The sequence below is a fragment of the Pseudorasbora parva genome, chromosome 16, assembly GCF_024679245.1.
Source record: "Pseudorasbora parva isolate DD20220531a chromosome 16, ASM2467924v1, whole genome shotgun sequence".
Taxonomy (NCBI): domain Eukaryota; kingdom Metazoa; phylum Chordata; class Actinopteri; order Cypriniformes; family Gobionidae; genus Pseudorasbora; species Pseudorasbora parva.
In genome coordinates, this window is record NC_090187.1 from 7,177,198 (window position 1) to 7,279,697 (window position 102,500).

The 102,500-nt window shown below is 38.7% G+C and overlaps 2 protein-coding genes across 2 annotated transcripts; one reads left to right on the forward strand and one right to left on the reverse strand.

The window, feature by feature from the left end:
* Window positions 1–5,832: 5,832 nt before the first annotated feature.
* Window positions 5,833–51,734, forward strand: cdon (cell adhesion associated, oncogene regulated). The gene is made up of 19 exons (XM_067419452.1): window positions 5,833–6,256; window positions 22,137–22,276; window positions 22,439–22,717; window positions 23,496–23,642; window positions 23,735–23,878; window positions 24,881–25,171; window positions 26,782–27,051; window positions 31,919–32,202; window positions 32,818–32,992; window positions 33,743–33,856; window positions 35,128–35,334; window positions 35,769–35,950; window positions 38,061–38,166; window positions 41,881–42,003; window positions 43,320–43,511; window positions 45,416–45,711; window positions 47,283–47,362; window positions 50,594–50,856; window positions 51,051–51,734. Exons 2-19 carry the CDS (start codon window positions 22,204–22,206, stop codon window positions 51,203–51,205), a joined length of 3,381 nt encoding a protein of 1,126 aa, XP_067275553.1. The 5' UTR covers window positions 5,833–6,256; window positions 22,137–22,203; the 3' UTR covers window positions 51,206–51,734.
* An 11,203-nt stretch (window positions 51,735–62,937) lies between these two features.
* On the reverse strand, window positions 62,938–64,267 carry LOC137043775 (V-set and immunoglobulin domain-containing protein 10-like 2). Its single transcript, XM_067420191.1, has 2 exons — window positions 64,161–64,267; window positions 62,938–63,344 (listed from the first exon to the last, which is right to left on the reverse strand). Exons 1-2 carry the CDS (start codon window positions 64,216–64,218, stop codon window positions 62,938–62,940), a joined length of 465 nt encoding a protein of 154 aa, XP_067276292.1. The 5' UTR covers window positions 64,219–64,267.
* Between the last annotated feature and the right edge of the window lie 38,233 nt (window positions 64,268–102,500).

A 102,500-nucleotide genomic window follows, 5' to 3' on the forward strand; every position in this document is an offset into this window, starting at 1 on the left:
TGGGTAGGTTTAGGGGCAGGGGCAGTGTAAGGGGATAGAAAATACGGTTTGTACAGTATAAAAACCATTACGCCTGTGGAATGTCCCCACAATTCACAAAAACAAACGTGTGTGTGATAAGCAGAGTGTATGCGTGTGTTGTGCATGCGCCCTTTGAATAACACAAAAAACTGCTGCGCTATTGACTTTAGATCAACGGGACAGTCAATTTTCAGCTGCTCAAACACACCAACAATGCGCCTGAACACACCTTTTTTTCAGACCAGCACACCCATGAGTGAAGAGATGGGTGCAAGTTCATTTGCCATTTAAAAAAATAGCACTGAACGTGAAAATGATAACTGCGTTGGGCTGAAACTAGCAAAAAACAACAACACTTGCATCGTGCCTGTGTGCCATTGTGCTGGGCAAAGTGTTATGTTATGTGTTTTAAGAAAAGAGAAAGACTTTATTTCTGTTAAAGGTTTTTGTGGTTGTCACTGAGCTGAAGAGTAGAGCTCATGTTGTGAGTGGCTAATTGAAAGTATATACTGAAAATATGAGTGCTAATGCCAGTGACAAATAATAACTTGTTTATGAAATTTGCATGCAAGTGACAATTGTCATGTGCTATAAGTTAACATTAATTTTGAACTGATATAGATCAGACTAATTGTTTCCAGATTTGTCCCAAAGCATTTGTTTTTGAGTGAAAAGTCAATAAAAGTCAAAGCATTACCAACACACTTAGATTAGGTCCAAACTCACAGATAGAGTATATAAAATAAAGGCTTTTCAGAAGCGCACATGGCCATCATAATGGTTCCTCATTCTGAACTGACATGTTGGTATGAGAAACAGAGACTGCAGGACCAGAGGGGAATCTCTGTAGCCGGCTTCACTTCCCAGCATGGCTCCGGCCTTTTTAAGTCTCTTACTGCTGTGCCTGACCCCCTCCAAACTCTTTTGTATGAAGACCCCTGCTCGCTGTGGACTGCCGCTTTCTGGCCTTTCACATGAGACTGTGTCAAATTATTCCCCTCGAACACCCCCTCCTCGGAGCAGTAGCTCTCTCTTTCTCACGTGCACGTACAAACTCCCACCAGCCCAACACACAAAGCAAGAGAAAAGAACAGCAAAAGAGAGGTAATGAACTAGAGGAGGAACGATTTCCGTCCTGAACAGAGATATGTAACATACATAGCCAGTGTGTGGAAACTTCTGCAATCTGTTCTCCAGGAGTCTGGCACATGCTAACACCTTTGATTTAATTCCAGGACCTGTTGAATCCATGCAGCCCAATACAGAGGCCTTTAGAGCCAGCGCAGGGCTCACGGAGGGCATGCTGCTCTTGGCTTGGGCTGAGCTTTTTTCCTTGACAAAATCCCATTCAAGAAGACGAAAAGCTCAATGTGCCGAGCTACAGAGAGGTGAGAGGAATGGAACTGTTGGGGCAAAGGCTGATAATATGGGCTGGAAATCATTTTAAAATCAGATCCAGAAGCACAATGTGTGAGGATAATTAAAGCTACATTCTTAAAAATAATGGTTCCATTTGGGTGTTTTCTTAGCAATGCCATAGAAGGAACATTTTAGTGATTTGTGGGGACAAAATGGGCAATTATGGCCATCGATATTAAAAAGCCAATAGGCTACTGACATAACTCATTTGTTTTTAAATAAGAAAACTGTTATTTTAAATTAATATTTCGCAATATTACAGTTTTAGTTTACTTTTGACTTAATAAATGCAGCCTTGACAAGTATAAGACACTTCTTTCAAAACTATATTAGTTATTCCAAACTTTTGACTGGTAGTGCACACCGATCAGGCATCATATTATGACAGGTGAAGTTAATAAGACTCTTCCTCACAGCATCTGTTAGTGGGTGGGACATATTAGGCAGCAAGTGAACATTTTGTCCTCAAAGTTGATGTTTTAGGAGCATGAGAAATGGGCAGGTGTAAAGATTCGAGTGAGTTTGACAAGGGTCAAATTGTAATGGTTAGAGGACTGGGTCAAAATATCTCCAAAACTGCAGCTTTTGTGGGGTGTTCCCAGTCTGCAGTGGTCAGTATCTATCAAAAGTGGTCCAGGAACAGTGGTGAACCGGCGACAGGGTCATGGGCGGCTAAGGCTCATTGATGCACGTGGGGAGCGAAGGCTGGCCCGTGTGGTCTGATCAAACAGACGAGCTTTAGTTAGTAATTGCTCAAGAAGTTAATGCTGGTTCTGATTAAAAAAAAAGGGTGTCAGAATACACAGTGCATCACAGTTTTTTGTGTATGGGACTGCATAGCCGCAGACCAGTCAGCGTGCCCATACTGACCCCTGTTCACTGGCGAAAGCGCCAACAGTGGGCAAATGAGCATCAGAACTAGACCACGGAGCAATACTGGAGAATAATAATGCTTATTTTCTCTATCACTACCTCAAATAAGCACTATACTGTACCACATTTTGTTTTATATGTTTATATAGTTATATAGTTTGTTTTGAAAACTATTTCCTTCTGAATGCACATATAGATCTTTTTTCAATTCAAATGTATAATATGCATTAACATTCAGGTTAAATAAAAAAAATCTATATTATTATAAAAAAAAAAAAAAAACATTTATTATAATTTTTTTTAAAAATGTGAGGATTGATCTGGTCATCCCCAGTTCAACACTCACAGCGTGGGGTGAGTTACATGCCAAATCTTAAAGGGTTAGTTCACCCAAAAATGAAAATTCTGTCATTAATTACAAACTTTGTTGGACACCCGTAAGACCTCCGTTCATCTTCGGAACACAAATGAAGATATTTTTGTTTAAATCCGATGGCTCAGAAAGGCCTTCGCTGACACCAATGTCATTTCCTATCCCAAGACCCATAAAGGCACTAAATATGTCATTACAAAGCCCATCTCACTACAGTGGCTCTACAATTTATAAAGCGACGAGAATAGTTTTTGTGTGCAAAAAGAACGAAATAAATCAATTCGGGTCAATAACGGGTCAATTTCAAAACAAAGTTTCAAATGGTTATGCATCAGCGTATTGACTCATGATTCGGATCATGTGTTAAACTGCCAAACTGCTGAAATCATGAATTGATTCGCTGATGCATAACGGTTCAAAACTTTGTTTTGATTTTTGTCTTGAGAGAGGAAATGACATTGGTGTCAATGAAGGCCTGCCTGAGCCATCGGATTTCAACAAAAATATCTTAATTTGTGTTCTGAAGATGAACGGAGGTCTTACGGGTGTCAAACGACTAAGGTAAGTAATTATTGACAGAATTTTTGGGTGAACTAACCCTTTAATACTAACAATTCAATATAGGTATGAACAATAATAATAGTGGTGCAACCACCACTAAAAAGTTCAAAAGATTTGATCATTATTTCACAAAATGTATTGACAACAGCTGTAAATCTGTTTCAAATAAAAAACTAAAGGGAGAAAAGCAGGGAGCTGGGGGCATGTTGGCATGTCCAGATCCTCTCAAGCAGAATAAAAAGCAGCAGTTGTCAGATAAGAGGGTCTTCACAGTCCAACAGCTCTCTCTCTCTCTCTCTCTCTCTCTCTTTCTCTCTCTCTCTCTCTCTCTCTCTCTCTCTCTCTCTCTCTCTCTCTCTCTCTCTCTCTCTCTCTCTCTCTCTCTCTCTCTCTCTCTCTCGTCAGGAATCTATAGGCTGCTCAGCTCGGTCAATACCACAAACAGTATTTCTCAGCAGACCTATGAGGAATTGAATCACACCTTACACTGGAAAGGGCTGTCAGAAGGCACCTGCTGTCCTCCACTCTGGGTGGGCCGTCCCATAACCTAGTCCAATTATTGCATATGCAAAGATAATTATGTTATTTACACATGTCCATGCACAAAACAGATGACTGTTTCACGTTTTCATGATTTATGGGGATTTTCCATAGACATAATGCTTTTTATGCTGTACAAACTGTATCTTCTATCCCTCACTATTTTTATAATCTATGATTTATAAGCTGTATTCCTCATGGGGACAAAAAAAAAAGTCCCCACAAGGACAAGGATTTTGGATATTGCATCTTGCGGGGATCTTGTGGCCCCATAGGCCACAGGCCACACATACAAGCTAACCAGCCATTACTCCCACACCTGACCCCCCCCCCCCCCCCAAACACACACACACACAAAATAGTCCCAGCCAAACAACATAAGCTACGTCCTACGATCCTGAGCCCAGAAAATAATCCACAGGATGTAGCTACTCAAACAAGGCACAAACACACTCATTTTAACAGGCGTTATAAAAGCAAATGCAATAGTCGCATGCTGTTCTTAATCCATTTTATGCTCTTTTAAAACTCTGTCCTTTTTTGTAGCTGTCCTTGTTGGTGAATGAATGAGGAATGCGCTCTGTACAAATATATCACATTCTTCCTGAAAACTCCTGCATTGCTGAGGATTATGAAGGCATGCAAACAGGGACACCACCTGCCAATCGCAACAACATCTGTCTGAGTAATGCTCAGTAACACTTCACCGGTTTAGAGCAATGGAAAAAGATATGAAAATAATTCATTCAATTAGCCCTACATGCAAACTGACAGATCAGTGAAATTTTAAAACATTTAGTTGCATGACAAAATAAATAAATAGTACTTGTGAGCAATGTTCTGTTTTTATTTGGTTATGTGTGCTTGACTGTAAGGATTATTCTGTTCTAGACTAAATAAAATGTTTATTACAATTCTGATTCCTGTTTCATAACGCAAATACAATTCAGGTATATAACTGTAATTTGAAAGATTTTCTCAATTCAATTTAAAAGGGCGCACAATTCAGACAAATAAATTGAAACCTTTGTGTGTATGATTAAAAAAAGAAACAGAAATTAATACTTTTATTCACAAGATTTCTAATTATTAAATACATTTATACATTTCATACATTTAGAAAGTAGTATTCATAAGCATTTTTAATTAAAATGCATTTAAATACTGTTCAATGAACTTTCTAATATAATAGAATCCAAAAATATATAAAGCATCACAATCATGTGTTTTCAACATTAATAATAAGAAATGTTTCTTGAGCAGCAAATCATATTAAAATTATTAGAAAGAGTAATGACATTAAAATTTTACAAATAGGAAACTTCAAAACAATATTTGTAATAATATTTCACACAGTATTACATTTTTCTCTCTATTTTTACACTGTAAAAAATTATTTAGAAAAAAAGTTACCTGGTTGCCTTAAAATTTTGAGTTCATTGAAATTAAAATTTTGAGTTAATACAATGAACATTTTTTGAGATTCGACAACCTTTATTAAAATATTAATAAAAAGATTTTGTAAGCATATTGGGTATTTGTGTGTGTTTTATTTCTGATGACGCAGTGAAACATGCCAAATAGTGCTATTTTCATGATTTATCAATTTTTGTATGTGGTTCAGATACAAAAATATTTTGAGTTTCTACTTATTAAACTAATTTCCTTCATTGTATCAACCCAAATTTTTAATTTCAATAAACTCAAAATTTTAAGGCAACCAGGTTACTTACTTTTTTAAGTTAAACCAACAAAAACAACAATTTTTTTACAGTGTATGTACTTTACAAAAGTGAATTTTTTAAGTACAAAATAATTTTTATGTAAAAAATAATTTTTAGTCAGACAAATGCTGGGATAGTAGGGGTGCAGTTCTGCAGTATAGGCCAGGCATGTTTCTAATAGTCGTTAAGTACACACACACACACACACACACACACACACACACACACACACACACACACACACTAGGGCAACCCCCTGCATACTGAAGCTCTGCCCTGCTGCTGCTGTAGGGCTGGAACATTCCTGCTCTGACGAGCTGCTGAGCAATATGATCCCCTCTCTCTCTCCGTGTGTGTAGAAAAAGACAGTAGTAGTAGCCTAGTAGAGAGAGAGAGAGAGAGAGAGAGAGAGAGAGAGAGAGAGAGAGAGAGAGAGAGAGAGAGAGAGAGAGAGAGAGAGAGAGAGAGAAAAGACATAGTGAAACAGTTAGACGAGTAGGGTTCACTTACTACGAACTTCACCGGGACCTGAAGGTTTGAGTGCATACTTTGACTCTGCGCGTTCACGCGTCTGCAAGTCCTGGACAGAAAGCAAGCGAAACGGCATATCGTTACTCTTTCCCCCCAGTTGTTTTGCACTTTGCGCCCGCGTCTAATGGAGGGCCCTGTACGGATCTGCCATCAAGAGAATGTTTTTCACTGCTAGTGTGTCCGGCTGCCCGCAGCTTTTGCTCTCCTGTAAAAGGTAAGACAATTTGGGGAGTCTTCACACAACGCCACGGACATGCAGAAGAGCTTCCGCTAAAGTGTTTAACAGACAGTGCGAAGAGTTCATGTGTATTCTCTTATTTACGCTGCACGCAGCTGCAAAACACCATAGATGATGATGAGAGTGTAAAGTGCTAAATATTATTTTTGTTCTGGAATGCGTGGAGATTATTTTCCCCTCAGAACGCGCAGACGGGAAAATTTTACACGCGCAGTTTTACACCAAACTCGACTTCACTGTATGTGTACATGTCAAAATGTAATGTATAGTTAGCCTATGAGTAGCCTACCAAGTGAACAGGTTTTGTGTCGGCACACATAAACAACTCTCTTTCCAAAATGTAAAGATTGTACAAACAACGTTTAAAGTGTAGAAATCAGGTTTCAAGAGTTAAAACAAACTATTTGAGTGTTGCAGGATGTACTACAGAAGAGTACACCGCGAAACAAAGTTTAAAGACATGAAACAAGTATTTGTATAGGGTAAATTGTAATTATAAATGATGTAGAAACAAAAATGTAAAAGAAAGAAAGTTTGACGATTATAAACAAGGTTAAATAATTTAAAACAAAGTTTGAAGTGTATAAACCAAGTTTTGAGTTTAAATACAAGTTTACAGTGTTGGCTACATTTAAAATATTCTATGATAGAAATACATAAACCCCCTTTTTCCTGAGTGTAAAGTTTCTAGAGTGAGATTGTTCAAACTGTTCCTGTGTAAAAGTGGCAAGTGTAAGAAACGTTCTGTCCCATCAATGAAACCACTTCAGTTTCCCTTTGTTGACTTTAATTTCTTTTCTGACAGTGACTTTAATCATTACTGTAACCATATGAACACAACATGATGTTCTTGTTGGCCTTGGAGGTGATTTATTATGTAAATATGAAAACATGATACTAATGGAACAGTTTACTTCTGTGACTAGTGTTTAGTTTGTATTGTTAGTGTGGCCATAAGGTCTTGTGTGTTTTAAGGGAAGGTTTGGCTGTCTAATGCGTAAATAAAACTAGTGTGCATAATGTAGTGTGCTTAATGTAACACTGCTTTTTGTTGGCGTTCCTCTGAAGTGTCTAAGTTGACATCCACCTTATGTAATGAATGTATTTCTAATTGTACATTTTTATTAAAATGGGAAGAAGGTCATTTATTCACTCTGCGCTTGATTTGAGATATTTCTTGATGAAAACAAACCCCACAATATATATCATTCAGACCCCAAACACTCGGCTCTTTGAAATGAGATACCTGTGAGACAGAACCAATGGGTTTGTTTCTGGAAAATAAATAGCAGTAGAACGAAAGACAATAAAATAGAAAAAGGAATAGAGAATTCACAGAATTTGTTATTTTAGAGTTAAATTTTAAACGTAACTGACTTAATTTCCAATGGTTCAATTTCTGTATGTGCAGATAAAATGTTTTTAAACTATGCCACATCAGATTGAAATATGCGTATTTGTTGTAAAATGAAAACATAGTATTTTTAAAGAGACAAACTTAAAAGTGATTTAAGTAAATATTAAATGTCTCATAATAGATTGTCTTATATTTGTCATTGTCATATCTTTGGAATATTAATTTTGACTACGTAGGCTTTTGTAGATTATTTGAAGAAAAAAAGAAAGGTTGTTTATTTGCATGCTGATGTTTATGATTCCGAGAGCAGATAGAGGTTTGTATCTCTGTATTGTTCCTCCTGTGGGCGTAATGACTCTTTTGATCTTCTGCTTCTAAAGAGGCGTAAATGGATGCCTACATGTGGCATGTGAGTGGCTTTTGTGTGATCAAGAGAGGTTAGGACAACATGACTGCTGGGTAACAAAGCCCTCATGCTTTCTGCCCGGGAGAGAAAGAGACCGAGAGATCGTCTCAAGATACCAACACAATAAAAGATTTAAAAAGTGCTTTCCAGGAAAAGGCAAGTGTAATGAATTAACGTAAATTTGCTACATTCACAGCCTTTTACCAAACCATGCATTGGGCTGAAAATTGCTGTGCAGTTACGTTGCGGTATTTTATGGGACATGTGAAAAGCATAGCGAATTAAGGGATGAGAGGACAGCGGAGTGAACTTTTATCATGTCTTTATTTGTGTCCAGGCAGGAATGTTAAGCTTGGTCGTGTATAATCCAGCTTGTTCTATTTCACCTGTTAGCTCTTTTTTTTTTTGATGATCTTCTTTGAATAACGTATGGTGAGAAAGACAACTGTGCTGATGGGTTAAACATATGCTTATCATCTAATCATAAGCATAATCACGACACAATAAAATCTCACGCCGCACAGTTGGAGCTGTCTAAATTGTTTCCTGTCGCTCTGGTTAGAGATAAAACAATGTTTAGAGTCCATAACCGCAAATATAGAGCTTGAGTTGTTGTGTTGTATATGTATTGCTGTGGTAGTTTTGTTGTTTCAATCATATTTTTGGTTTGTTCTCAATTTCATTGTGACTGTACAGTTCAAGATGTCACTATCTCCTTCGTTTTGGGAAATATAGTTTTTCACATTTTCTGTCATCCGAGCTAATAGAAATGTAATAACTAACTTGTTCAGTATCTTGACAATGGGTCAGCTGTTTGACTTTTACAGTAAAGACTTAAAATAATAGAATAAAACAGTAAAGACGTAAAGACAAAATGCTACGTCATCAATTGCACACACAGCTTTACAGCCACGTGAGCTGAAATAATAATTAAACATTACGAAGTATTCAAAATTAGTTGATTTATTCTAGGGAATCAGTTTGTTCACATAATGTCAGTGAACACATTTAATTTGAGTCCCTGCATTTTAGAACTTTTTCCCCCCTTTTCATTATCTGTTAAAAGTTTAATGTGGTCTCTCTTTTTAAATAACCCTTACTGTTTTGTTGCCAGAAAAACAGTTCTGATAAAATAAATGCATATATACTCTAGACTAGTTTGTATATATTTATAAAAGATAATGCCGCTGTATGTACAAGTAGGCCTATTACTAGGAAATCTTTGAATACCTTCATGGTTATGTTTCTTCATCCCTGTTATTTTTTTTTTTATCAGCTTAAAAAGAGAAGGATGAAAAGGAAGTTTTCCGGTCCTCTTCGTCTGTCACATTTGATCGTTTAAAGATAGTGTTTATTAAGATCCCACATCTCAGACGAGATCTCCATTTTCTGGCTGGTACTAGAATGATGCCCGTATGCCTTCACTGTTTCAAACAGACTTTTCTTACATAGGGGTTGCACTTAGAATCTAGAAGAGTTGATGTTCCAGAAAGTATCATCCTGAATATTTCTCATTGATTCTTTGGGCCACAGGTGGGCACCTTCAGAGAACCCATGCTCAGAGAATCTCAGTCGGAGTTCTGCCCTTCTGCAAAATGAATACGCATTTCCTGTTAACTCATCCTTCTTTAGTTGGAGGATTACTATTCTTAGGTCACTTAACTTAGCATTTTTTTTCGTAGATCGTTTGAATAAAGACATACTCATCTTTAGTTGCTTTTGCTTCCCCAATTTGTTTCTCTAGAGGTTTGTGATCAAAGGCCTCTTAGCTTCCTAATTTAAGGACTTGATGACATTTTGTGATTGTAAAGTCATGACCCATCAGTGTTCCTTTGCTAATTATGAGCTTTTATAAATCATTAGAAGGGCATCGGTTATCCAGTGCAGACTGGAGCTAAACGCTGCAGTTCTATTTAGAGCGCTAGAATAATGTTTGGCCATTTAGAGAGTTCTGAGTAATGATAAACACATGGGGCTGTTGAAAAGGTATGCTAAGTGGGCAATTTAAATGTAAGCATGTGTAATGATTCGGACCTAGTGATGGCCTTTCCAGTCATTGTGGTGGTCTGTCGTATTTTGTCACAGTTTATGGGTTGGAAACTCGGCTTTAGATCAATACATGGGCAAGCACAAACCTTGTCTTAGTAAGGACTGTGGTTGTTGTGAGAGAGAAAAGTGGATTGAGGAATCAGATGAAGTTTTTTTTTTTTCTTTTTAGCTCCATCTGTGTGTGTTTGGGCTGTGGGCAGGATAGAATGTAAGTAGCTTTGAGGGACAGTCCGAGCGTGTTGGCTTGGGAGACTTGAACGAAAGAGAGAAAGTTGGAGTGTCAGTAAGGGGGCACTCGGGCTGTTTTTAGAGAGTCATCCTCTGCCCTGCCTCTGTTGCCCAACAGATGTTAGGCCGTTTTTTTTTTTACCCCCACCCCGGGTAGGGAGGGATGAAAGGGATTTCGTAGGCTTGTGTTGTTGAAGGTTTATTTAGCTTCGGGCCATGAACTTTGCTCTCAGCGCCATTCTGAGATTAGCTGTTGGTCATAGATGGTGAGATGAAATTATTTATTTTCACATGGGGTTGGGAATTGAAAATCGATTCCAATTCTGGACTCTAATTCTTAAGGTCAGGAATTCGATTCTTGTGTGTGTATTTTAATATGACTACACACATCCAAATAGCGCTCGCAGAAAAAGTGATTTAATATGATTTCATACCATTCACGTGCAAGAAGACCTGTTCAACTTTGTCTGTGCTGTTTCTGTTTCTGTGCTCTGTTAAATATCCTCATAAATATAGTTGATTAAAACTCATGTGTAACATTATATTGGATTTATGCATCTCTTAAAGTGACAGCAGCCTAATATTGCTGCTACCATCTCTATAATACCGTTAATCAAACAACAAAAGACAAAAAGAGAAATGACTTGCTGTTCTTGACTGTATAACTTTTGTAAATATATTTGTAATGTATACTGTATATTTTATTAATAAAGTGCAGTGTTCCAGTTTCTGTACCTAAATACCTAAAAATCTTAAAACACTGCTTATTTCAATCATATCTTAGTTCAGTTGTATTTATTTGTGTGATTGCTATTTTTTTATATGTTCTTTTTTTCATATGTTCTTATGTGTTCACTTGTCTTTAATGCTTGAAATGTATATTAGTTCGGCTAGTTGTTTTTTGCTATGGTAGCCTGTTCATTTTTGTTCATGATATTCAGACAGCTACAATTAAATAATTTGCAATAAGACTTTGAATAAATGTGTTATTTTTTATTTGTTTACCTTATTGGAATTAAAATTAGGAATATCTAAGAATAAGAGATTGGAGATTGGATTAAGCAGAATTGGAATCGGAATCAGAATCATTAAAATTCAAACAATACCCAACCCTAGTTTCACATAGGGCTCTAATTTGTATATATTTTAACATTGGTAACCAAAATACACTGTGTTGCAAGTTATTGTGAGTATGGTGGATATTCTATATATTTCCTTGCCCTCATTCCATGCAGACAGGACATATGTGGTCATGCGTTGTGGCAAGCATACCGTCACACTGCATACTTAATTAGCCCCATTCTGATTAGAGGAACCACCAAACAAATTTGAGGTTTTTTTTAATTGCCACTGTGACGTCTGACTTCGAATAGGATAAAGGATGTTTCATAGAGTTGGAAGATTTCATGATGGTACATTACACATACCATAACTGTAGTGATACTGAGTTGGTCCATGACCCGGAATAATTGCCTTTAATCCCCGAAGTCCAGGTCTCATTAGTTGGGGTTAGCTGACAGCCGCCATCCTTTCTGGAGTGCCGTAGGAACTGGAGAAGGATTACGGCTGGCTGCTAAAGCTTTGCTGTGATTTAAGGCCCTGGTAGTGGTGATGGATACCATCCAGCAGTTATGTACATCAGATGAATGTTATATTGCACAGGTTTTGCTTCTCGCTCAACAGATTGTAACAGATTAGAGCAAGTTTTGCTCTAAAAAGATGATTCTAACACATTGGAATTCATTAAACGCCAAGGTCGTCTCCCACTGGTCTGAAGCAACAATAAGAATTTGTTTCTCGTGATTCATTGCCCATCATAGTTTTAATGTCCTTGGAGTTAAACAGAAAATGTAGACCCATCCCTACTCCCTAGATTTCATGTATAATTAATTGTCATACTCAACAGAAAAGATATACTTTCTGCTCATCTATGAATATTTTCTCTTCAACTTTGTCACTACACCTTTGCTTTACTGCAAAGACAGAAATAAAATAATTAGGAGTTTTATTGAGAGCAAGAACTAGTAAATGGCGGGTGCAGTCTATTCCAATTGTTTAATAACTTTCAGAGCGCTTTTGTACTTTGACCCGAAGTTAACAACCCAATTGTACAGGAAGTTTACTCCTGTGACAGGTGTTGTCATTTTAAACAAATTATGTCTCATTGTGTGTGGTAGGTGTGTGTGTTTTTCATTAAAGAATGACTATATTTTCTCTAATTGGATCTTATTTTAACAGATTGTTGAGTTTGTGACATCTGACATTAATTTAACAACTTTATTTAGTGACATTTCCAAGCATAGTTGCTATACCTTTACAAAAGGAGACAGCTCTGTTTTGTTTAAGAAGCCTTTAGTGTCTTTTCAGGTTAGTTGGACTGGTATTTCTTATTAGAAAAAAAGTAATAAATTCAACAATCATATCGCAAGCATATTGTAGGCTACTTATTGAGAATAATTAATTTCTCAGGACGTTGCATTATTTAATAATCCACTAATTGACTTTTCCAATATTTGAGACAGAAAATCCTCACCAGTGGCAATGCTTGAGAATTTCTAAACTCCACCCACTACTGATAGTTCCCACATTTTAAAAACACCGGAGAGTCCTGACCTTGTGCAGATGTAGGAGGGTTTTTCTGCATCCTCAGCACCTTCCTGTTTTTAAAATTAATTTCTCTGATACTTCCTGAACTGATCCTTCTTCACCAGCTCCTGTTCTCAGTCCAGCCCCGAGAAAAATCAGAACTCTTTCTTGATTTTTTTTCTCCCCAACTTGTTTAGGACCAGCCCAGCTACACCGCAACTTTCTATTTCAGCTCTCTTCTGCAGCCTATAAGCAACATCTGACATGGGTTTTCTCTACAGCCCAAGTCAGGCAACAGATCAGCAGGACTATATTAAGGCAAAAGCGGCCGCGGCTGGCTCCCCCTTGCTCCTGACAAACAGACTGTTTGTTTGGAAGGTCTGCATAACTGGCGGATCAGAGCCTAAGCTACTGTGGGTACTACTACTACTGTAGTTGCCTGTGGTTGCAAGTGCCATTTTGAGCTTTGCAATGTGGGAAGAGGCAGCCCCTCTGGGGAATGGAGTTAAATGGTCATTCATAGTATTTTTGAACTGCTTCAAGAAACAGGAATTAATTACAGGGTTAGCCCAAAGAAGGCTCTGCATTGTTACTCCTCTGACCCATCTCTTTAGAACAGCCCAGATTAGATTAAGATACAGGATGGGAGACGCATAATATTTATGATTCTGAGACAGACAAGCTTCCTGGTCTGTGTCCGTAAAACCTAATCCATTTGTACTCTGAATGAGGCCTTTTATAAGCTTTCCCCAATCTGCTGAAACCAGTGTGCCACGACTGTCCTCCCAGTAGTGTGAAGGTGTTTTGCACATTTACTGAATGCAGGCTTTATTATTGTTATTTTAACATTTTATAAAGGTTATGTTGGTATTGGCACCATCTGATGCCACTGTCCAGAGTCTGCTCACTCCTCCAGGTTAAGAGAACGGATGAAGTCCAACATGACTGAGAGTTTAACAATCTGACATGAAGCCAGTGATAGCAATCCAGACAAGCACGTTTGTTGAACTTGCACCACACAATTTGTTTTGTTTTTTTGGAAGCGCTAGAAAACATGACCTCTTGGCTTGCAGAGGACTACAAGACAAGACAGATAAACATTTAGACAACCTAAATAGATTCAGTCAGAGGCAGTGTTTGTAGTGGATATTTATTTCAGAGCCCTCAAGCTTGGACATACAAGGAAGAGAGCTAGCCTTATGTTTTTGGGGGTGGGGGTGGGGGTACAACACACTCAGAAAGAATAATTCAGCCTTCACAACCTCTTAGATCTTATTTGTTTTTGTTCTATGAGGATAATTTTTCAATTTGGAAAAACAAATGGTCGAAAAGGCACAGGGTTATATCCGTACCCTAATCAAATATTCACAATGAATCTTATTTTTGCCCTTTAAAAAATGTATTGAGTGAGTTTACAATACATATGTCTACTTATGAATTTTATCTCTTACAGTCTTGGGTCAGCATGAATGTTAGAGTGCCGTTCCTGATCTTCATTATTTTCCAGTGGTGATTTCAAGTCCTGCTGTCATCTTGTTTTTATTTTGTGCATGCTCTGAATTTTAGCTTGTAATATATGTCCCTGCCCTGCGAGTGCTTTTGGTCCAAGGCCAAAGACCTATCGTCGGGATACTGAGCAGGACCTGTTGTGTAATTGTATGTCCAGCATAGTTGCCATGGTGATGGAAAGGTGATGGAATCCAGGAGGGTGAGGGAGGACAGAATCTATGCTGAGAGAGAGAGAGAGAGAGAGAGAGAGAGAGAGAGAGAGAGAGAGAGAGAGAGAGAGAGAGAGAGAGAGAGAGAGAGAGCAGAGATATGCAGACATTAGATGGAAATCCACTAGCTGCTTCCAACTTTTCTGCAGCCGTTGTCCTATTGAAGATTAAAGTCTGCCTTTAAATTAGCATAAAAAGTATGTCCAGAAAATGCAGTACAGTCCAAATTCAGACCTGCATTTCCTACATGCACAACCACAGATCAACATGCCTGGAACATGTGCAAGCAACTAGGCCACAGCTCTGACATATTACTTTTTCTCAAGTTAATACTTTTGGAATTTAAAGTGCTTGGCATCTACTGGAGAAGTTATCTAATGCTCTGCTGACTCTAACCTCCACACACACACACACACACACACACACACACACACACACACACACACACACACACACACACACACACACACACACACATGTTGGTCTATGTGGTTTACAGGGACTCTCCATAGGCGTAATGGTTTTTATACCGTACAAACCGTATTTTCTATCCCCTTACACTAACCCTGCCCCTAAACCTACCCATCACAGGAAACATTCTGCATTTTTACTTTCTCAAAAAAACATCATTTAGTATGTTTTTAAGGCCATTTGAATTATGAGGACATTTGATATGTCCTCATAAACCACATTTATAGTGTAATACCAGTGTAATACCCATGTAGTTATACAAATTTGTGTCCTCATAAACCACATAAACAGGCTCACACACACACACACACACACACACACACACACACACACACACACACACACACACACACACACACACACACACACACACACACACACACACACACACACACACACACACACACACACACACACAGTCACTCTCATCCTCCACTGTTTGCCTGATGAATCAGACACTCTTGGCACATCCTGCCTATCAACTTTGTCTCTCAGCATACCCTCTGGGAAGACTGAACCGCTGTCTCTCCTGTCTCTAACATTCCACCTCTCCATTAGAATTACCTTTCCTGTGTGCAAACGTCCCCTCAAGGGTTTGACTAACTGTGAACTCAGCTGGAAGGATATTCTGTGGGTGTTGTTAGCTATGTGTGTTGCTTTGCCACAATTTTGGCTGTGGCCTTGTGTGGATCCCTGGGACCCTGAGATCCCTTTCCAGTGTCCGAGACGACCCTATTGAGTTTCAGTCCTCTGCCTAATCCCTGTTGTTGAAAACCTTGGGAAACGGCCCCCCTTACCTCTGCACCCCTCCTCTCTCACTACCTCCCTTTCCACACCTCCTCCTTCTATTCCCAGGCAAACAAGACGCCAAAGAACAAACTCCAATTAAGAGGGTTCTTCTGTACTGTACTGAGGCTAAGGGTCTCCCTCCCACCCTGTCTCACCGGGTGATCTGTGTTGAGTGTTTGTGACCAAGACCAAGCAGCCTGAGGCAGGAATTAGCACTGTCTCCCTGGTCTGAGGCCTGGCACTCATGGGAAGGAGGCGGAGGTAGACAGGGTTGTTGCTTCTGATCCCCCCGGGAGGAGAGAGGAGGGAAGGAGATGTGTGTTCTTGGTAAACAGTGCTTTGTTAGAGGTGACTGTCTGATCCCTGGGGCCTCTGTTCTCATTCCTCTCTTCTCTCCTCCCATCTTTCCTTTCTCTGTTACCCACACCGCTGTGGCCCGTCACCCCACGAGTATCTCACCCCAAGGTCGCCCGCACTTTGTAGACTCTGATGTGATTTCCTGTCAACAGATAAAAGCTGCATTTCATGGCTGGGGAGGCCAGTCCTGCGAAGTAGCATCAAACTCCTTGTGTAATGGCTCTCTACACACATACATGCTGACACACTCTTAACAACACTAAAACAGTTGAACGTTAACCTCTGTTTGCCTTTTCTTGGCACTGCAGCCTTTTACTGATAGGCACTGCCTAACTGTAGGCTGATTCCCATCTCAGTTCACGGTAAAAGAAAGAGCAATTGCTCCAATTTTTATCCTTAGTACCTTACAGATGTCTCTGATTCTCTCTCATGTTCCTCTTCCTCTCTCTCTTTCTTTTTAATAATGTCTGCTCCCTTTAATCACTGCTCAGTTCAGAGGCCCAGTATTTCCATTCATTAGTCCCATCTGCATGGCCTGGAGCTGCCCTCATTCCTGCCACTTGGACCAATGGTAGCCTGTTATAGCCCCACTCGGGCCATCCATGCTGTGTCTTGGTTCCCACCCCCACTTCCAGTTTTTCAGTGCTTCTCCATCTCCTGATCTATGTTGCCTGCCAGGTCTCTCTGATTGCACCAAGTCAAGACATTGTACTGTCATTTGACTAGGAGGATAACAAGCAAGGTCCACACAGTATGAGTTTGTCTGTCAGGCATTATCTGGGGGAATGAGCTGAGATTTGGCAAGTATTCACCTCCCGATGAATCTCTTTTTTTTTCTTTCACTGGCCCTCCCTTCCACACAGTCTCCCTGTTCTTCCTGACTAACTTTTTTTGTGTTTCTCTCTTAGGGGCTTACTCTATTCCCTCCCACCTCTTTCTTGTGTCATATTTTTCTTATTATATTTTTGTAACCTCTATACTGCTTTATTTTTCTCATTTACCTCTCTTTCTCTCTCTGTGGAATGTGTGGAGAGCGGCTCCTCTGTCAGCATTTGTGGGGGGCAAGTGTGGACAGGTTTAGGATATGGCAGGAGTATCAACCTCACCACATAGGGTCAGATCAGACTATCAGAAAAGATATTCACTCACTCTTGTGCTCTTCTCCTGGTTTCACAATATCTTCCTTTCTTTGTTTTTCAGCCTCTTTCTCATTATGGTGCCCCTCATGTTTTTGCTGCTTTGTGTGTTCTATTTTTGGTTATTTCCTGTAGTCCCTAATGACAATAGCCACACCACGTAGGCTATATGTGTGTTTCTTAAGATAGGCATTTGTGTTCATTTTGTGTATCTTCCACTGCTAGCTTTCTTTGTTTTCTATCTGTGAAATTCAGGCCTCCAATTTTGTACTAGTCATGACCTGTTCTTTAGAGCCTTGTGGGGTCTTTTGTCCATGTTTACTCAATATGACAGGAATCTGGGCAGAGGACACCAAAAGCACTGCCTGCAGAGAAAGTCTATTCTCGCTCACACCTTTTTTTAAATGACTGCAGGTGCCACTTCCCACCCCTACACACACACACACCACACACACACACACACACACACACACACACACACACACACACACACACACACACACACACACACACTCACACACACACACACACACACACACACACACACACACACACACACACACACACACACACACACACACACACACACACACACACACACCAAGGGTCTTGTCAGAATGTTTATATTCCTTGCTGTCATCCTGTGTCATTTTCTGCTTACACAAAATCCATCTTGCTGCAAGAGTGCAGCAGAATTCAGCAGAATGTTATTCCAGAGGCTATGTGTCACATTCAGATATGAGGGTATCAGAGACACATTTTATTTTTAGGCATTCTACTACACATGAAATAATGTCTGGAATAGTCTGGGTAAAACTGTAGAATATATATATTTTTTATGGACCAATGCTTTTAGACATCCTGAAGAGATGAGTCTGTCTTTCTTCGCTGCACTTTGGCAGGATCTCAGGTATGACCCTGGACTTACTCCCCAATTTCAGAGAGAAAACAGAAAGGAAAAAGTTTTTGCTCTGACAACTGATAAGGATAGATTTATGATCATCAACTGCCTGTGGGTTTGTTGGACTGCTGTTGGATCAAGCTCTCTGGAAACCTCTCAGAAAAGCACTAAAAAGCACAGAAAAGTGTGTGCGAATCTTCTCTTCTGGCTTGAGAAAGACCTGACTCAAGTCTGTAAATTCAAAAACAGAATGGACAGGCATGTAGGAGAGGTCTTCCACAACTTTGAGAAACTCTAGGGTAGCAAACAGGTAAACAGAGATCTGTCCATGTAAATCAAATACCTCTACCAAGCAGCATATGTTTTGGGATAGGATGGGGAGAGGTGGGATAGGATGGGATGTGATGGATGAGATGCTGGAGAGCTAGTGTCCCCACCAGGCTTCATAACTAGTTATTTGGAAAGAGGCATGCTCTTGCCCACTTGCTTGACCAATAACCAACCAGCTTCAACCAACATGAAAATTCATGCTAGTTTTAGCTAGTCTCTTTCCAGCATGAAAACTCTGGACATCAGCAAAGAATGGATGGCTAAGAGTAGAGGTGCACGATATGACCAAATCATTATTTCATGGTAACAATATATATATCATATATATATATATATTAGTTATTTGATCTCTTTTTTTAAAATCAAAAATAAGAAAAGAGAAGCAAATTACAAACTATAGGACAAATACAATATTCCAAAAAGAGTAAAGCTTACTTAGTAATTGGTTCAAGAACTGCATTAGCGAGCATTCATGTTCAAGTCATTAGTAGTTTAGTGATATTATATAAATAGCACTATCAGGTTAATAATAATTCTCACTGTTTGTTAGCCCCTTCTGCAATGTTATCCCTGTGCCCTTAATCTTCTCTTTTGATGTGGCCTGTGTGATGAAGATCTTCTGCAGGTATAGGGGACTTCCCTTCCTTTCTGCCATCGGACATGTCTCAGCACTTCATTACCCGTTCTGTCTCTCTCTCGCTATACTTCTGTCTTTGTTATTGAAGGCTCTAGACCGCTCTAATTCCCTGCTGTCTCTCTTGCCTGCATCTAGTAGTAGCTGTCTGTCTCTCTCTCTGATGGAGGACAGCAGATATCCTACAAAGTGTCTTTCTGCCCGGAGCCTAGCACATACAGGCGGATGTCAAAAGAAAGGCACAGAGATAAAACACTGGAATGATGCTTGTGTTTCCTCGTCATGCCAAATCTGTTGCAGAGATAGCAAGAGGCACAGCGTTACTCCTCACAACAGATATCTCGATCCAGGGTTATACCCACCCCTCCAAGCGTACATACCATCACCTTCTAAGCACACTTGTACACATGGGGCAATGTTACCCATCTTTGTCTGTGTGTTTCATTCAAGGCTGTCGTTAATGTTGTAATTATATATTATTATTCTGGGAGTGAGAAGATTGTTTCCACTGATGGCATAGGGGCACTGCAGAGGGCTTGTTGGGACTCATGGACAAAGACATGCTACACTTAGAATCCTTGGGCTGATAAACCATACACACACACACACACACACACACACACACACACACACACACACTGCATGCACATTTACTCTTCAGATCTGCTTAATTTAGACTGACTTTGTAAATTTTTTATGAAATTTCAGAAGTGTGTAGATTTATTTAAGACCTGTCTATCTTGCTTCCCTCTTGCCTGCCGTGGTGCATTTTGTGTTTGTCAAGTGCAGACACTGCCCTCTTTTTCTCACCCTGTTTTTGGGGTGACCCCCAAGGGGTGGGGCTATGACTGGCAGACACCCGCTGACTTTCTGCTCTCTGGTGACCCTTGACCTCTGGTTTAGAGGGGGCGTGAGCAGGAGGCTGGGAGAGTTTATTATTTCCTGTGTTTCCTACTTCGCCTTTCTCTGAGTTGTCCCGCGGGGGAGATGATATGTATCTATGTGTATGTTTGATGCTTGCAAGGAGTGTTTTTACTTCACATTGTTGCTAAAATGCATGTTGGGAATGTAGATTTATTTAAAAAAATGCAACGATTAACTAGATTTTATGTCTTCTCCATTTTCTGTGTCACAAGGTTAATGTGTTGAAGGTAGCTGGGAAGGCATTGCAGTGTGGTTGCTAATATGTTCTAGTGTTTTCAGCACATTGTTTTGAGGTGTTTGGGGTGCTAGGAACGGTTGCTAGGGCATTGCTATGTGGATTGTAGGGTGTTATGAGTGGTTTCCAAGTAGTTGACAAAATAGTCAATTAATTGAACACATGATTTGAGCTATCATGTCTAGCACACTATAAAAATAGTAGCTAATAATGATGCTTGTCATAGCAAGCACTGCAAATGAAAAATGTTGAAGAGAAAAAAGCACATGAGAAGGTATTAGTATGCTTGAGTGTGAGTACATTTGAGCGTGTGTGTCCTGTCATAGACCTGTTCAGCTCTAGTGGTCCCACCCAGACATCACCCCTTTAATTTGACCCAGTCGAGTGGCCTGTCCTTTGGGGTGATGTTGGGCCGGGTACAGAGCACCATGGCACCCAGAGTGTGAATATCACAGCTGGGTGGCCATTGTCCACCAGCCCCTGGCCCAAACTACACTCGCAGTCCAGGAACCTGTGATCAAAGGCCCTCCGGATTAACGCAGCCCAGATACAGAGGACTGGCGCTAGGGGAGGGATGGGTTCAAAAGCAAAGAAGAATGCTCCTAATTACGCTCCTTTCACCCCTTTCTGTGTCTCACCATTTGGATGCTCCCCTTGTCTTCCTTTAAGGGCGTTTGAGATTTTGTGTGAGAATGTCTGAACACCATGTGTAGACTCTTCAGGCTACAGTGAGTCTGTGAGAAAGCAGTGCACTGTGACAGGATAGTGATATTAAGAGTAGACCACAAGCAGACCCCTCGAGTGCAGTCCATCAGAGATGGGTAGAAATGAAGGGGGCAAAAGAGAGCAACGGAGAAGAAGGATTGTAGGTTGAGGATGGGTGAGGGCATAGAGGTTCAGGAATTTCTGTTTCACTAGAGAAGCACTCTGGGAATGGGTCATAGATCAGCAGAAATACATTTGTCATCGGGAGAAGGCTGTGTGAGATCAAGGCTTGTATAAGGGGATGTGTCGTAAAGATTATTGAAAGTATTGTTTGGGATTAACTGTAAAATGTTTGGTGTTGTAATTCCTACTGAAGAAAGATGAAAACAGTGCTACTCGTATAAAGAGTAGGGTAGCTTTAGTTATTGGTGCTTGTTTAGCGATCTGTACAAACACCCTGACCATGAGTATTAAACTTCTGCATACTTTATTCCTCACCATTTGTACTACGGTCATGAATGTTACATTCATTTGTGCTCATTTTTGAGAAGAGATGTGCTATGACCTTTCTAAGTGACCAGACTTGCTATTTTCATCTGGTGAATGATAATACAAGCTAAAACAATCTCATAGACTTCCATTGAATGTGCAACCTAAACCATATCTTGGGAGTGTATTGTAGACCTGTTAGCAATGACCAACAACACCATTTCAACCACATAGTTAAAACTACTTAGAGCAACCATAATTTAATATGGATTTTATTAGTTATTTCTTTCATTCTTCCCACATTAGGACTTTTTATTCTTCTTTCGGCTAGCAATAGTTATCAAAGCTCTTTATGATATATTTTACATAATTGTGAAGATTTTCCTCCACAATCAAGACAAAATGTGGCTAGTAACTGCCTTTGTTGTCAATACTGTTGCATGAACCATGTTAAATTATGTCATTAATTAAGTTTCACCTTTTCAGTCACTGTATTGACATGAATGTTTTTTAACATTTCTGAATTCTTTATGTGTTTCAGGTGTGGAGTGTGTGTGGCAGGGGTGTGTGTTAGGCCCCAGATTAGTGCACAAAGGTGAAATAGCGCCATGGAGGACGGAGGCCTGAAATTATTGTCCGCTGTGCTGTGCGTGTGCCATACCCTCCTCTTCAACTGCCCATGTGAGTAACACACTAAAAAAACGTTAGCACACACCTATGCCAACCAATTGAAATGAACAGGTCCAAACTAGTCGTGTCAACTGGCTTGAAGGATGAATATTTATGGATTATGATCTATTGATCTATTGATCTATTGATCTATTTCTTGTCTTGCTTCTTCAGCTGTCCTGTCTCTCTCTTTTCGTGTGGAGCCCCTCTCTGTGGTTCAGAAGCAGGGCGGATCGGTCCATCTGCGTTGTACAGCGCGTCCAGCTACAGCCAGAATCAGCTGGCTATTTCAGGGTCGACCACTAGACCCCAGCCACCAGTCTGGAGTGGAACTTAGTCCAGACTCCCTCTTACTGTCATCCCTCCAACCAGCTTTCACAGGCTCCTACCAGTGCTTGGCTCACTCCGAGACAGGCTCCATCATTAGCCGGCATGCACGAGTGCTCATTGCAGGTAGGCGCATATAATCACACGCATAATATGCTGACAAATACACTCTCAGCACAGCTGTAAGAGCAACACTCCTACAATAATGCACCTCAAAGAGGTTGAGTTGAACAAAGACAGGAAGAATCAGAAGGCGTATTTCTTGAGCCATTAACACTGTTAGAATGGCCAACCATAGACGAGTGTTGGATAGGAAGGAAATGGGTCTTTCTTTTCAGTCTGGCATTTATCCAGACACCTCTTCAGCAGTATCCTTAATGAGTCTAGGACCTTCCTGTGTCGTACTGAGAGCTGATGCCGGGAAGGGCGACCTATTGGACGCAGCCCCTCTGCAGTCGACCCAGGGCCTGATCAGGGTTGCAGATAAGGCTGTGTTATTCAGTAGAAAGCACACGTTCTCCACCACTCGCAATCCAATATAAACACCTCAATGACAAAAGGTCTTTGTGTGAAGTGCTGCTGCTAAGAATGAATATACCAGTTTATTGCGCAGTTCTCACAAATGTTTGATTCGGATTCGTCATTTGCCACATTTCTTGGTTAGATATTTTGTATAATGATTGCTGAACTTTATAATTGACCATCTGTGCTAGTTTCATGCCTCTTATGTAACTCCACATCTTCCCTCAAAATTAATATGTTAATTTATTTGTTTACTTCATCGGCAGTCGATGTAAAAAGCAGGATAATGTTCAATCAGCTGGTCATCTTGCAGTATAAACCTCCTCAGAATTATTTTACACATTGCTGTGAAGTGATTGACTATTTCAATTTCTTCATTCAGATATTGAGGATTTTGCGGACACACATCGGAGATCATTTACTGTAAATAAGGGAGAAACTGCTATTATTGAATGCCCACTTCCTCGCAGCAATCCACCTGCTCTGCCCCGCTTCCGGATACAGGGGAAATGGCTAGAACAGCCTACAGGTACAGACGAGACAGACTCAAATGACCCTCCAGAAGCACATGTAGATACAATCAAACAATTCAAAAGCTTGTTTCTTTTGTCTATTTTTCAGATGAGTATTTAATCCTGCCCTCCGGGAACCTTCAGATTGTGTCAGTGTCCTCTGAACATCAGGGCATGTATAAGTGTGGTGCTTACAATCCTCTAACCCGAGAAACTCAAGTAGAGGCTCATGGCACTAAACTTATAGTCAAAGGTTGGTTGAGTTTTTTCTCTAGGTATCACAAAACATTTGTATATACTTCTGATTAGGGCTGGGTGAAAATGTATCGAATTTTCCTCGATAAAACGATAACAACAGTTCGATAAATTCTCAATATAATGCTTACGCGCTATGCGTAATGCTGCGCATGCGTATTGCAGACGGGCTTCTGGGTGCTGCACGCGCTGTTGTTTACAGTCAGTGACTGACAGGCTTGGAGGATCGGAGTGAAGTGGAGCGGGAAAAATGAGGGATAGTGAAGAAAATGCAGCGCTCACGACCAGCTCGGAGGACACAGATATCGTTGACAAGAAAGTTTGCTCAACTTCAGTGGTTTGGAGATATTTTGGCGATCCCATCCGACATAAAACAGAGCGACGTGCGTGGACTGCTTATCATAGGTTCACCACACGGAATTTAATTATTAAATGATCGTGCTTCTTCGAAGTTTTTCAATATAACATTGAGCCCAACACAGCAGTAAATCTACATTAACTACATTCATGCACAGACTTATCACCTTGTTAGTAGTGAGTGACTTACAACAAGCTAACGTTACCAAACTATAATCACTAAAACATCGGACTTGTACATCGCTATCATAATTGTTTGTCTTTGGTGATGTATTAATGACTCGGCATCGCCTGTATCAAAAGAGAAATAATTTCATCCGATTTTTAAAATGAATAAAATAGACAGCCCTTACTGAAATAAAGAAATAAAGATTTTACATTTATCGTGATATTTATCGATATTGACTGATATGGAAAATTATATCGTGATAATTGTTTTGGGCCATATCGCCCAGCCCTACTTCTGATATTCCCATATTATGCTGCTGTAAAAATATATTCTGATATGTTTCCTTTTTATTGTTAGATATTGGGTGTGTACTGTAAACTAACATTTTATGTAACAAAATAATTATGTATTTAGAAGAAAAATCTTGCAAATATGATGGAAAGATGACTAATAACTCTTTTTTTTTTCATGTAGATTCAGAAGACTCATCACCTGTAAGGATTGTCTATCCCATCACCCCTCGCAATCTTACAGTGGACCAATCTGGATCTCTGACTCTTGAGTGTGTTGTATCAGGAAGTCTTTCTTCAAAAGTCAAATGGATTAAAGATGGGGTGGAGCTTTCATTGAACTCCAAATGGATGTTGTTGCATAGCAACCTGGTGTTGAATGACATTCAACCGAGTGATGGAGGACATTATTGCTGCTCTGTTCTGACTGACCGTGGTGCTGTGGTCAGTGTCAACTACACTGTGAATGTGCTTGGTAAGGAATTATTATTAATATATCTTAATATATTAATATGTTATGTAATATAATATATGTTATATGGCTTTTTCAACCACTGGTTAATGCTCACTGCATGAACTTGGGAAAGTCAGTATTTCCAATTTTCTACTTGGGAAATGTGCAATAAAATAAGACATTATGTAAAACTTGGAAACTATGTTTAGAAAATGTTTTTACAACTGCACAACAAATGGGGCTGGGCGATATGCCCCCAAAAAAAATCATATCTCAGTATTTTCTTTGTTTTTCTATTTGGGGAAAAAAAAAAATCTGTTTTTATTTTAATAATAATTAATTTACTTTCACATACTGCCCAACGATGTCCTAAAAACAATGTCGATATTGAAGACTATAAACAAATACAGTAAACGTAATGTGGGCTATGCAATATATTATGTGCAAAAAGGGGTTAAAATCAAATTAAATTCTAACATTGTAACATTAAAACCTAAAAACAAAATTAATTATTCACTAAACTAAAAATGAAAATAAAAACAAATGCAAAAGCATAATAGCCTACATTTCATTAGCCTATTATAATGGTCACTTTCATAAAAATATACTTTGGGTACTTTTTAGGTTTAAAATTCCACATGTGGCACATTTATTGTCTAACAACAAATATTTTAGAAATTTGTACTGTATATTTTGGTGATCATTCACGGAAGCCTGAATTTTTGCGGAGATTCACATGCAGAAGGCTTGTCCTCTTCGAAAAATATATATTTGCATGACTTTCTAACTTTTACAGATGGAGAATATACCTGTGAAATGAAAGTTATGCACTCAGGAAAGCACCACATTTCAAACACATTAAACACCGCAAGTATTTGTCTGTGTCAGCACAAGCAGTCTATCTCTCAGAGCATCTGACAAGGCAAGCTGCTTTAAACTATACATGTTAAGTATATCTTACCATTAATTTTGGAGCCCTTAATATAAAGCATGTGTCATGTTGAGGACAAGTTGGATCCTGCACCTTTCCTGCATCAGCTCACTCTGCGTATTCCGCTATTTTTTCAGATACGCTCATATCAATTTACTGTATGTCGATATAAATGGTATTCACTCCATATTATTTCTAAAAATATATATAGATATATATATCGTACAAACTCGATATACTGCCCAGCACTACTTTATACATAATTTCCAAGCAATGAACAACAGAATTATTGGATGATTGTAATATTAAAGGCATAGTTCACCCAGAATGTTTAATTCTGTCATCATTTACTCACTCTGAAGTTTCTTTCTTCTGTTAAATACAAAAGAAGATATTTTAGAGATAATGGATAACCAAACAGTTGATGGGCCCCTTTGACATCCATTGTAGGAAAAAAAAAATACTATTGAAGTCAATGGGGCCCAGCAACCGTTTGGTTACCGATATTCTTCAAAAATATCTTCTTTTGTGTTCAGCAGAATAAAGAAACTCAAACAGGTTCGGAGCAACTTCAGTTTTAATTTTTGGGTGAACTATCCCTTTAAGAAGGAATATCCCACATTCCAGCAGTAGTAGTTTGTGTGGAGTAGTTATATTATGTCATTATGTGTATAATAAATCCAGAAACTTCTCTTTACAGTGCAAGTAAGCATCCTGCGAGGTTTGTCAGATCAGGCTGTGACTGTGGGCTCCTCTGTGAGATTTACCTGTGCTGCCAGTGGTAGTCCAACCCCCAACATCACATGGCTCCACAACTCCACCCCTCTCCCTTCTTTACCCCGCCTTCAAATCTCTGGCCTCTCCCTTCATATATCTTCAGTAATGGTTCAAGATCAGGGAATCTACCAGTGCCTGTTTGACAATGGCATTAGCTCTGCACATTCGGCAGGAAGACTCAGTGTTCAATCAGGTAAGACAATGCTCCAATGCACTCTATAGCAAGTTAGCAACCATCCAGAACACCCTAGCAAACCCTTGGAAAACACACACACACAAAAAACTGCGTTTTACTAGCAAAATCTACAGGTTTACCATACAGTGAGTTGGGACAGTATATATCCTTCCAGCAGGGCAGAGAGTTTAGCTGAAGCTTGGCTGGAGAAGGGGGAGCCGGGGTGGGTGTATTTGGCTGGCAATGAGAAGGCTGTGAGAGTGAGCTTTGTGCGTGCTGTTGGGGATAAGCTCTTGGACAGCGGAATGTAAGGAGTAACTACACAAGGTTATGACGAGGACCAGACCACCCAGCTGTCAACATCACACACAACTAGCCCTATATTTATTAATACGCATCTCTCACACACACACACACAGCCCTCCCCTGCCCTCCTTTGAGGCTATTCTTCAGCCTTGCTCTGTGTCTCCAAACATGATTGATAAGCTTAGAGATATGCAGACTTCAGAATAGATAAAACATGACGGAGGTCTTTTCCAAATGTTGGCTCGTATCGCTTTTTTCCTGGCTCAGCTACAAGGGTGATTTATTTTGCACTGATAAAATTCAGGTCAGTGTAAAAGCAAAGTTGTTTATGTTCAACGGCAAGATCTGAGGTGTGATCCGTAGGCTGCTGGAAAAGGAATAAACAGCATTAGACGTGATCAGCTATTTTGCGTAGGATGCTGATTGGACTTGTGTTCTTAAAGACCCCATGAAATGTCTTAAGCGCAGTTTCATTTCCTGTTCTTGAAGCCGTATAATTTCCTTGTTTTTCTATAGGCTTTATTTTGTCACAACCATGGACTGCAATTTGCTACTGGATGTTGCTGTTCAAAGGCAGAGGGAGGGGCATGATCTTTCTATAGAGCGTTTGATTGGACAGAAATTTGTATACGCCCTGTGAACAAGATTCACAATTTTTTTTTAAGAGTAAGAGCTGTGCACGTAAACCTCACTCCCCTGATCTCAAGAGGCTGCAGTCTTTAGCCTCCTTGTTAGAGCACCCACAGAGACAATGGTTTGAATTGAGTAGAACCGGTTACACTAGTCACACTATTAAATAGAGAATTTAATATTTAAAAATTGTACACCCTCCATAAGCTCTGCCCATGCAGAAGGCTTCCAGTGGGTGAGTCAGGATGATGTATAGCCTGAGTGCAGTCTGAGGCTTGACTGTTCCTCTTAAACTCGCTTTCTTTGTCTCGGCCTCTCCCTTGTAATGTTTATATTGTACCCTGCACACCAATCATTAATGATCATCCACATGTGAGTCACAAAGGACAAAAGAAAGAATATCAAATTGTCGGAACAATATTTACTTTATCTTGCTTTCATTAGTGGCCTTTGCTAAGGAACACATCACTATTAATATTGCTCATACTTACGATTAGGGATTTAAACCCGTATCTTAAGTAAGTATACCCTAAGTTTTGGCTCCAGGATTGTTTGTGCTATGGAAATGAATAAAACCTCAAATGGCCCTGGTAAAAAAAATGTCTGCGGTCCAGTCCCTAAACCTACACTTGCGATCTTTGCACTTGACCACTTGTTTACATATAGTATTTAGGACCAAGTGTTCACGTAACTGTGAAGAGCACGTGTGTAGACTTTTTGTGGATTTAGTGTGCATTTAGGGGCACTGAGCTTCTGCACTGACTGACCATGGACAGTCCTGCACGCACTTTCAAGTGGCCTCAGCAGCAACTGTGGGTATTGGGACAGGCCCATAGACTTTCTTTGAAGGTGGAACCGGAGTCAGACCAGAATACCATAGAGAATTGGCGGGTGGCACAATGGCCCAGTAGCAACCATGCAGATCACCTTAGCACAGGGGTGGGCAAGCTCAGTTCTGGAGGGCAACTGTATGGCAGAGTTTAGCTCCGACTTTAGCTCCAGGATTACTAGAGGGTTTTATCAGGGTTAGAGCAAAACTTTGCAGGACCGTAGCCCTTAAGGCCCTCAATCCCTGCTTTAGCAACAGCCTGGCAACCTCAAACATTGCTAGTATCTCTCAAATTTTCTTGAGGAAATCAAAAAGTCTAGTTCTGTTCATTCTTTTCAAATGCCAGGTGTAAGACAGTGGCTTAGCCTTAACGAATCCAGGGCTTGCCCTATGGCTCAAACGGGACATGATATGAAGGTGGGTATGTTGAGCTGGTGTATTCTCGCTGGTATTTTAATGGCCGATGGGTGGAATGTGTGGTGGCTGGCGGCGGGCCCAGTTTGAGCTCTAGTGTTACTGACTCTGGAGCTGTTTGTTTTGTAAGGTAAACCAGTGCCACACACCCAACAACTGAGAATGAGAGACCCCAAGAACCAGCAACAAACCTCGCCTCTCCAACAACTGCTCTTCAGCTGTTTAGTTGGGATTATTCAGCTGCTATCTGACTCTTACTTTGTGGTTACTTGAAATTTTAATGTGCATACAACTCACACAGTGCTCGGCTACTTACACATAAAAGATATTCACATGTGTGAGTTTGTCATTTATCATTAAATCCAAGTTCACAAAAATTCTGTTCAGATGATCGACTGCCAAGTAGTGTTGTAGTCAAGACCACCTAAACCGAGACCAAGACAAGACCAAGACTTTGAAGGGCCGAGACCAAGACAAGACCAAGACTTTGAAGGGCCGAGACCGAGTCAAGACCAAGACCAAGACAGGCCGAGACCGAGTCAAGACCGAGACCAATGCATGTCCCCACACTTATGATAAAATGTGGAATATGCATATGATTGGCACTTCTCTCGTATGTGTGGGTGTGTAAGTGTACCATGAGAGAAGTTTTGATCAAATAATCAAAAGGCACTGCAGCTTTGTGGGAATTAATCTTTTTCTTCTATAAGCAAATAACACTTAACTTTCCGTCAATGGGAGGCACTGAAGAAGACGTGTCCATATTGTTTACAGTCTATGGTGGACACAAACACCAAACTGACACTGACAGCGTTTTGTGTTTTGTTTTGTGAAAAGCACTCAATCCCATTTTAAAACTCAAAGTTCCCTGAGAATGCTAATCTGGATGAGGTATTAATCTCAGACACAGTCCATTATGTCTTAAATGAATGTGAATAACAGGAGGTGGAATTTGTATCATACAGATATGCATTAGTATGCTGCTTAAGCAAATTATTTTACATATGTACATATTTTTTATTTACAAATTGAAAATGTTATTGTGCAGCTTTATTGTGCAACAACAAGGAAAAGAAACCCTGTACTTGCATTTTTTGATTAACTACAGTTTGATTTAACAAATATCTCACATGTGCAGGGTTTTTCCTGGGTCAAAAATGGTCTTTGGTGGTGGCTGACAGACCCCCCACCCCCCCCACACACACACCATTTTTTTAAAATTGCAACGAAACAATCATTTTTATTATATTATGTTTATATCTCATATTATGTATGATCTCTTATCTTGATGTTTCTTTTGTTCCAACAGGTTGAATTGTTTTGGTATATAATCATATCAATATTAGAAATAGCATTAACTGTTTACAAATAGCCACATTTTCTGCCATATACAATTTAATAAAATAATCAGCTAGCTAACAAACAACTTTGTTCTGTTTTCACCTCACTCCAGTCTAAACTAAATGATTTTAGACTATTTATTTTACTACACATTCAACATACATAAGCTGAAATACTGTGGATAGTTAAAACTAATAAATCTTACTCTCCACTCTTGCTAAATTGGGTAAGCAGTATAAGCACACTTGTGTTCTCATTTCTGAGGTGTTCTGAGTAAATGATTAAACTGATTCGTTCAGTTCATTGTTGAACAGATCAGTTCTTATTACCGTCGTTAAAATGATTCGGTTCAAATGAGTCATTTGGTCGTGAATCGGACATTAGCAGACCCGTTGTGTGTGAATCACGGCTGTCAGAACATCGCGGAAGGTTTGTCACACTGAAAACACTTCATAACTGGATAGAAATTGTTTCCTGTTTATTTAATGTATGATTTATGTCAGCTGTTTAGCTGGTCAAACGTTTTTTGAGCGCAATTCACACCGAGCGGTACTTCAAAACAGTTGTCCGAACGCGCAACGTTCAACATGGATTCGGTTTTCTGAACTTTTGATTTAGCTTAATATGTGAAGTGTCAGAGAGAGCTTATGTGCTTATTTTGAAGACAGAGAGAGTGCGCAGGGTGGAGTTCTCTGCTCTTTATATGCCTTCAGCTGTGGTCTTGACCGGTCTTGAGACAAAATCCCGAGTCATCTTCGCCCGAGACCGAGACGAGACCGAGTAAAAATGCGGTCGATACCGAGACGAGACCAAGACCTTTAAAAAGTGGTCTCGAGACCGGTCTCGAGACCAAGACCGATCTCGAGTACTACAACACTACTGCCAAGCCAGTGTCAGAACTAATGTCGCTTCTAAGTAGCATGGTTTACCAAGTGGACATTCTGGTGGGGTTTAATAAAAAGAAATTAATAATAGAATGTTATTAAACATTCCTTCTGAGGTTCTTGGCTTTTTAATTCAACGCAAAATTGGCAACAATTTTTTCAACAAATTAAAGTTGAATTTTTTTTTTTTTTTTCAGCCTTGCATATTGCAAAGTAATATAGCTGTGTTTCACAATTCTATATACAGTACAGGACTGCACTAACACTTAAAAGGTACTTACTATAGTAATAACTGGAAATTATACTTAGTACAAGCAACTAACCTTGAACCTAACCCTATAAATAGTAAGTAGTTAATTAATATTAGTCAGTACTTATTTGTGTAATTACACTGTTACAATGTCACCTTAAAATAAAGTGTAACTGGTCAAATTAACTAAAACATAAATTAAAAAGTATATTTACACTTTTTTTTATACAGAAACCCAGTCTAGTCCCATGTCTAGAGTTCCAATGGAGACGCAGCCTTCTGTCCACCCTATCCAGAGTGATGAGGGTGATGACCTGTTCCTCTCCGTGGGCGAGGGGAGGCTGGGAGAAACTATAGGACAGCCCACGGAGAGAATCAACGACAAACCTACGCCAGAAGCACCAATCATAATCAGCCCACCGCAAACTCACAAACCCAACATGTATGATCTAGAGTGGCGAGCAGGTCGGGATTGGGGCATCCCTATCAATGCCTACTTTGTAAAATACCGCAAGGTAAGAAATCATAAAGTATGCTGATATATTTGCCGTTATTAATGTTTTGCTGATGTTCTTCTTAAGAAGACTATTATTACCCCGTCAAGAATGACAGAATCTCGCTCCACCCTCTTCTTTTCCCTTGGCGTTAGTTATAAGGTCAGATTTATAGCTATTAGATTTGAAAATGAGCACATACTCTTAAAAACGCCCTGTGCCGTTTACTGCAAAGTCAGTGCTAACGCAATTCAGCAGTCTCTGCCAGCCAAGAGCGTTTTGGTAAGAAGTCGGTCATTTCCTCTTTAAAATCCTGTGTTTTCTTCAATAATAAGCTCCCTTGACTAATAAAACCGCTCTGGTTCTTTTCAAGATTGCATTGGCAGCGCTTGTCACATTGGCTCAGGAAAAAGTGACATAGTTTGTGCTCTCAGGAATCGTTGAGTGGGTTGATCTTTTGTCATGATTCAGAGTTGGAGAACAAGAAAGAAGTTACTGTTCTGTGTTGAACTTTATGTGCAGTATGTGCAAAGTCAAACACCAAATATGAGGGTTGAAACGCAACAGCTATGAGCATTAGATCTCTACGTATGGTAGGCTGTTACCTGATTGCGCATGTGCTGTATGCCCCTGTAGGTGGACGACATGGGGAATGTGGTGGGGAACTGGCACACAGTGCGGGTGCCAGGCAGTGAGAAGTCTCTGCCCCTGTCTGAGCTGGAGCCGTCCAGCCTGTATGAGGTTCTGATGGTGGCTCGCAGTGCTGCAGGGGAGGGTCAGCCGGCCATGCTGACCTTCCGCACCGGAAAGGGTGAGAACACAGTCTGCATTCCACCTAAATTAAGCTTCTTTTGGATTTAAATGCAAATGCTTAGTCTATGTTTTGATCATTATTGCAGTGGTTATTACATTTATAGCATGTTATACATGTTTGGCAACAGTTCTTCTAACCCTAATTGATGAAATGTGTAGCTTTTCATTTCTTTAACAAACATGTAGGAAGACAGGATGACAGTGTCAACATTCATCAAGTTACAATTATGAAAGAATGGTTGGGAGGAATGGCTGTGCCAATTCACACATGAATTGTTCAATTATAAGTTATAAGAGGCATCAGTTTTTGGTCAATATTTTTCTTTTAATTTGATTAAATTGATCAAATGTGACAGTAAAGATCTTATGAAAGGTTTTTATTTCAAATACATTTGGTTTTTTATTCAACAAACAATTCTGAAAAAGTGTGTCATGGTTTCCTTTCCCCAAAAATACTAAACAGCATAACTGGTTTCACCATTGATAATAAGCAGATGATTTATTATTAAAAGATTTCTTGCTTACCAAATAAGTATATTGGAATGATTTTGGATCATTAAAAATCCAAAATTAAACTAGAAAACAGTTATTTTAAATTCACCATCACAATGTTACCGTGTTTTTACTGTGTTTCTGAGGACATAACTGTATCCTTAGTGATCATTAGAGACTTCTTTCAAAAACATGAACAATTCTTAACTTTCAAAGGTATTATATTATTGATCATGATCATTTCTCTCCCTCTTAGAGAGAACTTCCCCCAATAAGAACCCCTCCAAGGCTCCAATTGTGCCTCTTCCAGAGAAAGCGCTGGAAGATAAAACCACTAACACTTATTATGGAGTAGTCATACATGACAGAGGTAAGAGGAAATTCCAAAACCCCATTACACCACTTCTGCTTACTAACTATCAGTGATGTAATTGGGGGGGAAAAACTGTACATTTTTTCATATGTCTTAGTGTAGAACATAAAAAAATATTTTGAAGAGTGTTCATGCTACTTTTTGTTAAGCTTCTCCACACAGCCTACTTTGCATCCGGAAAGTATTCACAGCACCTCAGTTTTTCCACATTTTATGTTACACCTTATTCCATAATGGATTATATTATTAAACTGAATTTAAAAAAAAATCCCAAACAATACCCCATTTTGACAACGTGAAAAAAGTTTGTACAAAAAAAAAAAAAAAAAATTATATATATATATATATATATATATATATATATATAGCCTTTTGAGTATGATGCTACAAGCTTTTTTTTTTATTTATAAATTTGCAAAGATTTCAGGCAAACTTTCACATTGTCATTATGAGGTATTGTTTGTAGAATTTTGAGAAAAATAAGGAGTTTAATCCTTTTTGGAATAAGGCTGCAACATCATAAAATGTGGAAAAAGTGAAGCAATGTGAATATTTTCTGGATGCAGTGTATGTAGTTTATTTTGAGTCTTCTAAAGCCACGATAGCTTCATGGTCACAATAGAGTGGTGCAGGGAGGGCATCAAAACCCGGAAGACTAATTCACCGCTCAATCCCTCGTCCAGTTATGTTTACCACAGGCTTTATTTTACTCATAAATTAAATTAAATAAAACATAATAAAACCCCATTATAAAATCTTGAGGTTACCAGTGGTGAATAACTCTTGCTGGTTTTGATGTCATCCCTGCACCACTCTCTAAGAGTGCATAAAGGTTCTTCAAAATCTTTTCTTTTATGTTCCTTTACAAAATGCGACATGAGGGGAAGTAAATGATGACAAACATTTTGAGTGAAGTATTGTGTGTGTCTGTGTGTGTACACGCATGCACGTTTAGATCCTAATGAGTTTGGTCTCACTGTTATTTGCCACAAAAATTTTGCTCTCTTTCTCCCTTTGCTTGCATCTCTGTCTATGGCTTAGAGCCCATTCAGTAAGTACTCAATTGACTCTGGCATGCTGTAGATCTCTTGTTGTGTGTGTTGGTTTATTTAATCTTTGTCGGCTTTTGGTCTTTTCACTAATGGATGTTGAGGTTACATTTTGCACTTGACATAAAAGCTGCTGTTTACTTTTGGAAAACAGAATAATTAGGGTTTAGATTGCATCTACTTTTTCCAAAATTCTGAGTGGTTGGTTTCATCCCCAAGTTCCAGAGGCCCCAGATCGCCCAACTATCTCTATGGCGACAGAAAGCTCTGTCTATGTCACATGGATCCCACGAGCCAATGGTGGCTCTCCAATCACGGCCTTTCGAGTGGAGTACAGGAAGCAAGGCCGCAGTGGTGACTGGATCGTCGCGGCCGATAATATCTCACCTCTTAAACTGTCTGTGGAAGTGCGTAACCTGGAACCAGGTGAGGTGAACATTTGTGGAACATGGAAAAGCTGGAAAAACCCAGGCCTAAATAATATTGTTTATATATATATATATATATATATATATATATATATATATATATATATAGTTTATAATAATAATTGTTCCTTAAATATTGTTTTTTTATATTTATTAGATTGTTATCAAACTTTTAATAATAAATATTAAAAAGTAATTGAAATAAAATTAATGCTTATTTGTATAACTTTTTAGAAAATTAGAAAATATTTTTTAGAAAATTTGTTAAAAACTATGTCTGTGTGTGAATCCTATGAAATAGACATGCACTTGAAAATTGAAAATCCTGTGAAAAACATCCAAATGTGTATACAAGTGGTTTACTGGGGACATAAATGTATGACGGCAGAAATCAAAAAATCTTATTTGGTTTTATAAACCTTTCCATTACAGGTTCCACATACCGCTTCCGTGTCATCGCCATGAATAACTATGGTGAAAGCCCTGCTAGCGCCACCTCCAGGCCATACCAGGTCTCCCTGTCGAATCCTCCCGTCTCGAACCGTCCGGTCACTGGCCCTCACATCTCTTCCACTGAAGCCATCAGTGATACTCAGATAATGTTACGCTGGACTGTGAGTATATTTGTAAATGCACACGTTTGCAGTACAATCACATTCTGTAAATGCCGAATAATCTAAATCTGATGCAAAACCGGAACTGCCCATCTAGGTTTTCAAGCAGCGCATCTTAGGTCCACTGTTGACACAAAGGTTTTTGATAACAGTAGGCAACAAAATATGCTGCTAAAATAAAGGCAGCTGCCTATAGAGGCAGTAGACAGCAAGGCAGCTCACTAGGCTTTGGAAAAGTTTCTGTCAGGCACTCAATAACTCATTACTGAATAAACTATGAGTTTTTCTATCATTCCATGCTTCTGTATGTGTATCATTAGCACATTAATCTTTAAAAGGGCCTCACCACTTGTACAAACAAATGTTGTTTCTGTTTCGGACCTGTTGAAGGAATAACGCTGAACCTCACATTAGCAGCTCAGGGGTTTCAACTAGTGTGTGCTAATGTTTTAAACATATGCCTTTTATATCTAATGGCCAATTTAATTATACTCACATTTCACGCTTAATTCGAAAATGAGAGTGTTAAAACTGTCCAGAACTAACCACAAGCTCACCCACAACAAGCATCCCCGGTTTGTTGTTCTCTGCTGTGCCAGTATTGCCGAAGTGTTTTTTTTAGCATGTTAGCAGAGTGTTTGTGTATGCACTTTTCTAGACGCTGTATAGTAGCTTTCCCATTAGCCCCCGAGAAAACACCCTTGAATGCCTAATCAGACTTATAATTGGCAGAGCCTGGTGCAATTTTGCTAGGGGGGGTTACACTACAGTTACATTGACTTGTATTTGATGCTTTCAAGGTTCAAGTATTAAGCTGCTTCAGTATATTCTAGGTCTTCTGAAGTTATACAACAGCAAAATCTATGTCATTATTTATTGAAAATCTGGATCCTGGATTGAATCCAGAGTTGAACTTAAAGGGATAGTTCACATTTATCACCCTTATGTCTTTCCAAAGCCGTAAGACTTTTAGAGTTTTCTGTCTGTCCATTGACAGTCCATGTAAATTCAATTTTGATGATTCAAAAAATTCATGAAAGAGATCCTAAAGCTAATCCATATGAGGGGTTTAGTCCACATTTATGTGATGAACAGATGGAATTTTGGCTTTTATTCCCATATAAACATTAATCAAACATTATCAGTTGCTAAAGCATGTTTGCTTGACGTGCAAGAACCAATGAGCCTCATTCTCGTGTTATGCAGCAAATTTGAGCTTCAGCAAGAACCAATGAGCTTCATTTTCGTGTTACACAGCACGTTTAACATTCAGCATGAACCAGTGAGGTTTATTCTCGTGTTACACAGCACGTTTAACATTCAGCATGAACCAGTGAGGTTTATTCTCGTGTTACACAGCACATTTGAGCTTCAGCAAGAACCAATGAGGTTTGTTCTCACTCTCCAAGCAGGTTCGTTTGAGCTGTAGTTTATGTTTGCTGATCAATGTTTATATTTAAATCAAAGCCTAAATTCAATCTGTTCATCATATAAAGCGATTGTGTCTCTTTAGAAAATTTGGACTAACCCACTCAAATCATATGGATTAGTTTTACAATCTCTTTATGAAATTTTTTATTGTAATTCTTGCGAGTTTGGAAAGACATTAAATAAATACTTTTTTTAAATTTCATAATTTTTTTAAGGGTGAACTAGAAAATTATTTTTAATTATTTTTTTTATTTTTTTAATTCTGATTTAAGGTGCTTTTATGTTGCGTTCTTCCCAATTTCCTTTTATTGTATGGAAGAGAGCACAATGGACAATTAGGTTCCTTGACATAAATAGTCTGTTTAGTCATGTTTGGAACTGAATGAGGGTGAATAAATAAAAACAGAAATTTTATTTTTGGATAAACTAAATGTAGTTTTAAAAGATTAGCTAAAAGGTTAGTCAGTCATAACAATGTCATTAATGTCTATAAGTCTTAAAGGTACAGTAGCCAAATAAAATAAAATAATTCTAAGTCTCTTTAAGTAAATCAGGATGTGTGTTGATTCTAGTTAACCTTTAGTTAGGTTCTTATCTTTGATGCCATAATCGTTAGCAAGTGAATATTGAGGAAACAAAAAATACATAATTTGCTTTTTCTTTCATCCTCTTTTTTTAGTACACTCCCTCCAGCAATAACAACACCCCCATTCAGGGATTCTACATCTACTATCGGCCAACAGACAGCGACAATGACAGTGATTACAAGAGAGATGTGGTGGAAGGTGAGATCATGGTGTCTGTCTTTGCTCTGTTGTTTTTCTTATTACACTGCTACTTGTTTAATAAATAAATAAATGGACATGAAATATTGAAATTATGTGAGAAGAAAAACTCTACAAAAAGATATGAGAGACATGAAACAAACACAGCTGTAGAGTGCATTAGTGCCTGCCCGCATTTTCAGCAGCGTTCATTCTGGAGGTATTTTTTCCATAATTTTTTTCCATATGGGATTTAAAAAAAAGTCTTTGTTAAAGTAATATAAGCCATGAACCAAACCATCAAGCTATGTGGTGAATAACAACCAACTTTTATTTGAAGCAAAAATACAAAAGTACAAGACTGTGTACTTTAGTCAGCTACTTTAGTGAGGGAAAGTACTACAATCCCATGAAGCATTGTGAATGATGATGATTAAATTTAAAGTTGTGAATAATATCAATATAAAATATTAATATATACACAAATATTATAGTATTTTGTGGGTGTTGGGAGGTTGATATATATATATAATTATTATATGATAGGCTATATAATCACAAAACACACAGCAGACAAATAAGGGAAAATTAATAAGGGAAAACTTATCACAGTTCCATGCAATGATGCAGGAAAAGCTGCACTCTCGAAGAATTACAATCACCTGTCAGTGTCATTCTCTTCCTTCATAACTCGTACTGAGAAGTATATTTGTGTAAATAGTTTGGCAGCACTGCGCGTGAACTTTTTGAAATTTAAAGTTTGCATTTCAGAGAACACCGTTACACCTGTCCGACCACTGCGTTTGTAGGCTGCATGTATTTGTTTACCGTTGCAAACAATCTTTAAATACAACGTTTTAACAATGTTCGTAAAAAAAGAGGAAGAAGGCTGCTTAGACTCGTGTGTTTTATTTTGTTTCTTCAACTTCACAGCATAGCCTAAGTCGCGCTCACAGCGTTATAAATCAATACATAGCCTACAATCCACACAGTTTCCCCAAGGCTCTCCAGAGCATCCAGCGAACACACACGATTCCTCAGCTTCTCTCTCCCTCAGTCCTCGTTCTCTTGTGGCTTTTATACCATCTCTCCGCGCCAATGATTGCAATCAGACAGAGGTGTTTATGATTTGCACTTGACCTAGACTACTTGCTTACTGCCACTCTCCCGACTCTCTCTCTTCGTGCAGACCTCACTAAACCACGCCCCCACGCCACAATCATATTGCAAAAAGGGTAATGTTATTTGCTGTGCGAAACGGTCCTCGGGTTCGGGCTTCAGTTTAAAGCCTGTGCAGACCTCTAATCTCAACATAAAGTGTACTGTCAAACATGATTCATTTTAAAATAAGTTGAAAAAACATTACTTGAACAAAAGCTTATACCATCGATCAACATCCTCCGAACTCACTGTAGGTCTGACTTTAAACATTATTTTACAAATCCCTGAGTTTTTACTTCTGGAATCTGACTGTTACACTCTATGCAGGAAATCTGTTGCCTGGGGCAACAGTCTGTTGCACAGTGTTACAGTCATTACACACAAATATTTGACAGATAAGAGCTACGATTGACCAATCAGAATGAAGCATTGCAGGGAGCCATGTAGTATGAGTGTGTAATGTATATTCTGTCTCAGAGGGGGAGATACAAGGAAAGCGTAATCTGTTGATTGATGTGTAGTGAGTCCTGCGCTCAGAGTAATGAGTCAGTGTAAAATGTGTTTTTAATAAATGGCTGCCGCACTAATGGGCCTGAACTGAAACCCAACACTGACCGCTCAGAGAGGGATTCGAGTTTCTGAGAGGAATGTTAACTGCCATCGCCTCTCCTCCGCCTCCTATTTTTACTTTTTACCCCCTTTCTCTCTGTTCACATTGGCCCCTCAAACCTCTCCTCCTCGTCCTCATCTAAACAACAAGCTGTCAGAAACACGCTGGGCAGATAAGATGACCTCATAAGTCAGCTTTTACAGAACTTTCTCAGGAATGTGTCCTGTGTTGGTCTTAAAGTCCATATGCATTTTTTTTTTTTACAAACCATTTAGCTTACATAATCTGAAAGTTCTCAGCTCTCAACATGATCAAAACTGAAAATACAACTCGGTTCAATCTACTGCATGCCTTCTGTCATCTGATGGATAGGTAGCAGCCATATCACCCTGTAATCCAAGACTGGTTTCCCACTGAAGCTAAGCAGGTCTGAGCCTGGTCAGTACCTGGATGGGGGACCAACTGGGAAAACCAGGTTGCTGCTGGTAGAGGTGTTAGTGAGGCCAGCATTGGGCACTCTTCCTGTAGTCTGTGTGGGTCCTAACGCCCCAGTATAGTGATGCGGACACTGTACTGTCAAAGAGCACCATCCTTTGGATGAGACGTTAAACTGAGGTCTCGACTCTCTTGGGTCATTAAAAATACCAGGATGTCATTCGGCTAAAGAGTAGGGGTATAACCCCGGCATCCTGGTCAAATTTGCCCATTGGCCTCTGTCCATCATGACCTCCAAATCATCTGATTGTCCTTAATCACTCGGTCTCCTCTCCACCAATTAGCTGGTGTGTGGTGGGTGTTCTGGCACAATATGGCTGCCGTCACATCATCCAGGTGATGCTGCACATTGGTGGTGGTTAAGGAGACCCCCCCCATGTAAAGTGCATTGAGGACCCAGAAAAGCGCTATATAAATGTAACAAATTATTAGTATCATTATTATAGTTTATAGGCATATTAGGCATTTCAGTATTAATCTAAATGCATTTACCTTCAGATGATGGTACACCTGACTTTTTTCTCTGAAATTGTACTGATTTTTAGTAATTGTGTATGTGATATATATTCTAACTGTTATACTTTAGAATGTAAGGGTCAATTCCAACATGGTTGACTCCAAATGCATAGAAAAGAATAAAAAGAAGTCTTTTTTTGTAGAAGTGTTTGTGGATTTATCCATTCAGATGTAACTGCTGTGATTAGATTTGGTACACTGATTCAAACTTTGAGTCTTTTTGACTGATTCATCAGAATCTGTTCACTAGAGTCATTTGTTTCTGAATCAGACTCCACTCGCTGTGCTGTGTTTGTATATATTGTGAACTGCCATCAAAGATAATGCACAAGATGACATTTTATTTTATTGTCATGTTAGTTATTTTTGCTAGTGCCACTGAACACTGTTATATTGTGTGTGCAGGGGAAAAAAACTGCACTAAACAGCCTGTGATGCTTTTTTCATGAATGTGTGAGTCTGTAAGTGTGTGTTTTGTATTTTTCTCTTTCATTATGCAGTACAGCAGCTGGTCATTTACTGTACAGCATGCCTTCACTGTATTAAAAAGAGAAGTGAGCAACACAAATAAAATATCGTGGCACAAACGTAATTAGAGTGCTGGCTCTCAGCATACGTATGTGAGAGACTGCGGCGAGTGGCTGCTACGGTATGTGTGTGTGTGTGCACAGGGCCCTGAGTGTGTTCAGTGGGAATACTGGAGCCAGGCCAGAACAAACGTTAAGCTGCCTTATAAGGAGCCTGTCTGCAGCAAAGCAACTGTCTGAATCCTTCTGGGACACTGTGAGAATGAGAGTGCGAGAGTGTGTGTGTGTGTGTGTGTGTGTGTGTGTCTGTGCAAGAGAGAAAAATGAGATTGAGCAAATGAATTGTGGTTTGGAGAGAACAACACATGCTTTGAGAAAAGCCCTTCTCATTCAATATACTCTTCCTTTTCCCGCCCCCTCCCCCAGGCTTCAAATTCAGGCATATGATTGGTCAACTCCAAGCTGAGACGTCCTACGACATCAAGATGCAGTGCTTTAACGACGGCGGCGAGAGCGAATATAGTAACGTAATGATCTGCGAGACCAAAGGTGAGAGGCTGAAGTACCATCACAGGAATGCTATACTTAACATGTAGACAGGAACCCATAAAGCCCCTGTGGTAATGACAGAGGAAAGCGAGCTATCGTTTTATTAGTAGCTAGACAAAGAGAGACATTGTGCTGCGTCTGCTTTACATCATTCACTGATAACTGCCCTTAATGCAACACTGTTGAAATCAAACCAGAGCGTCATTCACAGCCAGAGCAAATAAAAATCATGGAGTGCAAACAGACCTGCTGTTAGCACAAACTTTAAAACTGACAACAGATGCATTGTTATATAACAGCACGTACGTATTTTTGGTGCTTTATTATTGCTTATAATTGGGTTAAATATTTGAACAAACCCCTAATCCTAAAAATTAAAGCATTAGTACTAAAGGGTTAGTTTGCCAAAAAAATGAAAATTCTAGACGAATACGAATGTCGTTTGAGAATCGTAAGACCTCCGTTCATCCTCGGAACACAAATGAAGATATTGGTGTTGAAATCCGACGGCTCAGAAAGGCCTTCACTGACACCAATGTCATTTCTTCTCTCAAGACCCATAAAGGCACTAAAGATGTTGTTACAAAGCCCATCTCACTACAGTGATTCTACAATCATTTTATGAAGTGACGAGAATTAGGTTTTGTGGAAAAAAAAGAAATAACAACTTGTATAGTGATGGGCCGATTTCAAAACAAAGCTTCGAACCGTTATGAATCAGCGTATCGAATCATGATTTAGATTGCGTGTCAAACTGCCAAACTTCTGAAGTATCGATCTGAATCATGAATCGATACACTGATTCATAACGGTTCGAAGCATTGTTTTGAAATTGGCCCATCCCTATATAAGTCGTTATTTAGTTATTCTCGTTATTCTCGTCGTACTCCTACTACATTTCGCCTAATGTTTATTGAAGACTGTGTATTCAAGCATGCTACCATGTCGGCGTATTCTATTTCAAACGTAGTGTTAATCATGATACTCTGATTGGTGGCGATATCTCTGCAGAATCATAGGTAATAAACAGTTATTTAAAAAAGAAGTTGAAGTACACACATACTGTGCTGCTGCTAAAAATCACTTCATGCGTACTATGCGCATACAGTAACATATGAAGGGAAATCTACAGAGATTTGACAATCATGACTGGCTTTTGCCTGGGCAAGCACATTTTCTTTCTGTAAATGTAAAAAAAATAACTAAAAACTAAATCGCTAACCAATAAATGTAGAGCTTGTGATAAATTCTCTTCAAAGACATCCAGATGTTTCATCCCCTCAAACTCACTTTTTATTCTCTTTCTTTCCCTCCAGCCCGTCAACCTCCAGGTGTGCCCAGCCAGCGTCCCATTACCCCTCCAGGGTTTTACCCCGCAGATACACCCATCCAGCCGGGCGGCCTGCTCTACCTGATCGTGGGCTGTGTTCTGGGCGTCATGGTGCTCATACTTCTGGTCTTTATCGTCATGTGCTTGTGGAGAAACCGTCAGCAGAACAGCCTCCACAGTAAGTGACACGCTTTCTGTTTATGTCCTAGTTTTTGTGTGCTTTTTGGAGCCACTGTCTACTTAGTGATTACTAAGAAAACCATTGAATTGTAGCGTTCAAACATCATTACAATATTTAGTTTCCTCATGATGTATATTTTTACAGTGGAACGATACTCTTAAGTATTTCTTTTGCAGCTACTGTTATTATATTTATATATGTAGTAATGAGACCAGCAGCGCTGTGTTGTTTTAGTTTATGTAGTATTTCTGTAAGGTTAAGAGGGTATGCTGTGTCAATAATGTCTTTATGAAATTGACTAAGAATCCACCTTGTGATCCAGGCCTGGTTTTCATTGCCTCTCCTCGACTGCCGGCCCTTTGAAGTTTTCTTTCTTTTTCTCTTTTTTTCCTCTCTCAATGAGATTGAGTAACAGAGTAAACAGTGCTGGCCACAGCGGTGTGTATAAGTAGTAACACAGACACACCTCCCCCAGAAATAGGCCACAAATGGGCCTGCTAACTTTCATCACATACACTCCAGTTCTGCTAGACAGTATTTCATGTGTTTGGCAAAAGCAGTTTCTTATGCTCACAAGGTTGCATTTATTTGCTCAAAAATAAGGTAAAACCGTAATGTTGTGTGAATGTGTATTACAATTTAAAATAGCTGTTTCTTTTTACTTTATTATATTTCAAAATGTAATTTATTCCTGTGAAGCAAAGCTACATTTTCAGCATCATTACTCCGGTCTTCAGTGTCACATGATCCTTCAGAAATTATTCTAAAATGCTGATTTACTACACAAAAAACATTTCTTATTATTATCAATGTTGAAAACAGTTGTACTGCTTGATATTTTTGTGGAAACAGTGATACTTTGTTCCAGGATTCTCTGATGAATAGAAAGTTCAGCATTTATTTGAAGCAGTGATGAATTGAAAAATCAATTTTCCCTTGAGCTTTTGATATATAAAAGGTCATGGTAATATAAGAATATCCTGTAAGTTTCAGAGCTGAATACTTCATTGTTAGTCAAATGAAAGCTTTTATAGACACCAGGCCCAGAAAACGTTTGTGTTTGCATCTTCACGTCACCGTGTTGCGAAACACACCTCTACAGAATAATAAGCACGTCCAGAGCACGTCTAATTCAGTAGCCCCGATTTTTTTAAAATATGTAATAGTAGTCCGGGGCTGTGTGTTTTCCAGGCAGGCTATCAAAACGTATGCCCATCGGCAGGCCGGTGAATCTCAAATAGTGAAATAATGTTCCTTTCTTGATCTGTGATTGTGTGTGGGTTCGCGCTTATATCCACCGATCGGGTGGGCCAAGTAACAAAAATATTATTCCAATCAATCGCGGGTGGAAGAGAAATAAATCAATGTGTTTGTTTAATAAAGACGTTTACAAGCCCTGTGATCGAGAGATTCATTCCGGTTGCCACTTTCAAATCAATTCCTCCCTCTTGTGAAGTGAACTGAAAGGGGAGCTGAAGCTTATTAAATATGCAAATCTTATCCAATCCTAGCTGTCCCAGTGTCTCACGCCCATCAAAACCCAACATTCAGAAAAGAGCCTCAAAACCAGTGTAGAAAATAGCCTATTACTTATTAGTTATGATGTTTTTGAATGTAAAAACCACACAAACGTCATTAGTTGACCTCAGACAACAGTATAAAAAAAATAAAAAGCCAGTTCATGATGCCTTTAAAATAGAAATATTGTACAATATTATACATGTCTTTAACTTTTGATTAATTAATGCATCTTTGCTGATTACAATTCTATCATATTAAATTCCTTTAAAAAATCTTTTGAATGGTAGTGCATAATAATTACAGAAGAATCTCTGTATTTTCTGTAGATCACATGTCAACTACCCTTTAAAAATGTACTAACGTAAAACTATTTTCTGTAGAGTACGACCCTCCAAGTTACCTGTATCAGTCTGCGGAGATGAACGGTCATGTTCTGGAATATTCCACACTGACTGGCTCCAGCCATGTGAATGGAAGCATGCACACGGGCTGTGGACACACCGCTCCCATGATGCCCCAGGCCTGCCATCACCTCCACCACAAATTGCCCAATGGCCTAGCTTTGCTGAACGGATCAGGAGCCCTCTACCCTCCTGGGCATCCCCACGCACATGACGCCTCTCTGCCCCACAACACCATGGAGTACGATCACCCACACCCTCATCACCTTCATAATGTGAGTAAATGTTGGATTGGACACATACGATTGAAAGTGTTTTCTCCTTCTCAGTACAATACATTAAAAACAATAATATGTGACCCTGGACCACAAAATCATTCATAACGGTATTTATATATATATATGAAAGCTGAATAAATAAGCTTTTAGGTGATGCATGGTAAGTTAGAATAGGGCAATATTTGACCGAGATACAACTGTTTGAAAACCTGCAAAAATGTAAATATTATTTTCATATTATTCTTATATCAATTTTGAAAAAAATCATTTTTATAGTTGTCCAAATTAAGTCCTTAATGGATATTACTACTAATAATAATTTGTATATATATTTACAATAAAATATTATCTTTACTTATCTTAATATCCTAATATCTTAATGATTTTTCACATAAAAGAAAGATTTAAAGGTAATTTTGACCCATACAATATATTGTTGGCTGTTGTCACAAATATACCCATGTGAATTATGACTGGTTTTGTGGCCCAGTAATCATGCTAATATGATGATTATTATTGGTACTCAATTATTAATAATAGTTAATAGATGTTATAGTTTTCCATGAAATGGATTTAAGTTACGTGTCGCTTACAACAACCTACACATCCCAGCATAAACGCTGTAGATAAACGTTTTGTTATTAAAGTTATGTACAATTTTGTTATTACTACTTGAACAAAACCACTGTTAATTTAAACAGAAAATCAAGCATTCTCTATGTGTGTGTGATTTGGCATGGCAGCCAATACATATAATAAATAACAGTCACCTCACATAATTCAGTAAAATCCTGCATTTGGACCAGGCCTGGTTCCGGAATCAAATCACAGGGTGCTTCTGAAATGAGTGAAGGTATTTTTGTCTTGTCCTTTGCCATCACTGTCAGTCGTCGAAATTTCGAGAGTGAAATGAATCCTGCATTTATATGCGGATGGGCCTATGTATCGAAGCCTATACGTGGCTGCTTATCAAGCATGGAAAACAAAAGTTTTATTCAAATTCGTAATATATTAATATTAATTATATATCACCTGGCAGCGAGCAACGAGCGCTCCCTTTCATTTATCACGATCTCACAATATTAATCAGTGAAGCTGACTACACAATGAATCTCTTATTTACATAATGTCTCCACTTTAGAGAGGATCCGCGAGCGTGCAGAACTCACCACTGGACAAAAAGTGGAGTCTAACTCAAACACCTGTGATTGGCCATTGCGTTCAAGAAATCAACAATGACTGCCAAAAGACATTGTAAACAGAATATTTTGATGTCTCCAGAGAGCAAACACAGATACGCGCAATTTTTTGCTAATATGCTATTATTATGAAGAAAAATTATCCTATACCAGCAGTTATGAGCAGCTCTTCTCTCTAAAAGCAATCAGAAGCAGCAGGCAGAAGTTTTTTGAGTGAGAACTCTTACACGCTAGTTTCAAGTTCGTCTCCCTCAGTCCAGAGTTGTCAATGGAGCGGGCCAAGCCCCTCTGGCGCTGGGCCTGAGTGTAGTGTTTGATAAATGAGAGGTGAAATATGGCTTTTGTTATATTTTTTGTTTGTTGTGGCAGGGAGGGGGGATATACACGGCTCTGCCCCAGAACGACTCGCCGGACTGCATGAGCTGTCAAAACTTCTGCAACAACAACAGGTGAGAGAGAGGGAAATGTAATACTTGAAAAAAGTCAAGCCCAGTAGCTTGTTAATGTTTGGTGTTTACATGCCGGCAGAATTATGTTTTGCTCAGCGCGCCTCTAGTCAGCAAACCAATCATCTGCTCCATCTGGTTCTCATTTCACCCCTGACCTGAGCTTATTCTGTTCTGCGCTAAACACATACACACACACATACACGCATGGCAACTCTTCTCGACGAGGCTTGTTTGTGTACTCTAGTGTGTCCGGCAGTAACAGTTTACACTGAACGCACCCTTGCTGCAGTCTTAATGAGTGGATTGTTTATTTAGCCGCGGCCAGCGGGGGAGCAGAGGGAAATCCTTCTGAATGGAGCTGATATCAGAGCACTAACTAACTGTGCGCATCTGTGTACACTTTATATCCCCGATTACTTCTCGAGTGAGCATTCAGTTATCTGCATGTGTATTTATACTCTCAGGTATTGTTTGTTTATGTGTTTATGTGGAAGTATGTGTGCGTTGAACAGAGGTGGTAAAAGTACTCAAAAGTTATACTCGAGTGAAAGTATATATACCTAAATAAAAAAATACTCCAGTAAAAGTAGAAAGTCCTCCATTCAAACATCACTTGAGTAAAAGTACAAAAGTATCAGATTTAAAACGTACTCAAGTACCGAAAGTAAAAAGTAAATATTCAAATTAACTGTAAATATCAATAATTAAGCAGATCAAATCTTTTGGGACTGATATGCAATGCTTTAATTGAACAAATGATAAGATTAGATACTGCAATTAAGAATTTGTTAGATTTGCTATTAATAGGAGACAATGAAGCACCTTAACGCAGTATAGGGGTTAAACTTAAAATAGATATGTTCTATAACATTAGCTCCATAAAACAGATGAGGAGCAAGATACTATTAACTAATTCAAAATTAATTCAAAAGCCATAACCACAATGACATATCACGTAACAATTAGTTAATAGTCATGTGCCTCAACAAGTAAAGTCATACTATAATTTTGCCAATTGCTATGATTAATGATTAATTAAACAGACAACTGAGAGTCGGAATGCATGGCTTTGAATACATGAATTTACATTATTAGTTAATGTAATATGTTATTAGGGAATTAATGATGTCATATTTAATTAATAGCAATTCATATATTACTTAATCTATTAATCATAGAGAATGTTCATTAGTTGCTGATGCAGTAATCATTAATAAATGGTTTAGTTCTTCATTAGTAATACATTAACTCATGATTATCTGTGCATTAGTTAGGCATGAATTATAATAGTGCACCTGTATTGTAAAATGTTACCGATGTTTTCATAGTAAATAGTGTGCCGCAAAATAAAAAAGTTGGGGAAACACTGAGCTAACGTTAGTGTGGCAAACCTGACTTGTCAGCTTTTCCAAGTCTATACCTGACTGGATCATCCATGACCGACCAGACCGGTTTGGAAATCAAGTGTAATAAATACTTAATACTTGGAGCGGGCGTGGGGAAATGTATTGGAGTAAAAAGTAAACTTTGCCTTTAATATTGTAGTGGAGTAAGAGTAAAAGTAGATGCAAATAAAATATACTCAAGTAAAGTACAGATCCTCGAAAAAAATACTTAAGTAAAGTATCAAAGTATTTTTACTTGATTACTTACCACCCCTGGCGTTGAAGCCTCTCTGTCTTATCAGCATGCGCAAACACACCGAGACACAGGCTGTTGAGTCTGGTCAGGCAGCGTAGAGAGTCGCGGAAATAAATCTGTGATCTCAGATGCGATCAGTTTGAACATAGCAGAGATGCTTGTTTCAGCTGGTGCACATGCTCAAGCTGTTCTGCAGATGAAATTCATAAAAAAATGAAAATGCTCTCATTTACATATCCTCTTACCCCACATGTATGACTTTCTTGCTTCAAACATAAAAGGAGAAATGTTGATGAATGCTCATGCTGCTCTTTTCCATACAACAAATTATATTGTGTCAAGAGCTGTCAAACTTCAAAAAAGCACCTTTGAAATAATAATAATAAAATTAGGTATGCATGAAGTAAATTAAGTACCTTTGCCGTCATCATACTTAATCTTTAAAAGACTTGTATAACATACTTGTATAATGTAATCTTTGTAACACTGTAAAATGCACATACATTTTTCATATTGTGTATTATAATATTGTAATGCCTACATTTTCAAATGTACTTAACTTTATGATTTTAAATAATTGATTTTTGTTTTTTTGTTTTTTTGCTTTAATTTATTTACACAAAATATTATAGAATTTTAATATTGCTAATTTTTTGGTTATTGGTCATAACATGAGAATAATTAACTTACAATAATAAATAATGATATCAGCCTGAATTTTAATATCATGTGTCGCACCAGGTTTGACACCAGTCTGTTACTTAAAATGAAACATTTTATTTCTTCTAGTTTGTCAAGGAAACGTCATTTTCATTTAAGGAGCATGTGAAGCTCATCAATCGAGTTTCGTAAGAAAAATATTGCGTTTAATGCTTAAAAAAGTACATTCATCCTTCATAAACCTACTCCACATAGCTCCAGGAGGTTAATAAAGGCCTTCTGAAGCGAATCAATCAAGTTTTGTAAGAAAAACACCCATATTTAAATCTTTATCTTAAATCTGGCTAACCGCCTTCCGTATTCAACTGAAAAAGAAAGTGTAAGTCTTGCGCAGAAATTGTAAGATTGATTGAAAAAGCTTACACTACGTTCTAGTTATATGTCGCGTCAGTTTCCGATATTTTCCTTACAAAACTCGATTGATTCGCGTCACAAGCCCCTTGCCCCCACCCCACCCCACCGCGAAGCTGTATGGAGTATGTTTATGATAGATAGATGCACTTTTTTGAGCTTCAAACTCGTGAGCCCCATTCACTTTCATTATAAAGCTTGGAAACATCAGGATATTTATTAATATGACTCCGACCGTGTTCATCAGAAGAAGAAAGTCATATACACACCTAGGATGACTTGAGGGGGCATAAATCATAGAGTAATTTTCATTTTAATATGCACTACTTTCAAAGTGCTTTTTCCCAAAAAAAATATGTCCATGCAAGATTTGAGCAGCAATGCTTCATAAATGAAATTACTGGCAAGAGGGCATACTTTTATACCTTTGTTTTAATGGGAATATCTGGAAAATGCTTAGTTTCCAAAGTTTGCAGCGCAGTGTCCATCATTTATGTCTTGTGCTTGTTTCATGGACAGGTGTTACACGAAAACCAATGGCACTTTCTCGGGCGGCACTCTCCCCCTAATGCACCGCGTGGCAGCGCGCCAACCTGACGGGCTGGAAATGATGCCCCTCAACCCTGTTTTGTCTCGCTGCCATGGACGTGACAGCCCACAGCTCAACAGCTCCCAAGAGAGAGATTCAGTGGTGGAGGTGGAGGAGGGCAAGACTCCACCCCTTTCCCAGAATTCCCCTTGTCTGCCTGTGGAAACAAAGTCCACCCTCGAGCAGCAGAGAGGTGAGAGAGTTTCAGCACTATAAAGAGCTCTCTGATTCCCTCTGAATGAGGAAAGTCAGTGTTTCCTCTCGCTGTTCAGGAAATTACTGCATTGGCAAACTATAAATTACCCATCATGCAATATTATTTTACCTGACTAGACTGCTGCATACCGGAGTTGGTGCATAAAATTTCTCGATCTGTGTGTGTAACAGGAGTTCAGCCCATGCAACGTGAAGACTCCGAGGGTCCTGTGGTGTGTTGGGAACGGCTGGGACTGCCTGATCTGGACTGTAAGGAAAAAACAGCTTGGATCTCTACTGGAAGCTTGACTGGAGATCTCATCCAGCCTACAGTGCAGGAGATCTGAACACACTTAAAGCAGAAAACGCTTCTCACACACTCTAAACAGCACGAGAGAAATTGGGAACATTGACACATTTTAAAAAAGGCAATGGCCAGTGATGGAATGGTCAGAGACATTGTGTGACTTGAAGTGGACACCAAACTGACTGCTTACAGAGCTGGAGCAGACTGACGAAGGAAAGTAAGATGGAGAGGAATAGAATGAAAAGAAAGAATGAAGAGACTTTTATGCAAGCATGGCGGAAAACTCAAAGGCTGAAACGATCCCGTTTGTGGGAGGACTTTTAAAAGTAAAAGCAAAAACTCTTTAGATGACTTATTTATTTTTTGTAGTAGTAAAATATTATTTCATATGAATGTATCTGTTGTAAGAAAAAAAGTTTGTCTTTTATATTATTTATGCTTTTTTTTGATGAGCTTGAACTTTTTTTTGTTTATTGACTTTATATTTTTTGGTTTGTTCCACACAGTGTGGAGTTTAGCCATTGTATGTGTAAAGTTTTGTTATAATATAAAGAGAAGATTAAGTATTATGTCTATCCATATCCTTCTCTAATATTTTAATGCTACAAGGCTTTCACATTACCGAACATGGACGAATATTAACAGATTCGTACGGCCCCTCAACTGCACCCCTAAAGCACATATGGATATGTACAATTGGAAGGGCTGCATGATTGATCGAAATGAAACCGCACAACATTTGGCAAAGTCTGTGGTCAGTAGTAAATGCTGCTTCATCTGAAAGCCAGAGGGCACTCTCGTGAGGAAACTCAGGATATGCCTCGCGGAAGTAGATAGCGGTCGTTCCAGGAAATCCATATGGGCATTGCTGTAGCTGAGTAAACAGAAGAATGAAACATTTAAATTAAACATGACTAATAAACACACAACTACGACAATACATGATTTAAAGTTCTTCAAGCTCTCTTAGGTATTTTCATGATAATAAAGAATATTTATACTTCAATTCTAATCGCCGTAGCCTTTATCACAATGTCTTATTCTATGTAAGAAGCCACATCATCTCACAGATGGATGCTCAACTGTCGTGACGAAGTGAGTTTGGACTGAAAACAAATTCTATGTTCTCTTATATTGGACAAGGGGATTCGTAAATGCTTCTCATATTTGAAAAGATCTTTTGCTTTTTTAAATGCACGTTATAAGCGACTCAAACTCACAGTGCTTTCAAGATGGAGCAGCGTTTACTACTGATCACAGAGCTGTGCTTCTCTGACAAGGTGCGCATTCAAAATAATCACCAAATCGATTTAAGCGCGATTCCGATTCATTGCCATTAATCGCGAGGCCCTAATTGGAGCCTAGAAAAGTTCCATGCAAGCATAAAATTTTAACGCTCTTACTATGATCGATAAGGCAGCCTGAACCTGATATCAGAAATATCTACTCAAATACCTGGCAATTGCAACAGCTCTTTGAAGTTTGCCGGAGGCAATCCCCACAGCCTCCCAGCCACACCTATCCACGTCGCTTTGTTAACCACAAACAAACACAAGAGTGCTTGAATGACCTTTGACCCTCCCAGGATGCACTGAAGGGCACTGGTCGTGTTAACATCACGTGAGTGTTTTTGTTTGGTTGCTTCGTGGAGTTCTTCACTGCGGTCTCCTTATTTCAGCTTCAGATGTGGTTTGTACTCGAGTTGACTGTCTGAATGAGCAGACTGCCAAAGGGTGGATGGTGCATTGTCATGTTTTGCGGTCTTTTAACAGCTGATTTCAGGCAGGCACTAATGGATGGCTGGATTAAGAAGTGTTTTTTCATCATTTTTCTTTTTCAAGATACAAGAGCTTGATTTACTATGAAACATACCGTAACATTCAGATCCCAAACATCCACCCTCATCCATTTACTGAAACAAAGTTTCAAAAATGAACTTTTTGCATCAGTTAGATGTAAAATGCATGACCATCATGCATATCAAGGACGGCTATTTGTTAAAAGGTTAAGTGATGAGGAACTTGGACATAGACACTTATTTCTTAAATGTTAAAAATCCCTCGGGGAACAACCTTGATGATAAAAATGTATCATATATCCCCTTTATGTGGATACCCTAAACACACAGTGACTCCAGGCTACACCTTTACTTGAAAATCACATAAAGTAAAATGCAAACACTCAGAATTTAATGAGATCGTAGGCATTAGTGTGTGTCCTAATACATGGAGATGCCAATGCAGCAGTTTGAAGATTTGATTTGTTTTGCTGTGCAAGCCACAGATTTCTCTGCCATATAAACCTCTCCATCTACAGCTAATATTAAAACTGACTCATAAAATGCAAACAAATCAGTTTGGGTTGTTGCTATAAAGTACATCAACTTACTTAGTTTGCACTTTTTGTGTATTAATGCAAAATTATATTATGCAGTTGAATTATGTTCATTTTTTCACTATTTCCACAAGGGGCAGTATAGCAGGAATTAGCACAAATGATCTGTTTTATGGTCAGTTTTTTGCTGTTGTCCTGACAAAGCAACAGTTTGGAGAAGATATTGCTAAACAAGTAAAAGTTAATGTTTATAGAAATGTACCTACATTTTAAAGGTGGGGTAAGTGCTATCTGGTAACCGTTGTTGGTATTTCAAATCACCAAAACAAACACGCCCCTACCCCCAAAAGGGTCTCGCCCCTATTTTGATAGCTCCACCCCACACATACGTAACCCAGAGGCATCAACGGCTATGGCAGAATCTCTGTGTATCTAATTCAGGTCGAATATTCAATGAAAAAGTCATCCCTTCTATCAGAAAAACACAAACCGTTCTTGTGAACAGCTCGATAGTACACGAGCAAGACAGTCCAACTAACGAACATATTACAATTATGAAAAGAAGAGTTACAGCAATCACAAAAACACACATAAACCGTTCTCATGAACAACTCAATATAGGCTACACAAGCACACAGTCCAGCTAACGACATATTACAATTATGACAAGATTAGAGATAGCGATCACAAAATCACAAACTGTTCTCGTGAACAACTCTATAGCACGAGCCGACAGTCCAACTAACGACATATTACAATCATGACTGGATAAGGGTTATATAGATCATGAAAAGAGTAAGCAAACATGTATTAGGAGTATAGTATCTTAGTTGTCGGAGACATTGTGTGAGCTGATGCTTGAAGCACACGGTGAGGAGATTTAGATGCTCCATACGGTGTGGAAATGATCGGGTCTTTATCATCGCTGAAGTGAGACACAATACGATCGCAAATGGACAAACAAGTGAACATGACACACGAGCATAGTCAAGCAGCATATATTAGGCTAGTTCTCGGCTAATGTCCGTCAGGTGTGACTCGTGTGTTTTGAATAATGACGTGCACAGATCGAAAGCAAGCGCTCTTCTCACCATCAATAGTAGACACGCCCCTTACCTGCTGATTGGCTACAAGTTTGTTATTCCACTCGGCCCGAGTCCTTTTTCTAAAACGGTTTTGAAATAAGACTTACCCCACCTTTAATGCAGACATTTGAATGATTCATCACAGTAGTGAGGTTTCTTTCTGACTGAGCGGTTGTGTTCGCATATTTGTGTTCGGAATATTTCAAAAATGTTCTGATCCAAGTTTTTAAAAAAGAATCACTGATCAAAAAGAGCGACTGCACCCACAACTCACACTCATTACTGTTGAAACGGTTTTCATGACATTTCATTGCTTAATCTGATGTTATTAATAAATCGTTGCTTATCCTATTGTAACCCGGAAATAAGCTAAATGCTCTAAAATGCAGAAAAAAGAATGATGGTATGTAACCAAATTTCGGTGGGCTAAGCCTTGATATGGCTGTGTCTGAAAACTGAAAAAGGCTGCTTTTGGAGGATGCGTTATAAGGTAGGAAGGCGTCAAGGCCCGTCCAAATCCAAAGTTAGCTTAACTTCCTGTCTCCTGACCTTCATCTGTTAGATTTTTTAAGGAAGCATTGATGTATCCTTGCTACCTTTGATATCTCACAATCATGTGATTCCATTCTGTGACAGTTGGGCTAAAAATAAAGATGGTGTCTGAAAGTTGCAGTTGGTGGTCAGTTTGTGTATAAATCATGGGCGTAGGTTTAGGGGGGGACGCTAGGTACTAGTCCCAATCAATATTTTAAGATGGCAAAATTGTCCCCACCAATATTTTAGCAAACTCCTTCGTGCTGCTATATGGATCGATTCCGTATCTTCCCGTATTTACAAGCAAAATGACGCGTCCCGCCGTATCAAACCAATACGGATACACAAGATTGGGTTTTAGCAGCTTTGCTGCTGCCATAGCGACGGAGTCTCGAGAACATGCGCTGTAAACTTGCGCGCTTTTTTAAAAACATGTCGAGCTCGCGTCCACCGTTTAAACGCAAGAGGATTTCCAGATATAGGGCTGAATAGAAACAAAGGTATCAGTGAGTCTGTCCAGTAACTTATGATGAACCTAAGACAAACTGCAGCCTTTGCAGAGAAGCATTTCAGTGTCTGACTGAAAGCAGCAGCGATGACGGACACATCCGTGCTTCTAGGTAGGCCATTTAATGGATAATATATTAATATAATATTCCATACATTATCAAAGCTTGGCAGACTTATTTTTCTAGACATTAGACCGGTTAATTAATAGATTATAGCCTAATTAATGTTATTAATGTATAATTTAGCTATAGGCTATATTAATAATTAATAATCCTGTCATATAAAGTTTGACATTTAAAAAATATTTAGATAAAAATGTGACAAATAATTGCATAATAATATAGTCATAATAGTAAATTAATAAAGAAAATTTAATTTAATGTTTGAATTTCAGAACATTTTTTTCAGTAAAGTGGTTACTGGTTCAAAATGACTGCTTAAAGAGACAGTGCACCCAAAAATGAAAAATCTGTCGATTTCCTTTTTAAACCTGTATAAATTTCTTTGTTATGTTGAATTCCTACCATGGAAGTAAGTGGTGCCCCCAAAGCAGCCTGGTTACAAACTTCCTTTAAAATCTTCTTTTGTGTTCAGCAGAACAAATAAACTCATACAGGTTTGGAACATCATGAGGGCGAGTAAATGATGACAGGATTTTTATTCTTGGGTGAGCCATCCCTTTAAAGTGCACCAATATAGGCTATTAAAGAGTTCTTTAGAAATAAATAAAATAATCAAATGTAAAATAATATAAAATGTGTTCTGTTGCAAGTTTGCATACTTGATTCCATGTTTATTGTTGAGCTGTTGTACTTGATTAATTGTCACTCTTATCACTACTATCACTCTTTAAATGCCAAGTTCATAAATTATTTTCAAAAACTGATTCAAAAAATCGATTATTAATGTATGAGGCTTTTCAGCCCAATCCAGTACCATAATAATAATAAAAGACAAAATACTCTTTAATTGTCAAGTTCATAAATTATTTTCAAAAATGGTTTGGAAAAAAAACTTACAAACAAAATAACTTATTTTCAATATAAAAAGTGATTGTGCATGATTATATAGCATTATGGCTTTAAAATCAAAAAATGTGGTTATAATGGAAGTCAATGGGGCAAAAACAGCCACGAACAGTAAATGAGGGAGAAACAAAAACTGATCCTGTACAAAAACTAACAATGCATCAAATCTAAAGTTGTTACTAATCTTTGACATGCTCAATAATGTGATAAGAGGTAAAAAAAAAAATCCAGTCCACAATCATTTTTTATATTGAAAATAAGTAATTTTGAGTGCATGTTGTGTTTTTTTTCCAAAAAAAAAAACATGTTGTGTTTTTTTTCCAGTTTTGAAAATCATTTATGAACTTGACAATTAAAGAGTATTTTGTCTTTTATTATTATTATGGTACTGGATTGGGCTGAAAAGCCTCATAAATTAATAATCGTTCATTCCCAAACTATGGTGCATTTCCATACTCAGTAATACATAATAGACGATATAATCTGGGCAAACCTGGTGGGATGTCCCCACCAAAGCTGACACCAAACCTACGCCCTTGGTATAAATGCACGTTTTTGACCGACGTTTTCACTTTTGATGTCATTTCTAGAGAGAATTTACTATATATTAGCTAATTATTTACTTAGTTATCACCAAAACTTTTTCTATTTTGATATAGATCATTAATACGTTGTTTAACCCTTATTAAACCTACCTCAAAAGTCTGTCTGTGTGCAAATGCTGCCTGCAAAGTCATCGTCTGATAGGGCAGCGAGGTAGCAACCTATAACTGAGATGTTGAACTTCTGGATGATTTAGCCTAAGCTAAGTTGAAGTAGGCTGATTAGAGTGTTTAACTGAGCTGGCGGCTTTTAGTTTCTTCCATTATAGTGCCAACACTGCCATTCAGAACTGCTGGTAATTCCCCACAAATCCTCTGACACCAAGAAGCTTCCATCTGTCATTTTAGGTTGGAAAGAAAAATGTAGATGGAGGAAAGACAAGAGGTCTTGCTGTTTGTGGCAAACCGTTTAACGCACAATCCAGGCCACTTCAAGGTGGTTTCTTGAATTCTGGCTGAGCTTAAAGTGTCTGGACATTAAAATATCCATTCCGCTCCACTGGGCTTCAGCTGGAAAACCAAAGTCAAGATCTAAACAACAGGCAAAGGTAGGCCCAGAGATCTGAGTCATATCAGACACACAATGATATCGAAGCGTATCCTTGATGTGACCTGTGAATTTCGACCTGTGAATTTGCTTTAATAGGATGAAGAAGACTTTTAGAGTGGGTTCCTATGTAGCTTGAGCCATGAAGTCATTCCTGTAGCACAAATAGTAGAGGAGGATGCTAGCAACACCAAGCTCATGGATTCAATTCCCAGGGAATTCAAGAACTGAATGCAATGTAAATCGCTTTGGATAAAAGTGTTTGCCAAATGTGCAAATGTGGCCTCAGAACTGGTGATTCTAAAACCAAGTAATTCATTAACCATTTCAGTCATATCCAACTGATGATTCCATGAGCGATTATATACAAGATATTATCCATGAATTTCTTGGTGATGATTTTTTTCAGAGTAGGTCACCAGGGGTGCTTCGAATTTCTAATTTGTGCTTCCTTGTTTCATTTCTGCGTACCTTAGCTCCACCCCCTTAGGGTACAAGGGAAGGGGGAATACATCTGTGAAGGAAGCTTCCTCGCACTTCATTCCTCACCTCCTCGTGGTTCAATTAGAGAACTGAGATGTCCTTCAAGATGACTGATCGGTTTCCAAGGAAGGAGAGAGGAAACGAGGAAGCATCAATTTGAGTATTGAGAAGAAGTCCTTGTTTCTCGCCTCCTCGTGGTGCAATTAAATAATTGAGATGTCCTTCAAGATGGCTGAGTTCGATCGGTTTCCGGGTCACAGTACTGCCATCACTTTGAGTATTGAGAAGAACCACAGGTCTTTCCTCAACCTCCCCGTTACATGGCTTGAGACTCAAACACATACATTCATACCTACAGGCAATTTAGCATCTCTAATTCATCTGTGTTCCATGTTTTTGGATTGTGAGAGAAAACCCAGAGTGCCTGGAGGCAAAGGCCTCCTGACTCAGCTGGGACTAAACCATGAACCTTCTTGCTGTGAGACAACAGTGCTAGTGTAACTGTTGTAGGCCAGTAAGGGCGGTGCATATACACGTCACTCCTCTGATCTCAAGAGGTGCTCTAGCAACTGACACTAGAGACTGTGGTCTTTAGCTTCCTTTAATACTCTCCTGCAGGGATAGGCAACTGTGGTCCTGGACGACCACTGTCCTGCAGAGTTTTGTTCCATCTTTTAAATAAAAAAAACACCTGTCTCTGCAGGACTGTGGCACTGAAGTTGCCCATCCCTGTTCTACTTAGAAAGAGTCCAGAAACAATGGATGGGAAAAGGACACTGTGGAATAATAGGGTGACTGTGACAGAGAGAGAAAGACGAGTGGGGATGTTGACCAAGGTCTCGGGTCATTTGATGAGATGAAGATAAGTTTGAGGAGCTCCTGATAAAGATCTGCTTCTGTCTGAAGGCGCTCTTTACTTACCCTGCCTCCACCCTGTCCTTTTGCCTCCTGCACTGCACTCAGGACCCTTATTAAGGGCACCATGGGAACAAATGTGTCCATTGTCCACCCCAAAAATTCCTCCCCCAGTTTCTGAGTGGACCTGTTAGCGCCCTCTCCAACCCCCTCCTCCGCCCACCATTCTTCGCCTGTCACTTTGGCACACCCTGAATGAATGTAACACTCATGAATAAGGCTGTGTTTCTTTCTCTTTTCTTGTCTCTTGTTCTGAGAGTGGCCTGATGTGACTTCCAAGCTTCCAAGCCGTTTATCCATGAGAGGTTACAAAACCGCACAAAGACTCTGGGACTCTGGCCCTGCCCCAGCCCTCTATTATTTTAGGCAAATGTCAGCCCCATAATCAGTGTTGTACAAATAAACTACCATTTTCTTGACCATGATAACCACGGCCAACAGGAAATGTATGCATGACTTACCAGGTCAGCTGATGATTGGGTTTTTATTTCATACGAGGCTTAAATTATGTATGGCTATTGCTATATTTCTGTTGTGTGGAAGGGATAGCGGTGCCGTAAAGTTAATTTACAAGCTTACTGTCGTTTCTGAGGTCAGATCTGCATTCCACGTGTCTGTTCTCCTGCTCCTTTTTAGATCAATGATGACAAATCACTTATACACGCTGACAGGACCAGCCGTTACCTCAGTGAACCGTCACAACATTTTCCGGTCCCGACTGACACTGTTTGAAAGTCAATTCTATTGTTTTTTCTTACTTTGTGAGGTGGGAGAAAGAGTAGCATGTCTACCAGTATAATTGTTTAGTGTCATTTTGCATTCTTCTTTGCTGATTTTACTTCTTTCTTTACTCATAAGAGTACTTGCAAAATGACCAGTGAGTCTTTAGTACTTTTTCGCTGACAAACTTGGGTGCTTTTATTAAATGGCAAAGTGAATTACAGTGTACTGCCACTGTACTGAATTTGCCTAACCAGATATTTTGAAAGAGTTTGGAATTACATGACAATGAGTGATTGATAATATAATTATTATTTTTAGGTAAACTATCTAAGCCTTATCATTTGATTGTGGGTTAAGGTTAGGGTTGCAGTTTTTCAATAGATTTAGGACTATATGTTTGTTGATTCGGCAACATCTACAGTATGGCAATATCACATCCATCAATATGGTGAGTGAAATCAGAGGTAGCAAAAATATTGAAGAACAAATTTGTTGTTTATAATTTGTAGACATATCATTTTGGATGTGCTACAAATGTGGTGCAATCCCATTGCTTTAGTATAGCAATTGCCAAGGCTGAATTCCCCATCATAAAAATAACTGAGTTATGCGACCAATATTTATATCGGTCCTTCTGGTTTTCTGACTGATCTATTGCAGCATGGAAGCCCAGACATGGTGGTTTATGTGTTCATAACTCAAGGCCAAAAGCTGTTTATTTCCCACACTAAGGGATAGTTATTTTCCTGGTGTCCTACAAACAAAATATTTAGCTACACAAATATTCACAGACAGATATGACTGTGTTATTGGCACCTCGGATGGAATGATGGAAACTTGGATGACAGCTGTATATGTGGTGGAGTCCGTTGGATGTGGGTTTAAAAGGGTTAATTCAAATTATGCAAAATTCACGTTTATAAGGTGTCTGACTCTGAACACATATGTGTATCCACAGTGTGTGCAAACAACCAACCTATAATGGTACAAATCCACCCAGTACTTTTAATTTTATTTTTTATTTTACAATCCCCATCAATCATTATCAATCTCTCACACTCTCATGAAAGAGTAGGGAAACCCCGCCCATGACTGTTGATGATCTGCCCTTTTAGCATAGACACACCCCTGACTGAGAAGCACAGAGACTGCCATTTTTGTTTACTGCATCAGGTAGTTAGATCATTACAATGTCTGTGGCAAAAAACATTATGAATGTTCTGTTGTTGGATGTACCAATGAAAATATGAATCTCCATAGACTGGCATCGGAGCCACTGAAGACACCGTGAATGAATAACGTTTTTTTAAGGAAATGTGCCGAAGAAGGATTCTGATGGGTCAAATCCAACGCTTCATGCTCTAACTTCAAATCCAGAACAAGTAAGGATGGCACTTCATATTTTGTAAATGTTTGCAAATTTCCTTTCTGAATGAGCTTTTTTGAATGCTATACGGCTAATATGATTAAAGTTACCAGTCTCTAGACTAGAGCTATGTCGTTAGTTTTATCCCGAAAATGCTAACCGTCTGCAGAATTCATAAACACACATTTATTATGCCTTATATAGTCAGGTGACAGAATTTTTTACATTCCCACACGAGCACTTATACAACAATTGGTAGTTTAACATAACGGTGCATGCTAGTCGATGAGTTGAATCAATGTAACTCCACAACAACTAACACTACATAATGTGTCCACCACGTTCAGGTGCAGCCCAAAAGTTGCAGCCTTCCTGAGTCTCTCATCTGTCTCCGACTCCAGTTCAAACATGTAAGGCTGCACTCCACAACTGGTTATTTCTGACATTTTGGCTGAGGGAGATTTGTTTTGCTGTAGACACTGTATCTGAAGCTGATGTAAAAGAGCCGCTGGAAGGGGGGCGGGGAGCTGCAACTCATTTGTATTTAAAGGGACACACACAAAAACGCAGTGTTTTTGCTCACACCCAAATAGGGGCAAATTTGACAAGCTATAATAAATGATCTGAGTGGTATTTTGAGCTGAGACTTCACAGACACATTCTGGGGACACCAGAGATTTATATTACATCTTATGAAAAGGGGCATGTGAACAGTGTGACTGACACAGAAGAGAAGAAATCATTGAATAAAGTCTGTATTTTTGTTCAAACGGAACACAGTTTAAGATATTTTATATTTAGTCAGAGAGTGTATGCAATTGTATGCACACTTTACTATCCATGTCCAGAAAGGGGATAAAAACATCATCAAAGTAGTCCATATGTGACATCAGTTAGTTAATTGGAATCTCTTTAAGCATCGAAAATACATTTTGGTCCAAAAATAACAAAAAAAATACGACTTTATTCAGTCTTCTCATCCACGTTTGTTTTCAATCCTGGGCTGAATCATTGATCAATTCACTGAATCAGAACCGTTTGAATCTTTATTTGAGGATTGAATACAAATACGAAAGAGAAGACAATGCTGAATATAGTCGTAGTTTTTGTTATTTTTGGACCAAAATGTATTTTCGATGCTTCAAGAGATTCTTACTAACTAACTGGTGTCTCATATGGACTACTTTGATGATGTTTTTATTCCCTTTCTGGACATGGACAGTATAGTGTGCCTACACTGAGATACGCTCTCGGACTAAATATAAAATATCTTAAACTGTGTTCTGAAGATGAACGGAGGTCTTACGGGTGTGGAACGACATTAGGGTGAGTCATTAATAACATCAATTTCATTTTTGGGTGAACTAACCCTTTAAGCCTTGAATTTTAGTTTAGTAGAAATAAAAAATGTTTTGGTTGAGATTAACACAGTAACGAACAGCATTTTATTTGCATTTAAAACTCATTTAATGCATTTAAATGTGAATATGTCAGTTTTAGGGAGTTGCCTCTAAGAAGTGATTTGCAGTGAATTACCTTAACACATGTATAGCATGCTGTCACAAATATACTGTCCACTATGAATCACTCATTCAAAAAAACTGGGATTAGTTACAATCTACTGTTCTTGTTAAATAAACTGCCCTCAATCACTGTCTGGGGGCAGGGACCCTGACCCCCTGGATCTCTCTTCCTCACCCTGCAGATGGAGCTGGGTGTAATAAAACGTAACTTTAGTCGGTTCATCCATATCGTATAGGGCCTGGCAGGTGTAGACCCCCTCGGCCTCATCTGAGATCCCCTCAATGACCAGAGTGGTTGTGTTGGTGAGCAGGGAAATCTCTCCCAGGGTGCTGGCTAAGGCCAGGAGTTTGGTCCCCTGTCCGTAGTTGTAGGCCAGAGGCTCATTTCTCTCTGTGCCGGGCCTGGTGAAGACCCAGATGAACAGTGTGGGCACATCAGATCCACAATAAAGGTGCACAGTGCTGTTTACTGTCGCCTCCACCTGCTGTCTGATGTACTCGATTTCATCAGGGTCAGGGATATCTAGACCTAAGCACACACAAACACAGTCTAAATTAAAGTTATATGTTAAATTAAAGTTATATGTTAAATTACAGAAATCATATACACATAACTTTCCTGAAGTTGTGTGCCACTTTGTTTTGCACACCCACATGAAGAAAAAAAGCCTCTATAAATCACCTTTTAAATGCACACTATGTAGTATTTTTGCAGAAAATACTAGTACTTTTTCAAAGTTCAGGAAGCATCCAGGAACCAAGGGGATTGTTTGAGTTCATGCAGCATTTCATTTCAAGCTAAAAGTATATTGTGGTGCATGCAGTAAGAATAGTTTACTATTCTAATTAACAATGAAGTTAAAATTCTGGAGTTGAAAAATACGACTGATTATCCGACGACTAGGTTCAGACTTTATTAAGCTAATATGCGGAGGACAAAATCCAGTGAAGATGTGAATTCTGGTGGGGAAGAAAACGGTGAAAGATACCGATAACATGATCATAGCAACTACTGTATTAATCTTAATATAATGTCCAGTCTTAACAAAAAACATGATTTTCTTTTTTTACTTTATAAATAGTCATATATTGTGCATTATTTACATTTATAATGAATCTGTATATTTCTTAGTAGAACTCTCTTATTAGTAAAATAATAAGAAAGATTGTAGTTAATGATGTAGCATTAATAACTGAGAGAAATAAACATAACCCAGTTAAGCATTTCTCTATTTATGACTCTATACCTAAAACACAGGCACTCTCTCTACTTGCTTTGTTTCAAAAGCGTTCTTGACATACAAACCAAAAACAGATATTATCCTCCATCATCGCTGCTCCTTACCGTGTACAAAGACCAAGAGGAAGCAACAGAGCAGGGGAAAGATTCGTGTGATCCCCATGGTGCCGCAAAGTTCAGGAAATGCTGAAAGCAGACCTACAGACAACAGGCATTTCTCTTCTGTCCCATCTAAACCAGAACCTTCCAATATAGAGACTATTGGGACTTAGGTAACTGACAGAGTACTTCATCTCAGTTACTTTAAATAATTTATTAGTGCCTTGCACTACCCTGGTGTGCCTCGCATGGTTTCTTTCATTCTCTGAGGCAGAGAGGGCTATAGAGTGTCTGGAGGTGACACTGCATTCTTCATTATTGAGCAGGTTGAGGGACATGACTTTCTGACTGATCCCATCTGACTGTTACCTGTTCAGATATGTGTAAGTTCAGAGAATTTCGTTGAGAAGAACAAACATCTCCTCACACTATTTACTTTGGTTGCTGGGTAACAATTGCTTCAGCGCTCTTTTCATTAAGTGTGAGTGTTCACTACATTGAAACTGTGCCCTAGCGGTGGGAAAAACTGTTCAAGCTTAAAAGTATAAGGAGGTAAAATTATTATGAATTAAAATTAAAATGCATTCAAATAACTAAATAAAAAGCCTTTCTCAAGACAAATTCCTTGTTTAAAAGCCTGAATGTGTATAAGCCATAGATAAACAGGCAGACAGGCAGACAGACAGACAGACAGACAGACAGACAGACAGACAGACAGACAGACAGACAGACAGACAGACAGACAGACAGATAGATAGATAGATAGATAGATAGATAGATAGATAGATAGATAGATAGATAGATAGATATTTACATTTATATAAAGTAAGTTTACAATTATATAATGAAAGTTAAGTCGACATCTAACTGATGATGATGTCATTTAAGCGGCAGTCCCGCAAGTTCTGCTTCTTTGTCGCCATGTTTGAAACCTGCAATTGTAGTTCTTTGTGGAATTATCTTTACACTGGTGTTTTACATTGGCTCGGCTCAACAGTGCGGATGAATGTTTTGAGGAGTATGTGTGGCTGTCATTCATTTATTCATTGCACCGGTGTGGATACTGTACTTCAGAATGACAGATTCTACGTCTTGTATGACAACAATAAGAATTTTCACTGGAAAATGTCATCTGTACATTTAACATTTTTGCTCTGACCAAATGAGAAAAAAAGCATTACAATAAATCACACTACCAATGGTGATCATTGTTGTTATACTTTGCTCTCAAATTGTTCATGATAACAACATCAGCATTGTGTATGTGTATTCAGTGTTTATTAGCTTTACCTGTAGATTTCAAGTTCTGTACTGTATCTGTAACTGATGGTTGTCGTTTGGACCTTTCTGGATTACAATCCACCATTAAAAAGATAAGTTTAATTACTCCAGCTGCTGTGAGAAAAGGCTATAAATGATCTGCCACTGGCAACATCCTTACATGCGATACTACAAGTAGTCGGAATCCTTCTTTATAAATACAGATATAAAATAATGATGCAAAGACCAACAGCGCCATGCTTGAATTTCCTGCAGAATTTCCTCGAGTACCACTCTTATTATAACACACAAAGGCAGGGCTATTCAAATCTTGCCCTGGAGTGCCAATGCGCTGCAGAGTTTGGCTCCAACCCTGATCAAACACACCCAGCTGTGATTTTCTAATGATCCTGAAGAGATGGATTAGCATGTTCAGGTGAGTTTGATCAGGCTGGGAGCTAAACTCTGCAGCGCATTGGCCCTCCATCCCAAGATTTGAATAGCTCTGCATTAAGGTACTGAGATGCTGGCTGGCTTTATACTTGCGTAAAAGTAGCTTTTAGATAACTTTTAACCAAAAAATGATACGGAGTGCAGCTTTAATAAGCATGAACCTTGAGCTGAGACTCTAACATGTGTTTATATGAATTTATATTTACATTTATATAAATTAGTGGGAGAACGATTGTGTGTGAATTAATTATTTCTACTAATAGTGAAGTTGTGGGTTTTAGTTACTAAGAAATATATGAGTCCCTGCCCCTTTGAAAGTGAAAGCGCCCTTTTCGATCGCACCACAGTGCCCCCGCGAACGCGATCCAACCCGCCCCCAAACATTGCTTTTGTAAAATGTACAATTCAAATTTAAAGGGTTAGTTCACCCAAGTGAAAATTCTGTCATCATTTACTCTTGCTCAAGTTGTTCCAAACCTGCAAGAATTTCTTTCTTCTGCTGAACACGAAGGAAGATATTTAGAAGAATGTTTGTATACCAGCAGATTTTGAGCCCCATTGACTACCATAGTAGGGAAAAAAAATACTATGGTAGTCAATGGGGCTCAAAATCTGCTTATATACAAGCATAGTAATGTAATGATGAAGTAAATGATGACAGAATTTTCATTTTCGGGTGAACTAACCCTTTAATGACTTTTTGCTTTCATATGGAAAAGGAAAATATGAAAATGCTACCTACTATCTCCTATATCTTCCACAGAAGAAAATTATACAGGTCTGAACTAGACCCTAAAGGTAGACTAGAAAATAAAGGTTCTTTATTGGCATTGATGGTTCCATAAAAAGCTTTAACATTTATGGTACCTTTCCATTCCACAAAAGGTTCTTTATAGTGGAAAAAAAGGTAATTTAGATCATTAAACGGTTCTTCACACTAAGAATGAAAAATTGCTATTCTATTACATTGTTACGAATACGCAATTTTGGAACATTTGAGTAACTTTTCAACCTTAAATTTTAGCCATGACATGTTTATATACATTTTTGATGAGATATGCTGAAGTTGTTTCATTTGCACATATTGCATTGAACAAAATGTTCTTTGGCAAGGAACGCCACAATTCTGCAAGTTCACATAAAAAAAAGACAAAAGCAACCCCTGCCATTTTATTAGAGCAGATGCTGCATCACAAGACGACAATGATGAAAGGTAGATAAAAGGCAGAGATTCCAAAGTGGAGTTGATTTGTGATGAGTAGGATGAGTGGGCCTGTTTCAGATGGGGCGGACTGGCTGACCAAATTCCTTACCGGTGAAACACATCCCTTATTAAAGCAGTCTGAGACAGCGGAGGCCAGACACATCTGCTCCGGCAAACCTACAGCCCTGGGAGGGAGAGGGAGAGAGGGAGAGAGGGAGAGAGCTTATCCGTGTGAAGGTTGGAAAGCCAAAAAGAAAAAAAACAACTGCAAAAGGACATCAACTCTATAGTAAGAACCAGTTTTGTCACCTGCACAATTTGAGCAAAATACTAAAAGAAAACCAGAAGAGAGAGAGAGAGAGAGAGAGAGAGAGAGAGAGAGAGAGAGAGAGAGAGAAAGTTGTTGAATGTGGCAGAGCACCTAATGAAAACCAACTGCCATTCCTGTCACCTATATATCACCCATCCATTTCGCTACAGGGAGACTGGAAAATGTGAGCAGTAGAAAAACATAATGTTTTGGGGGTGCTTTTTTTTTGAGAGGGGGAATGGCAATGAGAGAAGATAGGATTGGAGTGGAAGGTATTACAAGTCTCTGGGTCTTATCTGAGGCCTGTTTGCTGGGTAAAAGCTTTCAGGTGTGGCGCCGTTTTAACACAGATCCGGCAGTGCCTGGCAGGGGGGTTGGCAGCCCTTTAGAGTGAGGCCTGAATCACTACGAGGAGCACAGGTCGGTTGGACCTACAGTCCTTTTGGGGGGAGAAAATGGACGTAGAGTCCAAGATGTCACCCATGGGATTCTAAAGAGCAGTTTAGAAGCATAAAGTAGGGTCGAGGTGGCCGTTGCCATCTTGGCAGCCCATCACTCCCAGATATCAGAAAATAGAAAAAGAGGCGGGACGTGGCTGGAGCTGAGGTGACGTGATGACTAACAGACAGCCACCTGTCACTCAAAGTGGCCCCGCCCTTAATTATGCAGAATTTTAAAGCTTTATATTATGTAAACAAATGAGTTATAACAAAATTAAACCTTCTCACAGTTGTCATGAAGGGCAAAATTAGATATATAGACCAAAACCACAATTTGTATCAGGCTGTAAACATGTTTTTTTCTGCTGTAAAGTTGGGCATTTTAACATGGGGCTCAAGGAGATTCTGCTCCCTTCTGGAGCCTGTCCCTAGCGGCCGGTCGATGAAGCGCAGTTTAAGTCACTTCCGTATCAGCTTCAAAAGAAACTGGGTTGCCGCTTGGTTCAAACGCAATAAACAACTTTTATACAGACTTACAGAGCTCTGATTGGCCAGTTGTATATACGTGTATCTGCGTCTTTATGCAGAGCTATCTCGCAGCTTGAGCTATAACACATCGTTTCTTTCTGTTTTACTCATGGGCCTATATATGATGAAATATATTTAAAATCTATAACTATATTTAAAATGTAATCCTAACATCAAGAGTGTGATTTTCAGTGGTTTCAGTTGTTCCTACATTTTTCTTAAATTTAGAATAAAGTTTAGAACAAAAGTTATTGCTGAATCCTGATTTGTTCGTAAAAACTTTTGTATTCAGATTTCACTCAGAAATGTGTGTGTACAAAAACTATTGTACTGGATGATTGCTATATTCATATACCATTGGTATTTACTTAAAGATACCTCAACATGCCGTTGAATTACTATTGTAAAAATGGTTTTAAAATAGAAACAGTTATTTGACTAAGAGCTAAAGGCAGCAAGACATACACAATCTCTCCCAATGATTTCCTTTTCAGTGATCACATGACCGTATAATGATTTCAACGTCTGGCCTCAGCTAAAACGATTGCAGAAAATGATTGCATCAGGATCTGTGTTTACACTGACTCAAGAATGCCATATCAGGATCAGATGGTGTTTGTGCTGTAATTGTTGAGTAGGCGCAGATACTCTGTGTGTCATTAATGTCTCAGGCTGAGCTCTGTGTGAAGTTAATAACATGCTGCGCTGCACAGTCTCCTTCTGTGTTCTTCAATATGTAACCTGGCATTTTCATCCCCTAGCCCAGAGCTCCTCTGCTTTAGTGTGTTTTCCAATTATTTCTGGTATCCCTCAGTTCTTTAATTTGGGAATGCAGTGTGAACTTACACATATGCATACTTTTTACTGTGTTAGGGAAGAGGTCATGTCTGTATGTTTCTTTATCACTGGTATACCTACAGTACCCCAAGCCTTCACATTTTCTATAATCTTGTCTGGACTTTTTTTGTCTCATCTCATTTTGTTCTGTCTCTTCTAATATTTTCCTTCTCCTCTCCCCTCATCGTGTCCTTTTTCCTTTTGTACCTTGTTTTTTCATCTTCTCTCTTTTCCCCTACTATTTCCTCGCCTCTTCTCCTCTCATTTATTCTCTTTGTCTCATCTCAATTCTCATATTGTCTAATATCACCGCCCTCTTCTTTACCTCATGTTTTCACCTCATCTCTTCTTTTTCTCCTCATTCATCTTCCTCATCTCATCTCATCTCACCTCACCTTGTCTCTTATTTCCCTCGTCTCATCTAATTTTCTCATCTTGTCTCTTCTCTCGTCTCATCTCATTTTCTCTAAATCACATATTGTCCTCTTTTTTCTCCTCCTAAGGCCTGTTCACACCGGGACGCAAAATGGTTGCCGTAAAAGCGTCATTTTAAAAAAATGCCTTGGGTTTGTTTTTTTGGTTTGACTTTTTTTTTTTTTTGTCATTACATTACATGACATTATTTTGACATTAAAAACTGGATAACCAATGAGATCGGCGCTTTTGTTCACCTGCCTGGAGCTGCTGAAGTTACAGTAAAACACTACTTGGGCCCCATTTACACCGCATGGTTCAAGTGTACTAATTGCAATTTTTCCCTCTCATGTGGCACAGATTGGATATAACGTGAACTTGTAAGCAGGAAAAAAACCCAGATGAATTCTGTTATCCTGAGATCGGATTCAGGTTTCACTCATATGTGGTAATAAATCTGGAAAAAAAGGGACGGAGGCGAATGACGTCAACTCGTGGACAAATTCTTTTCTCCTAATTTTTCTCTGCCTAACGAGAGCAATGTTTTAAACATTGAATAATCATTTTGTCTGCATACATTGCATATCGCACTGTTTTACTTCCTTTTCCAGGTCAGAACGTCTTGGTCTGTTTCACCAGTTGAGATGTTTCTACAACTTGATTGGACATGATTTGGAATGGCACACACATCTCTATATAAGGTCTCATAGTTTACAGTGCAAACCAAGCCATGAAATCCAAGGAATAGTCTGTAGACCTTTGAGACAGGATTGTATCAAAGCCCAGATCTCGGGGTACAAAAAAATTCTGCAGACTTTTATCTCATTGAGCACAGTGGCCTCCATCATCTGTAAATGGAAGAAGTTTGGAACCACCAGGACTCTTCCTAGAGCTAGCCCCCGGCCAAACTGAGCATTAAAGGACCTTAGTTAGGGAGGTGACCAATAAGCTGACAGAGCTCTAATGTTTCTCTCTGGAGAGAGGAGAACCTAACAGAAGAACAACCATCTTTGCAGCACTCCACCAATCTTGCCTGTATGGTAGAGTGGTCAGATGGAAACCACTCCTCAGTAAAAGGCACCTGAAGGCACTCTAGAAACAAAGATTGAACTCTTTGGCCTGAATGGCAATTGAGGAAACCAGGCACTGCTCATCACCTGGCCAATACTATAACTACAGTGAAGCATGGTGGTGGCAGCATCATGCTGTGGGGATGTTTTCGGTGGCAGGAACTGTGAGACTAGTCAGGATCAAGGGGAAGGTGAAATACAGCAATATACAGAGAAATCCTTGATGAAAACCTGCTGGATAGGTCCTGCAAAGAAAAGTGGGAGAAGCTGCCCAAAAAATAGGTGGAATAAGTGTGTAGCATCATACTCAAAAAGACTTGAGGCTGTAATTGGTACTTTGACAAAGTATAAAGCAAAGGCTGCAAATACTTATGTACATGTGATTTAATACATTTGCAAAGATTTCAAACAAACTCATTTCATATTGTCATAATGGGGTATTCTTTGTAGAATTAAGAAAAAAAATATAAATGTAATCCATTTTGGAATAAGGCTGTAACATAACAAAATTTGTAAAAAGTGCAGCGTTGTGAATACTCTGCACTGTAAGTGGCGCAGTACCGGGAGCGCTAATGAATTTGCATGTTTACATCGTCAGTGAAAATCGATTGGGTGTGACAAATGCTGCGTCCCAATTCGCCTACTCATATTATGTCCTAAAAGTATGTACTCTTTTTGTGAAGGAAAAAAGTACATACTTTTGAGTGTGTCGCAGGAAAGTATGCAAGCTTCGGGACATAGTACTTCATCATACTACTCTGTCGCTTAGTAACGTGTATCCCATCACTGTTTAAACTGCTCTGTCAATCATCAACAGTCAAACAGTTGAAATCCTCCACATCCAGTTTAATTTTCTACCGTATCGGAGAGATATGTAGCCGCACATTGAGCTGCAATTTGTGGTTCTTTAATGCAGAGACTCCCCTCATGTGTTTGCAGTTTAAATATAATGATGCATTTAAAAGTTAATGGCCAAATGTGTCATTACAAAAGTTCACAATGCTTCTGCAGGTGAAATATAATGTGGACAACACTTAATAAATATAATTTTGTCAGGTTAAATACTGATAGTTGTTCCCCGTTATCTAAACCTCTCTACTTAACCGTCGGACTCGCACATCCGTCATGTTTGTAGATTTTTAACGATTTTTATCTGCGTTGTAGTTCTAATTGAATCCTCGTCCAGCTCGCAATGGGTTGTGGGCAATATCAGCCGTTAGTGTGCGTATCGATTACGCACTTCGAATTCGGTCCAGAAATAGTAAACCACCCGGGTATATTTGGAATAGTCTTTTCAACATACTATCATTTGGGACATGCTAATTCTATTTTCGAATACTATTTATTATGGATAGTATGCAAATTGTGACGTAGGGCATGTCAAAAAATGCCTCGAAAACCGCTGGTGTTTAGCATGCACGATTGTCTCATCTATTCCCTTCTTCTCTCATTTTTGTCAGCTCTTTGGTCGTTTCCTCTCCTTTTTTTGTTTCTGTCTATGACCTCATTTTAAATCTCTTCTCATATTGTCGTCTCCTTCTGTCTCATTTCTCGGTCATCTCGCCCTTCTCTCATCGGATTTAGTATCCTCTCTTCTTTATAATGTTATACCTTGTTTCTCGTAGTGTGTAGTTCCAGTCGCCAGCTCTGCACTGAATCGGTCGTCTTGGCCCAGTGTTTGAGGTTAGGGACAGATGACAGAAATACAGGCATGATGAGAAAATAGAGGACGCCTGGCAGCAAAAGTGGACGGTACAGCAAAGGCAGCCTATGGGAGGTGGAAAAAAATAGCACAATTTTTCATAACTTGTAGCCACAGAAGGATTACAGAGGAGCCTGATGCCTGATTTGACATTCAAGCAGCATCAGATTTATCCAGACTAGTTTCAGGGAGGGCGCGGACAGGCCCTGCTTATTCATTCCTAATTCTGTCATTACCGTAGCTGCTGACAGCTTCGTATTTTGTTCTTACTATACATACAAACCACATTTTCCCAGGCTCCGAAGTAAAAGTATATTGCATAATATCTTTGGCTGTCACACCAAGGGCAATACCGTAATGTCTTCTAACAGGCCCACTCAGCCTCCTAATGATGGAGAGGGACCTGTGGCCTGTCAACAAAGTGTGTCAGGCTTTGAATGGATGAGCTTAACTGCTTCTCAAAGTGCCGTGGATGTATTTGTGGCTCTGCCAAGCGGCGGACACACTAGAGTGAGTTTTACAGCTCAGCCGACCTGCCACCGAGGGAGCGAGAGAAGCGTGACAGCGAGGCCGGCTTGTGTGCGGAACCCCCGAGACGTTTGCTTGCGTTTCGGTGGAGCGGTTGTGAAGCGGAACGCAGGTTCACGTCAGGGATCGCGCACATCGGTGTGTGTAAGAGAAAGGGCGGTCCATCTGACCTGGAAAGTGCCAGATGGGAAAAAGCACCACAGAGGCCTTCTGCAAACAACATGTGGAAAGGCTTTGGCCTCTAATGTAGCGTGGAGCGTTTATGTACTGCATGCAGACCGCTCTACTGTCCATCAGAGAGAAGAAGCCTCGGCGCTCGCAACCATGCCCGCGGTCGAGTGGCCGCGACGACCTCATCTTCTGCTTCCTGCTTCCTCATAATCTTACCGACCCCCAGTCGGAGAAAAAGTCTCCCTCAGGGCCATTGCTTCAGCGGCTCCGCTTCAGCTGTTCAGTGTGCGGAAGTACTTACCCACAATCCTCCCTGAGCAGGTGGCCCTTAACAGGCCTCTTTGTTTTCCTGTGTCTTGCCAAAAGAAGCTGAAGGAGAAGCTTGTGAAAATTAATTTCTTTTCCCCCCTTTGGTTCACATCTTGGCGCTCTGCTCTTGGCTCGCCGGCCTAAACGTATATGTAGCATTCGCAGGCTCCAAAATAGGATTTCCTGCACTTGCGTGATGTCATATTTCTCAGGGTCCAAGGAAAAACGAGAAGCTCAATTTGCGCTCTGTGGCGAAGCACAAAGCGGTCCGTAGGGACGCGGGCATAAACGATTTGCGAGCGTGGCCAGTTTACTTAAACTTCAATGCACTCCACACACTTTTCTCACATTCTCATTGACCCCTTAAAAATCCCACAAAATGGGAATAGGTTTACAAGTCCTCCTTCGGTCAGTAGGAAAGTATGGTATCTTTCTGTAAATGACTTCCTGAACTCTCTCTGATGTCTATCTCGTATCTCCTCAGCTCAGTGGCTCCATTTTGCTCCCAGAGCTGCTTGTTTCAGTCTCAGAGCCAGTGAGCAATTATGTGCAATTGGCCTTTACAATCCAGTGTTGCTTCTGATGATCTCATGGATAAATGCCATTGGGATAAAGAGAGGAGATTAGGCTTCACATTGAAATCTGAAGGATAGCTAGACAGAACACCCTTCAAAGAGATCAGGCCGGCGCTGTCCTCTCAACACCTGGCAAGATAACTGATGAAGGACACCATAAGGAGACATCAAGGACAAAGCTGAGAACAACTGGCACAGGACTGCAGCGACTAGGCAATGTGCATTCTTCCAAAGACACAAACAGGAATATTTCAGGCCTGAATACATCTGTGGCAAGCTGTCGATTATTGCAGAAAATAATTTTCATTTGCATTTACAATGGAAGCAAATGCAGAAAGTATACATAAGCATGAATAATGTTTAAAATTGCAACAAATTTGTTCATAAATGCCTATACAGGCTACACTTTTATTTATTTTTAATAAGAAATAATTAATAGATTTTTAGAGTCATACATTTTTCGGTTTAAAATAGTATAAACTTTTATGCTTACCTAAGCAGTATTGATTTGATCAAAATACAGTAAAAAATATTAATCTATTGCAGAATCTTATTAAAATACTTTTTTTATAATTTAACACTTTTTAAAACTACTTTATGATGCAAAGCTGAATTTTCATTGTAATATATGCCGATTTGCTGCTCAAGAAACATTTATGATTTTATCAATGTTGCAAAACACTTGTGCTGCTTAATATTTTTGTGTAAATCGTGACGTCACTAAAATAATTTGATTATTATTTTATTAAAAGTAAAATTATTTAGTCATATTAAAAGTATTAATTATAAAAAACAAAGTCCAAACTTACTTGTTTCTGAGGCCACTGTGAGTATGATTGTAGTGTATGTAACAGATAGAAATTGTTTTGCTAATGTTTGCATATTAGAAATGTAGAGTAATTTTATGCATACATATTTATATTTAATGACACTGCATAAAAAGATGCCAGAATAATAAATAGATATAGAACTAGTTTAATATATATATATATATATATATATATATATATATATATATATATATATATATATATATATATATATATATATATATATATATATATAACAAATCAACTCTTTAGTTTTTTTACATGATTTACTGCAAAACAAGCCCAAACTTTCAATAGTTCTGAAATGATTTATACTCTATTTCAGCTGTGAATTTTGAAGGTAAAAAGCTATTCAAGACTGCATTGGTAGATGTTGCTTTATCGGATTTGTAGTTTTGGAACGGTTTTGTTCAGAATATCCGTCTGGCCACTAAACATGTCTATAAGTTTTAGCACATTTGCTTGTAATCGAGAAGTGAGATTTTTTTTTCACATCAGCTTCCTAAGGCTGCATTTCAACACACACACACACACACACACACACACACACACACACACACACACACACACACACACACACGCACACACGCACACACGCACACACGCACACACCCCAATGGAACTGCCCTGGAAAGTCACCATCACAAAGTTTTCTCTCGCAATGGAAACCAGACCACATTGCTAACCATGACAGTGTTTGAAATGTACAAGGATAATATGCTTTCTTAACACTTAGGAGAGCAAACAAACATTGGTGCGCAAACAAACAGACGAGTAAACAAATGATCCCCCGGGAATGCTGCTCAAGAACACGGCCACAAAGAAGAAAGGACATTTCACTCGTCCCATCTGTCCGAGGCTAGAGGTACTCATTTACAGACCTGCTGCTTTATCCAGGGTTTTTTTTTTTTTTTTGGGGGGGGGGGGGGGGGGGGGGGGGGGGACATTATAGCATTACATTTTCTGAAAAACAAACTTGAACCCTGTTGTGCCTTCTCCATCTGGAAACGGTAGAGGGCTTGTCTGAAAGATAAAAACGAGAAAAAAATCGCTTCTGGCAACGCAAACAGACAATCTGGGATCAATTACAGGGACAGCGTTCTGAAAGTAAAAAGGGAGGAGGGGGTAGGAACCAAGAACTAGTACTGAAGTCTCGTCCACACACACAGACACACACACACACACACACACACACAACATTGACTGCTAAAGCTATATTTGACCTGTAGCTTAAATAGTGTGTCTTAGAGTCTGGCTGGGGATTGGTTGAGCTTTGGGTAGTTGTGGACCGTCCCCATGATAGTAGTCCACGTAATGAGTTTCTGCAGACAGTTTCAGAGACAGAGCAGAGGCTAGCTGCATTCGTTTGTAGGATCACTCCTACTAGTTTTTGGTGTCTCGTCATCTATTTTATAATACGTCCCAGAGAACATTCTGAAAAGGTTCTCTCAAAGTTACACACAAGTATTATTAACATTATTAGAACATTCATTCAAAGTTTTTTGGTCTTTAATTATGTTCTCAAAACATTAGCACAAAAACATGAAAGATTTTCGTAGACTTTCTTGCAGAAACGTTTTAGTTGTACTTTCATCTGACATATTCAACGCTATCTCACGACCAATTCGTACGTATTTTACACGAAGGCTAATTCTTGCGATCTTACTTGTACAAATTTGTCTAAAGCTCAGTGACGGAGTGGTTTAGGTGCGGGGTTAGGGGTAGGTCATTCGTACGAATTCATATAAATTGGGCAACTTGTAAAATACGTAAGTTTTAGCAATAATCCGTACGAGTGAGATCGTACAAATTCTTACAAATTAGCCACCTTGTAAAATACGTACAAATTGCCATGAGATCAGGTTGGACGTTTATAAACTTGTTGGACGTTACTACTTGTTTCAGAATGGAACGTGTCAGAATATTCAGAAATCATTCAAAACTTTCCCATAATGTTTGCAAAATATCCTTAAAGGGTTACTTCAGCGATTAGCATATGGCTTTGTATCAGTAGAAACCCTGGAGTATATTCAAATGATTGAGCTTTCCCCTCTCATATCCCCCTGAGACAAGAGATTTATGCATTTTATTTCTGGAAAAATTCCTCCAATGACGCAAATTGACGATATTTGCATCATAGGAGGAATGTTTGGCCAAAGGCTAAAGACTCCATTAGCAGTAGCAAGGAAAAGAGTTTTGCACGTCAGACTAGTGTAACGTTATGCATAGAACAACAATGGAGAAACTGTTAGCACATTTGAATGACGAAGCACGCTTTGTGAGAACGCTAGGTTTATGTTTGGGTGGTTTTACAATAAACAAACTGACACCTATATTGGTCAGCTAAACAAATGTATTTAAACACACACCTTACATCGCATGCTCCATTGATAAATTAACTAACGTTATACATATTGTTTACTGATGTTTACTCACGCGACGATAGCCAACAACATAAACATTTGAACTAGTTTTACTCACCGCCTGCTTCCAAAGCATGACCGAACCTTTATCTTTGGGACCGCTCCGTCAAAAACACACTTCTACCAGAAAGACTTGGGAGATAGAATGATGAATGAAGCATACATTTATTGACAGCCCAGCAAGCATAATAAAGTTTTGGGATAGGCCCCGTCCATAGTTTATGGAGGTATGGACGGAACCATCCTGGTGGTGGTGGGGAGGATGGAGGTTATTGTCGCATCGGCATCTGCGAACTGAAACATGTGTAAGTACGACCTTCATACAGAAAATATGAAGACGTGATTGGACAGAGATTAGGTTAATAAGTGACAAAGTGATTAAGTCTTCCTGGCAGAACTTAAGCTGAAGCTTCCATTTCTTTGGTAACTGTTGATTTGGTGAAGTCCTGTGACAGCAGTGACCGTGGAGATCCACTTTTGTGGCACGACCGAAGCGTATGTTGTGACGCTTCTCGTCATTTCTGTGTTCAAATCGGTTCAAATGCAGCGCTGCCTTCCCGGAATGCTGTGCTGAAGCGTTGAAGTCTCTTGATGTCACCCATAGGAATAAAGTGGAGCGCGACAGACGTGTTGTACGGACTAGTGGATCTGCTGCACCTGAGAGCAGTGTTTATGGGCGGCATGCAGCTAGTCACGCGCGCGCGCACCCTTCCGGGAGAAAAGGCCGTACGGCCCATACAAGGACCTTCCGCTCTGTCGACGTCAAGCGGACCCATACTCGAAAAAAACTCTCTGAAACTTGTAAGAAACCGGAAGGAGTATTTGTGACACAGAAATACTCCATCAAACGTCCAACATTAGTTTTTGAAACTTTGTCTATGTTTAGTATGGGAATCCAAGTCTTTAACAGTGTAAAAAGCTCAGTATGCATGAAACAGCATTTCACCCCCCCTTTAAGCTGGCAAAGGCATGAACTGAAACGTGCGAGACTGAACTCGCGTTGTGAACGTATGCCGCAAGTGTAGTCGCGATTACCTCAGCTCTCATCACGAGCTCATCAGCTCATTTATCTGACTCCTGCAGTTAGTGCTCAGTGCTGTGACACTCGCGCGGTGACTCACTCTACTCCATATTGAACAGACACGTTCAGTTTTTAATTTATAGTGTCTTCTCCAACTCAGTCACAGTAATCCAGTAGGTGGCTTTGGGAATGGCCTCACAAGGCAGCGAAGCATTCTGGGAATTGTAGTCTTTCATCCCCATGAGACAAAGATACATTTTCTGTCTTTTCTCAGTCTAGAAGGCACCAAATTCAAAAATAATTTCACATTTCTACTACATTGACGACCCAGTTTAAATACAGATTCCCAGTGCTGAAGTACCCCTTTATAGTATAAACAAGAAAAGGAAAAAGGTTTTTTAAACATTTAAACAAATGGACATTTTGAACGTTTAGAGAACTTGGCAGAACATTAGCAAAACATTCTTAGAACATATTTTTGTTAGCTGGGGTATGGATATAATTAAAAACATGTCCGTAAACTTGCAGATGTTAAACGTGCACAAATGAAAATCATTAATGCTTCATTCAAACAGTCACATTCATGCGTAAAATCTAAGAAAACACACACACACACACACACACACACACACACACACACACACACACACACACACACACACACACACACATCTAACTTACATATTGGTGCCACAAACTGTGAAACATCTGCCAGGCAGCCCAGGAGCAGTGCATTGTGGGAGCAGCAGCAGCCCTTAATAAAAGGAATATGAATAGCACAATGTAAAAACAGAGAGGGAAAGGTGGAAAGAAAGAAGAAAGGACGAAGAGAGACAAAAGAATCTAATGCAGTCCAGAGGCCTGTTGCATGAAGCTATAGCTGAACAAACTCTGAGATTCAGAGTAGGTTGACAGTTGACAAATCCAGATAAATCCAACCTGGTTTAGATCAAGTTCAACCGTTTCTCAAAGCTCGGTATAAACTTTCTCTGTCAACTCAGGTTTAATTCAGAGTATAGCGATCAACTCTCAAGCATGTGGACCTGAAAGTGTGACACGTGTGGCAAACAGCCAATCACAGTGTCGGTTTGATTCACTTCTCTTCTGAAGATTGAGAGGTCGTTTTGAAAATGATTATGAAATTAAATGTGTTTACAAGGCAGGAATAAACACTACTGCTGCAGCGAAAGATTGAGAAGGCAGTTGAAGAATATCTGACTAGGCTACATAATGGCTGATGTGAATCAAAGAAATATGCCTAATAATTATAGGTTTACAAAGAGCTCAAATTAATACATGTTTTTTAAAATAATTATTAATGCATGTATTATATTTATATTACTAGTTGGCTACTTGTCAATTAATATATATATATATATATTAACATATTATATGAATTAAACGTGATTATAATTCATATAATATAAGTATAATAAATAATTAGCACCAAAAGATGCACAATTTTATTTCAAAAGTTTCTTCATTATAAACTGCTTTAATTTGGAACGAGAGATACAGGATGTGTGGCTTTATTGCGTTTTTACTTGCTGCTGATTGGCCCAGTTTGGGTTTGCGATCTCTAACCCAGAATAAAACCAGCTCCAGAGCAGGTTAGCTGTGTAGTGTAAGTTACCATGGTGATGAACACTGATAAAAACCAATCCACCTTCTTGAGCCCGAAAAACCAGAGTTTGCTCGAACTAATCTCGAACTTACCTGGGTAACAACTGAAACCAGCTTTGTGCCACAGGCCGCTGATTGTTAGGTGTTCTCGTTTCAGATGAGGCGTTCTGCGAAAGTATGTTTGTAACCTAAAAGCACAACGACTTAATTTATCATAACAAAGATAGTCTCTCGTGTTCAAAATCATTATTTTACAACCACATTTTGGCACCTTGATATAGGTTTGGTGCACCCGTCATGCATATTTTAGCTTACTGATAAAAAAATAAAAATAAAACTCTTTTTTTTTTTTCTCCAGTGACGATGTATGTTTGAAAGTGTGACAAAGTATGTCGTTAAGCTCTCAGTCAGCACAAATGTTACAAAACAAATTGTCAACAATAATTTTCAGATATTTAAATTGGGCTTTTTACAAAGTGGAAAAAAAGGTGCCAATTGTTTAAAAGGACAAATTCCTATTTGTTTCCTTTTTGTTTGTCTTCTGTTGTTTTTTTTGTTTGCTTTTTTACCACAAAAAGGTTAATAGTAGTAGGCTACCTTAAGGTAGGCTACGTATAAGATGCCCCTTTTATGAGTAAAAAAGGTACAAAGATGTAAATAGAGTAATGCCCCGTAGTCTGTCCAATTGTAGTAAACGGTGTGATCAGTGGTTGCTTCTTGCTAGAGTTCTTGTTGCCAAAAATTAAATAAAAAAATTAAATAAAGTAACACTCTGGCACCATCTAGTGGCTTGCTAGGACACATGACACTTTTTTTATTTTACATTTGCCAGACCTTTATTTTTGTTTTAAGATTTTGATATATTTAGTAGGCTATATTTTTATTTGTCTGTTTATTGATGCATTTGTTCATGCTTCCTTAGGTATTTTTTCATGTCATTAGATTGTTTAGAGCATAAGAAACAAATGAACAGATTATTTTTTTGGAAAATTATATTGTATTCATATTTTATGATATGTCCTCTGTAGTTGACACCAGGACTCAGTTGTTAAAAAAAATTAATGAAATGAAATTGCATGTATAGGCAAAAACAATGGGATTTATTTTTAATTCACGAATACATTTTTAAGTTTAAGGATTTTTTTAAAACAAACTTTTTTTAAAGATGATTCTGAGCTATGTTATAAAAGATATAACTGAATGCTTAGATATACCATCTTACTTTATGCACTATGTGGGTAAAATGGCCATAGTTGGATTTTCCCATTCAGTACAATGTATCGGTATATTGCATCTAATTTGCATATTATTGTGTTCTCGGTGCAAAATGTAATGAAAAAAAGAAGTGTAATAAGGGGAGTAATAATTGGCAACATTTTCATAATAATATGTAATATTTCATAGGAATATTGATATGTAATTTATTTCCCTATTTACTTGTTGTGTCTCCAAAATGCCTGATAAACATGATTTAAGTCCCGGTGTCCTCTACAGTGGACATTTATGAAATCAATGCCCTGTTTTGTAACAAAGAGTCATATTTAGATTAGAAACCCCATAGCATTTTCTTGAGATGTTGATTTATAACAAACAATTAGAAAATTAATCAGATTTAAATTATAATTACAAAATATTATCATATTTCCATAAGAGTGCTAAACATTATTGTCAGCCATTTTTAAAGACCAAGAAGTTGTTGTTGTCCTGGTGACACCTCCAAACATTTGGTATCTGTGTAAAGCCCTGAATGTGCTCTATAAAGGACATCCTGACTCAAAACTGTGACGTGTGTGATGTCACAGAAACTCACTAAAATATAATGTCCACTACAGTGGACAAAAGTCCATTACTGGGTCCCAGGAGGATATATATATATATATATATATATATATATATATATATATATATATATATATATATATATATATAGAGAGAGAGAGAGAGAGAGAGAGAGAGAGAGAGAGAGAGAGAGAGAGAGAGAGAGAGAGAGAGAGAGAGAGAGAGAGAGAGAGAGAGTTCATTTTAACGTGGTGTGACAAGTACAAATAGTTAATGTATGCCTATTCTTTTAATTAAGATGAGATTATGTATTTATAAAAGTTCTGTCAATTGATTTTTTCTTCTGTAATTAATCTTTAATTATTTATAGCCATTACAGCTATTCAGCATCACAGTTTAAAGTTGCCCTAGAATGAGTTGAAACAATATTTTAAATTGTTCCTAGATATCTACATAGAGGGTATGGGACTTATTTAAGGGGGGAAAAATGTCCAGATACGGCAGGTCCATTAACAACCCTAGAAATGGATCCTTTAATGAAATGGTCTGTTTCTGCCTTATTTGGAAGGGTAGTGAATAATAACGTTAAGCTCTGCTCTGATTGGCTGTTTCACTGCTCGGCTAATTTCAGTAGATTTAGTGACAGAAACACCTCATCTAGCCTATACTGTCCATCATGATAATGGAGAGATTATGCATTCAACCTTATATGTTTGATCCTGTTTACGAAGATAAAGGTTTTGAGATTGGAAATAGACGCTTCTGAGTGGTAAGTTTAGTCTTTATTTTCAGTAAGACCTGCAAAACTTAACGTAATAACTTACTATAACTTCAGCCTACATGTGAACTAGCATACAACATTAACTTTACACCTTAACTCTTAACGTCAGCAGTCACAACTTTGTTTTTAGCACTGTAAAAATATTTTAATTATTGTATTGCGTCACCTTATGATTTTACAGGAGCTTCTTCACTTCATCGAACTCTCACTACATTGGCTCTACAAGAATTGAAGATAGTTTTTGTGCGCAAAAAAACTAAATAACGACTTATGGGCCAATTTCAAAACAAAGTTTTGAACGTTATGAATCAGCGTACTGATTTGTGATTCAGATCGCATGTCAAACTGCCAAACTGCTGAAATTACGTGACATTGGAAATCTGAATCATGAATCATTAAGCTGATTCATAACGTACAAAACTTTGTTTTGAAATCGGCCCATCACTATATAAGTCGTTATTTCGTTTTTTTAAATTCAGTTTTTTTTTTTTTTTGTGCACAAAAACTATTCTCGTCAATTATTGTAGAAACAAATTACAGTGAGATGGACTTTTTAAAGTCTTTAGTGCCTTTTACGGGTCTTGAGAGAGTAAATGACATTGGTGTCAATGAAAGCCTGTCTGAGCCATTGGATTTCAACAAACATATCTTCATTTGTGTTCCAAAGATGAACGGAGGTCTTAAGGGGGTCGCACACTGGACACGAAGCTCAGTGCCGCACAGCGCCACGTCTTTAAAATTCGAACACATTGTTTTCAATGAGTGTACACACACACCAGCGGCGGCATTTGGCACCTGTCCACGGCGACTCAGGAATTTGTTCAAAATCCTACCGTGCCAGTGCCACAGAGCTCCATTTCAAGGTTTTAAATTAATTTATATCATATTTCCCTCAAATCGTCAATGTACACTGATTTCACCCTGTGCTACAAGATACACCCATCGTGCAGCTCTTCTGTCAGAAGTCGACTTTAAACTGAACTGACTATATCAACTTTTAAATGACTATATCCTGGCCAGACGACTGTTGTCAGTGATATAAGTAATTGAAATGAACATGATTTCTTAATGTCTAGTGACATATCAGGACCATTTTATGATTCTTTAAAATACATTTCTTACATACAGTTCCTTTAAAGCTACACTGTGTAACTTTTTTAGTTTATTCTTAGCTAAAAACACGTAGTTCTTTCAAAAATATATGTGCTCATTAATGTATATTTACTTCTTTCAAGTAATAAAGTATTCTGGTAAGTTTATAATATGCCGTTGAAAATACATACAGGTGAGGGGTTCGAATGCCGGTCGCCATGTTGCCTCTCCATTTTGAAAGTACATTAGCCAAAGAGGGACATACCCTTAATTTCAAGCTTTGCCTTTCGTGTTTTAACACTCGATGACACCGTGTCGAATGTGAAGAGGGGGATTGCCATGTTAATCTTGGACTAAATCGGCCACCGTATGAGTTAAAACGAAATCAGAATTGAGAGGAACAGAAACTAATATTCACTGGATGGTCATATACCTTTACACCGCTAGATGGGGGGAAATATCACACAGTGTAGCTTTAATGCACGTCAGTGTGATTTTGCCAAGACATGTTCCTAGGTCAGCATATTTTGTTGATCCTGTCCAAAAATGTAAGGCATAACCCAATCCCTACCTCTAAACCACTACATGTGACACAATTAGAATCTAGTGCATGCAACTTGTCTGTCCACACAACACACAACACGACTACGAGATGCAACAAATCAATTAAAAACCACATCAGAACAACGTGTGTGCTGGTTCTCGCAGCAAGTGCATGCCACCAAAGATTCATCTTGACCACACTCGCAAGGTAATGAGTAATCAAATTCACAAATATTACGCCATTTCAACATTACTAAAAATACATACTGAGCCACTAAAACTTAGCCTGACACCACGTTCAATTCTAGTCAGAATATGAGGCTGATACTGCTCCATTGGGCTGTAATTATGGGGTGTGTTTTAACCGAACCAGGAAAGACATCAATTGGATAGACCTACAACCAGTCAAAGCAACTACATCAACAGAACTCAAACTGTGTTGTTTTCCATGTCCGCGGTTGAAGCGACCTAATTTTAGCAATTTTACCAGGCAACCTTGCCAAAATAACATACATTTTACTCCCAAAACGTCATTTTTAATATATAAAATAAATTATTATTTTATTTTTCCCCCCCGAAAAAAATAATTTAAAGGAATGTATGCAAGTATGTAAGATTGTGGCCAAAACTGGAACTACAATCACTTTCAAATTCAGTTGAGGATCAAACATTAACATCAGTCGAGGGCTGCAAAAACAACTTTTAAATGACAATATCCTGGCCGGACTATTGTTGTCAGTGATATAAGTATTTGAAAAGAACATGATGTCTTAATGTCTAGTGACATATCAGGACCATTTTATGATTCATTAAAATACATTTCTTACATACAGTTCCTTTAAGGATACAGAGTACTGAGAGAAATAGCTAAGGTGAATGCGAACAAGTTCTTCATTTAGAATTAGAACAAATTCAACCCAAAAGCGCCTTTGATGACGTGGATGATAACGTTTCTGTTTATCCTCTGTCCATCATCATCTAAAGCCTGCCTTGACAATTTCATTGGTCTGCCCAGGCTCAAATGTTGTGGGCGGCGCTGAGTTTGGCTGGCATCCAGGCTTACTAAAACATGAACGTTTGAGTCATTTGTTGTCACAAGTTTTACAGTCTTTGTCATAGAATTTACCTGTTTGTTCGCAGTTTGAAGATTCTTGTTTTCATTTGTTTAAGATCTGAGGTGAATTATCCATTGTTGCTATTAGTACGACTACGTTACACTACACGCTATTAACATTAAATAAAGCACATAAACATTACCTGAGATTATGTGTTGTGTTGTTCCAGTGGCAAAGTTGCAGAAATAGAAAGCATTTCTGAAATAGAATCATTGCGTGTCACCATCGTGGCTGGTTAGGACAAAAAACTCTAATTAACATGGAAAAGATACCTGTTATTGCGAGGCGGTGTCGCGTTGTGAGTAGTTAGGACATGGTGTAACCCTACTCATAAGATATCCCTAAAATCAGGGAAATGATAGGTGAATAACACGGATAGAGGCACCTAACACTTATTGTAAGCCTTAACTCGACAAACTGTAAACTTTTCCCTCAAATCTGATGTCAGACTTAATGCGAAATCCAGTTTACCATTAATTCACCATGTTGCAATTTACTACCTTGCTTTAAAAGTTTAGTGCAATGAAGTGTATTATTGGTCAAAGGATTGTTTACCTGATTATTATTCATAATTAGTTGTGGGCTATATGCTGTTGCGGTCTTTTACTATTAAATGAACAGTACTGCAACATTTTTGACCATTCCTAAACAAATCAATTCCTAATGTAATATTAATTTACAAACTAGCAGGCTCAAAAGCATGTTGTAATTTTATTTAACACACTTGCATACATATGCAGGTAGCAGAACATCTCCCACCTCCGATTACAGGAGCTGCTGGGAGATTCATGAATTATTTAGTGCCTCATTAGTCCTGCAAAACCTCACATTAGCCCAATTAACACTACAGTGCATGAGCGTTAACACAGCAATCAACAGGTAATTTTACAAGAGCTGGTCAGGAGTGAAGAACACGTACCACCCAAGTGCCATTCTGCACACCTGCATGGTATAACGCATCTCATTTAGGTGTATATTCTGATTCTGAGAGAACCGCAGATGCTTGAAAATGCAGTTTTGCCTTTTATGTGGCAGCGGATACGAGCGGTAGCGGGCTAATGTAGAGTGATTTCAGAAATGAGGGTCATTCACAGCGAGGAGCAGGTTAAGATGACTTACAGACACAATGGCAGGGGTATTGTTGTCACCACGGAAACCATTAGTTGCCAGGCAACTGACCTATCAAGGCAAGACTGTGAGCGTGTCAACTAATGATGGGATTCCAGCAGCTCAGAGTGTTAAAATACATCTGCGTGATGTTTGAGTGTGTGTGAGACAGAAAGAAAGGAGGGTGGGTGGCAAGCTGTGGGAAGAGTAAAGTATTGCTTTTTGAAAATGTAAAAAGATCAGAGATTGAAGGTACTGAAGGTTCTTTCAGTCATTGAGGAGAATGAATTTGTGGGAAGTGAGTCACTTTGACTTTAAAAAGTGTGTTATGACTAAATGTCCATTAACACCAGTCTTTGTATGAAGTGTACCTGGCCTTGGATGTGTTCCAGCCTTGAGTTAACCCTCTATCATCAGTGACACGTCCTTCGCTATTTGAGGACAAGCTGTATCAAAGAAACAACCACAGAACAAAGACAAAGTGCAGACGTGATTAAAGTATCGTGTCACACTTTCTACCAAAATCAATCACGAAAATGCACTATTTCTGCAATTTTACAATTGCATCAATTCTGACAGCCTGGTGGAAAGTAAACACAATTAATCATTCACTACTAACACCATGTAGACACACCCCCATCTGGTCCAACCCTGATTTCCAACTATGCAATAAAACTATCAATTTTCCATCATGGCAACAAAAAGGAATTACTCACCTTCATCACTTGTTTCAAAATAACCAATTTGCAACATTTAAACCACTAACCCAGAGTTACGGTCTTGGGGGAGAGCAGTTTCTCCAATATCAACAAATAAAATCTATAGTTAAATCCAAAATAAACATAATTAATAACCCACTTCATCCCTCTCAGTTAATGGAAGACATAATGAAAATCCCTAACTCAAAAAAAATTAACTTCCAAATTACATAAACTTGTGTAGTCTACGTGATACGCAGGTATACGCCGTATACCCACTAGGAAAGGGCAAGATTTCCGTATACACTGTAAAAAATTATATGTTCAATAAGTTATGACAACATATGTTTTTACATTGTTTTAACTCATCAAAATAAGTTAAGAAACGTTAAACTTGTTTTTATTAGTTATACAAGATGTAACTCATTTTTTAAAGTCAGTTTAACATAATTTAAGTTGAAATAACTTAAACATCCAAGTTGATTGTACTGCAAAAGTTCAAAAATTGCCTTTTTTTTACAGTGTACCCACTTAAAAAAGCGTGAGGATACGTAACAATATCGTTTTGTGACAGAACTTTCATTCATAAATTCACCGGTTGCGAACACAGACTGTGGTTGCGATTGCGAATCACTATAACATTTTTGGACCATTGGGGCTTCCGTGACCTGTGACGTTGATCTGACGTCACCTACCAAGGAAAATCAGTTGCTTGGCGGTCTTTTTTAGCGCAAGTTTGAAATTAACTAACTAATGTAAAAGAAGATATGAAAGGAAAGTAGACTCTTTGAGTGTATTTGGAAGCCTGCCCCTAAAGCTTCGCGTGACACTTCAGCTGTAGCAGATGACACGGACGTTACAGAAAATCCAGTGCGACTCGCAATTTTGACCAATCATCGCAACTTTTCTGCACTTTGATCAATTATTCGCTGCGTCCTGATTTTTACACAAGCACATCTCTGCAGTCTGAGCGCGATGCACTGAAGCTCACTTGCTCATATCTGAGGTAAATCATTAACACCATTACCGCTTACATTACAGGTTTTATTGAACTAAATATATTGCAATCGGCCAAAACGAATACGCAGTTTACTTTTCTAAACAAAAGCGCTCCAAGTCCGTGTTTCCCACACTGTTCGTGTGAATCACGGCACGTTCTGCACACACACACACACACACACACACACACACACACACACACACACACACAAAATACTGGCAGTTCAATGGGGGACGCGCATCTCTTAAAGGGGTCACGCTATATTCCTCCTCCAGGTGTGGTGTGGTTCTGGTGCGCTCCCTGGTCCGCATGACAGCTTTCACATTACCAATTTTTCATAAGAACTGTGCCCTGTTCTGAACTAAACTGCCAGTGTAAAAACTCCCTTTATTTATATTCCCAAAATGAGAGAAATCACTGCGTATTCTGAATTTTTAAGCTTAGGCTTGAGAGACATGAACTAGTTCTTAGAAAAAAAGCTGTGACCTTTGACACTTGCTAGTCTTCATGCTGTATTATTGAATGATGTTTATATATATATATATATATATATATATATATATATATATATATATATATATATATATATATATATATATATATATATATATATATAAAATCTTCATTGCCTAGAGTAATGAAGTTTACCTACATTTATATAATATGTTTATATATAATATATGTTTACACATATAACACACACTGAAAAAAAATCACAGTATACTCACTACAAAAATCTAGACTACGCCACTGCTTATATCAAATAATGATGCAACAATTATAATACCCATGACCAAATGGGAACAAGATTTGATGCACCATTTGATGCACCAAAATATAATTTGCAGCCAGGGCGTCTAGCAACTTTCTGTTGGCTTACGAGCTTGAAAAACCAAACTTAAGTCAGGCCAATCATATCGTGTATAGAGTTTGTGGGAGGGCTTAACATAATGACGGCAGAGCAGCTTTGGCCACGACTCTGAAAAACTTGAGCTAAGCTTTTCTTTGAGAAAAGATCAAAGAATTGTAAAAAAAAAAAAAAAAAAAAGATGTGTTCAGAGTTTTGCTGACTGGATACTGCAACAGTTGAATCTATCATCTAGTTCCACTTCACCTTCTCTGTTGCTCTGGTTGGTTGTAGCGCTATTATTTTGCATGCAGAGGGAATTTGAAAGACAATCATTTATCCCGCCTCTCGGATTGAGTCCTGACATTTTGATATGGGTCTGGCTTGTTAAGCTAGTAAAGACACACGCGTGCACAGAAACGGGTTGTCAGTGCCACTCTGACAAATGTATCAATGAAATGGTTTAGCAACTTAAAAGCTACCTGGTGTTTTTCACTGCTACTGTTCTTGAAGGAGGTAAACTTACAGTTTCTCGATTAGTAGAGAGAGACGCTCCTGCTGAAGACCTTTGAGAGATGCATGGAATCAGGTAATTCATACATGCTTAATCTCTCTCTCTCTCTCTCTCTCTCTCTCTCTCTCTCTCTCTCTCTCTCTCTCTCTCTCTCTCTCTCTCTCTCTCTCTCTCTCTCTCTCTCTCTGTAATGACTACATTGGTCTACTATTAGCGGGTCAAGCCTCCATTACTAGCTCTAAAAGGATGTTTTGGAATTAGCAATGGAGGCTTGGGATTAGATGCGCAAGAAATTAGTACTACACACAAGAGCGCATTGACATTTCTATAGTGTCACCATATGTACATTTCATAATTAGCGTTCTGTACATGCACAGCCAGATATTTTCCTTGCCATGCATGCTCCTTATGCACAGCTTGCACGTGTGCCTTAATTTTTTTGTTGTTGCACTAATTAGTTTGTCCACAAGGTGGCAACACTGCCCCAGCCCATTATTTTAAAGGGCTAGTTCACCCAAAAATTTAAATTTGATGTTTATCTGCTTACCCCCAGTGCATCTAACATGTAGGTGTCTTTGTTTCTTCAGTAGAACACAAATTAAGATTTTTAACTCCAACTGTTGCTGTGTGTAGGTCATATAATCATGTGAATGGGTAACAATTCTATGAGAGCAAAAAAAAAAAAAACATGCTTAGACAACATGTACAAAGAGCCCTGTGGCTCATGACGACACACTGATAACAAAACTATCAGTTTGTGGGAGAAATCGAGCCGTATTTATATACATATATTTTTTTACCTTAAATACAACGCTATATCCAACAGCCTGGAACGTGCTTCACTTTCGGGTTAAGGTCAATATCTACGCTCTGGCTCGAATATCTGAGCGTGGATATTGACCACAATATGTGAATAAAAATCCCCCTTGGTGAGTATACAGTGGGTATGTAAAGTATTCAGATCCCCTTAAATTTTTCACTATTTGTTATATTGCAGCCATTTGCTAAAATCATTTAACTTAATTTTTTTCTAATTAATGTACACACATCACCCCATATTGACAGAAAAACACAGAATTATTGACATTTTTGCAGAGTTATTAAAAAGAAAAACTGAAATATCACATGGTCCTAAGTATTCAGACCCTTTGCTCAGTATTTAGTAGAAGCACCATTTTGATCTAATACAGCCTTTTTGGGAAAGATGCAAAAAGTTTTTCACACCTGCATTTGGGGATCCTCTGCCATTCCTCCTTGCAGATCCTCTCCAGTTCTGTCAGCTTGGATGGTAAACGTTGGGGGACAGCCATTTTCAGATCTCTCCAGAGATGCTCAATTGTGTTTAAGTCGGGGCTCTGGCTAGGCCATTCAAGAACAGTCACAGAGTTGTTGTGAAGCCACTCCTTTGTTATTTTAGCAGTGTGCTTAGGGTCATTGTCTTGTTGGAAGGGTAACCATCGGTCCAGTCTGAGGTCTTGAGCACTCTGGAGAAGTTTTTCGTCCAGGATATCCCTGTACTTGAAGCACCACATTCATCGATTGCAACCAGTCGTCCTGTCCTTGTAGCTGAAAAACACCCCCATATCATGATGCTGCCACCACTATGCTTCACTGTTGGGACTGTATTGGACAGGTGATGAGTAGTTCCTGGTTCTCCGCACATGCCGCTTAGAATTAAGGCCAAAAAGTTCTATCTTGGTCTCATCGGACCAGAGAATCTAATTTCTCACCATCTTAAAGTCCTTCAGTTGTTTTTTTTTTTAGCAAACTCCATGTGGGTTTTCATGTGTCTTGCACTGTGGAGAGGCTTCTGTCAGGCCACTCTGCCATTAAGACCCAACTGGTGGAGGGCTGCAGTGATGGTTGACGTTCTACAACTTTCTCCCGACTGCATCTCGAGAGCACAGCCACAGTGATCTTTGGGGTTCTTCTTTACCTCTCTCGCCAAGACTCTTATCCCCTGATAGCTCAGTTTGGACGGACGGCCAGCTCTTGGAAAGGTTCTGGTAGTCCCAAACGTCTGTCATTTAAGGATTATGGAGGCCACTGTGCTTTTAGGAACTTTAAGTGTAGCTTTCTGTTTTCTGTTCTGACCTAATAATAATAATAATAATTTATTACATTTATATAGCGCTTTTCTAGACACCCAAAGCGCTTTACATAGAAGGGGGAATCTCCTCAATCTCATGATCACTGTGAGCTGTAAGGTCTTATATAGACAGGTGTGTGGCTTTCCTAATCAAGTCCAATCAGTATAATCAAACAGAGCTGGACTCAAATGAAGGTTGTAGAAACATCTCAAGGATGATCAGAAGAAATGGACAGCACCTGAGTTAAATATATGAGTGTCAAAGCAACATGAAAGTGAATAAACACTATGTGCAGTTGACGGGTCACTGCTCAATCATCATGAAAATGTATGCCATTCCAAATTAAATATCCTAGCGCTGGATCACATGAAAGGTAATTAATTTAACAATGACTCTATTTGGGAAGTTTGAAACATCTGAAACAGCAAAGTTAAGCTGTATTTCACTCAAAATTATGTAAACAAAAAAAAAAGTCTGTCTTGGCAAGTATCTTTGTAAACATAGTCCGTTATGTGTGGCAAAGTTAGTGTTAGGCCCTGTGCTTTTAGGTTTTTTTGGTGGGAACTCGTCCAACCTCTCTCTCTCTCTCTCTCTCTCTCTCTCTCTCTCTCTCTCTCTCTCTCTCTCTCTCTCTCTCTCTCTCTCTCTTACTCACTATCTCACTCACTGCCGGTGGCTGTCTGTGATGGAGTTATTTCATTTTTCTATAAAACACTGATGTGGGGGAAGCTCCATGTCTCCAGAGATCTCCCCACCACTAACAAGCTAAATTAAACTTGTGAAAGACAAACAAGGCAACAAAGAAACACACATACCGGTACACACAAGCATCTCTTTAACACACCTTAGTTCCTCCCAAGGCTAATTAAAAGCACTTCATAATTACTTAAGTCACTGATTTGGCTGAGTAATTAGAAGCTTTTTTCCTATTGCTCTTATTGCACAAGCTTTTCTCTTAAGGTTTTCCTAGATTTTATATATTTGTGGCATGTGTTGCACAGGTTTGATTATTTTAGGTTGATCTGGTTAATATGTGACTTTGACATTCGTAGCTATTTCCTTTCCACCTCAATCATACATCACTCTTCCTTTTTTATCATTCCTTCACTCTCTTTCTCTCCTCTTGTTATCCAATTCCATCAGACTCGTGGAGGGTAAACCAATTTACATTCTTGTTTTGGTCTTCAGATCCTTGCCAGTTTCCATGACAACACTGCTTTCGCACACTTTCTCCCCCTTTCTCTTCCTCAGGATCTTTCATTCCCCACTGTTTTGCTCTCCTTCTTTACTCTTGACCTTCCTCTTCTGTCTCATTTTCGTTCTCTTTATATTCTGTTTGGTTCTTGCATCTAACTCTCATTTCCTTGCCTAATTGATGCGGTTGCTGGCGTGGCACGCAGTGGCTGAGGGAAGCGGTGAAGAAGGCGATGGGCAGGAGGGAGATGCATCCCAAACGTCTGTATTAACACAAATCACGCTCTCTCTGTGTGTTAAATGATCAGTGCCGGGAGGAAATGATTTGGGCGTCTCTTTGTCTCCGTTTCAAAATACTGTCTTGTCTCTGACGCTTTTATTTGCTGCTCTCTGCAGACCGAGGATCATTTTATATGGGCAATATAATTAAATAACTGCATGAATGAAATTAATCATCACATTCAGTGGGTACAGGCATATAAACTACTCATAATTAATGTGCACAGGATTTTAAAAAAAATATACAGAGACCTTGTGAAGTAATTTTGAAGTGAACCTCTTTGCCCACCAAATATTTTAATATGTCTCCATGCACTTTTCAGAAATATGACCATGTTTATCTAATATTATTACACGGCTCTCTGGAGAACTTGATTCGGATTGGCCAGTCACGCATTCTGTGTTCAAATATCTTGGCTGTTTTCTACATAGCTCTGCTAGTTTCATGTCTCTGCTAACACACTGTGGTCTCATTTTTTCACATATTACAATCAATATTTCATGTCAATATCTGTTTTCATTTGATATGTGGCCATGTAATAAGCAGTATAAGACCATTTCCGCTGTCATTATTGTGAAATAAACACTTTAAGGATGATACAAAACAACTCTGTTTATTTTTAATGATAATGACTGTTTGATTGTATATTATTACTTACTAATAACGCTGTTTCTGCTAAGAGTCAGTTTAGCACATTAGTTGCATTCTGATTTGCATACTTATGCAGTATTCTATTAGCCTAACAAGCCAGACCCACATCAAGACGTTTGGTCCGGACACTCACCATAGACAGGGCTCAATCTGAGGAGCGGGATAAACGGTTGTCTTTCAAACTCCCTCTGCACGCAATAGGATAGCGCTACAACCAACCAGAGCAACGAAGGTGAAACAGAGCTTGTTGATAGATTAAACATTCGCCGTATCCGGTCAGCAAAACTCTGAACACATCTTCCCTTTTTAAGAATGACTTCAGTGCCGTTCTTTGTCCTTTTCTCAGAGAAATGCTTAACTCCAAGTCTTCCAGAGTCGCTGTCAAAGCTGATTCGAAAGACCGCCGTATCGTTTTTAATCGTACTTTTAAACTTCAGGTTTCGGGTAGTAACCCGAGAACAAAAAGAACTACAAAATACGACTACTTTACGACATTACCGTCACTTCCACCAACACCCACACTTCCTTAAATTCGTACGTGCGAGCCTAACTTTGTTTGTTGGATAATATAGTCATGTCCGAAGCAGCACAGACAAATAAGAAAGAAAAGGTTTTGTTGGAGGTAAGCAATAAGAGGAAACGAAAAAGTGATGGGATTAAAGGCAGGACAAGGATCAACACTGGGCCAGCGTTTGCTCGTTGGCGTGAGCTGAAGGAGGCGTGAGCTGTGATTACCTACCACTCAAACATTGAATTGAAGTATCATATCTGTTATGTCAACAAATGCACGCGTGATGGCATCCCCTGTTGTAGGATGACAGAGTTTACAACAGTAGTTGAGGACATTATTTTTTCCCAACTGTAGGGGGACCCAAGAGCAAAAGTTACCCAGTGCTGCTTTAAAGTGCGTTAAATGACACTTTTAAATGTAAGTATTGGGTTTCAACTCAAAGACTCAGACAATTTAATACGGGGTTTGGCGTCAGGATGGCTTTGTTTTTCAGCGCATCATTAAAGGACGCGACACGTCTCCCGATAATCCCAGAGAATTCAACCAATCATATGACGACTTCAAAACTTCCTGAAGAGTTTTGAATTTTGTGTGCCATACTGTATGTAAGATGTTCAGTCAACGGTCTGTGGGCACGACGACTGAGGCTAAAACTATGCTCGGTTCAACCTTCGAGGCCTTCGAAGGATGTAGCCTCTGAAGTCTGAGTCCTTTAAACTTTAAAGGATGAAGCCTTAAAATTTGGACACAGCTTATGGTTGAAGTGTTTGACCAATCACAACACAGTGGTCCAGCTGACCAATCAGGGCACATTGCACTTTTTGGAAGAAGGGGCTTCAAAGACACCAGAACCAAACAGAGCAGCTGAGTCCAAAAACTGGAAAATGCTGTCTACTCCAAGCCAACTGGTCATTATGATCTGTGTATAATTCTGCAGTCCACCAAATACAAAATTTGAAACTGCCGTGAATTAAAATCAGCTGATTTATATTCAAGCTTTATGTTTGCCAGTTTTCCTTATTATCCTTCTTAACTTTATTATGCAGTATGATTATTTGCACTACAATATGCAAAGATCTTTCTGCTCTCTTACTGTGGAACACTAATCTATTAAAGTAGCCATCTCGACTTACATTTAGGGGTGGCTTGGACACTGGTAGTAGAGGCTTTGTTCTTCAGGATTTCTGGAGACTTTGGAAATGCCTGCAAACCTGTTTTTCTTACCTAGATATAATACAGTCAAAATGGTATTAACACATCCTTCTGCACACTATTTTGTGATGAATGTGTTATTTGCAAAAACCTTATTTTTTTTATTTTTTTTTCTAATAGGTTCAAGGAAAGTATTCCCCTCACTTGTTAACTGTTGAGGCATCATCTGACAGAAATGGCCCTGCAATTGTTGCATAAATTAGCTTATATTTGCATGTAAAACAATGTATCAAATATTTTGGACTGCATTTATGCACTTACCTTTAATATAATCATCATATTTTATCTTTTTTACAACTCTCTTTCTGTTGTTCTTATCTGGCATGTCGTGCTACTCTCATGGTCAATTTGGGCTGATGACGTGTCATAGAGCTCATAAGCTTTCTCATTTTCTAGAAAATAAATCAAGTTAAATACGAATATAAAATAATACGTAAGCACCAAATCATAGCAGAAGAGAGATCTTACCTGATGTAATTTTTATCTTCAACAGTTGGATCTAACCAGAGAGCCAGTCTTCTGTTGGGTCTAACGTTTGCTGACTGCACCTGGGTCTTTGGTCATGGCACAACATTCTTATCTTCCAGGATCCAGTTTTTTGGGGATGACACCTTCAAAATGTTTGTCGACCTCAATCAAAACAGCCTTTGCAAAAACCATGTCTGAAACTAATACAAAAGATCAACTTAAAAAATGCCTACTACCCAACCAAACAAATTCTGTGATTTATTCTATAACATGCAACAAAGGGATTATGGCATATCCTCCACTATGTGGTAGACAAACAGCTTTCTTTTTCAAGCCCTGGATTTGAAGTACCTGTGTTTTAGTCATGCTGTGCAAATATCAATACATACAATGTTTAGGAGTTGTGACTGACAAGGCTTTTAAAAGAGGTTGGAGGTTTGACGATCTGGAAAGACAACTGCAAATCAATTTGCCATCTGGTCATTTTTTAGTCATGAATGCAATGCAAAAAGCAGTCCCTCTGCTTTACGAACACTGGCTGCAGTTGCCTTGCTTCTTTTTCCTTTTTTTTGTACACTCCTTCTCTGCCATACACATTGCCACTTGCAAGCTTGTCAGCGTTTCTGACCACAAAATGATTGAGGAGCTCATTTGCATATAGCAGAAACTGGTTTCTCCGATTGCAGCCAGAAGGATCGACATTCCAACTGTAAGGTAAAAGGAAGTCATGGTAGGCCCACAAATCCAGATCCACAATTCCATGGAGTACCACAGGTCAAGTGTATAGCAGAAACTGCCAAAACTCAGTGGCTTTCCAACACCTGAAGGGATCTAGACTTCTTTGCTTCCTCACTGGGCATTGCATTCCTCAATCTAATGAGTCCATCGGAAAGTTCAGCTCTCTGTCCAGGAGAGGGTCTATGAGGGTAGGAGATATGACACAACTAATACATAAAGTACAAATGAGCTGGGATGCCTGCTCTAATCAGTGGTGTCTCCACATTCTGGTGTAGCCCAATCTTGTTGAAATTTTCATCTGTCCTTCTAGGGAATGTATCCTTGCTGTTGAACACTACTTTTCGTAACTTTTCAACTACTTCAAAACGTTCGTAGCTGTTGTATCCAGTGGGGTAGATTATGTTTTTAAGGAAAGCCCTTGCTGGAGCATCACAAATAAAGGCTTTTATATGCACCTGTATGACTTCCATTGAGCTGTATTCCATTTTCATTGAGCATCCTTATATCTTCCAATTGCATGTAATCTTCCATAGTAATGTTTTTTTTTTTTGTGTGTGTTTTTTTTTTTTTTTGCATGCTCCTGAACAGCCCAAGGACAAAAGCCTCAAATCATCAATCTTTGCCATCATGGGCCAGAACTGGACAGCACTAGATTTTAATAATGGTACACCATCAACATTAATGCAGACAGCCATGTGCTCTGTTGAAGCTGGGCTTAGAACTGTGCAGCGAATACCAGTTTCTAAGCCATAATAAATGTACTCGTCGTTACATTCGTATACTTTCGTATACTTTCCTGGCATTCAACTACTTTTGGAGTGTAAAGTAGTGTCCATGTTTATCAAGAATTTTGGAGCCAAATCTCTACATAGCAAACAAAACACTCAAGCCACTTCATAAAGTTGAGGTTAAACCATTGTTCTGAAGATTAACAAATGTACGGTTTTGGAAAAACATGAGGGTGAGTAAGTAACAGAATATTAATTTTTGGGTTAACCATCGCTTTAAGCTCATAGACGCAAACAAAAAGATGTCATTTCACTCAAAAGATCTCATGGCCACAAAACACACTCGCATTTCCAAGAGTTACAATGTTGCGGCCGCAACAAAACTAAACCCGGGTGCACACTGTCAGATTTATAACAGTCCTTCAAGATTGTTCCTTGTTGGGCTGTCAATCGATTAAAATATTAATCACATATTGTCATGAGTTAATTTGCGATTAATCACAATTTAATCACACATTTTTACCAGTTCTAAATGTACCTTAAATTAATATGTTTCAAGTTTTTAATACTCTAATCAACATGGGTATGGACTAATATGCATGCTTTATGCAAATGTTCATTTATTAGTGGTGAAACCATACTCAGAGCAAAAAGACTACACTGTAAAAAAAAGTCTGTAATAATAGGGCACAAATGTACTGTATAAATATGAAGACATTTTTCATATTGGTTTTTACAGGTGTTTTACCTGTCTTTTGAATTACACATTGCATTAGTTTGTGTTTTAAGGGTTAATGGAAATTTCCATTAAAATTACTGGATAATGTAAAACCCTTAAAAGGGTTAGTTCACCCAAAAATGAAATTTATTTCATTAATGACTCACCCCAATGTCGTTCCACACCCGTGAAACCTCTGTTCATCTTTAGAACACAGCCTAAGATATTTTAGATTTAGTCCGAGGCCTTTCTGTCCTTTAAATGTAAGTGTATGCACACTTGCTGTCCACGTCCAGAAGGTAATGAAAACATCATCAGAGTAGTCCATATGTGACATCAGTTAGTTAGTTAGACTCTTTTGAAGCGTCGACAATACATTTTGGTCCAAACAAAAACTACGACTTTATTCAGCATTGTCTTCTCTTTCGTGTTCCTCAAATAAAGATTCAAACGGTCGTGAATCAGCAGATTGATTCATGATTCGTATTGCCTATGTCACGTGATTTCAGCAGTTTTCCAGTTTGACATGCGATCCGAATCATGATTCACGACCGTTTGGACAGAGGACAGAAGAGCCTCTTAAGGAAGAAGTTACAGGTCTGTGAGAGTGAGAAATATTGCTTTTTTGTAGGTGACCAAATTCTAATTCCACCATAATTAGCAAATAAATTATTTAAAAATCAGACAATGTGATGTTTTTTCTCTCATTCTGTCTCTTATAGTTGAAGTGTACCTATGATGAAAATTACAGACCTCTCTCATCTTTTTAAGTGGAAGAACATTGCAGCCGGAACTACTTCTCTCTGTTTATGTCTGTGTCGAGTCACACAGGGACTGTGCTCCTCCGCAGCGGCTCCTATCAGACCGCTCTGAAATAGTACCAGTATAAACACTTATTATAAGTGTACCATAATGATTCAGGGTAAGACAACAACAAGGTTTGGAAAATGGATTTTTTTTGTAATTCTCAATTAATAATTGTTGTAAGTCTTGAACACAAAACAAGCTATGGACAGCAGCTTTAAGTAGTGGAATGGGAGTCTGACGACGAAATAACCTTCTACATTTTATACATGGTTGAGGATATAATTGCAGAGAGTTTAGTGTAATTTGAGACACAACTATTGTCTCATCTTAAAACTTCAGTGTTAAAGGTGCACTATGTAGCATTTTTGCAGTAAAATATGCAAAATCCAGTAGGCCAGTGTAATATATTTTGTTCAGTTGAGTTCTTATACAATATCCCAACCCGTTCTCACTCCCAAGGCGTCAAAATCCGAAGCATAGTCAAGTGCCTTCTGCGTCACAATTAAGACGCTAAAGGTGCCCCTGGGCGTCATTTTGCGACGCGCTGTGTGCTCCATTCATTACAATGATAAACCTTTGGCGTCATAAACAGACGCATTTAATTATTTGCGTTTATAAAAGCAGACATGATTTTATTAATATTTAAAGGCTACTTTTATATTTTGGAGCAACTAACTCCACTCCTACCCTAAACCTACCCATATCTAAACAATATAAAACACATAACAGGCAAATAAATGTACAGTCACAGGTATTTATTGCAAAAACTGACCAAAGCAGAATAAAAGTGTTAACTCATGTTGCATTCCAAGTCTTCTGAAGTCATACGATATCTTCATGTGAAGAACTGAGTTGATCTTGATGTTTTAATCGCTGAAATGATGATCCCGCTGCCCCGTGAACGAACTCATTCATTTCTCATTCAAATAATTCAACAGAGTCCTGAGCATGACGCAATCGGTCACAAGACACACGAGAGCCAATGACATTTTACAATCAATGCTGACTTAATGACGCAATTGGTCACAAGACATACGAGAGCCAATGCAATTTCACTATGAAATCTCACGTAACCGGCGCCAATATTTGAAATTTGATTGTGTTTGTTGATGATCTTCTGCGGATGGAGATGCTGATCGCTTTTGGGGATTTTCTTCATACAAATCAATCGTTTGGCCTCGGAAAACTTGGATTATTTAACTTTTTTGAATAACTCGTGGATGCAGTCGTATGTTATATCCTGTGTTTTATATCATGTTCAGACAAATGGGTAGGTTTAGGGATGGGATGGGGTTGGGTTACACGTTAAGCATGTCTAAATAGCGTAAATAAATGTAAATAAAATTATGCTTGCTGATTAAATTGAAAAACACACTCCAACATGTCATAATGGCAAAATTATAAACTAATACAATTTCACCATGACGATAACATTCCTAATAGTGCGTCTGTGTATGACGCCAAAGGTTTCTCACTGAAATGAATGGAACACCCAGCGCGTCGAAACATGATGCCTTGGGGCACCTTTAGCGTCTTTATTGTGACGCAGAAGGCACTTGACCATGCTTCGGTTTTTGACGCCTTGGGAGTGAGAATGGGTTGAATATCCTAAATGTTTCTAACTATTTGTAAATTGTGAGAAAATTACCATTTTAACCAAGAAGCAGGGAAGTCTGACGGAGTCAATTGCATCATATCTGCATTACCCTCGGTTTCCGGTTTTATTCTGCAGAAGCACTTTACACTTAGCAGTGTGTACAAGTGTCACAGTCACCACTGAGCAAACGCACAGATCAACATCATAAGATCATTTTAAACACACTTAAATGTATCTACGTATGAACAGAGCTGTTTTACCTCATACTCATGACCGGAAAAGCAAAAATGGTGCTCGTGACTGTGTCCCGTCATAATAAAAGTCCCGTTACTCACGAGGCGTGTGTTGCATTCAGTCGCTCCAGCGGCCTTGCTCAGCTCCACAACACTCGGTCCTGCTCTGCTTCATACTACAGTAAAGTTAATAACCACATCCACACTGTAAACCCTAATGTTGTCTTTACTTAAACAAATCAAGTAAACTTGACTAAATATTACTAGTTTAGTCTAAAAACTCAGACATATAAGTTAGTATAACTTATTAACCAACAAAATACATAAACTTAAGATTTCAAGTTGTATGAACTCAAAATCATAAGTAATTAAAATAGCTCACTCTGGTGTTGCTTTGATGTGATTGGCCATGCAAGGAGTTCTGTCTAGCAACAAGAGAACTAATTCACTGATTGGAGGACATTTCCAAAAGGCAGTCTTTTCGCCTCATCTGTTGCTTGTTGCTGATTCAAATTAAGATGGAGACTTTTTCATTGTGTGCAATCTTAAATTCGGTAAGTAAAAATTTGTAAGTTACTAAACCTAACAATAATACGTGAACTAACTTATAACCAGATTGACTTTTTTTCTGTTTTAATGAAAATAATAGTTTTGTGGGAAGTCACCATGATGGAGATAAGTGTTTGCTTTAGTTGGGCTCTTGACAAATGATAATGTAATATTAGTGTTTCTCTGGCTGCTTTGTGTTTGTGAGATACATATAATAAGTTACAAAAAGCCAAGAGAAAATATCGTTAAGTGGTGTTGTTTATTCATTGATGATGATAATAACATCATCATGTATAGGCAGAATTCCTGATCTTGTGCAGAGTCTAATGCTTTGGATGTCAAAGCAGTTATTAATAGTTTTGAAATATTAATAATACTTCACAATTAATAAATCTTCACTATTGTGCTAATATAATTTTTTTTTTTTTTTTATGTGCACAAAATGTTTAAATCTATGGCATTAGTTAGACACATACACACATCACTAATCTGCGTATGAATCTCTACAATGGTGACAAAAATCTTTTTACAATGGTGAAAAAATTCTGATAAACAGATCAACTCTGAACATAAAACAAGCTACAAAAACATCAGAACAAAACAGCAAAAGTAACAGCAAATAGTAAGAATTCAAAGAAAATTTGTCACAATTCAGACGCATAATTTATTCATGCCGCAATGCATGTTGGGACCAATGGGGAAGTTTTGATTGGTTGTACCCAGCATGGTGTACTGAACTGGTGTACCCAGTTTGGTGAACTTAACAATTTAAGTACAGTAAATGTGAGCACCAAGTTAAGTGAACTTAAATATACAAGTTTTAGGAGACTCCATTAATCACTTTCCTCAAATCATTTGAGTATTCTCAACTTATTAGGGTTTACAGTACATGAACATGATTTCTGCCCGAGTCCTATTCAAATTCTTTTCCACCAGCTGTAAGGTGAAGAAGATTCTGAGCTCAAACCTGGCGTCATCAAACTACGCCTTTGTTTTGAATAGGCGCCCTCTAGCTGACGGAAAAATCACATAGTGCAGCTTTAATGGGTTCATTGACAATCATAACGTTTATTTTTACTCACCCTTATGTCATTCCAAACCTGTATGGAATCTCCCCATTGACTTTTACTGCATGGACAATTTTTTTTTTTTTTTTTTTTTTTGCTTTCCGCTCAAGAAAGGTCATACAAGTTTGAAAGTAAATGAGTGTGAGTAAATTATTATAATTATTCCTTTAAGTGTATTTTCAAAAAAATGGAATTCGGGTCTATCGGATGCCAAACAGAACATGAGAGTTAAATCCAATACTCAGTTTTGTATCTCTACAAAGATGCTTACTGTCTTCTTGGTACATTTCATTCATCTCCCTCTCTCTCTCTCTTTTTCCCACTTTCTC

Excerpts from the sequence above, each read along its gene's own strand:
- LOC137043775 (XM_067420191.1), bottom strand. The coding sequence starts at position 64,218 with ATGGGGATCACACGAATCTTTCCCCTGCTCTGTTGCTTCCTCTTGGTC. Across the intron at positions 63,345-64,160 it reads CCTCTTGGTCTTTGTACACG|GTCTAGATATCCCTGACCCT; the intron begins GTAAGGAGCAGC and ends GTGTGTGCTTAG.
- cdon (XM_067419452.1), top strand. The coding sequence starts at position 22,204 with ATGGAGGACGGAGGCCTGAAATTATTGTCCGCTGTGCTGTGCGTGTGC. Across the intron at positions 33,857-35,127 it reads AGTAGTCATACATGACAGAG|TTCCAGAGGCCCCAGATCGC; the intron begins GTAAGAGGAAAT and ends TTCATCCCCAAG. Across the intron at positions 42,004-43,319 it reads AATGATCTGCGAGACCAAAG|CCCGTCAACCTCCAGGTGTG; the intron begins GTGAGAGGCTGA and ends CTTTCCCTCCAG.